This window comes from Mixophyes fleayi, chromosome 5, assembly GCF_038048845.1.
Source record: "Mixophyes fleayi isolate aMixFle1 chromosome 5, aMixFle1.hap1, whole genome shotgun sequence".
Classification (NCBI taxonomy): Eukaryota; Metazoa; Chordata; class Amphibia; order Anura; family Limnodynastidae; genus Mixophyes; species Mixophyes fleayi.
This window is the reverse complement of record NC_134406.1, coordinates 104,320,113-104,464,291: the sequence shown is the minus strand read 5'-3', so window position 1 is coordinate 104,464,291 and position 144,179 is coordinate 104,320,113. Positions and strand designations below refer to the sequence as shown.

Genomic DNA, 144,179 nt, shown 5'->3' with positions numbered 1-144,179 from the left:
TTTATAGGATGTGGAGATTCTTTTTGGAACTTCTGGCACTGGTTGTGACTTATTTAACCAACACTATATATCTGAAAAAACAACAAGAAGGCCCCATTAATTTCTACTCTAGCTGATGGAGCAGTATAGAGAGAGAGAGAGAGCACACCTGTGAGGAACTCACCACTACAACTACACCAGTAGGGATTTCTCCATAAATTGTCAGAATATTCTGATGAAGGCCTTTTCACAATCCAACGACAGAAGCTCATTGGCAAGACTCTTTGAGTCTGATTCATTAAGGCCCCTGTTATTTTGAGCATATCAAACACAATATCATTCTGCATATGCCCAGAATTGGCAGATACAACCGTGAATGCAGGTCTGTTCCGTATGCTGGCGAGTGCATGGGACAAATACTACAGCCTACTACATCGGGAAGTGAACTGGGTGGGGTAGAGGTGTGTTGCCATAGACATTTTACAGTAGGGGTGTGCCAAACTACAGCGCGCACAGCTATGGTCGTCAGAGTAACCTGTTTTTCTGCCATATCTTTTGCACCAGCTCTAGGGCTAGTCTAAGTTTAGCCAACGGCATTACAGCAGCCAGACCCATAGGCTCTATACTGTTAAAAGAAAGAATTAAAAAAAAATGCATGTGGTCCCCACTCCTAACGATATTACCCTTGTGCCTGCCAGCCTAGTGCTGGTAATCGCAAAATCAGAGGGGGGAAAGTTTGTGGTCACCCTGATTTAGAGAAACCAGTACTAGGCAAGAAGCTGGGGATGGTGACACTATAGTGGGAGAACCCACAGGATAGGGTCCCTCTGCCATAATGACACAGCCCCAAGCTGTTCAGCATGGGGCTGAATATCCTAAGGAGTGGCGTCCACAAAAAAAATGTGTGGGCCCCCCTTTACTGACACCCAGCCCCATGCTGAAAGCACTAGGGCTTTTCCCCTACCCATAGACTGGTGGGTGTGGGGTAATAAAGTTTAAAAAAGACTCATGTGGCAATGGAGGCGTTGACAGGTACATACAGTATGTACCTGCAGCATCCTGTGTAGTAGGGCTGAACAGAGCAGCCCTGCACCCAAATTCAACAAGGCACGTATCTAGAGATCCGAAGTCTTAATACGTGCATATAATACTGAATATGAGTTGTGCTCAGAACACATGTCTTAATGAATCAGGTCCTTGGAGCTAGCTGAGTGAATAAGGTTGTCTGTTTAGTAGATATTGTCTCCCATTTGTCTGCTTGGGATGAAGCCAATCTGATCATTCTGGAACAAGTGAGGAAGATTTAATCTGAAGTCCCCAATCTTTGCAAATAATTTGGTATCACAATTAATTAACATAGAATGGTAGCAGGAGCAATTAGTTATGTCCTTATAATCTTTATGGATTACGACTATTCAGGTCTTAAGATCTTGTCATGAGAAACTTTAACCTTTAAGAATACAATTAAATAATGTGGATTGTTTTGTAAACTTTATAGGTATATAAAAAGCTATATGCACCTGGGGTTTTGTGTGGATGTTGATCTATCAAGGCTTATTCTACCTCTTCTGTGAAGATTTTGGCATTTAAAAATTTTGGAAAAGGGCCTGGAATAAGTTTCAGCAGGTTGCACTGGCAGATCTTGAGAAGAAGCTTGTAGGGCGATGTTGTATAATGACAAATAGTATTCCACAAATGTCCCCTGTATTTTAAGGGGAGGATAGGTTGAGGTATATTTCATAGTTTTAACAGATGTTTCCCTTGGAGATTTTAGCCTTTAGTGCATCCACCAAGATGGTGCAGTTCTTTACCTCTGCAAAACCATGTTGCTGTAGGGGGGATTTAAATTGTGAAAATACATTTAAAGTTGGAAGGGGGTGCATTTTCTCTTATAGCAGCCTCTATTTCCCATAGAACACTATGGGCCTGATTCATAAAGGAACGCAAAGTGAACACAAATTTAATTTTTTAAAATCAGACGGAAAACGCAAGGATGTACACTCATATTCAACAAGAAGAGCATCTCGAGAAACGTTTCTAGTTGAATACGGGTGCAAGTACGCTCTGCCTATATGGCACTTGCCGTATGCAGAAACAACAAACTGCATGATACGCACAATGCATATTATATAATATATAATAAATAAAAATTTATTGGTGAAATACATTAACACCTGTTAAGAATATACTCATTCATGAAAAAAACATTTTTAAAAGGTGTTCTTTATTTCAGTTTTTCCCCAATGAAATACATTTATCAGGATGTTATTAAGGTCTACTGTACATAAAATGCATTTTTACAGTAGCTCTTAAATGCAAACACATGTTCTGGCATGCATACACGACATCATCACTATCACTCGGCACTTACACTCGACCTGTAGGTGGTGCCAGGGCCGGATTTACCGCTAGGCAACCTAGGCACCTGCCTAGGGCCTAGCGGCTCTCGGGGGGCACAGCTGGGGGGGACAGGAGCAATTTAAAAAAAAAGTAAAAAAAAAAATTCGGCCCCTCCCCCGACTCGCGGCACACCCCCCCCCGCGGGGGGGGTGTGCCGAGAATCGAGGGAGGGGGAGTTGGGTGCCACGAATCGGGTCCCGGCAGCCTCTTCTCCTCTCAGTGTCTCAGTGATTGAGAGAGGAGGAGAGGCTGCCGGGACCCGACGAGCGATCACGTGACTCTTTCTTTTTTTTTTTTCTTTTTTTTACATCTGGACTGACAGAGGAGGAGCAGCGCGCAATAAAAAAGTTAAGTAAAACAAGGGACAGAAGTGGTGATGGTGAAGGGGCACAGAAGTGGTGATGGTGAAGGGGCACAGAAGTGGTGATGGTGATGGGCACAGAGGTGGTGAAGGGCACAGAGATGGTGATTGGCACAGAAGTGGTGATGGTGAAGGGCACAGAGGTGGTGATGGTGAAGGGCACAGAGGTGGTGATGGTGAAGGGCACAGAGATGGTGATTGGCACAGAAGTGGTGATGGTGATTGGCACAGAAGTGGTGATGGGCACAGAGATGGTGATGGTGAAGGGCACAGAGGTGGTGATGGTGAAGGGGCACAGAATTGGTGATGGTGATTGGCACAGAGGTGGTGATGGTGAAGGGCACAGAGGTGGTGATGGTGAAGGGCACAGAGGGGGTGATGGTGATTGGCACAGAGGTGGTGATGGTGAAGGGCACAGAGGTGGTGATGGTGAAGGGCACAGAGGTGGTGATGGTGATTGGCACAGAAGTGGTGATGGTGAAGGGCACAGAGGTGGTGATGGTGAAGAGGCACAGAGGTGGTGATGGGCACAGAGGTGGTGATGGTGATTGGCACAGTGGTGGTGATGGTGACTGGCACAGAGGTGGTGATGGGCACAGAGGTGATGGTGAAAGGGCACATGTGATATTGTGAAGGGGCAAAAGTGACAATGAAGGGGCACAGTGTGATGATAGAGGGACAAAAGTGACAAGAGCACATACTTGGATTTATGCGTATTATTTTTGCAAACAACTTAAGTAAGTATTTCTGCCCTGACTTCAATATTTATTAAGTTGTTTTGACCCAACTACTTAAAAAAACGGGACTGCTTGGTAATTATTTAGGGGTGCCTTTTTCTGCAGCAGGGTGGCCTTGCTCTTTTCACATGTTAGGTACGCCCCTAAAGATGCAAGCCCCACACCTCCTTTGGCGGCGTGCCGCCGATGCGCGGCGGCATATGCTTTCATATCTAGTTAACTATAGGGGTATATGGTAGGCATGCGGCGGCACATGCTTTCACTTCTACGTAACTATAGGGGTATATGGTAGGCATGCGGCGGCACATGCTTTCACTTCTACGTAACTATAGGGGTATATGGTAGGCATGCGGCGGCACATGCTTTCATATCTACTTAACTATAAGGGTATATGGTAGGCATGCGGCGGCACATGCTTTCACTTCTACTTCTATAGGGGTATATGGTAGGCTGCAAAAATATAGTGCAATGGATTGTTTCAGGGAGGGGGCCCAAAAACAGTATCCTGCCTAGGGCCCTATGAGGTCTAAATCCGGCTCTGGGTGGTGCAAGTGATACAGCTGAAAATCACGGAGCTGAGAAATGCCCAGAGCTTGAATCAGACAGATGTGCGTGTGATCGACCTTGGTACTCTTACTGTACATTGACTACATGCATACGCCCAGGACCACCAAGAGAAATTTGGGGTCCCAGTACAGCAAATTTTTTGGGCCCAACCACGGGTGAGTAACATGCGTGTTGTATGCACCTCAAAAAGGGAGTGACCACATAATGTCAGGGGCGTGGTCAACATGGGCGTGGCTGCACTTCTTTAGATGTGACATATTGGTGGAAATTCAATTGCTGGCGATGTGACACCCAGACATCGCCAAGGCGCTTTTGCTAATAGGATGGTCCTACTCTAAACAATGAAAGTCCCATATATTTTTTTACATACATTTTTATCTACAGTAGAAATGGCAGATCTGTTGCTGGCTATAGCAGTGTGCTGGGGGAAAAAATGTTGTATGTATGTTTCTTGCAGGATAATTTGAGCAGCTTCCACTTTTGTATCTGTCTGAGAGGCATGTTGGTGTCAGTAGCTGAGAGGGGGTACTGGCACTGAATTGCTGTTTGGAGGCTCTCAATTTAAAAACACATATGTATGGCCCAAATATATGGGACTTTCATTGTTTAGAGTAGAACCATCCTATTAGCAAAAGCGCCTTGGCGTGGCGGATGGCTTAAACATACATTTGCAAATGTGTGCAACAAAGACTTTTGCATTTTTATCTACAGTAGAAATGGCAGATCTGTTGCTGGCTATAGCAGTGTGCTGGGGGAAAAAATGTTGTGTGTATGTTCCTTGCAGGATAACCCCACCCTTTCAAGCACCTGTTATGGCCTATAAATTGATTTGAGCAGCTTCCACTTTTGTATCTGTCTGAGAGGCATGTTGGTGTCAGTAGCTGAGAGGGGGTACTGGCACTGAATTGCTGTTTGGAGGCTCTCAATTTAAAAACACATATGTATGGCCCAAATATATGGGACTCTCATTGTTTAGAGTAGAACCATCCTATTAGCAAAAGCGCCTTGGCGTGGCGGATGGCTTAAACATACATTTGCAAATGTGTGCAACAAAGACTTTTGCATTTTTATCTACAGTAGAAATGGCAGATCTGTTGCTGGCTATAGCAGTGTGCTGGGGGAAAAAATGTTGTGTGTATGTTCCTTGCAGGGTAACCCCACCCTTTCAAGCACCTGTTATGGCCTATAAATTGATTTGAGCAGCTTCCACTTTTGTATCTGTCTGAGAGGCATGTTGGTGTCAGTAGCTGAGAGGGGGTACTGGCACTGAATTGCTGTTTGGAGGCTTCTGGGGTACCTCTTTGGTAAGTTGGCTCTCAATTTAAAAACACATATGTATGGCCTAAATATATGGGACTCTCATTGTTTAGAGTGGGAGACCATCCTATTAGCAAAAGCGCCTTAGCGTGGCGGATGGCTTAAACATACATTTGCAAATGTGTGCAACAAAGACTTTTGCATTTTTATCTACAGTAGAAATGGCAGATCTGTTGCTGGCTATAGCAGTGTGCTGGGGGAAAAAAATGTTGTTTGTATGTTCCTTGCAGGATAACCCCACCCTTTCAAGCACCTGTTATGACCTATAAATTGATTTGAGCAGCTTCCACTTTTGTATCTGTCTGAGAGGCATGTTGGTGTCAGTAGCTGAGAGGGGGTACTGGCACTGAACTGCTGTTTGGAGGCTTCTGGGGTACCTCTTTGGTAAGTTGGCTCTCAATTTAAAAACACATATGTATGGCCCAAATATATGGGACTCTCATTGTTTAGAGTAGGACCATCCTATTATCAAAAGCGCCTTGGCGTGGCAGATGGCTTAAACATACATTTGCAAATGTGTGCAACAAAGACTTTTGCATTTTTATCTACAGTAGAAATGGCAGATTTGTTGCTGGCTATAGCAGTGTGCTGGGGGGGAAAAATGTTGTGTGTATGTTCCTTGCAGGATAACCCTACCCTTTCAAGCATCTGTTATGGCCTATAAATTGATTTGAGCAGCTTCCACTTTTGTATCTGTCTGAGAGGCATGTTGGTATCAGTAGCTGAGAGGGGGTACTGGCACTGAATTGCTGTTTGGAGGCTTCTGGGGTACCTCTTTGGTAAGTTGGCTCTCAATTTAAAAACACATATGTATGGCCCAAATATATGGGACTCTCATTGTTTAGAGTAGAACCATCCTATTAGCAAAAGCGCCTTAGCGTGGCGGATGGCTTAAACATACATTTGCAAATGTGTGCAACAAAGACTTTTGCATTTTTATCTACAGTAGAAATGGCAGATCTGTTGCTGGCTATAGCAGTGTGCTGGGGGAAAAATGTTGTGTGTATGTTCCTTGCAGGATAACCCCACCCTTTCAAGCACCTGTTATGGCCTATAAATTGATTTGAGCAGCTTCCACTTTTGTATCTGCCTGAGAGGCATGTTGGTGTCAGTAGCTGAGAGGGGGTACTGGCACTGAATTGCTGTTTGGAGGCTTCTGGGGTACCTCTTTGGTAAGTTGGCTCTCAATTTAAAAACACATATGTATGGCCCAAATATATGGGACTCTCATTGTTTAGAGTAGGACCATCCTATTAGCAAAAGTGCCTTGGCGTGGCGGATGGCTTAAACATACATTTGCAAATGTGTGCAACAAAGACTTTTGCATTTTTATCTACAGTAGAAATGGCAGATCTGTTGCTGGCTATAGCAGTGTGCTGGGGGAAAAAATGTTGTTTGTATGTTCCTTTCAGGATAACCCCACCCTTTCAAGCACCTGTTATGGCCTATAAATTGATTTGAGCAGCTTCCACTTTTGTATCTGTCTGAGAGGCATGTTGGTGTCAGTAGCTGAGAGGGGGTACTGGCACTGAATTGCTGTTTGGAGGCTTCTGGGGTACCTTTTTGGTAAGTTGGCTCTCAATTTAAAAACACATATGTATGGCCCAAATATATGGGACTCTCATTGTTTAGAGTAGGACCATCCTATTAGCAAAAGCGCCTTGGCGTGGCGGATGGCTTAAACATACATTTGCAAATGTGTGCAACAAAGACTTTTGCATTTTTATCTACAGTAGAAATGGCAGATCTGTTGCTGGCTATAGCAGTGTGCTGGGGGAAAAAATGTTGTGTGTATGTTCGTTAACTCCACCCATTATATCAGTCAACTCCCGGGACCTGCCCCTCTCCCTCAAATGAGTGCTAGGGACAGGGGTTACATAAATTACCTTAAGCTTAATTCTTCCCTTGCTGTGAATAGTTTAGAAAGGGTTTCTTATGTGTTTATGTTATAATAGCAAAACTTTTTGGGACAGAGCTTTAGTTTGGGTTAATCTTTATGTTATGGCTGACTAGGCTGGTGAAATGGCCTCGGATAACAGCTTTGTGGGCCTCTCAGAGCATGGCTTGCTTTAAGATTTGCCCAATTTTCTCATAACTTCGGGTGTTTATTCCGGATTTGTTTTCATCTCCAATTAAAGTCTGGTATTGGGGATCTATGTTATATTCACCAAAACTGCTTGGTAGTATATTCACCTTTTTTAGTGCATTAGCTAGGCCATTAGCAAGAAGGATCCTATAATAAACCCCATATGGTGCGGAATGAAATGTATAATATCTCACTGTTGGTTCTTTGAGTCTCCAAAAATCCCAAAGTAAACAACATGTAGGAATTGAGTGCAGAAACCTGGTGCTAGAACAACCTCTTCGGGTTGAGGGTCCCCAGTATTGAGATGATTTTGCCAGTTTGTCAACCAGGATATCGTTTAAATTAGGGATGAGCGGGCTCGGATTGCAGAAATCAGAACACCACCCGAACAGTGCAGATCCGAGCCTGATCCGAGCACTGTTCGGGAATTCCCACCGATCGCAAAACTCAAAACGAGGCAAAACCTCATAATGCCACAGTCGGATCTTGCGAGATCCGGATTCATATTAGTCCCCGCTTGCCGCTGCCATCTTCACTTGGGCATTGATCAGGGAAGAGGGATGGTGTGTTAGTGGTTTCCTCTGTCCTGCTCATTCCTGTGGTTCTGTCCTGGTCAGTCCAGTGGTGGTGTCCTGTGCTCTGTCCTGGTCAGTCCAGTGGTGGTGTCCTGTGCTCTGTCCTGCTCAGTCCAGTGGTGCTGTCCTGTGCTCTGTCCTGCTCAGTCCAGTGGTGGTGTCCTGTGCTCTGTCCTGCTCAGTCCAGTGGTGCTGTCCTGTGCTCTGTCCTGCTCAGTCCAGTGGTGGTGCTGCCATAATTCCAGTGGTGCTGTCATGTGTCCAGTCCAGTGGTACTGCTATATAAGTTCACTGATCCTGCAGTATAAGTCCATTGGTACTGCTATATAACAAAATTCACTGATCCTGCAGTATAAGTCCATTGGTACTGCTATAGAACAAAGTTCACTGAACCTGCAGTATAAGTCCATTGGTACTGCTATATAACAAAGTTCACTGATCCTGCAGTATAAGTCCATTGGTACTGCTATCTAACAAAGTTCACTGATCCTGCAGTATAAGTCCATTGGTACTGCTATAGAACAAAGTTCACTGAACCTGCAGTATAAGTCCATTGGTACTGCTATATAACAAAGTTCACTGATCCTGCAGTATAAGTCCATTGGTACTGCTATCTAACAAAGTTTACTGATCCTGCAGTATAAGTCCATTGGTACTGCTATATAACAAAATTCACTGATCCTGCAGTATAAGTCCATTGGTACTGCTATATAACAAAGTTCACTGATCCTGCAGTATAAGTCCATTGGTACTGCTATATAACAAAGTTCACTGATCCTGCAGTATAAGTCCAGTGGTACTGCTATATAACAAAATTCACTGATCCTGCAGTATAAGTCCATTGGTACTGCTATATAACAAAATTCACTGATCCTGCAGTATAAGTCCATTGGTACTGCTATCTAACAAAGTTCACTGATCCTGCAGTATAAGTCCATTGGTACTGCTATATAACAAAATTCACTGATCCTGCAGTATCAGTCCATTGGTACTGCTATATAACAAAATTCACTGATCCTGCAGTATAAGTCCATTGGTACTGCTATATAACAAAATTCACTGATCCTGCAGTATAAGTCCATTGGTACTGCTATATAACAAAGTTCACTGATCCTGCAGTATAAGTCCATTGGTGCTGCTATATAACAAAATTCACTGATCCTGCAGTATAAGTCCAGTGGTACTGCTAGTCTGCTATATAACAAAGTTTATTGATCCTGCAGTATAAGTCCATTGGTACTGCTATAGAACAAAGTTCACTGATCCTGCAGTATAAGTCCATTGGTACTGCTATAGAACAAAGTTCACTGATCCTGCAGTATAAGTCCATTGGTACTGCTGTATAACTCCAGTCCAGTGGTACTGTCCTGTGCCGCATATAATTTTTAAAGCCTTTGCCGGGTGTGTGTGGTTTAGGGGTACGCTCTCTTGTGCTGCATATAATGGAGTACAAAAATTTGGAGGATAAAGTAGGAAAGATCAAGAACCACTTCCTCCTAATGCTGAAGCTGCTGCCACTAGTCATGACCTAGACGATAAAATGGCATCAACGTCGTCTGCCAAGGCAAATGCCCAATGTGATAGTAGAGGGCATGTAAAATCCAAAATGCCAAAGTTCACTAAAATGATCAAAAAAAAGAAATTAAAATCATCTGAGGAGAAACGTAAACTTGCCAATATGCCATTTACGACACGGAGTGGCAAGGAATGGCTTAGGCCCTGGCCTGTGTTCATGACTAGTGGTTCAGCTTCACCCAATGATCTAAGCCCTTCCCCCCCCCTTAAAAAAATTAAGAGAGTTAAGCTGTCATCAAAAACACAGCAAACAACTCTGCCTTCTAAAGACATGGCATCACAAATCCCCAAGGCGAGTCCAAGGGTGTTGGTGGTTGCGAAGTCTGACCTTCCCATCACTGTACTGGAAGAGGTGGCTCCTTCCACCATTTGCAGCATGCCCTCTGCATATGCTCGAAGGATCACCCACAGTGCAGTTACAGATTTGGATAATGAAGGTGTCAATGTTGTACACCAGGAGGAGGATATTGATGTAGCTGGCGCTGAGGAACTTGACGAGGAGGATGCTGATGTGGTTTTCTTAAATTAGGCACCAGGGGGGGAAACAGTTGTTGTCCATGGGATGAAAAAGCCCATCGTCATGCCTGGCCAGAAGACCAATAAATCCACGTCTTCGGTCTGGAATTATTTCTATCCCAATCCGGACAACAAATGTATTGCCATATGTACCTTATGTAAAGCTGCAATAAGCAGGGGTAAGGATCTTGGCCACCTAGGAACATCCTCCCTTATACGTCACCTGAAGAACCTTCATAAATGTGGTTTTAGGAACTGTGGCTAGGACCGTCAGCAGTTCAGGGACACCTAAATCCATTGGTGCCGTTGTATCCACACCAGCAACACCCTCCTCGTCAATTTCCTCCTCGATCTGGATGGGAGATAGTCCTGCAGGCCATGTCACCGGCATGACTAACTCCTCTTCAATCCGGGATTCTTCTGGAGGATCCTGCAGCAGTACGCCTACTACTGCTGCTGCTGCTGTTGCTGCTGGGAGTCGATCATCTTCCCAGAGGGGAAGTCGTAAGACCGCTACGTCTTTCACTAACCAATTGACCGTACAACAGACGTTTGCCATGACCACGAAGTACGACAGCAGTCATCCTATAGCAAAGCGGATAACTGCAGCCTTGACAGCTATGTTGGTGTTAGACCTGCGTCCGGTGTCCGCCATCAGTGGAGTGGGATTTAGAAGGTTGATGGAGGTATTGTGTCCCCGGTACCAAATCCTGTCTAGATTCCACTTCACTAGGCAGGCGATACCCGGGATGTACAGAGAAGTACGAAAAAGTGTCCGCAGTGCTCTGAAAAATGCGGTTGTACCCACTGTCCACTTTACCACGGACATGTGGACAAGTGGTTCAGGGCAAACTAAGGACTATATGACTGTGACAGGCCACTGGGTAGATGCATCGACTTCCGCTACAACAGCAGCAGCAGCATCAGTAGCAGCATCTCCGAAACGCCTGCTCGTTCCAAGGCAGGCAACGTTGTGTATCACCGGTTTCAGTAAGGGGCACAACGCTGACAACCTCTTAGAGAAACTGAGGGAAATCATCTCGCAGTGGCTTACCCCACTTACACTCTCCTGGGGATTTGTGGTGTAACGCCAGTAACATTGTGCGGGCATAACATATGGGCAATTTCCAGCACGTGCCATGTTTTGCCAACACAATAAATTTGGTGGTGCAGCATTATCTGAAAAGTGACAGGAGTGTGCAGGATATGCTTGCAGTGGCCCGCAAAATTGCGGGACACTTTCACCATTCTGCCACAGCCTACCGAAGACTGGAGCACCATCAAAAAAGTCTGAACCTGCCCTGCCAGCACCTCAAACAAGAGGTTGTGACGCGCTGGAACTCCACCCTCTATATGCTGCAGAGGATGGAGGAGCAGCAAAAGGCCATTCAAGCCTACACAGCCACCTACGACATAGGCAAAGGAGTGGGGATGCGCCTGAGTCAAGCGCAGTGGAGACTGATTTCCGTGTTGTGCAAGGTTCTCCAGCCGTTTGAACTTGCCACACGAGAAGTCAGCTCCGACACTGCCAGCTTGAGTCAGGTGATTCCCCTGATCAGGCTGTTGCAGAAGCAGCTGGAGAAAGTGAGGGAGGAGCTGGTAAAGCATTGCGATTCCACAAAGCATGTAGCTCTTGTGGATAAAACCCTTTGTACGCTTTGCCAGGATCCGTGGGTGGTCAGTCTTTTAAAGTCAGAGGAATACATTCTGGCCACCGTGCTCGATCCTTGGTTTAAAGCGTATGTTGTGTCTCTGTTTCCAGCGGACACAAGTCTACAGCGGTGCAAAGACCTGCTGATCAGGAGATTGTCATCTGAAGAGGACCGTGACATGGCAAAAGCTCCTCCTTCATTTCTTCCACACCTGTGGCTGCGAGGAAACAGCTCAGATTTCCTAAACGGCCCACTGGCGGGGATGCAGAGAACATCTGGTCCGGACTGAAGGACCTGCCAACGATTGCTGACATGTCTACTGTCGCTGCATTGGATTCTGTCACCATTGAAAAAATGGTGGAGGATTACTTTGCTGACAGCATCCAAGCAGACATGTCAGACAGTCCTTACTTGTACTGGCAGGAAAAAAAGGCAGTTTGGAAGCCCCTGTACAAACTGGCTCTATTTTACCTGAGTTGTCCCCCCTCCAGTGTGTACTCTGAGTTTTTAGTGCAGCGGGGAACCTGGTCAGTGAGCGGTGAAGGATGTTGTTTCCGCAAAATGTTGAGAAGATGATGTTCATCAAAATGAATTATCAATTCTTCAATGAAGACCAGCAATGGCCTCCAGTGATTACAGAGGGACCTGTGATTGTGGAGTCCAGCGGGGACGAATTGATAATGTGTGAGGATGAGGAAGTACACACTGAAGGGGGCGAGGAATCAGAGGATGAGGATGAGGACGACATCTTGCCTCAGTAGAGCCAGTTTACTTTGTACAGGGAGAGATGAATAGCTTTTTTTGTGTGGGGGCCCAAACAGTAGTTTGGTAGGCCCTGTCGCTGAAATGATTGGTTTGTTAAAGTGTGCATGTCCTTTTTTCGCAACATAAGGGTGGGTGGGAGGGTCCAAGGACAATTCCATCTTGCACCTCTTTTTTTTTCTTTGCCAGCTCGTTTTGTGGGGGTCCAAACAAACCAATCATTTCAGCCACAGTTTTGTAGGCCCTGTCGCTGAAATGATTGGTTTGTTAAAGTGCGCATGTCCTATTTCACCAACATAAGGGTGGGTGGGAGGGCCCAAGGACAATTCCATCTTGCACCTCTTTTTTTGGCATTATGTGCTCTTTGGGGCCTAGCTTTTCAAACTGCCATCCTGTCTGCCACTGCAGTGCCACTCCTAGATGGGCCACGTGTTTGTGCCACCCACTTGTTGCGCTTAGCTTAGACATCCAGCTACCACGGTGCAACCTTTTGGCCTAAAAACAATATTGTGAGGTGTGCGGTGTTCAGAATAGACTTGAAATGAGTGGAAATGAATGTTATTGAGGTTAATAATAGCGTAGGAGTGAAAAAAAAACAAAAAACCCACAAACTGGATTTTAGCAGTTTTTATGTTTTTTAAAAAGAAAACAGAACCCAAAACCCAAAACCCAAAACCTTGAGGGGGGTGTTTTGGCAAAACCCATTAGAACCCAAAACCTGAAGGTAATCAGAACCCAAAACCCAAAACCCGAAAAGGTGCCAGTGCACATTACTAGTTTAAATCAACTGCAACAATAAGTTCTTCTTCTCTAACCTGGGTGATTTGGATTCTCAAGGTAAAAATATGTTGGTTCATATTGGAAGTTTATATATTAACCAGGATGATGGATATTTTAGTTTGGCCACCATGATAAATTACCTGTCCTGTCTATCTTTTGCCATGTTCAAGAGGTCAGACGTGGTTTGGTGCCGATGAAAGTGATCAACCCTCGGGTCTGTTGTGTGAAATGTCATGGTGCTTTTTTTAGATTTTAATTCACAGTAAGCATTTCCTGAAAAATGTGTTTCCTAGATTGACAATCAGCTCATAACCTTCTCAAATCTAGGTATAATTTGATCCTTTTTGGTGAGAATTTAAGCCATTTACATTGAAATAGATTATATTAACTGAAATTATTTTAGAAATTCTGAGACTTGTAATTTGCAGACAGGGGACCCCAGGAGCCCCTTGAGGTGGAAAGAGTAAAAATGAAGGAAGGGGTCTGTCACTCCACTCAGTTCAGAGATGTGAGCACAAGCGTTCATTATTCAAAATAAATTACCTTCAATGCATTTATTTAAGAAATAAATTCCCCTCAATACATGAACCCTTAGTAAGAAATCCTCATAGAGTGGGTTTATTAGGTGTGTATAACTTGTACTATAAGTTATCACGTTGCTGGAATGTCAATGGATTTAGGGGGCATATTTGCAAAATATAATATCTCAAATTCAGGTATACCTTTTACATCTCAACTAGAAACAAGAAAGAAAATGAATTCCTCAGGCCCTCAACTATAACCAAATTAAGCTCAGCCCCTTCCTAGAAATGAGCCGTAGGCGGTTGCTCCTAACACCGCCCTAGTTGTGGCCCTGCCAACCAATGAATTAGCCCCCCAAATAGGATCAAAATACCTGCTTGGTTATAGCTATGTTCTCCAGCTAGATGAATCGTGGGTTTAGTAAATCTCAGCAGTAGGTGGTAGTGCAGCTTTAATATTTGTTAAATTATATTGAATCCAACTGTACAATTAAATAATATGAAAATAAATTACTGAAATTCATTGCAACAGACAGGACAGAGTCATTGATTTTGGAAATAGTCAGACTTTCATATTTTCATAAAATGGCTACTAATAAAATTTTATAAGCTTATATAGTGGTGTGTTTTCTCTAAAAGGTATAGTATAACATTGGCCAATGCAGTTTATTAAAGGAGCCTGATTATTCTGAAAACCATTCAAGCAATATGTATGAGTAATCAGTGAACATGAATGTATGTATTTGCATAAGCAAATGCTTGTGCAATGGTAGATACTGGAAAAATAAATATCAGGAATAAAAATATCAGAATGAGTGCTAAAGTTCCTTATCGTAAAGTGTGTGTACAGGTTCATTCACTTACATATTCTTTGTTGTTATAGCGCCAAAGAATGTTTAATAGGTTTGTAACTTGTAAATTAATGTCAGTTTATTATAGGTCGTAGTTCCTACCAGACCTGCTGAAAAGTTACTGATCTGGTGTACCTCTTTGTATGTTTTCTGACACTTTCAGAAAGAGTGAAATGATAACACTAAGCTTGTGAAGAATACTGTAAGTCTAAATCATTATGGAAAAATAAAATACTAGATGGAAACTGAAAAAAATGTTTTGCTGGGGAAAAAAATATTATTTTTCTTGAAAATGGATAATATTATAAGAGTAACTCAGCAATCAGGGATATAGTAAAGTATTCTGAAGTGCAGTTACTGTATTCAGTTTTCATGGGCACATTCTTTCATTAGTCAACCTTGTATATAGTAGCATCTAACCTGATCTTATCCTCCCCCAGCTAAATGGAAAAGATGCTCTCAATAGTCTTAACAAAGTCCAACATAATTGTTCCACGTAAAATCATTACATACCATTCTGTTAACATAGGTTGGATTGCACTCTTGAGGCTGTTATTTGTTAGCTCAGTGGCACAGAATTAACTTGCCATAAACACACGACAATTGCTGTGCCGAATAACAGGGGGCAGCAATTATGCCAGACCTTTCCCTCTATTTCTTCTGTGTGTTTTTTTTTTCCTTTCCAGTTTCTATGCTACAGAATCCATCACGCTGAACTAAATGGCTTCTTTAAAATGTGTTTACCTTGTGTCAACCCAAGTTGGGAATTTGAAAAACTCAAAAACAGCAGCTTAACTATAATTTGACTTTTATGTTACTTTTGGCATTAATTGTATTTTTGTTAGTTTTTGTTTTACATGTTAAACACAAGTGCACACACAGAAAGTTATGCTGATGTTAGTTTTTTATATAAATGTACAATTCTTTATAGTGTAACATTCACAGCACTTTCCCTAGTTAAATGAGTACTTGAATAAATATATGCATAATTGAATTAGCAATTTGTTGCACTAGGAGAGTGGTTCCTAATCTTTTTTTATACTGGGAACCCCTACAGATTTATTTTTGCGTAGGAACCCCCAAATGTTTTGCAGAGCTTCACCACAAACAACACTGTAGGTTAAGTTGCTCTTAATACCCAATATAAATAAATCCAGTTTTTATGCAATCATTGTCATCATTTTCTTTTCTTGTATTTTGAGAGATTTTGTTTTCATTGGTTATAAAGATGTTTTGGAGGGGGGGAAGGGGGGGGGTGGTAGTTCACCACATGGCTGATCAAGGTAATTCTGCTGCATTTTGTGTGTGTGTTGCAAGGCCAACATTTCTACTTTCCTTGTTTAATCAACGATCCATTGTCAATACTAGCCAGAAAGAGTTGATTTGCACTCTTTCATCGTCATCATCATCATCATCATCATTTATTTATATAGCGCCAACATATTCCGTAGCGCTTTACAATTTGGGACTCTTTGTTTATGTTAGTTGTTAACTAGGTGAAAGCATGCGCTTCAGGAGGAGGAAGCCCTACAGCCATGGGCGTTTTAAGAAATGGGTGGACCTATGGGCAACATTAGTCGTTGGGCCCCCCTTCACTGATCAAAATGCAAATAAAAGTGTGCACATATGTTCAACAAAGCAAAATGCTATCTAGCCCACTGAAATTGCTGAAAAGAAGAATATACTCCAATGTTGCTACAGTAAAGTTTCTTCTTGCTAGCTACAGAAAATCTGTGGCGATCTTCACCTCTCCAGAAAGTGACAGGCCATTCTAATGATTCTAACTCCTCCCATCTTCGCTTTCTGGCTGGACTTGATATGTCACCTGACAGGAGACACATCCTGTTGACAATAACAACAATAGTCAGCCATTGCTAATTTTTTTCTGAGATCCCTCAAGGAACATTTCAAGTCCCTCTAGGGCAGGGGTGTCCAACCTTTTAGCTTCACTGGGCCACATTGGAAGACGATGAGTTGGTTTGGGCCGCACATAAGATACACTAACAAAAACGATAGCTGATCATCCAAAAAACCATAGAAAACATAGTTAACTTATATATATGAGAAAAAAGTGAGATATATATATATATATATATATATATATATATCACTTTTTTTCAATCGCCCTGTTCAAAAAATCCTCTCTAGTTATTATACTATAATCACTTTTTGTATTGTTTTGATGCAATATCAATAAAGTACATTTATGCCAGGCATTGTATATCAGGGTGCCCTGACCAGGCCTGCGGTACCTGACATATACATCACTGTGACCCCAAATTGTGACCTGTTTTGCTAATTACACCACTATGTTAGTTAAGGGATAACAACTTATAATGGGCCAAAGAGAATAATATATAATGCCCCATTAGTATTACAAGTAGAAGTATGTAGCAGGGAGATAAGGTCCATGATGCTCCAGGACCAGGTGACTTTTATTCACTGGTCAGCGTCCCTTGAAATAATAAAAAAAAATCCCCCTTAACTTACCTTTTAATCGGCTTGTTCTCCTGTCCTCTTCTCTTCTTTTCTCCAATTCTGTGCTGCTGATTGTTCTTCTCGCGCGGGTGACTCCTCTGTGCTGCGCTCCGCAATGGATGTTGGGCGTGATGATATCACGCCCGACATGCACTGCGAGCACCGCAAGGAGGAGGAGACAAGGGAGGGAGCCGGAGTACCAGCTGATGTGACCGCGTGACCGCAAGGTAAGTATTTTCTTTTCTTTTTTTTGCAGGATTTTTTTTTTCCATTAACAGTGCTGCCCCCTTGCCACAACCAAAACTCCTTCTGGGCCACATTTACATGCGTGCTGGGCCGCGGGTTGGACAACCCTGCTCTAGGGGTTCCCAAACCCCTGGTTGGGAATCACTGCTCTAGAAAAATGCATATGTGGATTATATTTATAGTGTTTTGGAAAATTCCTCTCTAATATGGTACCATCCACAAATAGCTTTTAACCACTAGGTAGATCTCTCAATGCTTAGTGTACAGTTAGAACATACTTAAATGACAAGTGTCTCATTTGATAACTTAATGCCATAAAGACAAATACTATAAAAAATGTAGTGTGAATTGAAATATTGAGGATATCAAGCAGCGCAGGGGCCACAAAAAGCCCTGTAGAGCCGTACCCAGCCCATGTGTCTGCCACTTGGACAGCCTACACTATAAGACGGTAATAAAGTCAGAGCTGGATTAAGATCTAGGCAACAAATGGGTTTGGACTCCCTTAAAACCCCATTTATCCAAACAAAACAAACACGTTAGGGTAATCCAGGCTCCTGAGAGCCCACAGGGCCTTAGGTGGAAGCTTAGGTTGCTTAATGGATTATCCAGTTATGATCAATGTATCAACATTTTAAATAAAGTTAGTGGTGTAATAAAATCAGCAAGAATAAAATGTTATACGTTTTTCTACTGGTTTAGAATATAAAGAAGTTTTCAGACTATGGTGTCGTAAAAAGAAATCCACACCACTAGATTATTATTATTATTATTATTATTATTATTATTATTATTATTATTATTTAGGCTTTGGTTTATTCAGAAATTTTGCATGTTAGGATGCGAGACATATATAAATATGTGAACATTTAACACAGGAAGAAGAAGCAAGAGCTTTGTAATCTTGAGATCCTATTACACACTTATCCAAAGGCGACTTGGAACTTGTGTGTTTATTAGGAGTAATTATCAAAAAATTATAACATTTGTGCATTGAACATTCCGAAAGTACTCCCATGTGTGAGAGTGGTGTTTTAACTGTACAGTATACTATAAATATAATAATGGTGCAATGAATGAACTGCCCTAATGTCCTTGTGTCTCTAATGTGGTGACAGCCTGTTTACAAACAAAAGTTAATAGTGATGCCTTTTATAACTCTAAAACTAACAAAATAGTTCAGTTTTTTTGTGTACCAGTCATAATTCTTTACATTTGAAACTGGGGATTGGTTTTCTACACTGCGGGTTTGAAAAAGTGGAAATGTTGCCTATAGCAACCAATCAGATTCTAGTTATCAATTATCTAGTAGATTCTACAAAATGACACCTAGGGGGTTATCAATTGACGGCGGGATCGCCCCAAAGCCCGCGCTCGAAAAATATTACCGTTAATACGGTAATATCTCGCTGGATTTCAGCTCGCGGCTCCCTGACCCGCGAGCTGTTATCCAGCAAGTAAATTACCGTATTAACGGTATTTACGTGCAATATTACCATAATAACGGTAATATTTTTCGAGCGCAGGCTCTGCGGCGATCCCGCCGTCAATTGAATACCCCCCTAGTATCTGATTGGTTGCTATTGGCAACATCTCCACTTTTTCAAACCCGCAGTTTAGTAAATATACCCCTAAGTGTGTCAGCCACAGAAAACTAATCTTTATTAAACATACCAGTTACAGGTATTACACATATCATACCATTTTCATAATTAGACATATTTTGACCTCTTAGACTGCCATGGTGCTGCAACTGCCATCTTGGGATGGGCCATGACCGTTACATGATGTATGTTTTTGCTGTCATGGTTAATGAAGCAATGAAAATGAAAGCTGAGTGTACTACTCCAATTATCCTTAATTTGCAACACACGGTTCATTCAGCAAATGGCTGAATATAGCTCAGTCTGAACTACAAGGGACACAGGAATAGAACCAATGGTACACACATAAAAATCCTTGGTTCTTAAAAAGCTGTGTTCTTGCTTTACATTTCATATAGGACATTTTTTTCTGATCTCAATTCCCCCCATTGGATGTGGCTATGAATTTCCTATGGCATCAATAATGAATAAGTAGACAATAATACATATACTACAAGCTTACTCAATATTTGTGCATTATAAGCCTGATACTTTATGCAATTTGCGTGGTGTATTTTGCATATTTTCACTTTGCATATGCGCAAAATGAAGACTTACGACACAGTACGTAATTCATGTTTGCACGTTGCCACTTCCAACTGCCTATGACTTGAAGAGTTGAACGGGGATGGTAAGGAGAGGATTAATGTGGGCCAGTGTTGGCTAACCTGTGACACTCCAGGTGTTGTGAAACTACAAGTCCAGCATACCCTTCCAGCAATAAGCTGCTATATATTGGCAAAGCATGCTGGGACTTGTAGTTTCATAACACCTGGAGTGCCACAGGTTAGCCAACATTGATGTAGGCAATGTACAGTAAGGATATGCCAAGCGTCCGATTCAAGCACGGTTTTCCAATTTACATTTTTTTCAGTCGTATCATTTCCAACATCTACAGGGCAGGAGTAAGTGTCGATTACTAGTGATGACGGCCGTGTTTGCATGCCACAACATGTGTTTGTAGTTAGTACGCATTGAGACCATCCAGATAAATGTATTTAATGGGGGGGAAAATGGGGGAAAAAAGGTTTTTTTCCAATGTCTTTCCTTAATAATTAATTAACAGGTAACAATAATTGAAATTTTTTTCTTTGCATTCTTTTGGGACTTTATATTTCACATATGTATTGTTTGCATTCTACATTGTGTTGTCTCATTGCATACCTATACCTTTATTCAACAAGAGACATTTCTTGAGATCTGCTTGTAACTGAATACGGAAGTGCTTATGCCCGAAATATGTGCATTTTTAAAAAAAATATATATATATATATTTTATATTAAAATGAATTTACATTTTGGGGTCTTTGTACTATGGCAAATATGGAGGAAAGAGTATTTCCAATCTTTACTGTATATTTACCTCCTCTCTATGTGCGGCCATCTGCTAAGGACATATCAGGAGAAGGAGTCCAGGGGTGCTAGCGCACTCATCCATTGTAGCACGATTAATCATTACCATGCAGCGAGTGCACCATTGTTTTCTATCCTCCATGCACCAAAAACCTCCAGCACCTCTGAGATGTCTCCTAGTAACCAAACATTACATATGGTTCTAAAATCACAGTCTTACAGCTCTTTGTACATCATCATGAAACATTAATACACCACTTCTAAGTCCTGCCTAACAACACTTTCTGACCTCTTCCTTAACATTAATTTTCTTCCCCATCAAACACTGCTTGCTGGAGCCTCATTTAATTCTTACATAAGTCATGAGTGCAACCATCTTTGTTTCTGTGCCTTATATTTGTACATTGTAAAGCTGTTAGTTTAGGAGATAATGTGTTGTTTACATAGTGCCTAGTACTCTATGTAAGTATATAAAAATGTCTCTCATTACTGTATGAAGCCTATGTAGCTGCTATGGGTCCCAACAGTGATTCTGGTCCATCACCTCCTGAAGACCCCGCTTTGTTGTTATTGGAAAAGACAATGGAGTGCTACACCCCTATATTGTTCTATTCTCACTATAAGGGGGGTTGTCTTTCATTTGCAAGGGAGCTGTAACACAGGGTGGTAGCTGCCTACATGTGATAATAGAGCAATATCGCCCGCATCCGTCCCTTCCTCTCTCAGGATGCCACCAAAACCATCATCCACGCACTCATCATCTCCCGCCTGGATTATTGCAACCTTCTCCTCACTGGCCTCCCCCACTCCCATCTCTCCCCCCTCCGCTCTATACTCAACGCGGCTGCAAGACTCATCTTCCTCTCACGCCCCTCCTCCTCTGCCTCCCCTCTCTGCCTCGCCCTACACTGGCTTCCCTTCCCCTATAGAATCCTCTTCAAACTCCTCACCACCACATACAAGGCTCTCTCCCACTCTACTGCCCCCTACATCTCTAACCTCCTCTCCATACACACTCCTGCCCACTCCCTGCGCTCAGCCAATGATCGCCGCCTCTCCTCCTCTCTTATCACTTCTTCACACTCCAGAATCCAAGACTTTTCCCGTGCAGCCCCCCTTCACTGGAACGACCTCCCTCGCTCCATTCGTCTCTCTCCTACTCTGTGCTGCTTCAAACGTGCACTGAAAACTCACCTCTTTCGCAAAGCCTACCAACCATCTACTTAACCACCTCACCTCCTCCACTCGCTCTCCCTTCTCTCTTCTGGCTCCCCTTCTGCCTGGTTCTGTCTACCCTCCTTTAGGATGTAAGCTCACATGAGCAGGGCCCTCTTCCCTCCTGTCTCCTCACCTGTTCTTCGGCCCCATGCTTATTGCAGCAGCCTGCCTGGAGTTTCTGAAGTATTGGTATTTTTGTTTATTGTTCTGTACTGTTTCACCCTGTATAGTCTACTGTTTGTACTGCGCTGCGGAAATCTTGTGGCGCCTAACAAATAAATGATAATAATAATAATAATAATAATAATAATAATAATATGCAGCATTAGTCTCAAGCATAGCGGAAGTGCTATATTTTACCCTTACAGGTTCTCATTAATCTTTTAATCATATTGGTTTTTGCATGTCTATACATGCAATTTCCATATCAAATGCGCATAATTGTTGCAATATCTGTCACAATACCAGTAATAGCTGGTACACAACCTGTGCCACTTCAAAAGGCATGTAAAAGAAATGTAATAAAGGCCACAAAATGTACAAAAACACATTTGCAAAGTTGGATCACATTTTTTGTTGTTTTTTTGTGCAGCTTGTAACACATTTCATACCTTCAAGACTTTTGTTGTTTTGAACATTGATGTCATCATATTACAAAACCAATAAGAAAGCTGATCTAAAATAAAAATTGAAAAAAAAATTACCAAAAGGCCAAAAACACATTAATATTTAACCTTGTTACACAAGCTAATTGCACAAAGATTTTGTAATCGCTTGAAAAGATGACAAAATCAGATACATACTATGCTACTAATATACCCCCATATAGCACCACTCCATCTGACTACAAGTTTATATTTTTTAGCATTAGAACACAATTAAATATTTATAGTCATGTGCTGCTTTTGCAGAACATACAAATAATGATCCATTTTTTAAAGTATTGTGTTGATGTTTCGGGATTGTTCGTATACCTGTTGAACACATTATTCAAGTAATAAACATGTTGTAAACGGTTAATTCATGCCTATTTTATGTACTACATCATGCAGGTGTTTATTATGTCATCATTACTGCCAAGTCCTTTGTACTACTGTATTTAACTTGTGTATGTTTCGACTGACTTCAACAGACTAGGCCAACATGCAAACAGTTTTTGGTAATATATTTTCTTTACAAAGATGTTCTATTTAAAGATAAACGTTTCCCAGTACAATCCAGTAGTGATCCCCAGTAAGGTTGAAACAGGTAAACTCATACATTTCTAGATCAGTCAACAGAGTGAAGTGAATTAGGTGTGCATCACATAGTAAGAGTAATATTTCCATCAGGCTACCAGATCCATAAGGCAACAAAATGACAATTCTGAAAATTACCCAATAGGTGGAGATAAGAAATATAGTGCGCTATGTTTTCATAATTCATCTTATTTTGATCAGATTTGCAAAACTAAATGAAGAAAGTTCATCCCTGGGATTATTTGATAAGTGTCATTTCTAAAAATGCAGTTTAAAATGTCATTTGGGAAAAAAAAAACTTTAAATATAGGAAAATTTAGAACAAATTAAATAAATGGACCAGCTGTAAATGTCCTTCATTTTACTACAAATATAAATGTGACAAGAAATAGACACAATTACACATCATGGATTGCCAAATGTCTGCATCTAGAGGCAGCACAACATAATCTTAATCCACACTCTTCAACTATTTCTCTTTGCACTTGACACTTGCAGAGTATGCTTATAAAAGTGGTGTCTGTATAGAGTTCTGTACATTTAGAAAATAATATACTGTATAACAAATCATTTTCAAAGAAAAGCAAATTAAAAAAAATCTAATATAATCTCTTTAGCGGCAGGTCATCTCAACTATTCTTATTTACTGTTCAGATTGTTAGGATTTGAGAGTACAGGATAACTGGCTAACAGTCAAGGGAACACAGCCTCAGCCATTGCAGGTACACCTTTGTGTGTTCCTACACATGATCTTATGCACAATTAATGTGAACGAAAGTCATTGAGTCCCAAAGAACATGTACCAGGCATCTGGAATTCCAGTTGCTCCAAAACAAGAAAAGCATGTTGTCATAATAAAATAATGGCTATGTATTCACCCATGGGAGACTGTCCTTTCATCTTAGTTTTATTACATTTGGTTTTTAAAAGTAAGCTGTATATTTTTTATAAAAAAAATCTATATTCATAACTACAATGTATTACTTCTTACTAACAAGGTGTGCCATGTGTGTATATAACTTATTATTTTTCTAGAGAACATATGGCAGTTAAAAAATATATATAAATATATATATATTTTTTAAAAGATTTTATTTTTGCAAGGGTCAACAGAGAGTAACATTCTGTACAGCAATGAGTTATAAACAGCTGAATACACATGTATTAAAACATTCAGCGTCTTATTAGACAAGAATATGAGTAAGGATGTTGACCCGATTTTTAAATAAGGAAAATGACAATTTTAGAAAGAGAAGTTGGACAGAGGAGAGTAAGGAGGGGAGGCGGCGTGGTGGAATAAGAGAGAGGAAGGAGTGGAGTAGGATATGGAAAAAAGGAAAGGGAAGAGAAGAGATGGGGAGGATGGAATAGGGAAAGGAAGATAGGATCCAGATGGAGTGATGCTGTATAATCATGACAAAAGGGTTTTGGATTTGGAAGTATGAGGTCCACGGCGCCCAAACCTTAATGAATGATTCAGAGGTATTACGGATTATGCATGTCATGTATTCCATTTGATAAACATACCAAATCCTACCGATAATCATCTGTACAGTTGTACAGTCACTATGTGGGGAACCAGGGGTTAGAGTGATCGTTTCTAGAAGACATGTGGCTGCAGCCAGGTCGTCAAAAATAATAGTGCGGCCGTTTTAGATGAGACTAAGTTTGGCCGTGTACAAACGTGCAAAGCATCTATTGTTAGCTGCCAGGATCTTGCAGACCAGTGTAAACTCTTTGCTTTTTTGTGTAAACAAAGCCGAATAATCCTGCAATATCAGTATTCTGTTATCATTTAGACCCATTTTTCAGTGTTAAAATGTTATCTTCAGCATCGCTAGTCCGCTGTTCAAGCATATCAATTCTAGCTGTTTTATCTGAGATTTTAGAAATTGGAGCATCCAAAGTAGATTGTAGGACCTCAAACATTTTGTCAATAATGGGGAGTAAGATGATAAGTATAGTCTAAGCTGTGTCCAAACCCGGAGCCACAGAAGAAAGCGAGAGGGAAAGCTGGTCCCCCTCCCACACATCCCCCATGGAGAGAAAGGAGGGTAATCATTCTTGCTTGCACCTGGTCTGTTTCTGTCTACCCTACCCGGGTCAGGTTTATTAACTGTGCGTTTGGACGTGGTCTTATTACAGAATTTATCCATATTGTGGCCAGTGAGGCTTCGTCCCTATGTAAAACAGTCAGGCCACAAGTAAGGTGGCCTGACTGGAGGTTGCAGGTTAATTGGTATTTATGTGTGTGACTGTGCTATCCTAGTGAACTTTCTTACATATAAAAGAAGAAAGACTAAAGTAGCATTACATCATCATTGCTACGAAGAGGGCACATTAAACAAGATGGGCGGATATATTAGTTAAACAGTGTAAAAAGTAGGCCTGGAATTTCAAAGGCCGGTGTGGGAGACAGCGATATTCTATCAGTAATATCAACTATGTAGTTCAAAAAAAGGATTAGTCCCTTGAAATTGTAATAGCAGATACTTTGTATATAATACTATGCAGTAGTGAGCAGTATCAATGAGAAACAGGGAGATAAAGATCAGAGTGATGCCCTCAGGCAACCTGGTAGCTGATACATTGTAAAGAAAATTACTTATTGCCAGGTTAAAATGTGTGATTTCAGATACCTCAGGCCAATCTCACTTGTGGTCAATGTCTAGGTATTCCATACACAGGAGCCACGGGGTCAGCAAACAGTGAGAGCCAGCACAGCAGGAGCTGTTCCAATATATACACGTTGTATACGGCAATAGATAAGGACTAAGATCTTAGGGGTGTGGGTCACAGAGGTGAGTGTCAATGACAAAGTTCCACGGATAAAGAGAGTTGGGTGGGCGAAAAATAAGGACAGATCAAAAGGACCAGGGCAGGGAGGCAAAATAGACTGTAGGGTTGAGAGCATGATTCAAGGAATACTTGTAAGGATGGTATTGCAATAGTCAATGCAGAAGATAATGGGTAGCAGAGGAAGCAAGACGCATGTCTGCCAACATTTTAACACATTTTGATGGGACACTTTATTGCTGAGCTGGTGCAGCTAGGCACATCACTTATGAAATTGTCTCGGAGGACTTTGGAGCACTACAATCCCCATCATGTCAAGCTGAATCTGGTTATTACAGTATACACTTTTTTCATTTTAAATACTCCTCTTTAATGTATATTAACTTATAAAGTCCGGGAAATAATGATCATAATAATTGATTTTAAAATAGGCACAATTTTCCAGGGAATAGTCCTTAAATCTTGGCACTGTCCCTATAAATCAGGAATAGTTGGCAACTGTGTACTCACTCTTCCCTAACAATCTCCTGAACCTGTAGACTGCTGCAAAAAAGAGTGCCTCTTACATAAACTGAAGAGCTGATATCTAGCGCCCATCTTAGATTGATATTAAGGTATATTAACTATAGTATTAACTTAAGGAAGTGTTACACACAGACCACAAAAACAATTTAAGACATGTCCAATATAGGTGGGCTACAACTGGAGGAATGCAAATATGAGTATTAACTGGTAGACGCTGTCACAACTGTTCGTAAATGTCACAAAATACCTCAAAAATTTAGGTAGATTTAATAAAAAAAAATCTAAAATGGAAAAGTGAAGGTGTTCCCCATACCACCAATGAGATTCTAGCTCTCATTTTGTAGAATGTACTAGATAAATAACAGCTGGAATCTGATTGGTTGCTATGGGCAACATCTCCACTTTTCATTTTTAGGTTTGACCCCTTAATCACTGATGACTTTTTCCAAGAGCAAAATGCAGAAGAAGTAAACAGTTTTTCATCAAAATATGATGAATGAATAACAAAAACAAATCTAAAACTTTCCATTCATGACTTTACTTAAAGTTGCAATCCCATGAAAAAGTAATCTATTGTACTGTAAGAAGATTCATGGTGGTATTTTTTTTACCTACTTTCTTTTCAAGTTGTTATTAATTATTTCATGTTCTAAGTGTTATGTGACTTACATGACAACCACAAACATATGATGCAGTGAGGAGAGAGGTTTTGAAAGTTCCCTCATGCATGTTCACAGCACAACCCCCCACATCCCTCTTTCCTCTGTCATTATGTACATGGATGGATCTGACTTAGAGATACATTGACCTTCTGTTCTGAAACAGCTTAAATATTGAAATGTAAATGTGTTACAGCTTAGAGACTATGCAACCACATTGCACTTCCTCCACAAAGAGATTTTACAAAGGGAAGACTGAGTTGTTGTTGTTGTTATTATTATTATCTTTATTTATAAAGTGCTGACATATTAAGCAGTGATGTACATTGAGGCGATCATGACACAAATTACATACTGTGATGCCAAACATCAGAAACAGGGATCAGATGCCTAGAACCGGCTTTCACCTTTAGCAGCTCCTTTCCCTCAGGACCTAACATGTGGAAGTAAGGACTTATACCTCTTCTTACATTGGCACAAGAAATATTGGAGACTCATGACAAGCAGAGAAAAATGGGCGAGGTTGATAACAAAGAACAAGACTCACCAGTGTACTCAGACAGACAAGTTTAACACGAAGTACTCAGCTCCTCCAAAGGTGGCACTGAAACAAGGTCAGTGTCCAGGAAGAGATCAGGACATGCAGCAAACAATGTCAATATCCAGGCAGGGTCACGCCAGAAGGCAGTCAGAGTACGAACACAGGTTATAGTAACACACAACGTGTAGTGATAGTGGCTACAACTATCACTAGCATGAGAGACAGGGGCTCCCTCAATGATAAGGGTCAGGGAGCTTATCGGAAAGCTCCTACAGGGTCGATCCCCTGCTCAATTATGAAGTGCAGTCTGATCATGTGATTGCACTGCACTGATTGCCTGGCTTTTTGTGGCTTGCCTAAGCAACCCATCAGCTGCAGAAAGAGATTTGGAATGCAGTGGTGCTGTCTGCACCCGCGAATCCTGCCCCATACAATGACATGAACCAAAATGTAAAGATGGTCCTGCCCAAATGAGCTTACAATTTAAAAAGGGAATACTTCATGCATAAGATAATGGAATAACACTTGTAGATGTGGTTGGGGAAGTGTATGTGGTTCTTGTAAGGTAGCAGCATTATTAACTGCCAATAATAAAGCAGCTATTTTGGCAACTGTTATTTCTGTGAAGCTAACGGTGGTGTGGCACTGTTGGAAAGAGGAGAGGCAGCGAAAGGCGCAGACAAAGCACATGGACCAGTCACTATAAAAATCTTAAAAACAGCTGATGTCAACCATAACTGTCTTTCGCAATTTATCCTATCTGAACTTTCTCCATCTTCTAGATGCAGGAGGACGTACTAGAAAAAATATTATTCATGTTAAACAGTAACATAAGTAGCCTATCGGTTCATTCCATACTTTACTTTTTCCTCCCCCATTGCCCATAGCAAACGTTTTCTGACTTAACAAATAAATAAAGACACATGAGACTTGTTTTGGAGAATAAAAGTCACAAAATTTATTGAAAATAAATCAATCGGTTAAAGTGATGGTCAATAAAAAGCACCACCAATCAGCTACCCCGAAGGGTTACTAACATGAACCTAGCATAACCTTCCTTTTAGGGGCGAGTTGTCCACCGCCACCTGAATGTATCACTGATTGCTGCTGATTGGCCTTTTTTTCCCACCACACCAAGATCAACCTGCAAACAAAACCGTTGATTAAAACACCAAGCAAAAACAGCAACAAACACAATGAAGGACTGGATGGGAGAGGTAATTTCCAGTGGAAGACAAATAACCAGCCCATGCCAAAGCTTATAAAACCTCTCGTGCCCACGCCATTCCCCAAATCTCTTCTGATTGGTTAAACAACCAAGCCCTGGATTACTTACCCTTTATTTTATTTAACCACAACCTAGTTTCTTATTTGCCTCCAGGCTAATTACCTGCCCTGTGATATCTATACTTGCAGTTTTGAAAAAGAAACAAACAAAAATAATGTGTATGTGAGATTGCAGCATTAACTTCAAAATAAAAAGTTTATGAAACCATATTTGCCAATGTTTTAAAATAATTTCCAGTTACACTGATGCTGAGTAGGTACAGTTAAGCACATCACTGTGCTGTCTATGTGGCCTTCATGTTCTACAATTCACATCTGCCTCCCCTCTCTGTTAAGCACTGCACTGGCTCACCCTCCGTTACAGAATCCTCACCCTCACCTATACAGCCCTCTCTAACTCCACTGCTCCTTACCTCTCTCAACACTCATGCTCCTTCTACGGTCAACTAACAAGCGCCGCCTCACCTCCCATCTGGTTACCACGACTCACTCCCGCATTCAAGATTTCTCCCGTGCTGGAACAATCTCCCTCATTCTATCAGGCTATCCCCCTAGCCTGCCAAACTTTAAACGTTACATTAAAACCCATCTGTACAGGAAAGCCTACCCTTCCTCTGTCTAGCCTCTCCCCACCTTCCTCTACCACTATTCACAATCTTTATTCACTATCTACACTATACATCACACTCATTCTTCCTCCGTTCCTCTTACTACCAGCCTTGTTCATCTACCGCCTCAGACTTCTAGTCCCCTCACCCTATCTCCCCACTTTGTGTCTCCTGTCATTCCCCCCCTTCCCCTTAAGATTGTAAGCCCCCATGAGCAAAGTCCTCTAATCCTCGTGTCCTCCTCTTCCTGTTTACCTTTGCCTTTAGCTCCCCAGCCTCATTTTTACACTTTGACATTTGACACTTTCTTTCTCCTCTTCTTCCTTGTCTTTGCATCTACATCACTGCTCTGATCCTGTTAGTTGCACCCACACAGCCTCCTTTAGTACACTCCCCACCTCACTCCACCCCTTTCCCATTTCTCTTAATTCTGGAATTCACTTATACCTCTGTGTCCTGTGCATTTGTTCCCAGTGGTTACCAGTATTTAATTGCACTCTGTTTATGTACTGCCCTGTATGCCCTGTTCTTTTTTTGTCCCATGCTCTATATATGGCGCTGTGGACCTTTTGTGGTGCCTTATAAATTATTATTATTATTATTATTATCGTTTATTTGTAAGGCGCCACAAGGTTTCCGCAGCGCCGTACATGGTACAAACAGTAGACTATACAGGGTAAGACAGTACAGAACAATAAACGCAAAGTACCAGTACTTCAGAAACTCCAGGCAGGCAGATACAGTAGAGACGGAGCGGAAGAACGGGTATGGAGACAGGAGGGAAGATGGGACCTGCTCATACGAGCTTACATCCTAAGGGAGGGTAAACAGAATCAGGTACATAAGGGAGCCAGTGAAGCAACGGGGAGAGAGAAAGGGGGCAGGGGAGAACCAGAAGAGGTGAGAGGTTAAGTGGATGGTTTGTAGACCTTAAGGAACAGGTGAGTTTTAAGAGCCCGCTTGAAGGAACACAGATTGGGTGAGAGACGAATGGAGCGAGGGAGGTCGTTCCAGTGAAGGGGGGCAGCACAGGAGAAATCTTGGATTCTAGAGTGGGAAGAGGTGATCAGAGTGGAGGAGAGGCGGCGATCATTGGCTGAGCGCAGGGAGCGGGCGGGAGTGTGAATGGAGAGGAGGTTAGAGATGTAAGGGGCAGTAGACTGAGAGAGAGCCTTGTAAGTGGTGGTGAGGAGTTTGAAAAGAATTCTGTAGGGGAAGGGGAGCCAGTGTAAGGAAAGACAGAGAGGGGAGGCAGAGGAGGAGCGGCGTGAGAGGAAGATGAGTCTCGCAGCTGCATTGAGTATAGAGCGGAGGGGGGCAAGGTGGGAGCAGGGGAGGCCAGTAAGGAGGAGGTTGCAGTAGTTGAGACGGGAGATGATGAGAGCATGGATGATAGTTTTGGTGGCATCTTGAGAGAGGAAGGGACGGATGCGGGCAATGTTACGGAGTTGGAAGCGACAAGCTTGTGCAAGGGATTGAATGTGGGGGGGCAAAAGAGAGAGAGGAGTCGAGAGTGACATCTAGGCAGCGGAGTTGTCTTATAAATAAAATATAATAATAATAATAATAATAATAATATGTTGATGAGATGAACTGGGCTAATATAAGTTAAATTTTATTTTAAACATTTCTCTTCAATAAATGTTAATTAAAAAATAAAGGCCCAGGTAATAAAAGCAAATAGCTAGATATGCTTCCATTATATGGTGTAAGGGTAATTAAGTACCCCGTTTGACCAGCACAAAAGACAAAGATATGTCTAGAGACTCTCCCAACTGTTCTGCTTTAGGTAAGCAAGTGTTAAACTCACTTGTCTGTGCAGATGCTTTGGGCAACATTTTGTGTACTTTTGGTCTATGACAGAAACTTGTCATATTGGCAAAAGTAAAAACATTACTTTAAAATCCTGCCTAGTAGCACGTGGACCAGCCCCCTTCAGTAATAGATGTTCTATTTTCTCCTATAACATTGCTCAACTGAACTAAGGGAACATCAGAGATGACTTTTTTTAATGCCACAATTGCATATTAATTCAATTCTGCAATCATACGCATTTAGATGATGCAAACTGAAATCAGCATAAACTTGCTGCCAAATCCAAGGTGGTGTGCAACTGAAAGGGCTCTTTGGACTCCTACTGAATTGTGAAAACCTCCAAATCTCTACATGTTCTCCCCTTCAAGCTCATTAGAATATGTCATCATCAAAACAAAATTTCATTTCTGCATTCATGCAGAATCAAATACATTACTGTTTTTATCTTATGATCTGTATGTACCACACTAATGAACCAATTTCTGATACTCTGTCCCATCATTATCGACAAACGTTTTCTGTGTTTTGCTGTGCTCACTTCAAAAAGTTTATTGAAAACCATTTTTCACTACTTAAACACGCATTTCCTTTCATCTAAAATAGTAGTAACATTATCCCTCACAACCAGGAATACCAGAATTGGTTAGACATTTAATTCACACCAGGCAATACTGGGTCACTATTGTTAGCATCAAAACTAGGCAAAACATCTATGAAGGGAATGTAATCTATATTACATTGTATTGTTGATTTGGTTCTTGTCACTGTCACAAAGATATATAGGATCTTCATGGTCTGCTTGGCTTAGCACTACCCAACTAGGAGGCGCAGAGTCTAATGAGGCAGAAGGTATTGGCCAGGGATCCCCGCAAGTAGGTATGGGCTTTATGGCTTCTGCTCTGCAGGTTGCGGTTCTCCAAGTGGGTGCCAGGCGAGACCAGTAAGAACACTAATGGCTAGCAGGAGGCTGGAGGTGGAGATGGCCTGCAGGCTGGTGATGTCTGGATGTCCAGGTAAAGCTGTTAAGCCTGTGAGCTGGAGTTCTGGAGAAATAATAGCCTGCAGGCACGGCAACCACACAAAGAACGAGGTAAGCAGTCTTCACACAAAGAATGAGGTAAGCAGAAAGACTGCTGGAAACAGATGGTGCAATAGTCTGCGGCAGGTATCCACACAGAGGGACCAGGTGAGCCGAGAGGTTGCTGGACACAGGTGGAGCAATAGTCTGCGGCACGGAAACCAACCACACTGAGGACCAGATAAGCCGAGAAGATACTGGATACAGGAGGAGCAATAGGTTGTGGCACAGAACCACACAGAGTACCTGTTATCCTGAGAAGCTACTGGATACAGGAGGAGCAATAGGCTGAGGCTGAAAACCACTATGAGGACCAGGTGAGCTGGAAAGCTGAAGGATACATGTGGAGCAATGGTCTGCAACAGTGAACCACTCTGAGGACCAGATGAGCTAAGAAGCTGCTGGATACAAGTGGAGCAATAATCTGCAGCACGGATAGCAGGGAGCGACAGGAAACCACGTCTGAACAGGCTGTGAAGCTCAAGGAACAGGCACCATTAGGCTGTCACAGGTGTCTTATTTACACACACAGTAATGAGAGATTAGCCAATGGTATGGAGACAGAATTACTAAAGGTTGGGTGTGCACATGCGCAGACCCAAAACAAAGATGGCCACCTCCTGGAGTGAGCCGCTATGCTCAGTGCCGAAGGGGAACCTGAAGGAGTTGGGCAGGTAAGCCTGCTGGTCCCTGACAGGGCTGTCTGCGTGTCCGGCACGTGAGAGTTCTATTTAAAAAATATAGTTGCAATAATATGTTAACAAGTTAGGATTATGTGTTATGTACAACATGGATGACCCTGCATCCTGAAAAAGTGATTTATTAAAAATATTATTTCTCTAAACCAATGTCAGTCTGTGGGGTGGTGTAGGTGGGGCCAGAATGATTAGGGAAGTGGGTGCGATACAGGAGGTTGCATTGCTGTCCCGGGAATCCAGGAGAAATTCGGACATTCCGGGAGACTAGTCAACTATTGCCACATGGAAACTTGAATGTATCTTCACTGTCAAAATTAAGAAATTATCAGATGACAATTCTTCTACTCAGACAATGTTTTTTTTTATGCGAGCACAGCAGCTGCATTTTAGAAAGACACATTGCTATATACCAATGGCTCCCAAATCCAGTCCAAAAGTGCCCCTTACATTTCAAGTTTTGAGATGGTTGTGGCAGAGATGGTTAAATCAAAATGATTAAGGCACTAAATAAATTACTTATATTCAAGCATGGATACGTTTAAAACCTGGGGGTATATTTACTAAACAGCAGATTTGAAAAAGTGGAGATATTGCTTATAGCAACCAATCAGATTCTAGCTGTCATTTGTAGAATGTACTAAATAAGTGAAAACTAGAATCTGATTGGTTGCTATAGGTAACATCTCCACTTTTTCAATCCCACAGTTTAGTAAATATACCCCCTGGACTGTTAAGGGGACTTGTGGATCAGAGTTGTGAAACACTGCAAAATACCTTTTAAAGAAATTTACATATTTGTTTTATAATCTTTGAGGGTGTCAGCTTGGAGCAGAGTATTCCTAAAAGTTTGAGATGATGTAGGAATAAGCCTTACGGTAAAGATCATTTAATTGGATTCTATAATGCTTTGCTAATTCTTGTTTGATATCACTATGTGCACAATTATATCTTGTAACAAAAAAGTGACAAAGTCTGCAACAAAAGAAAAAGAAACAATTAGATAATCATACTGACTATAATACTAATAAAGAGCAGTGATATGTTCCTGGCCATGTCAGCCTTTACCAGTAAAGCATCTCCTTATTAAATGTACCTTTTTACAGTCTTTCTTAAGGACAGTTCATTGCCTCTTATTACTGAATTTATTCGCTTAAATTTTTTTGTATGAGACAGGGCTATGATTATAAGCCTCACATATTCACTGTTAGATTGCGCATATGAATATCATCATTATCATCACCATTTATTCATATAGCGCCACCAATTCTGCAGCGCTGTACAGAGAATATTTGTCATTCACATCAGTCCCTGCCCCATTGGAGCTTACAGTCTAAAGTCCTTAACGCAAACACACAGACTAGGGATAATTTTGTCAGCAGCCAATTAACCTACTAGTATGTTTTTGGAGTGTGGGAGTAAACCAGAGCACCTGGAGCAAACCCACGCAAACACAGGGAGAACATACAAACTCCACACACTTCAAACGCCACTGTGCTGCCCTGATATGAATCTCTATGCCTCATATTTCAGTGTATGGTAACAATACCAATAACATGATAACAAATGTATTAATGAATTAAAAAATTACATTTAAGCAAAAATAAAACTTTTTAAAAAGCTTTTCCAGTAATTGATTTCAAAGTGAACAGTTTCTCTCTAGTATTGGAACATAATAAAAATGGTGAAATCAGTGGGAAACAAGGAAACCTTGGAAATGTTGCAATGAATATCCTGTCTGGAGTAACTTCATTAGATGTCATGTTGCTCAACTGTGTTTTTGGAGAAAGCGGCTTTTTCTAAATTCTGGGTCACTCTACTGAATCTATTATGCATTTAAACTTAGGAAATGGATCTTTCAGAATTTGTATTAAATCTTCTCCTTACTGGGAATGTCAATAACAAAAATCCACTCCGCAAACATTTTCACGCTGTGAAATAGGATTTAAGGATGTGGTAGCAGATTACTTTCATCAGTAGCACGGAACAGACCTGGAAGAGCAGAGGAGGGGGTGTTAGCACTTTGTGGCAGGAGATAGCTGTGGACTTTCAAAATCTGACCTTCATATGTTAATTACAAAATGTCTAAATAAAGGAAATACACATGATGCAGTTACAAATCTTGCCCAAACTCTTTTGAAAAAAACAACAACAACTTTATCTTTAACATCTATAGATATATTGTACATATCTGACGGCTATCTGCTCGCATAGGGGCTGATGTTGAGTTGAACGCAATTTGCGTTTGTGGCATATTATACGCATTTTTACATTTGAACTTGCGCACAAACTACTAGTTTTGGCACTAGTGCTTGTTCGCCTGCTCAGAAGTAAAAAAAGCTATTATATATATTATATACTCCAAAAACGCTAATTGTGTTCAACTCACCATGGGCCCCATACTGCTTAGGTAGGTAGCGAAGATACAATTACAAAAGTAATGCTGGGATATTTGGGTAAAGTATACAGTAACTACATAATGTATCAAATATTTTCCTTTCAGATAACTTTATCTTCTAATCATATAGCCCTGTCTCATACAAAAAAATTTAAGCGAATAAATTCAGTAATAAGAGGCAATGAACTGTCCTTTAGCAAAGTGCTGAAAAGGAAAGCTGATGGAGGCTATCTCGCATCAGTCTTTTTAATGTCCAGTTATACAAAGAATTCTCCACGGGGAGGGTGTGTTTTCATCTGACAAGCACATCATCAGTCACTACTCAACCTCTCCTGTCCTCATGGTACACGCAAGCAAGTCTCCTATTAAATGGAAGTGGCAGACATCGGCAGATCAGTGCAGGACATGCCAGGCTCTACACTAGGCTGCTGTAATGTTGCACTGGAATGAGGAAGTGGAGTGGAGAGGGGTGGGACTGAGACCTGAGCTTCATCCTGCGGCGCCTCTCAGAGCAGCACATGGAGCAGCTACAGGGGACTGGGAGAGCTGTCTTCAGCCAACCCACGGAAGAGCAGGTAATGCATGCGTACATTTGTTCTGTATACTATTATGTCTCCATTCTCAAGCATGCATAGCATTGCATTGAACAATGCTCTGCACTCTTCTTATGTACTCTGTCAGAATTTATCTGCACGTTGCGGCGTGTTTAATATAAAGTAGAAAAGGCAAGTGCTGCCAATATTAATATTTTGCATATACATTACACTAATTTAAAACTGTCAGGGGTTCAAGTGTGCAGTTCCCCAGCAAATAAACTATTTCACTGAAATATACCTTAAATACATTTACTGAATGATTCCAACTGTAATACATTTTTGTTTTATATATGTAATAGTACAAGTGCATCAATGTTCATGTCAATATTGACAGTGAAGACAAATGTCACTCACGTGTTACATGGCACAACTCAAGGCGTATACAAGTACTTTTAGCTTATGTTAAATATTTATATTTATAGTATAGCAAAAGTAGTTGTTTCATCCTTGTATATCTAAAATCATGATTTAGCAGCTACAGGTGCTCTTCCTTGCCTATAACATGCAAATAAGAATAACTGTATTATAATATAAGTAAATGCTAGTCCGTACACTTATATTACATATTGTATATATAAGACTGTAAATATATTATGCTGTACTTAGTGCATTCACTCCTGTCTAGTATTTTCTCCTGTGTTCTGTAGCAGTTTGATCACATATAATAACTATATATTATCTTGTTTATCTTGTTTACATACCCAATTTATTAATTAAGTAGTCATTCTATAGAATCTTGTTTTATCTCTAGTTATTTGCAGTAATTATTATAGACAACTATAAAGGTGTATTTGAATAGTCCATCAGGTTTAGACCTACAAGGATAAAAATTTATACAAGTGTGTGTTTACATTATAAATTGTACTGACAGATGGAAATCATTTTCACATGCAGTATTTTTATCACATGCGTAAAACAGTTATGCTACAATGGATTGTAACTTCAGCATAAAGTTGCTGCCATTCACAAAGTTTCATGAGAACAGTTACCACCTTCTTATCTGTGCTGAACTTTAGTGTTTGTTGCAGACAAGAGTCTTTTTCTGACTGCATGAAAGTTGCAACATATGTGAGGCCAATATATATATATATATATATATATATATATATATATATATTCTTTTTTTATCACCACTAAACAATAAGATAGATGGGCTAGTATATAATTTTCTTTTATCAAAAATTAGGTAAATTAATGTTAAACATATTTGAAACACTATTTATATGACACGTTAGTATAAGATACGCATCCTATGCCTGCTGCCAATTGTATATAGTATTGTATAATATATATTGCAGATTGAGGTGGTTGTATGTAACTTTTTTGGCCGGTTTTAGCTGAATTTGTGAAGTTGATATGCAAAGCGAATGGTAATGGAATTTTAGGACAAATACATTTTTTATTAAATATTGCTATATCTGCATGTACATATTTGAGTGTATGTGTAAAGCACGAATGATGCCCATGTTTTTTCGCCGTGAAAAGTTAATATTCATTGTGCAGTGTAGTTACTTATCTCGGTCTTTAGGTAGATTTATAACTGGAATATTAAACAGTTGTTACCTTTATTTGCAGTTGATCACTGATATGACAGTTTTGTACTGAAAATCAATATTAGCTAAAATGGCAATTGTTTATTATAAAGGAGATCATTGTCTTGCTAAATACGATTTCTTGCTACGGTCCATTATAAAATAGAAAGGGGTAAGAAAAAGTAATATTTAGTTTTGCACAAATATAATTTTTTTGTATATGTAAGTTTTCTTCTTCTTGTAGCAAATGGGACATGTAATAAGTACTATGCATTTAATGTCAATTACAATCATAATCTCCAAATAATATCATATAAAAAGTGTGCACACATATCTATCTATCTATCTATCTATCTATCTATCTATCTATCTATCTATCTATCTATCTATCTATCATTATTTAAAAAAAGTCATGCTACCAAAAAATGTAATTCAATTTAAAAAATGTAAAAATACTTGCAACACTAACAGTTAACAAGTAAACGCAGTGTTTTAATTGAACATTTTCAGTTTTATCCAGAAAACATGTTTGATTGTGCGAATATCACTTATAGAATTACAATTTGCATTGATGTTCTTAGACACAATGTACTAAATATCCATATTAATTATGTTTGTATACTCCATACACACTAAGGAAAAAATATGCAAAATATGTTATTACAAATGGAGAAATAGGGAACAAAATGAACTGGGTAGTTTACGGAAGTTGTGAAAGAACACCGTATAGATAAGAAAGTGGAATGAATTTCATTACAATAACAAAATACTCTGAGAATACACATTGATTGCAATATTTATTGCCAAAACACATTTACAAAAATTAAAAATGTAAGTTATGTGTTCATTTGTAATACAGACTGGAAATATAATGTAATATTTGTGGGAACTGCAGAGCCCCTTGTAAAAAGGCTATCAATCTAAGAAAAAATATCTACTGAAAGATGAGTTTTAAATCTTTGGCGTAGTGAAACTCAATAGAGTATACATTAAATGTGAATGTTAGCTACAGGTGTTTAAGATAATATGTATCTTCCATTTATTTTATTTTGTATTTTACTGTCGAACAGCAACAAACCAGCCAAAATATATCCTGCAGGGGCAGAACAATTGGGAAAGTTTGTTGCATAAGTAAAGTACATAATCATGAATACAAATTAGGCAACCACATACATGTATCAAGTTTAGTTAACAGGAACCTACTTATTAACATTAAAAATTGTCCATATAATACAAATATAAACACAAGTTTGCTTATGTATCAGCACTATAGCTATATAATATTTCCTAGCAATTTAAAATAATTTCCATAATTTAACTTAGCCATTGAGCCGATGAATTAAAGCATTTTTTTTTAGCAGGATATGATTTTGGAGGAATCACGATTACTGAATTTGATTATAACATACTTGTTGCGTTTTAAATACTACTACTAATTATTAACTTCTATAACCAGAAAAAATAAAGACATTCCCAGGGACAAATTGGTGCAACCTGGAAGTTAAGGACAGTTGACAACTATGATATATATGGGCACATGGGCATACTCCTAACCTTTCAGCCACAGTTAACATTAAAACAACTTTCCATACAAAGTGACAAACAAAAACAGCAAAACACTAAGGCTAACAAAGGTTCCCCAGGTTCTTTATGATTGTGCTGAGCTTATGACCCATGCAAATATTTTTAAAACTAGGATTTTATAACAGTCCTAAAAGTGTAACTGTCATGAAACATTCAGAAGAGTCAGCAGATATGCCAAAATATCTCAAAATGTATTACAAACTTTGGTGTAAGTTTTACTTTTTGATAGTGTTAAAATCATTTTCTTACGTAATTAATATATGTGTTGTTTGCCTGATTTATACAATCTATTCGTACAGCATGGTACTTAATATGTAGCAGATACATATATATATATATATATATATATATATATATATATATATTAAGGATATGTACATACGTGTTGAACAGTTAAGGCTCATTACCATCATACAATCAACCTGATCTATCTCCATAAGCCCCTGTTTTAGAGGGACTGACTTACTTAGGTTCTAAGTCACTTTTGCTTCTGTCTGTTTTCTACTGTAGCAACTTTTTATCTATTTGGCAAATGTGTGTCTATTTCGTGAATAATATATAACTTTATCTGTAATGTATGTTATTGCCAGTTTTCATTTGATGAGCTACAAAAATGTGTCCAGTTGTAAATATCCCACTTTGAGAGTTCAAGTTCACAGCCAGCTGGGGAGCTGCCGCTTATCTGGTGGTTCCCCCACTTGTGTGTCACCCTAACAGGCTGGATGTGTCACAACCATTCAGATATTAGCAAACGTCCAAAAGAAGTTGAAATCGTGAAATGGGGATGTTATGTAAACTATTTGTTCATTTAAATAAAAATTAACCCTCCAAAATGTGCCTTTAAAAAAAAGCCTGATGTTTCCTTGTGGTTAGGATATTATTTATTGCAGTATATCAACCTGTATGTGTCATGGAGAAAAAATATGTGGAATGGATGTCAGCAGGTGCTTTTACAACATCAATTGCCTTAATCTATCCAATAATGTAAAAGCTTAGCCTGATATTTTGTTCCAGTGAACACCAACATGAAACCTATAAATAAAGGATGTGTGTTTATATATTTCTATACTGCAATATAATTGATAATATGATAGGTATTAACAACTATATAATCAATATAAATATATAAGTAATGTAAACATGGAAATATGTACTATTGTATGGCTTTGGAACTCACGTGGTCTAGAGGGCCACGGTACATAAGGCTGTAAACTGGTAGCGCTGTAGTGTGCTAAAGGCCCCACGCCCACTTGCATCAAAATATATGCTTCTACTATCAATGAAAGCATGTAAATGGATGATTTGTGCTGGCATTCACATACACACTTCATTGGACCTCATGGACACAAGTAAGGTAACGCTATCCTGAGATAGCATAGTTTGCAGCGAAAAGCAATGCTTAGTAAATTACTAACATCTTAGTCTCCATAGTTTTCTATGAGGACTGTGGTAACCCACAAAAGTAGGTAAATGCAGGAGAAATCAAAGATTTCTCCTGCGCTAACCCCTATATAAATTGTTCAATGGCCATTCTCTGGAGAAAACACTTGTTTTCTCCAAATTTATGGCTGATCGTACTGTGATAAATAGACCCTATAGTCTAATATAGTCTAATGTTTTAAATACATTTGGTGTCTTCCCAGCATGGCATAAGTTTTTAAATTATTTTTTATAAACAAATAAAGTGTTAGGTTTGGGAGTGAAAGCAGACATAGTTTGATCAAATGGTGCCAATATTCGGGGCCAGGTGAAATTAAAACTAATCGGTCCAGGTTAACTGGTATTTTGGTAGGTGAAGAATTGGTTCGTTAAGGAGGATCGATGGGCTTTCTGGGAATCTGCACTCCAGTAGCCTGGTGGAAAATGTCTAGAGTTGGATCCCAGAAGTCTTGAATTATAGGGCAGTCCTAGCATATATGAAAAAAGGTTCCTTTACCCCCACACAGTCACTAACAGCGGTCAGACATTGTGGGGTAAATACTGTGGAGTCTTTCTAGAACCATATACCAGCGATTGTCAATTTTGTAACAGGTCTCTTGAATGCCAGCATTAATAGAAACTTTCGCTATTTGAGTACAGATTATTGACCATTCCTCGCTGTCCAGAGAGGTCCCGAAGTCCCGCTCCCAGGCTTCCTCGTGGGATGCGTGCATTAGGTCAGGAGAGGCCTATATAGAATGGTATTGAATAACAGGATATATATAATGGGTGCAATTGAGAGAGATCTTGGTGGGGGCATGACAGAAAGGGGAGTAATTGGATCAATAGAGCCCGGAGTAATGCTTAGTAATGGCCACTTCCAGGTATCTAATAGAATGAGGGAGTCATTGAAATTTAAAGAGAGCTGCAGACTTTCCCTGGTTGTATGGGGGATATAGAATGTCATAGCTTCATATTTAGTGTCATTGGTCTCGTATCCCGACAGTGCTCCGAAGTGTTACAAATCCGACAGGTGATTCGGAAGGGAAATCACAGGGTTAGTTAGTGACAGTAGTACATCATCAGCAAACAAGGATATCTTATATTGCTTAACCCCAAGGTGGATAAAATTTATGTCAGGCTTAAGGCAGATTTTGGCTGCCAGGGGCTTAATACAGAGGACATATATCCCTTTTTGGATCCTTTGTTCAAGTGAATATTTGCAGAGACCAGGCCATTAGTCATGACCCGCTAGGTGGGGTTCGCATATAGGGCGCTTATAGCTTGTAAAACCCATACATGGAAACCAGATGCTTCTAGTGTGGAGAACAGGAAGAACCATGAAACCCTGGCAAACGCTTTCTCCGCATCAAGGGCTAGTATGATGGAGGGGAGTTTTTTTATGTTTATATGGTGGATTAGTTCGATCACTCTGCGAGGGTTGTCAAATGCTTGTATATAGGGATAAAGCCCATCCGGTCAGGGTTAATCAACTCTGCCAAGACTCCGTTCATTCTATTTGCCAAAATTTTGGCAAACAGCTTAATGTCAGTACTGCGAAGTGAGATAGGTCTAAAGTTGGAACAAAGGGTATGGTCTTTGTCAGGCTTAGATATGACAATTATTGTGGAGGAAGTAGAATCTGGGTGGAAAGTGTCACAGCGCAGCACACATTTGAAGAGCTGGGTGAGTTTGGGGATAAGTTTGGGGGCAAAAGGGAAAGGCCATTAAGATATAACATAGTTTTGGCAGAATTGAAAACAGGCATCTCATCAAGGACATGTTCTCAATGGTTCTACAGCAATACTTCAGAGGAGAAGAGAAAAGCCACACAACTGGCAACCAAGTATCTTGTCTAGAGATAAAGGGTCTGATTCATGAAGGAAAGTAAGGCAAAACAAATGAGTAACTTTGCTCCTGGACAAACCATGTTACAATGCAAGGGGTGTACATTAGTTTATTATTTTGCACATAAGTTGGCTATTTTTTCATGTAGCACACAAATACTTGACAGCTTTTTTTTTACACTAAATTTAAAGTTGATCTAGGACATGCCCTACCCCAACTATAAATCTGTCCTCACATTTTAAATTTACATCCCCTCCAATGCAACATGGTTTTGTCAAGGTGCAAAGTTACGCCTTTATTTTACTTTGTTTTCCTTAATAAATCAGGCCCAAAATGTCTCAACCCAGTACATCGAATCATTATAAAAATTTGACAGACTTTCTTGAATTTTTATTGGATTAAAATACTTGAGCTCAACTTGAGAGTAAAACAGATTTGACCATGGTCCAGTTGATTTGACCTTGTTGGAGCCAGTTTGCACATGATTAAGCCAGTTGAGCAGTAGTGTTTGCAGTGCGAACCAATGCTACTGTTACTAATGGTTACTAATGTTTAATGTTAAAACACCTTTACTATTTAAAAATATAATGTAAATAGTTGTTACACATATTCAAAAACACTCAAGCGAATGGCATATCCTTGAACGTGACTGGCAAACACAATCTGCAAGCGCCAGTTGTGAACCGTATGTGAGCTGCAAATTTTAAACCACAAATTCGAAAAAGGGTCAGTTGGTGATTGTACCGTAAACATGTTTGTGGCCATGGAACTGGTGAAAATGAATAAAATTCCAAACCAGTTACATTTTTTTGAACATTTCTAGTCCTGTCATTAATGCCACTAACATTTACTTTATCTCATCCAAACATAAATAGGCATTGAGAAATTTGAAAAGAAGCCATTTCTCTCAGTACTCCTTCATCCCTCTTAAAGCCCCAGACAAAAAACAGAGGGAAAGGGTTGCGGGAGAACAAATCACAAGCCACAATCAATAGACAGATTGTATTACAGGACTGGCTGACTTGCAGTCAGGATCCAGCTAGGGAGAGGGGTATATTAGTAAAATCATTTATGAAATATTTTATGTATGTGGTAGTACAGCTTGAAATTAATGTTTGTTTTCTATGCATATGATAGTGTCCATTTACTAAATACTTGTATTATTGAACCATATCATTTAAGGTGTTTAGCTAGATTTAGAATAAAACTAGGAATAAAATAATATTAAAAAAAAACATGTACATCACTAAAGTAAAACAAATAGTTATAAATAAAAGGACAGCATAACATTGCCTGGCTCATTGATTAAGCCTCATTGTTTTATGTGCTTGTGGTTTCATCACAGGGTATCCTGGATGAAGTGGATCAGATTAACCAATCAGCAACCCAGGGGGTTGGTCAGATGACATACTATAACTCCAATCACATGAATACTCACTTTCACAAGCGCTTTTCATGACAGGGCGGTCACAGCCAAATATAATTTCATTGCTTCCCATGAACAAATGAAAATAGCTCTTTTACAAAACACATTCATTTATATATTATTATTATTATATTCACAGAAGGAATGGTAGCAGAAGAAACTTATTTATGCCTCATTATCTTAATATGTCGTCTTTAGTATAAAGCTGCGGAATATTGTGACATCCTATAAATAAATAATAATAATAATTCTCAGCTATCTAGTAGAGTTGGAGCTTGATTGATTTTAGACTCAAATAATTTCAGTGTTGTGCAACCCTATTTTTAAGACTTTTAATTAGATTTTATATTAAATTGACATACACATGTTTAAATTGACTGGTAACATTGTAATGTATAAATGAATGTATTTACGACTAACTGTATGTATGTATTTATGATGTATGTAATTATGACTATACCTTATGATATGTCTGGGATGTCACAGGATGTGGAGTCAGTCAGGACTGCCGACTGTCAGTAAATGAAGTGACATTGAGGGTTTTCTGTTGAGGCTGTAAGAGAATGGGGGCTACAGCTAGGGGAAGGGAATGTTTCCTAGGTCGTTCTGCAGATTTAAATTGTTATGGTTTAATTTTTGCAATTTTCATCTTTTTACCCCTCAGCTTCAATAACCTGTCACCTTTCAGTATAATGTAACCAATATGTGGTGGCATTTATACTGGGGTCTATAACGTAGATAACTGAACCAAGCTAATTAATCAAACAGACCAATAGAGACCTGCCTGCAGTACAAGGTTCTTGCAGAGACAATGTGGATTTGCACAAACAAAAATTCCAAAGGGATGTGTAAAAAGGAAAATTGTGTCTTTCAATGTATTTCTGGTTTTCTATTTCTATCTGTACTTTATATACAATTTTCAGGGACTTTGTACAAACGAATGGTTAGTTATTGCTTCGCTGAATATATATACACATATTTGAGAGTTCCTTGTTCTTCTGGGCTTTCTGTTTTTATTTATTGTAACATGCTTTAAATGGGATCTAGAGCAGTTTATCCAGAGCAGACAATTTTATGTCTGGTAAACACCTACTCATCTCCTGTGACACACACACAGACACATGTGAACACATGCCCATGCGAACACATGCAGGCGAATATGCATATACACATGCACTGGCAAAAACACATGCATGACCTATGTACTCTCGTGTTTACATATTCCCCTCTGCACATCTGCTTCCTTTTTCCACAGCTCTCTCCCCCCTCCAGTACTCAAAGCAGGAACCAGACCATTTAAGCCTCACCCTAATGGGTGCCACACCAAGACTTGTTACTTGCAAGTGCTGCTCTAAATGTAAGGCACACACTTCAACACAGAAACCTCATCTATTTGTTACTGGAGCTTCCATAGAATGCATAAGTATTCCTCTGGCGACTATAATAACAGCACAATATTATAGCATGCTATGCATGGGAGTTACTAGTACCAAGAACCAGAGAAGTCCCTTCAAATTTGAACTATGCTGCCTAAATTGGTACAGTTATGTACGTGTAATACGTGAGTGTACTATCTAAAGGTTGATGGATTCCTACTAGTAATGAATTATTTATTTAAGGATTTGGAGCCTCCATGACATGATTCTCAGGGAATCGCATCATTTTGCCCCCCCCCCCCCTCCTGCGGTCAAATGATTCATTTGCATCATTGTGTTGCAGGGGCGGAATGCGACGAGGCCCGCCAATCACGTGTCCACCTCTCCTTCTGATCTCCCAGATGTCAATATTTAAAAGTTGTGAACTATGAGTAAATCATTGCCCATAAGGTTTAACTTGATTGCTTATTTTGACATTTTGCATAGATTAAAATGCATGCAGTTGTGAATTGGGTGTTTGCATTTGGTAAAACTAATGCAAAGTATACAATACTTTTTTAAATATAGTGCATTACATGGATTATAGCTATAAAACTGCCTTTTCTGAAATAGTGTAAGCACATAAGATAATTAGCACAGGAAGTAGTGTTTTCTTGTTTATTTTAAATACAACTAGGTATGAAGTGTATTGATGGTTACACAAATTTTAAAACATAATAATCATCACTGCACTTAATGTCTCCTCTGAGGGACCTGGAAATTAAAGAGTTAAAATTTAGTGTAATGAAAACTCCGCCACAGATGGCTACATTGCTAATCTGCTGTTCAGTGCCTCCTTACTCAATAACCTTTTCCTGGCAAGTTCAGTTTTTAACACTATAATTCCTATAGTGCTGTTTAGAGGGAACAATTGAAATAAGAGCTGATATTCTTCGTTCAGGAACATACAAAGAGAAAGCAGACCCTATGTAAAGTAGTGTTTATTTTTTCTGTATTCATCAATAAAAGTTTTGTACATAAGCTCATGTGTTTATCATGCAGCAAACCTGGAGTGGAAGTTGCCATCTTGCTTTCTCGTGCTAGCTTAAAACTAAATACCCATAAACTGCATCAGAGCACAGTTCAGTGTGTACAGAAATGATCAAACAAAAAATATAATATACAATTGACATCAACAAACAGTGATATTCTAAAGGAGCTTTATTCTTGATATCCCTTTCTCTGTCTAACCTCTAACCTCTCCCTTGTCCTCCTCTTCCCCTCTTGATGACCCTTTTTCACTATAGTAGTATACATGCCCACTTTTAAGATTTCTCCCCCAGAAGGGAAGTCATGTGATATGGGGCAGGAGGAGGGCGTGGTGACATTTCACGCCACCATAGCCCCGCCCCCACTCTAAAAATCAGAAATTCACGGCATTGAATGGAGGGGCGGAGCTTAATGGAGCGATTAAGCCCCGCTCCCTCCATTCGCTGCCTTTAATTTTGTCAAATTTCGAGAGTTCTGCTTACTCTTCCGGGAGTCCAAGAGGACTCCCCGAAATTCGGGAGCCTCCCGGGAGTTCCGGGAGAGTAGGCAGATATGAGTATACCTCTACCCTCATTCTCCCTCTGCTCCTCTTACAATCCCGCTCTTGTTCATCTCTCCCTTCAGACTTCAAGTCCCCTCGCCCTGACTCCCCACTTTGTGTTTCCCGTCAGTCTGCAACTTCCCTTTAGATTACAAGGTCACGCAAGCAGGACCCTCTAATCCTCCTGTCCACCTCCCCCTGTTACCTGTGCCTCCGGCTCCCATGTCTCACTTTTCCACCTCTACACTTGGTCCCTGCACTTGGTTTTCTTCTTCTCCCTTCCTTTTGTATCTTCATCACTGATCTGGTCCTGTTTGTCTGTCCACAGTGCTGGGCACAAATTCAGATTGCTTTAGTTCACGCCCTCTTCTCTTCCCTTCCCTTTCATAGCTTCTAAGTGTTCTAGAATTCACTTATACCTCTTTGTCCTATGCACCTGTTCTCAGCTGAGTTTGTTTTAATTGCACTTTGTTTTTGTCTTTGTGCTGCCCTGTATGCTGTGTTCTGTTTTGTCCCATGGTCTATGTACAATGTTGCGAACATTTTGTGGCGCCATAAAAATAAAAGTTAATAAAAATAATTATAATAAGATATGAGAGTACCATCAGCATGAAGAACCATACTGAAGTACTGGGTAATAAACTTGGTAGATAATGATTATTGGAGATATGAATGTATTTCATAAATAGATGTAGCAAACATGAGAATAACATATATGTAAGAGTGCACTTGGAAGTGATCAATGACCTTTCTTTGTGAATCAGAAATTGCAGTGGGGATTTAACATACCTCCCAACTGTCACTATTCTAGTGGACTGTCCTGTTGTGTTCACAGTCAGGACCCAAAAAGTACATTTTCAGTCAATAGTCCTCTTCTCCCTAACTAGTCTAATTGTGACCAGGGACCCTCACAGTTTGGGAGTTCTGCTCCAGATCCAATCCCTGAGTCGACAAAATGGGAAAGAGGAAGTGCAAACATCGCTCTGTTCATTTCTAACACAACAATATTTACTATTTGAATGTCCTGCATTGGCGACAAAGAGAGAGTGTCTGATGATGCCCCCAGCAAGGGAGAGACCTGGAATGGGACCACCCACAGTTATGCTAGTTTGGTCTTTTAAATTTTCCTCTACAAATTTCTGGCCGTCTATTCGTACTAGAAATATCGTAAAATTATTTGACTCATTATTCATCGTCACAATATGCATTTTTTTTAAATAACATGTAATTTACACACATGTCCAAAAAAAGATGAAAATTCCAAAAATTAAACCATAAAAATGTAAATTTGCAGGACGACCTTCCCTTCCCTTAGCTGTAGCCTCCATTCTCTTACAGCCTCAGCCAAAAACCCTCAATGTCACTTCATTTACTGACAGTCGGCAGTCCTGACTGACTCCACATCCTGTGACATCCCGGACATATCACAAGGTATAGTCATAAATACATACATCATATATATAGATACATACAATTAGTCATAAATACATTCATTTATATACTACAGTGTTATCAGTCCACCCATATACAAGTATAAGCAGATCTCAAGAAACGTTTCTATTTGAATATAGGTATAACTGCACTCTGGCTATACGGTACTTGCCGTATGCAGACAGAGCACACTGCAGGATACGCACAATGCATATGTGCAATATAAAGTTTCATCAGAACGCATGCAAAGAAATTAACTACATTAACACTTACTATAATCATGAATAAAAATACCTTTAAAAATAGATAGCTTTTAGCATTTTTTTACATGAAATTCATATAGTGCGATGTTATTCATGCCTACTGTACATAAAATGTACATAAACTGTATTTTTACAATTGAAAACACGTGTCCTAGCATGCATACACCTCCATCATCAAAAGCACTTGGCCTTTACACCTGCCCTGTAGCTGGTGCAAGTAGTATGAGTAAAAAAACTGGAACCTCAGAGATGCCAGAGCTTTAATTGGACAAATCTGGAGGTGCTCGACCTCGGCACGCCCTTACGCCCATTGACTACTTGCATAGGCCCCATAGCTCCCCTTGAAGTCTGTTTCTGCTCATGCGCAGAGCAGTTTCAGGCCAAATACGGCAATGGGATTTACCTACCTAGATGAATCAGGCCTACAGCTAGCAGTTACATTGTAAATATAACATGCAAATAATTAGTTATTAATATAATATGAGAAGATAAAAAAAAACAGGTTTGTATCTTGGCCCAGTTTGGCCATTAAATTTATTAGTGGGACCACTCTTGCACGTTAAGTTTAAATGTACCCCTCAGCATCCCTAATGCATAACCAAACACCTAGTGCTCTAGAGTCCTTTAAACATTCCAAAAACACACATTTCCAGTATTTTGTTATGCATTTAGACTTCAATTTTCTGAGTTAGTTAAACTGTAGTAATTTACTTTTGACTTAGCTGTTGACTTCTATGGCTAAATTTTCAGCTAGGTCCTTCATACCACAAGCTAATGCATTGAATATTAAATGACCTAACATAAGCAGAAAGTATAATGGGTAGTTAATGTTAAGTCAGGTAAGTCCAAACAGCTGTCAAGCCTGAATTTTAATTTTCTAGATGAACCAACCTGCCTCCATCTAAGAGAACCATGGTGATCCAATGTATGGGATCCAACAGTTCATGAGAAACTTTCGAGGCCTGGCAACAGTTATTTTTCCATTACTGATATGCTGTAGAGTGTGTAAATCAATAATCATCATTGCGTCAATACAGCAGCTAGAATGGCTCATCCAATCAGCCTAATTGACACATTACATTGTGGAGGGCATTCAAACTTCTCTATGTGTTAGAACCATTACCCATGTTGGTAGCTGTAAAATAAATAATTTGTATGGACAGCTTTGTTTTCTTACTTTTATATTTTATTGCACTTTCTAAATTCAACACACTTTTATCTCACATTTTATTCCTCCAAAATACTGTTTCACTTTTGTCTATTTATAATTTTCTCTTAGATGTTTGTCTCTGCATTGTTGTTGGTAGCTATTTTTATCTCTTTGTGTACTAAAAATATTTGTTGAGCAGTGTTTCCTCCAGTATATTCAGCTGCTTATATATAGGGCATATACTTTAACTTTTTAACTACATTATTCTTACATTTACATTGTATAATAATATATCTGCTCTGTCAATCATGTGTAGGTGTGTTCCTATGCACTAGATTTTTTAGTACTATAGTGATATAATCAGGGGAGGGCTGGCAAATTTTAGCCTGGGTGGCAAGATTCGACTCCGCAGCCTATTAGGAACATTTTAAAGGAAATAAAATGCAGTTTGCCCAGAGACCCAGCCCACGGTAACCCACTATGGGACCGGCCCGGGGGGCAGATGCTCCCATGACCCCCAGTCCAGCCTGCTCGTGGATATAATGTGCTTTTGTAGTGCTGCAATTCATTCAGAAATTGATGTATGCGTTCCTAACCATTATTATCAAATCTTATTATGGGATGGTTGGTTCTTTTGTGATGTTTTTTTGTGTGGAATTGTGGAATGTCTGTTTTAAATAGTTTACAATCAAAAGTCCTTAGTATATTAGTTTCTTCTTATTGTGTTTCAACTGTTTAGTACTACTGTAACATCCATGCAAAATTTACTTTAAAAAATGTGTCAAGAGTAATGAATTAATTAAAGCAGTGAAATGTGTAAGTATATAGGATAAGTTTCCCCCTACTAGAAATGATAAGGATATAATATACCTCGTAACATCAAGACATGCAAAATCTGGACAAAATAACCCTTGTCCTGAACTACCTTAACCCTGTCCAGATCCTCCATAAAAGCCCACTTTTGGGTGGAACTCCACCCATTTTCATGTACGCTGCAACCCTTTGAGACCTGAGAAAGTTGAGAGATTTGACATTAGAAGATAACAAATAGTTATCTATAATAATTTACAGTAGGGTTTATGGGTGCAAGTATCTGGGCAACAGGGTTAGTGGTTGCTATGGGACCAGCAGCTAAAGGTGTACTACTTTGCCCTGTGTAGCTGCCACCCATGCTGCTCTGGTCCCTGTGCCCTCCACCATCTCAGAGGAGAATAGTGTTCTGTCCAGTGTTAGCTGGGAGCTTAATGAGCTTCCTGCTGTGTGTCAGCCAATCCAACAATTGATTGAAGCCCCAGAATTGAATGTAAATTAAATTAAATTCTGCTCAGAGGGTCCCTCTGCACTTCCTCTCACAGCAGGAAGTGCAGAATTGCACGAAGCACAGTGGTAGTAGGTGACTGAGCTGGTAAGTGAGTGGAGTGCGTCTCTCCCTAGAAACTATGTGGGCCCCTTCAAAATTTTGCAACAAAGCACACAAATTTGGCACATTATTTTGTATAATGCCATTTCCTATTTTTAACTACAGAGCTTGTATCCTTGAACTGTAGAGCCCCTGTGGTCATTAACGGTGCGTAGGATAAGGCCTTCAACTGATCCTTTATGTCAGAAATATGTGAGAAGGGTCTCTAGTGTATAATTGGCATGTTGTGATGTCAGGACTAGTGGATTATATAAATATCATTTTAAGAAATGTATGTGTCATGAAAATATTACAAGTCACCAAAGAATTCCATGACCTTATAAAAGTGTAAGGTGACATACACACACTGGCACATTAGAGTATATGCACACAATGGAATACCAGTGGAGTAACGTGTTTTAATACAGTGCATACAGTTCCTAGATGCCAGCTAATATCTTTATAATGTACAGCAAGGAGTGTGTTATGTTTTACAATACATATGTTCCTATTGAATAATGAAGAGCTGACCTAATTTCCAGGTAAATTTTGCATTATTATTGTTTATTTATTAGCATTTATTTGTATAAAAGTTTATAAAGAGATTGTAGACTATACCTATTTCTCTGTCTGTTAATTTCCAGTCTTGTTTTATTACTGTGTTTGTTCCCAGTTTTAAAATGCTGCAGAAAATGCTCATGCTTTATAAATAAATGTTAATAAATAAATAACAGCACCAGCATACACAACATTGCTCTTCATTTGGAAACAAACACAGTAAGAAACAACACTTCATAATAACTGACAAAGAGGTATGAGGCTTGATGGAAAGTAAATAGTTAAATAATTAATTTAATAACTTCATTAAGAAGAGCTGTACTGAGAGTCTGCTGTTTAGTGCAACACCATCCCACAATCAGATTATGATCGCATCCCTACCCCACTCATAATGGTTATAATTTTAATATGTAATATTAAATATTGCACAATAAACTGGTACATGAACACAGGTCAACAGACCCCCCCCCCAAATAGCTCCTATGAAGGCTTGGAACAGGCAGCATTGTGCTGTGTCTGTGCAGTACATGTTTGGTGGTGGCAGAATCATCAATTTGATGTATTTTTACTTGGATGTAAACATATACAGTGGTCGGAGTGTGACGACACATATATTTTGATTGTAAAACTATCAATCTGCTATAGATAGATAGATAGATAGATAGATAGATAGATAGATAGATAGAAATATATGTTCATATATGTGATATGGGATTGAGGGGGTAGTCATTTTTTGGAAGTTGAATTGGGGGGTGGAACCTATTTATTCAGGAGAAAGAAAGAAAGAAAGAAAGAAAGAAAGAATGCAGTATAAATTATGTAGTCATGTTATTGTTATATATGTACCATTTGTGGTATATTTATGTCTATGATCGGTTTTGAATATATGCTCAAGTAAAATAAAAGCAATGTCTTGAATTGTAGTTTATTAACAGATTTTCATCAAATAGACTTTACTATGTATATCCTAATTGTTTTTATTAAATATTGTTTTTATTAAATATTGTTTTTACTAAATATTGTTTTTAATATTAAATAGTTTTTTAAGAACTAAAAACTTTATTTAAGCATTTTCTTAGGCAATGAGTTGTTTGGGGAGTGACGCAAGATCCTCTTAGGAAAGTAGCCACCAGATGTACACTTAAGACACCTGAGAGTAACACCACTCAGGTCTCTAGCACAAGCCAAAGTTTTACTTTGTTTCTACCCAGCTACCCTTAAGATATATCCCTTGTGTTTCCCATTGCTTGCAACTCAGTCTTTAGAACATTACGTGTTGCAACAGAGGGGCAAGTGTTTCCTACTATTTGTTCCATAGCTATGGAGCCATCTGTTAAGTTAAAGAGGAAGGTCTGGTTTGACTCTCTCTCCCGGGTTTGTTTTGCTATTTTGGGAGATTCACTTCTCCCTAAGTAGAAGAGGGCCAGTATGGTCTGACTATGGGACGCTGCATACGTTCAAGACCAGAGCTTCTGTTTTACCCATCTGCCACTGTTTGAGGTGTATTCATTATTAATGGAGCTAGCGACGGCTCCTGCTCAGATATGCAGCCTTGCTTGGGCAAATGAGACATTCTTCAGCAAATTGCTTTCGTTTTTGATTGCTGATTGTACGCGTGTCACCAAACTGACTCAAGGTTCATCGATGCATGCTCAGTAAATTAAAAGGAACATAAGTATGGATCAGCCGAGAGAATGAATTCTGTGCCTACAATGACCCAAGGCCATTTAATTTTCTGCTTAATTTTGTTGCAGTCAGTTTGCATTTTGGGTTATTATGCAGTAGGAAATTAACAATAAATAACAAATTTGGTCCTCCTGTGCTACTAATGATATTTCTTTATACATCTTTGTAATTCTGTTTTTCTTTATGAAAGGCTCAAGGTCTGTTCCTGTCTGATACCCAGGCAGGTACAGAATGAAACAAAGTAAGGAGAGAATATTTTAATAATTGTAGATATTAGTTTATAGCCCTTTTAAATAAGTCTTAACAGTCTTTAAAATTTAATTTACAGATAATCAGAGAAACATGGAAACAGATGAGGCGCAGGATATGACCCAAATGTCAGGTGAGGCCATGAAAACGTATTCTAAAAGGCTATATAAAATTAGAAGATATATTTAAATGGAGCAAACATGAATATTATAAGATGTTTTGGTGTGTGCTTCCATGAAAGGGAAAATATATTGAACAAAACAATCCAACAGTGTGTCATCTTGCTGCTGTAAGATAGCAGACTTCAAATGTGGCCAGCTGCTCTTTTTGCTTCTTTAAAGTGCCACAGAGCTTAAGAAATAAAATGTTAAGGGGTCTATGCATCAATAACATGCGGTACAGCTAAATATGCATCGCTGCACATCGCAGTGATGCATATTTAGGTATCGCTTAGATGCACCATGCCGGGGCTACTCTGGGTTACCACTCTGCTGCAGTCTTTTTTTCGTGCTTACCGGCAGCTTAGCGCTACCGGTGACAGGAGAAGGTCTCATCTATTGTACCGGATTCTGCAAAGCCAGAGAGGATTCAGCAGAATCCCATAGGAAATGACAGATAACGCCATTCTGAGATGTGCAATGTGAAGCTTAACACAGCTTCATGCATTGCAGAACATTGAAGTCCCCATAGTAATCTATGGGGACTGTGATGCTGCAGGGTGTTAGCCTAAATTTAGTAGAAATCTCCTCTGTTAGGCAGTTAATACATAGCAAATTTACTTAAAAGATGCGGGAACAGTCGTTTCCGCATGTTTTAAGTAAGTATTTGCTTGATGCATAGACCCCTAAGAGTGTAGCCTGAGATTTCACTGCAGCTCTATTATGAAGGAAAGTATAGCCTCTCCACTTCATTACATTCAGCTGAAACTCCTCCCACATCTTTAAGGCAGTGCCCTGATGGGATCTCATAAAGGCCAAAAAGCTTAATTCTGCACACATTTTTCAGTAACAGTGACATTACTGGTCCTGTTCCTATTCATGAATCAGCCACTCGACATAGCGCAGCATTTCTCCATGGCAGTATCCTAAGCTCTGTGGCTGCCTTATTTCTAGAGCACCAACATATTCTGCAGTACTGTACAAAAGGGGATAGAGACACATAAACATAAAGAGGACATAAAGTGGTGAGGAATGTGCCCACAAGGGCTTACAATCTTAGAAGCATAGGTACAAGAGGCAAGAGTCAAGCAGCAGCAACAATGTTGAGGTTAAGAAATTGTTAATTGTGAACAAGATTAAATAGTGGTTTGCAAAATTGGTATAATGATATTCTTGTTGAAGAGGTAAGTTGTTAGTGAGTGTTAACAGATTTGGAAGGTGTGAGTTATTTATTTAAATAGGCTTTGTGCTGCTCGGGAAAAACTGTCCTGTAGGTGTGAATGTCAGAATATCAGAGTGGAGGACATTCTAACGTTAGTGGAAGCCAGTGCCGTAACTAGACAATTTAGTGCTCTGGGCGAGACAGGGCACCAGCGCCCCCCATCTAAGTGGGAGTGGCATTTGACAAGTGGGTGTGCCAACCTAATGTGTGGGTGTGGCTAACACTTTACTGAAAGATCGCCTTAATAAGTAATAAAATGACAGCCACAGAATATCCACCAGTGTTTTGTTCCTCCACATTTTTATGCGCTGCTGTGACGTAAACGCCGGTGCTGACATCTGCAATGCGCTTTATGTTCATTAAATCCATTTCTAGCTAGAGAGTCCGTGACAGATGTTCCAAATCTTCTCCGGCTTTTTAATTCCATTCAGTAACATTAAAATATATAGATTGGCCCCATCCATCTTATTCTGCCCTTGCAGCTCTCCCAGGGCCACTGCGATGTTATGGTAAATGCTTTGTAATAATCATTCATTGAAGCAGCATTATTATCCATCCTCACGTGGCTCTTACTATGGTAATAAGACTATACCGGTATTCCCTGCAATCTAGGAGCTTGGTGCTGGAGCTTGGTGCTGCTGTCCCTAAGTTCCGCAGTGGAACGCATTATCACACTACGTCCTCATCCCTCACATTATCACACTACATCCCCGCCCACATCACCCTCGTTACAGCTCTAGTGGAAGCACACGTTTTGGACAATATTCACATATAAGAGAGTAGATATATGGTGATGCTGTGGTGTAAAGCACTTTGTAGGTTAGTATTAAAATGTTGTTCTAGATGGTATGGGGAGCCACCACAGGGAATTACAAAGAGGTGAAGTAGAAGAAGATTGACAAAAGAGGTGATAGGCGATTAAGTAGAAGGCTAATAGGAGTTTCATAGTTCATGGAGAAAATTATAGGTGAGAGAATTAAAGTTTTTGTGGTCTCTTGGGTGGGAAAGGGTAATATTCTAGCAATGTGTTTAAGACATATTTACAAGTTTGTATATGTGTGGTGTGAAAGGTGTGATTAGTTGCAAAGAATCTTCTACATTGATCCTACAATTATATTAATTGGGTGGCAAATAAGAAGCAAAACTGTAAGGCACACATAGACCATTTTTATTTATTTATTTTGTTAAACAGCAAGTTTTGCACCAATTACAAGGTATACAAAGGTACATCTCAGTACATGTAAGGTATATTTCAGTCTCTTCACTTTGCAAAACCGCTCTGTGGTGAAGTTGATATGACTGCCACAACAAGAAACAGTAAATCATTAAATCATTAATAACAGTTTGAAGAAAAAAACAAGGAAAGAAGAGCAACATAATATATGTTCTTACAGATAACCAGAGTGATTCATATTAAGGAAAAAAAACACAAAAAAAACACACATTTCTTTAAAATGGGATTGCAGCTTTAATTAAGGAGGATGGTAGAAAAACAGGAAACCATGCTTAGACATGGGTTTGAACCTTGAGCATTTGAAGTATACAAAAGGTTACCCAATGCATTATTAGGTACATTTATGCATGTTGCAGTTGTGCACAAAATGTGCACTAAGTTGGTGCATTTGGACCAAATAAATATAAGTATGTTTGATTTCTAGAGGTTAGCCTATACTAATTTTAGCTATGTATATGGCAGCACGCAAAGGCGATGTCCACTTAAATGTTCACTCCACCCAGCACCTACATTTCATGTCCCCCCCCCCCCACTCACACACACAGAAAAGCCTTTTTTTATATTGAGTCTGCAGGAAGTTATTTAAAGTTAATTGGATGGCTGCTAATGCTTATCCAATGCTTATCCACCTTGACTGTTATATCTACAGTTTACAAGACGAAGGTGTTGGTATATTCATCATCTCCCGCCTCGATTATTGTAACCTCCTCCTCACTGGCCTCCCCCATTCCTGTCTCTCCCTCCTCCGCTCTATACTCAATGCGGGCGCAAGACTCATCTTCCTCTCACGCCGCTCCTCCTCTGCCTCCCCTCTCTGCCTTTCCTTACACTGGCTCCCCTTCCCCTACAGAATCCTTTTCAAACTCCTCACCACCACTTACAAGGCTTTCTCCAACTCTACTGCCCCTTATATCTCTAACCTCCTCTCCATTCACACTCCTGCCCGCTCCCTGCGCTCGGCAAACGATCGCCGCCTCTCCTGCACTCTTATCACCTCTTCCCACTCCAGAATCCAAGACTTTTCCCGTGCAGGCCCCCATCTCTGGAACGACCTCCCTCGTTCCATCCGTCTCTCTCCTACTCTGTGCTCCTTCAAACGTGCACTCAAAACTCACCTCTTCCTCAAAGCCTACCAACCATCTACTTAACCCCCATCTCCTCCCTTTAGCTTGTCCTCCCTTCTTTCCTCTTGCCTCAACTGGCTCCTCTTGTGCCTGGTCTGTTTACCCTCCCTTAGGATGTAAGCTTGTATGAGTAGGTACCCCCCCCCCCTCCTGTCTCCATACCTGTTCTTCCACTCCGTCTTTACTGCATATGACTAGCCGGAGTTTCTGAAGTATTGGTACTTTTTGTTCATTGTTCTGTATGGTTTCACCCTGTATAGTCTACTGTTAGTACTGTGTGCGGCGCTGCGGTTACCTTGTGGCGCCTAACAAATAAATGATAATAATAATAATAATATTCCCAAATACATCAGTTCTCTGCATAAGATCCCAGCAGTTCTAGTAGTTTGAAAGAGAGGGATTTCAGTTGGCTTATAAAAAATCGTAGGTTATGTGCAAGGAGTTGGTATAGGAACATCTTCTATTCTGTCCTTGTGTTTGTGAGCCTTATATTATTTATATTGGCATATTCCTATTATTTTCACTTTGACTATTGCAAAAATATCTTTATGTGTTTTATTATGATGTTTTTATTGTATATTTCAATAACGTATGATACTTATATTTAATGCTGGGACAGTAATTATTTAGCATACATTGTAGCCTCTCCTGCAATCTACAATGTATTTGTTTTCTGTCTTTTGATAATTCTCTCTGTATGGGCATTTTTCATTCTATTCTAAGGTTTATAAAAGGATTTTGACATATACAAATACACTCCTCTTCCGCGTTTTTTCTTGTGTGCTTAACACACCATAGTGGCTAGTTTTCCCATCGAATGCAGAGTCACAAGGGGAAGCAGGAATGCATTCTTTGGCGATGTTGAAAACACATAAGCAAAACAAGCAGTTATTTCCCCATGTGAAAAGAGCACAATACAAAGCAAAAGGAGAAATGAAAGTAGATTGTCTGGATAAAGGCAGGTTGTGCTGGAAATTTGATGGGGGTCACCAATATCACTCCTAGATAGACAATTCTGCTTAAAACTCAGGTTTTTGTGTGACAAGGTAAGTACACCCTTCAGGCTTCCATAATATTAAACAAGAGAAGGATGTACTGCTGCTTCTCAGAAGTGTGCATAGCTAGAACATTTTTCTAAAGATGTAATATATGATGCATTGAGTAATCACAAAGGGGTCTATGCATTAAGCTAATTTTCCACTCACCAGTCTTTAGGACAGTATCCATAAACATTGACTCCCTCCCCCGCTCATGCTTAGAAGAGCAGAGCAGGGGCCCTCAAAATTATACTCTGGGGTCCAGCTATTGAGTGTTAAATCCCTGGTTAAGTGGTGCATTGCAGTAAGGAGTATGGTTTTCTGGCATTTCTTGACTTTTAAGTGCCCTGTTTCTCAGGCATAATGCCTTATTCTAATCAACACATTTGAGGTATTGCTTGCTAGTAGAGTCCAAACCTTTTAGTGTTCCTAAATTATTTTGCTAAACAAGAGCACAATTGCAAGTGATAATTATTGTATAAGTGAGCAGACATAGAAAGATCACAACCATACAGCAAACCAACCAGCTCCTCATTTACCTTGCACTTTTTCCGTCTCAGTACAGTTTCTAAACCTGCCATCTAGCAATTGCTGTATTGAAATCTGGAATAAATATTCCACAGCATTTTGCAATAAGAAGTATTGACCTCGTCTGAAATACTAGTTAGATTCACTCTTTAGCTGAGTGTATCCATCAATCCCTGAATATGTGAAAAATGAACAACATCCACTCTTAATGGGAGAGGCAGCATATGGAGATGTTCAAGAGAGTATAAATTAGCCCTCCGCACTAGAAACTAGTACTGTTATAATAACTCCGAAGTATTTCCAATTTATTTGTGATCACTATCTTGTGTTGGTATACTGGGTGCCCTGATAGTAGTACAATCAGGTAACAGGAACATAGGTAAAGTACTAATTTTAGCAGGAAGACCACCTGGGATATTAATACTAAGAGGTAGAGGTCTGGGGATCCAGAATACTGTACCTCTTACTATTAATACCCCAGGAGTGCAGTGTGCTAAAATAGTTACTTACCTTTGAGCCTGTTACATTATGGAGATGTACATACATGTGCATTCTACCGCCTCAACATCAGCCATCACGGTTAGTGTGTGTGTGTGAATCCCTCTGGGAAAAAAGTGCATTGGGGTAGGGGGGTGGGGGACAGGTCTATATGAATATATAAATACTATATCTGTTCATTTTTTTTTTACAAATTTAGGTACTGTTGTAATCTAGCCAATGGTTCAAAAGATTTAGTAAGTTGTATTTAGGAAAATAGACCCTATGGGTCTGTTATAATATTTATAAGGGGAAAAATATGGAGGATACATGTGAAATCAGTTGGATTTTTATTTTTACTTTGGTGATTGTACTTGTGTCTGCATTCTGTTTAATGGATTAAAATTAAGAATACACTTTTACCTCATGGTGGTAGCCTGTAAAATGTTGTTCTTCTAAGCAAGATATTTGTTGTATAGTGTGAATAGGACAAGACTGATAGATAGTTCCACAGGTTTAGTATTGTGTGAAAGGGTTATTAGGTAATTATTTTTGTAGCTTCTTAATGAATCTGAGCCCAAATTTACATTCATGGAAATATTCTTGTAGCGTTAAGTAATATTTTAATTAAATATCAACAAAGTGTTCCTTTACCCTATAAACGTGTTTTGTTATTTTGTTATTTTTATGTGTTTGTGCATGGTATATCACATATTACATACAGCATAGGCTTTGTGTACTTCTTGTTCTCCTCTGTCTTCTGCACACACTATGCCTCTGGTTCCCGGCTCCACCAAGTTCTCCTACACAGAATATGTCTATTTTATTAATAAGTCCCATTTTTTGTTTTGATCAGTACATTTATCGGCCTTAAAGGTTTATACATTCATCTATACTGCTTTGCTCATGTTGGTTTGAATTCCTTTTCTTCTAGTAGATGTAAAGTACAGCTCTCAGTAAATTGCCGCAGCAGGAGGCATAGGCATATCGTGTCACTATTCTTGGGACATGTAGCACTTACAAATGGCAATAAAGCAGCCCAGCCCACACTAACCTCAGTTAGCTCACACATCTCTGCCTGTTCTGAAACTAATATCTGATGGTAAGAACTGTTGAAGTTGTGAAATGAAATGAACAAAGTGAGATATACTTAACGGAACAATATCCGGCACTTCCAGGGAACCAAAAGGCAGAGATGTTATCTGTGTTAACTGGCAGACTTTTGCCTGCTATGAGCATCAGTTTTTTTAAGCTGTCAGCAGAAGTTTGTGTCTGAGGAGAAAACATGATGTGTTCTATGCAGCACTAATAATTGGGGACTGTGCACTCTGGTGCTACCACTTCGTCTGTGCCTATTTCAATATAGGGAGCTGAGATGCAGTTGAGCAACTTCATCTTTAAGCAGTGTCTGTCCATTTACCCAGCCCCCTCAATCAATTAAACCATTAAATTAAGGTTGTCACATACATGACAATGTGTTAATATCTAGCCTTATTTTCAGAAAGCCAGATATATAGAGAATTTGGCCTCATACGTGGGTGCCCAAAATGGACAGTTATAACTGGTTATCAACCAGTTCCCATGGTGCTGCATAACTGCAGTTAGTTAATGTACATATACAGATCAGGCCAAATGCAATTCCAGCCAGGAAATATAGAAAACAAGGTAGATTTAAATCATCCGATTTTTATTTTTGGTAGTAGCCTAGTAGGTGAAGCCCCATACATATGCAACTTGGAAGTAAAAGGGTGTATTTTATTCTCATGTTATACACGCGTGCATTAAACTCATAATTTAATGCTTGTTTTTTGCACACATCTTTGTATAACTTGCAATTTTATCACCTGATGCATAAACACCTTTCTAATAAGATCATTGGCTCACAGGAAAAGGAATAAAAAATGACTACATTTATGCTAGATGAAAATTTGGAAACTGTTCACAGAAATGGAGAGCCGTCACTGTTGCTTGGTTTTTTAAATAAAGATGTTGAGTCTAACTTTGATAAAGATTTATTTCTACTCAGCACCTTTGTTTCTTCCTTGATGTTATTGAGTTTCAAACATCATCTGGCTTTGCAACTGGATAGAAACAGCAGGATGATTCCACAAAAGTGTACCACTAGTTGTACAGGTTGAAAAATGATATCCTATGAAGAAGTATAGCCATAAAATATATGCATCAGACTCAATAAGATGATTTACGATAAATTAGGAACTTAAACATTTTGGTCCAAAAGAAGCACTGTCTTTCTAAAAGAAGCATAGTGGGAGGTGTGGCATTGTGCAGGATCGTAGATGTGTATTATCTAAACTTTGTTGTTTGTTCCTTTTGACCCATGTCAGCAGCCTTTTGGTAAGTGACTATAATACTCCATCACGCTACTACTATTACCACTATTATCAAAGCTGAAGTGAAACAGGAGATCAACTTACTGCCATATTTTTTTATTTTATTTTGACTTTTATTCTTATGATTTGACTTCTCACCACACAGGAAACCAAAGTCCTGTAATAAGTGATGGTTTGGATGACAATGATGAACCCATGCCTTTGCCTGAGGATCTCTCCACCAATGCAGGGTCACAACAAGCATCCAAGAATGAAAAATCTAATGGTAAGATGCATACAGTTTACTCACAATTTAGTGTCATCCCAGCTGGGAACTTAAGTAGGCTTCCAAGAGGATATTTGTATAAATTGTGAAGATCATTCATCACAGAGTGGCAGAGTGCATAATTGCACTACTTGTTTAACAGTGTTACACCTACTTTTGACCAGCGCGCAAAGATTCAAACATGGTTCTTCAGGTAAAATCACAGCCTACTTCGATAATCCTCTACAAAACGTTATTCTAAATTTATTTCCAACTGTTTTTTTGGCCATATTTAAGTTATTAAGTTGGTAACATAGCTGTCTTTTACTTCAGTGTTTTATTTACAGAATTTGTAATATTAAACCCAGTAGTTTATTTCCAACAAACGGTAGACTTGGTTTAATATGTGTAAACAGCACCTCATTAAAATTAGTGATTAAAGTCAATTCCAAGATGGTGCTAAAGTTTGCACCGTAGAAAACGTCTGTATAAATAGTGTTTGCTGTCTGCACCACTGGTTGCGTATTTAAATAATTTGGGTACACAGATTTGCACATAATTTCAATTAGATGCATAAGAAATCCCCAGATCCACTTATTGCTTAGATCAATCCTGCACAACAGAAGCCGCCATCTTTACTTGTAAAGGCTCATGCAGAAATGGCAAGATGGCATGTAAAAAAAACAGGTTTCACACTCTTGCACTTCTCTGTTGGATTTTACCACCTCTCTGAGACAGAAGCCTTGGTGTAAAATCTCCTAAACTACCCCTTATTGTGTACATCCACCCCTGTAAGGTCAATCAATTTGTTTATGTACACATATTAATGCACTTTCCCTTTAAGAATGAACTTACAATGTGCAAAAGGCTTATTGCTGAAGTAGAATGTCCATGTTAGAATGATATACCTCAGTGCTTTAGTCTAAAAGGGATAACCATCAGTAGTTCTGAGGTACAAAGAATAAGAAATTAGTATGATTTGTTCAACAGTTAAATATCTACATAATCTGATTTATAGATAAATCACATAAAGCTACCAATAGATTACCTACTACTCAGAGTGCCAAGTGATCATATATATGTGGGCCAAACTGGACTGGGTGTATGAACTGATCTTGTGGGACCAAATTAGTGTAGTCCACCAGTGACCACTCACATTAGTAGATCATTGTCAATAGCTGACTGGATCTTCCTGCAGTTGTAACCAAAATGGGAACAATCCCAAACAGCTGTTGATCAGGAAGGGCATTTCCATGTACACATGCAGAGTTTTAGGGTCATTTTAGACCAGAGTGACAATGTACGCAGAGCCACAGTTATAAATTTATTGCTGAAGTAGTCTTATGGTTGGAAAATATAATTCAAATGATCAACTTCTCTTTTGCATAAAGAATTAACCTTTTTTAGAATGTATCAAGAAAGTAAAAAAGAAAAACAGTAGTCATAGCTTCCTGACAATTCTGTCAGTTTTACTATCTCTTAAAATTCACTTGATAACAATACATGCTGGGCCGGATTTAATAGTAGTCACAGTAAGCTTTCGCCTAGGTGTGGCAGTGGTTCAAATATATGTATGTTGTTTTTTTCCTTTTTCATCAGCAGAATAAAAGTGAGTAAAAAGAAGTCATTAGTTTATATGAGGAGGGGAAAGTTATGTGTGATAGTGACACTATAATACTCTGTGACAGGTCTGGCAAACTACAGAATCATTTTTTGTAAAAGTGTGGCTCATGAGTGTAGGGGAGCTTAAGGTGCTAAATATTGTGTACCTACAATCCAACCCATCTTATATGTCAGGTAAAACTCTACCCTCTAAGAAGATAGGTTTGAAACAAATTTAACATAATTCTACCAGAAAGTAGAAAAATGGTTAATAACAATAATTAACAAATAACGTAATAATCAACTGAGAGATATACATTTTAAAAATAGTACTGTGTTCCCTCTCAAGGGATGGCTTTATATAAGTGTTCTCTTCCCACCCAATAACATATATGTAGTTTAACTTTGTGATCTTTTCCTAGCTGTAGAATAAGCAGAGTTGTGTGCAATCTTTACATCCACATTGTCGATGCAGCCAAGCCCAATTGCCAAACAACCAATCCAACACATTTTGTTCAGCAATGTGATCTTCAGAATATCACATTTATCAGAATATCACACTTAATTTGGGATTGTTTGGGGCTCATGTACCTTTATCATTTTTGAGAAGAAATAAAATTAGGTTTTTATTTGGGGTAAAGGGGGATCTGCTGGCACCTGCTTAACTACTAAGGGGCTCATTTAGAGTTGAACGTATGTCAATTTTTTGCGTAAGATATATATTCTAGCACTAACCACTATAATTACAGCTACATACTTCGAGATATATTTTTTTTCGTATCAATGTCTTCTTAGTAATAACCATTTATTAATAACTGTCAAAACACTACTCTTGTATGTATGACACTAAACTACATTACATTGTCTACAAAAGAGTAATGGAACTTTTATACTAACACTGTCTAATCACATCACTACGACATCTGTACTGTTGTGTGGCATAAGTATACACACTTTATATTCTAATCTTTATGCAATTGCTTTTGAGTTAGACGCGTGTCAAGATGTGTTCCGACTCAACATATGTACGTAAATACGTTTCAATAGACGCTTCTTTTCATATGCACATTTGAAGCAAAAATATGTCTACCTCTAAATGAACCCCTAAATGCAATCTTCACCCCTGGAAGCTTACTTAAATATCTTATCTTGGAACCTTAAATTTAGCATTCCTCTACCTAACCCACACTCAACAAAGAGCAATTTGCTTTTCCTATCAGATGAAACAATATTTTGCACTCCTGCAGTTGCCACCATCTGCGGCCATGTATGAACCTTTAGAAACCAAACCAACACAGTTCAGCAAAAAGAGGCGCATGATGTCAGTAACAATATTTTGGCAAAAGGAATGTATTTTTGCAGCATAAGACATGTCCATGTTAGAATGATATACCTCAGTGCTTTAGTCTAAAAGGGATAACCATCAGTAGTTCTGAGGTACAAAGAATAAGAAATTACTATGATTTGTTCAACAGTTAAATATCTACATAATCTGATTTATAGATAAATCACATAAAGCTACCAATAGATTACCTACTACTCAGAGTGCCAAGTGATCATATATATGTGGGCCAAACTGGACTGGGTGTATAAACTGATCTTGTGGGACCAAATTAGTGTAGTCCACCAGTGACCACTCACATTAGTAGATCATTGTCAATAGCTGACTGGATCTTCCTGCAGTTGTAACCAAAATGGGAACAATACTAAACAGCTGTTGATCAGGAAGGGCATTTCCATGTACACATGCAGAGTTTTAGGGTCATTTTAGACCAGAGTGACAATGTACGCAGAGCCACAGTTATAAATTTATTTTACTGGTTCCCAGTAAGAATTGTAGTAATTTTGCTTAACTGTCTGACAAACAAAAGGTAGCAAGGGACAGTAGTTTCAGGAATGAAAATTTTTTTTTTTATTAAAACTGTCTGGTGTGGGCGTTTTAATTAGCATGCTGTTATATTGTGACATGTTGATTCATATAGCACAGTAGCAGGATCATTCTGAATGATATAGAAGCCTCAGAACATGAACTGCTAGTCTTTATATATGAATCATTTTTTCCTTTTGGCATACAGCAGTGAAACTCTGCACGCACTTCCTACAGTTGACTGAAGCTTATATAAGCAGTGGAGCATGTTTTTTCATACTATGAGTTCAAAGATGTTCCTTTTAACTAAATCAGTTAGCTGTGTCACATGACCTCAACTGAAAGACCAGATTGACTCATTCGCCACCTGCATCTCACATCATTCCAAGTCATTCACATGATCCATTTATTCAACTACAGTCATGAGAAAAAGTTTGTGAACCTGTTCAAAATTCAGTATTTTTGCATTCATTTTAAATAAAATGTGTTTTGATTTTTAAGTCCTAATAATACTTAATATCACCTTTTCATATCTTAACTGAACACATTTGTTCCACATCGGTTAGAAAAGTATATGCACCTTCAGATATAAAAATTGATAGTCCCTACAAATAATGACTTTAACCAAATGTTTCCTGTACATATTGCCCAATCTTGCACATTGTTTTGAGGAACTTCATCCAATTGCTTTCTGTAGAACTACTTCAACTCACTGGTATTTTTTGGTTATTTTGTATATAAGGCACTGTAACCTTATTGTTTTATGCTATCCCTCTGTAGGTTATAAGCAAACTTAGGTGTTTGCGACTACACGTTGCTTAATATTTTTGGACTTCTGACCTTGCCATGCCTAAATTATATTATGCTATACCCCTGCCTCATAACTGCCCCAGAGCAGTGAGAATGTTAGGTCCTGCATTTTTCATTAATTGAACTTTTATAAGTTTCTCGCAATAAGAGTGACAGTACATTTTTATTGCATGTTTCACTTTTGTGTGTCTGAATATTTGTGCACATATAAAAGCCCTTAAATATTTCAAATGAGCATAGTACAAAAGCCATCCAATTTTATTGAGAGGACTACTCTCAATTATTGAGCACCTCATAAAATAAAAATGTATGGTTGGCAAGATGCTCACCTATATAAATGTGCCTTATCCATCCCTTGAATCTCTTTAAATTAAATTGACTTCTTATTTTTGCATATCTTTGCAATACAAGATGCATGAGTGCCACCATGTCACACATATTTAGAAATGTATCGATACTCACAGTTCCTCCTGTCAGAACATAGGAATATTTCCAACCTGCATTGACGTGATATTTTGACGTGTAGGTCCTTGTGCTTCCAGTATAAACGGAAGCATATACGCAAAAATATGTTCATGACATTATGCTAAAATAGAATATGCCACTGCATGAGCCACTTTTTGCATGTTCATAGATGACCCTTAATGTTTGCATAATTTAGGTGGCCTAGAGCTAGTAAAACCTTGGTAAAATCCAGTTAATTACATGTAAAAAATAATTATACATTCATTGCTTAATGTTCATAGTAGAGAAGTACACAAGGAAATAAAACACTGGATTAGTGTGCATTTAACTTCTCACTTCATGATCATGCCAGAACAATTTAATTTGCGTCAGTGAGGTCAGGATTTTTAAGGGATTGAAAACCCCAAGCTGAAACAGGCAATTTCACAATCAGACACCAAAGCAGCTGGTGTTCCTGGCCAAAGAGCATGACGCATGATTGGATGTCAGCATCACATCCAATCAGGTGAAAGCTCTTTCAGCCTTTAAGTCATATATTCTAAATTGATATATTTCTTCTGCTCTAGCCACTCTTTTGTAGATTTATGTGTATGTGTTAGGTCTGTTTCCTATAGCATTTGTTATTACTTCAATGACTTCAAGCCACTCAGGACAAACCATGAAATCCCCATTAATTTAAGACAGTGCTTCATTTTCTTTTAAAATAAGGTGTCTTGCTTATTCCAAAAAGTTCTCTGTCAACAGTCCATTTTACCATAGTTAGGTTCCTGTAGCAAATTTGAGACAGGCTTTCTTTTTGTAGAACTGTAGTTTCCTATTTGGTATCCTACCATACTCATCAGTTCTGTACAGTGTCTTTTGTTTTCCATTTAGATAAGGAATGGGCCATCAATTGTACATCGGATCTCTTTCTCATTAATTGGAACATGTGTGTCAAATGACTGCATGCACGGCTCCCCCGTTTAAATCCCAATGATCTTTACAAACAGAGTTCAAAATGAAGTGGTACCAGATTGTTACAGGATCTTCTAGCAATCTGCAGGCCCACATCCTTAGGTCGGATTGCTTAATCATGATCCCATATAAGGCATTACTATTAGATCAATGCTGTCATGGATCTAATAGTAAGTGCTACTGTAGTTACTAACAGATCCATTTTACCTTGAATCTATTAGCAATAAAATTATGGGAGAGCTATTGAGAGCTATCTGATGAATTTTGAAGGTCTCTCCTGGTTAAAACAAATTGTAAAATGTGAAAAATTTAAGTTTTAAAGAAACTAAGATAAAGTATTTCCCTGTTTCCATACCTAAAACTTCACAAGACCTTAATGATAAGTACACATTGTATCTAGCATCTCTAGACCATTGAGAAATATGCAAATATATTTCAGGACTGAATAGGTAAGGATACTTACTTATTTTTGAACATCCCCACCTGTGTATGGGGGATAATACAAACTGAAACTGTGGTTTTAACCAGTTGGGCTATTGTCACAGGAGATTGAGGCTTATTTGAAAAGTTACTGTTTGGCATATGTTTCAATTCTGGCCTAAAGTTTGGGGCTACCAAGAGATATATATTACTTTTATATTTTTTTATCATTTCCACCCCCCCCCTCCCGAGTCATAGAATATAACTAATTATATAAAAGGGGAGACATCCCTCTATCACTTGAGGTGTCTCTTAGAATTTTAGGGTTTGCTATAAAGGGTTTTTAGAGCCTACCTGGAAGACTAATGGTCTGCCCAGGAAAATGCCATTTGTTATACCTAATACTGTCTGCAGTATCCTAACCATTCAGATCTACAAAGAAAGAAAATTGTTTCACATATGTTAAATGACATTAGAACACTAAAGACACTTTTTTTTATTTTAATGCCTGTGTGTTTTTGCCTTTTCAAGAAGGGAATCATTACACTTTTAAACTAAAAAGTTGTTCTTTAGTGATTATTTTCAACCTGCAACATTCTGCATTACAATAGCTGTTGTATTTACAGTAGTCTGTATTTAGAAAGTTAGCACGAGATGGAGGTTATTCCTCTTCCGAAGCATGAAATTTGCTTGTGTTCCGCTCTTAGGTTTACCATACGTCTAAACATATCGACTTGTGCAGTCAACAAGGTTTTCCATATGCAGTTATGTCTTGTTTGTTTGTGTTTCACTCAGTGCTCCCAGTAGCTTGGCTGTCCTGCAAGACATGACATTACTTGAGGAACCAGCGCCTCTAAATTATGCCAGTTTCATGCTTCACCTCTTAAGTGAAAGAATGCTCTCTGTAGCTGGAATTGAGCGTCTATTTCTGAGTTTTGTCTTTTGCAGAATAGATGCCTTTTTAATGATTGTGTTATACCATTGAAGAGATGATGTTCTGTTATGGGATAAAATATAAAAAAAAGTTTAGATAGAGAGTATTCAGAAACATTAAGATTCATCAAGTGAATTGTCAGCATTAAATTGGCTTGTCTATTGCCAGCTATTGCAGAAATTTTCCAACCTGGAAAGAAATGGAAAATGAACTGTGTTCAAATGTTGCTTGTATGACAACATTCTGAAGTTTACCATATATATTTCAGCTGCTGCAACTTTTATAACAATGTTTCTTTTTATCTCTATTTTTGTTCACTTTCCACCTAGGCTTCTAGGCATTATGTAGCAAGCAAAAAAAAAATGGAGTTGCTCCTAAACTATGTTCACCTGGGAGAAAGTATTTTATCTGGAGAACTGTGTTCTCTTTCTACAGCTACAGAAGTGAGCATTTTAAACTCTGATAGTTAGGGGGTATATTTACTAATCTGCGGGTTTGAAAAAGTGGAGATGTTGCCTTTACCAACCAATCAGATTCTAGCTGTCATTTTGTAGAATGTATTAAATAAAGGATAACTAGAATTTGATAGGTTTTATAGACAACATCTCCACTTTTATAAATCCGCAGTTTAGTAAATATACCCATTAGAGTTGGAATCCAGTTGGGCTGTCGTACTACAGTGTTTGATCCTGGGACAGCTTCCTGTCCAGTTCATACCTGTCCTGGTCTGTGGGCTGGAAGAATACTGCCCAGAAAAAGGCATAACGTGCTCAATAAAATTCTCTCTCCCATTGGAGGTAAGCAAAAAAAAAAACACATGTACACAAGTACTGCATTGGGATTTACAGTGCTGAATACAACTGGGTTCTAAGCGACGTTATTAGACAGCAAATGTAGTTACTTTATTAGGAAACAACATCTCTTACTTAATGTGGAATTTGTGCAGTTTTCAAAAACGAAAAGCAATGGAAAACTATGCATTAATTAATATTAATTATACAGTGCTTAGTGGGCAGTAGTGACAACAGTAAGTACCATACACAACAAGTTATTTTCAGATCATACTTAATATATTATATGTACAAATAAAGCATATCATATTGGGGTATGTTTCATGAATCAGCAATGTACGTATGCACATTTAGCATCCCATTTCATTAGTACAGTTTGGTGTGTAAATTGTGTTATAAAAAATATATGCATGGAAGTTAGTTTTTTGAGGGGTTTTTTAATGACAATTGAGGAGAAATATATTTTTGCTTTCACTAAATGTTTGTGTTTTCAAAGTAAAAAAGGATAACATGGCTGTTTTTCTTATTATTTTTTACAATAATACTGGAAAGATCGCTGTTTCACTCTAAGTTAGCTGGAAAATAGCAGCAGTAAACTGACCTATGTGGGTTTTTAGTACGGATATTGACTGTTAGAGGAAGTCATCTTTATCTCTCGGTTGCATCTCTTCTGTGCCGATAAACTCCACACTAACTAGGGGTTTATCTAGAGTGATCTAGCTGTTACTGATAGAGAAGCAGCACACTTAGGAGAAATCTTTACTTTGGAAAAGAAGTTGAAATTATTACAACCTCCTTATTCCTTTAAAAGATGATCAGTATATAATGTGAGACAAATGTTGTAGACTTAAAGTGAGTCACAGATGCACTTAGTCTTTGATAGCAGATGCTTTATTTCCTGTACTACAAGTAACTGGCTGAAAACAGACACCTGCATGGTTTTTGTATCAATGTCTTAAAGGAGTATATTTATTTATCATTTTATTCTAACAATGCTTACATAACACTGAAAATCAATACAACTACTTTGTGTGGTCCATTAAACTCACTATATAAATTGTTTTGAAATTCAATCACAATAAAATACCTATACAGTCTGTTTCAGGAAGCTTGCTTAGCTGTCTTGTCTACCAGAATTATTACTGCACCACCAAAACCCCCTTTCCATTCTGTAGTATAATGATAGTGTGTTTTATACCTTAAACAGTGCATTAAATAGATCCAAGTACTGTGATGTGCTACCATATATAGCACAGTATAATGAAGTAAGCCAGAGGAGATGCAGGCCTGTTAACCCATGAAATGGGTGTTATGCTAATATGCAGTGCCGTAACTAGACATTTTAGTGCCTTGGGTGAGACAGGGCACCGGCGCCCCCCATCTAAGTGAGCGTGACATTTGCCGAGTGGGTGTGGCCAGCCTAATGTGGGGGTGTGGTTGGCACTTTACTGAAAAAATTCTGTTACACATATTTGCAAATGCATGAAAAGCTAAATGCATGCATATATATTTATATCTATATAGATATATGGCACTGGTTCTATATTAAAGTACAAACCAAATTATTGATATTAGAAGACAGATGTAAAATCAGAGAACATTGTCTCATGAGAGATCTTAATCATAAAGGCACTGACAGAAGAAAAACAGGATATTTTATAGGGGAGAATACATGATTTTTATAGAGGTGGAAATCAACTTTCCCTTTCACCAAAACAATCTGAATCATATTGGATGTATATAATCTGCTAAATTCTACATTTACTATCAGTAGCAAGCATTAGAGACAAATCCTCTATAAGAAAGTCAGTGCAACTTCATATTTTGCTCACTAAATCCTGTCTGGAGCGGAGATCCCAGGCACATACAGCTCCCTCCACTACCCTCCATTTTCTATCACTGATCTGTAACAAAGATCTACAAAAGTCACAACCTTACCGTGCGGGATATACAGGGGACACTTTGGTAAGTTGTGTATCCGGGAATTGTGAGCAAGTTGTGTATCCAGGAGGTTACAATTCATTCAGGGCATCAGAGGCAGTGGAACGCATGTGCGTTCCACCGAAAACAGGAAGTTCGGCATTTGGAACGCAAATGCGTTCCAAATGCCGAACTTCCTGCTTTCGGTGGAACGCACATGCGTTCCACTGAACTGCTTCTGATGCCCTGAATGAATTGTTGCTTGAATTAGAGCGTGGTTTCTTCTGGGCACAGAGGCAGGTAACGGGCGGCTGCGCCCCCTTGGGCTTGCACCCTGGGCACCGCCCGCACCGCCGTTGTTACGGCTCTGCTAATATAAGTCAGCAATTAGAGTAAAATGATAGGATGTTGATTATCCTATCACTTTTCTTTCGCTGTTGCTCCTTACAATAGGTAGACATCACTGCATGCAAAGCTGATTTACACTCAACAGGAAAACCTATACTATCTTCAACGATCCTCCCAGTCCAGACAGATTTATGTGGGACAGACAATGCATAGGGAAGCATATTTTGTTTTGTTAACCTTTTTGGGGCAAAGGCAAGGTCATAGAAGGCATAACAGACTAGAATGGTATAAATGTGACAAAAATACAGGATATAGGGTAACTTCGAGGTAAAGGGGGCGTGACAGGTACAAAAGACAGGTACAAAAGAGAAATGGAGGAGACAAGGCAGAAGTGAAGCAAAAGTGTGGGGGGGCGGAGCAGAGCTAAGTTGACAAGCTATGTGGGTAGAGGCAAAAAGACAAGGAGATTAATTTAAAGCAGCTTGTGCAAGTATGACAGCAGAGGGTAATAGCACTTTAATGCTGCACCCAGACCATGCAGTGACATCACAAGTAGGAGCTCTACTGTATACTGGTCACATGTGATGGAGCTTTTCTCTACAGAGGGGGCATGAGGAGCTCTATATATACTAGGGCATTTGACTTTGGATATGAACGTTGCAATGTATAGTGTGTGTGTGAGTCTATGGTAGATATGCTCTATACTGGGATATTGGAGTTGCACTTTATACTAATGACATGGTAGCTCAACAGTGTATGGGGCATGTAATGGAGTTGTATTATATACTTGGGATATGGAAGCTTTTCTGTATATTGAGGCCATAGGAGCAGTATTGTATATTGTGGATACAGGCTGTATTATGTTCTGATGGCTCTAGAGCATAAGAGTTCTACTATATATTGTGGGAATTGAAGCCATACTGTATACTGTAGGCATTGGTGATGTTATGTAGTGAGAGTATTGGAGTCATAATTTATACTGTTGGGATTCATGCTGTATACTTTAGGCATAGCCATGGAAATGCTATACTGTGGGCATGGAGGTGACAATGTATACTGTGGGCTTAGAAACTGACATTATGGACCATGCACACTATTTCATTTCCAAAAAGATAGTGCATTATGAGTGATGAAAAATGTCCTTCAAAACAATATACTGACTACACAGCAAGGGACATTGTTCCATAAAACCAGTTTGTTCTATTTTATAACATTTTTTATCCTTTATGCACCCAAATGCCTGTAAAAAATAAAAATAAAAAAGATACATATTTATGAATTGTGGCCAAGGACACTGCTCATTTGGGCCACTTCGTTGTGCTTTAATGCAGAATATTGCCAGCCCACCACTGGGAGAGTCTTTCTCATCATGTGGAAATTCTGAAATTGTTAGAAAGAAGCTTCTGAGACTAAAGCTTTCCTCTGGGAAATTCCAAGACTCTACTGGGAAATTTGGGTTAGGGAATCTCTGTCATATACTGTGATGAAACGAGTGTGATAACACTGTAACCATCCTGTTCCTCATTTCCCACATAATGTGGATTATAGCAGGTACTTTTTGTGGCCCTTGCTTTTGTTGCCCAGCTCAACAGACTGCAACTGCAGTGTTTAATTGCATGTGGATGGAGGGGGACATTGTAGCTCATTGTAAGTATGTATATTGTTTGTTGTATATTGGTGATGTGGCAGTGAGGTTGTTGTTCATTGTCCTTGAAGTGAGGCTGGGGGATCAGGCTGCGGGATGCTGGAGGAAACTGGTATTGTTCCCACGAGACTGGTTCGGAAGGGCCATCTGACCGAGGGGGTTCTGTGGAGGAACGGCTCATATGCACTCCCCTCTCCAACCCCCCCTAGTCCAACACTGACCAATGTTTAAAACAAGGAGGGACCCAGGGGTTTGCCCAGAGAGGGGAAAGCTTTGCGGAAATTAGACTGTAGATATAAGGAGCCACTCCATGGGTGGAATGGGTGTTCAGGCTTTGATTTGATTGCCGGAAGGTGCATGGTCTGGTTTTGAGTTGTCGTTCTCTACCAGAGTCTACATATGCAGCTGAGAGAGATCCATGGGTCATCAAGTCTGGACAGCAAGGTGACTGTAACTCCTTAAGCTAGAGGGGTAAGGGACAGATGATGTTTCTATGATATGTTCCTCATATGTGAGAGCACTTTGCCTTCACTGACAGTTATACATTCATAAAAAACACTTTTAATACAAGCCACTATTCTCCAAATATAAATATATGTTTTGGAAAAGTAACATATCTATTCTTTAAATATAAATATATATTTTAGAAAAGCGAGATCAATACTCTCCTAATGTTAGTCTGGTCACCCCTAGTTAAATGCATGTTTCATTGAATTTTTAAGTGAAAAGAAGTTAGTACAGCCTGCACATGATGACATATGTCTGCACATTTTAATGAACAGTTATTATTTATTCCCTGAATGTAACATATTTAAACAAAATAAAGCAGCGAATGTGTCATGTGCAACAGTTTGGGCACCCTATCAGTCAGTACTTGGCAACACTACAGCGACAATTGGTTTTCCACTACTGAATGTATTAATGGTTCCCCACACCTCTTAGATTGTAAGCTCATTTGTATCATTGTACAGAGCTGTGTAATATGGTGGCGCTTTATAATATAAAGACATATAATGGCATAAATCACAGCTTACAAACACTTGTCTTCTATGAAGAACTCTTCCAGCTTTTAGCATGTACTGCTCGTTTCAGATTTCCTTACAGATTTTTAATAATGTTCAAGTTTGAGGACTGTATAGGTTATTGTGAATCCTTAATCTTTCATATTTGTGAGAACTTCATGGTTGATTTTGAGGTACGTTTTAAATTGTTGTCTTGATGAAATAACCAACTACTTTTCAGTTTAAATTCCTTTACTGACTTTGTGTGATTTGATTTTAGGATTTGTTGATATTTAGTTTAATTGTGACTTCCTTTCATCCACCCAGACACTGGCTGCTACACAGTCCCTGAGCATTACAGAACCACCCACATGCTTATTGGATGGCAAGATATTCTGTTCTTTAAATGTTTCGCCTGTCTTTCTCTTAATGTATATTCGGGGTTGTGGTCAAAAAGTTCAGTTTCATCAGTCCACGACACTTTGTTTCAAAAAGTTTTTGGCTTATCTAAGTATTGTTTTGCATATTTCAGACATTGAGTTTTTGATGAGATCGTAGGAAAGGTTTTTGTTCTGACAGTTCTTCCATGCAGATCATTTTTGTGTGTGCAGATCAAGCAACACTGTACTTTGGACATGTGGACCACTACTCCAGTGTCAGCTAAATCTTTGTGCATGTTCTTTGAAGTGATATGTGAGTTCTGCTTTGCATATCAGACAAGTTTACAAGTAGTTGTAGCAACGATTTGTATGGGTCTTACAGATATTGCTTTGATTTCAACTGATCCCCTTAACTATAATTTCTTTATGATGTTTCTGACAATGCAAAATTCACTTTCCTTTATTTTCAAGTCCTTAGTCTGCTGCTTAGAGGAGCCCAAGGTGGTTAAGAGTTGGCACCCAGGAGCCTCTATAGAAACCTGGCACACAGTGCATATTGATGATGTCATCATGTCACTGTGAGCATGTTTATCCCAGTACATGGGATGTTCACTTATCACATAGTTATTATTATTATTATTATTATCTTTTATTTATTTTATTTATAAGAAGCCACAAAGAGTCTGCAGCGCCTTACATAACATATACAGAAAGCATTGATCCATAACACATAACATGATACATGAAGAACAAAACAGACATAATGAATGAAAATACAGGTAACATGGTAATGCAGATCAAATTATTTGCAGGGCAGTGGGTGAGAGTGATGGTAGTAACCAGCGAGAAGTAGGCCTAAGCTTAAGAAAACAGGGTTAGGTAAGCAGGTCAAGAGGTACACAGGTCGATGGAATATTAGAAGGAGAACACAAGGAAAGATGGTCATGCTCATGAGAGCTTACATCCTAAATGAAAGGAGGAGACACAAATAGTGTGGTATCGACTGGGGGAGTGGGGGTGAAAGGGAGTTTGGAGGAAGGCTGATAGGCTTGAATAAAGAAATTTAGAAAATTGAGGCAGGCAGCAGTACTGAGGATAGACTTAAAAAGGGGCAAGTTGAGAGTCAGGTAGGCCAGAGAGAAGAAAGTTACAGTAGTCAAGACAAGAGATTACAAGAGAGTGAAAAATAGTTTTGGTGGCCAATAGATGCCAGTTGTCCCTAACTTTAAGGAACAGACCCAGGTTTTAAAGATTTGTCCTTGCAAATTTGAGTCTTTGGAAATGTCTAATTCCAAATTTTCTGCATGTTAGATGTTATTATTGCCATATATTCTTATTAATTAGGCTTTAGAAGTTAATATCTAATAAACGAGCACACCAAATTTTAAAATGCATACTATTAACCCATTTAGCAAACATGACATGATGCAGATAGGAGTAATCTAAGCTCCACTGTGTGTGAAATCTATGTACTTGCTCAGCAGCAAATTGTCCCTGGATAATTTTTGAGAATGTTGAGAACTACATCATAAATACTCGTATATATTTATACTGTACCTGATCAGAAACAGATGTTAATCTGCGATGATGAAAGTTAGGAGCTCTTAGTGCTGGATGTAACCAAAACCTGTGAGTTTGGTTTGTCTAATTATGGGTATGGTTTTTACACACCCAATGAAAAATATTAAAAACTTATTTTTAGAGATCTATAATTGTGTACAATGCAGATCACCTAAACAGTATTCAATACAGAGCCCACCATACATTTAATGGAGCACTCTAGTCACCACTATACAAAACACATTTCATACTAGTGACCATTATATAATATAGAACCTATTCTGGAAACCACTTCTACAGACTACCTAAATATGTGGTGGATTAAAAATGCAGACCCCCAAATCTATTCTTCATTTACATTACAGGCTCCTTATATTTGGTAGCTATGCAATGGAGACCCCCACATTTCTGGTGGCAATATAATGCTGACCCCCCCCACACACACACACAAATTTACAGTAGCAATAAAAAGCAGTCCTCAAATCTCCGGAGTCCAATAGTTTACCCAGTGAACTTTCAGTCTTGTGCTGAAATTCTGTGATGTGACGTTTTGCTTGTGCCAGTAGATTATACTCTCTGAACAACCCTCAGTGTTGTAGTGATTGGCTCCATCCTTTTACCAGTCGGAGTGCAATGAAGTCCTGAATTTTGGTTCAGATTGGCTAGTACAGTCCAACAATCACCATGCCAAGAGCTTAGTGAGTATAATGACTTTTCTCCACAGTGGTGGGCATGATGAATTTGACACTTTGTTTTTCTGGATCATGAAATAGAGAGATTGGGGGGGGGGGGGGAATACAGCTGTAACATATACAGAAAATAATGTTGTATTTTTTAGATTTCAGTTTAATTTGTTGTGTAAAGGTGAGAGGTACTTATCAGTGTTTGAAGAGTGGTTCACATTTCCTGTAATATCTCTTTCCGTTAATGCATTTGAAATAGAAAAAACAACAACATGGCGGTGGCATTTACAGACTAAGCAATAGTGAGGTGACGTCCTTGGCATAATTGCTAACTGTCCCTATTTCACAGTGATAGTCCCAAGATTTGTCCCTGCAATATTTTGTCCTTGAGAATGGAAATGTCCCTATGTTTAAACATTGGCGTACTGAGCAAAAATGTTAAACGCAATTCTTACCATCTCTTTTTATTTTCTGAGCCTTATATGTTTAGCCTTAATGTAGTAAAGTATCTAAAAATCCAATCAAAGAGAATTGTAATGTAGGTCAGTAAACATGCCATAATCAGAACTAATACTCCAAGGTCCACCGAGACAGTAGGGCATGTGATGTGCTTAGAGGCATCTACATAGTACCTAGGTGTTCCTGGAAATAATTTTAAAATGTTGGCAACTATGCTTTGGTACAATTTAACAAATATGGTAGCCATGTTCTTCATTTTAAAGATGAGCAAAAACGCAGCTGATTGACAGTGGTGCAAATTTCCAATATACAGTCAGCTTTTCCTTCACCACTCTGCGGAATGCCATTTTGTACTGTATTTGTAAATTTGCACTTTGCATAATTCATAGTCTAAGAATAGAGCTGTTATGGCGACAGCTAATTAATTCTGCTGTGTGTTGTGGTTGGGACAGGTCTGGGGACACTTCAGGTCAAATTCCTCTGGTAAAATGTGAGAAATTTTGCAGCCAAATATGGAATGGGCAAATATCTTGTGTAACAGTTTTGATAATCTTGCTCCTTTCTCCTTAGTATATAATTTCAATTGTGCCCATAGCCCACCACATTTCAAGTCTACCCAACATCTACACAGTGATGACATTTTCTGGGTTGGAGCAAATTAAGGCAAAACCAATGCACTGGGAACCTATGACATAGTGGCGGGGGATCTGTGTCACTGGTTCCTTTTGATTTGTTAGGGTGCATTCCCATGAACATATGTTCATTCCACAAAATGGCTACTTTCATTGTGAGGAGGTGAGAGGTACAGTAATGTTTACTCAAAATACTCTGTACTCACCATCTCTCATGAAGTAGCTAGACATTTGTGCAGCAAGAATTGGAACAGGCATAGAGGAAGTTGCTCCAGTGCCTGTGTGGCAGCTGGCTTCTTCTGGCCCCATTAAAGCAGGAGATAAGGTTAGTTTCTCAAGGCTTCAACAGGAACTGAGTTTTTAAAAAGACCACAGAATATCTGCATGATTCTCTCAGCCTGTTTGCAGGCTAGGATTTGTGGGATGGCAGATGTTTCCAGCTAAAGGAACATAAAACCAGGCAAAGTTCCTATGTGATAAAAATATAAATAAATAAAAAGGTCAAAAATAAAGTGTGTAAAGGAAAACTTTGTGGATGATGGATCCACTGTCATTAACTTCATAAATTAAATGGAAATTTTAGGTTATTTTAGGAGACACAAGGAAGTTTGCGTTTAATCTTCTTTTTTTTGTGAACAACAGGCACCATCTCTCTAACCAACACAAATAGGCTATAGATAGAAAATTTTCTATACTTATTTATATAATAAATACCACTGTTTACAATGATTGTGTTTTGGAATAAGTGACTTTCTAGCACATGTGTTGCACAGGTGTAAAAGTCAGCACTATGTAAGCTCTATTATTTGCCCCACCCTAATTAGTTTAGACTTTTCCAGTTTTCTTCTAGCATGCTGCTTTCCTATTTGAGGAGAATGCCTATTTGTAGTATATTAATAATGTGCCCACCCACCTTGCTGTTTCAGTAATTCTCTAGAAAATCAATCTGGGCCTGAACGGAAATGCAAGTGAAAACGGCACAACAAAGTCATGACTACTGCCAGGTCTTCCCCGTTCGTTAATGTAAACATTTCTGTTTTTCGCTCCTAAAATGCAGCTCAGTTTAGCCTCGTTTACAATCTAAATTATTCATGAGAGAGTGAGTGGACATCTGCATTATGTTTATTATATGTGTCACTTCTGTGTGTTTGAATGTTTGTTTATTACATTGGTCTAAATGCAGCTAAATATTTGCATTCCTGTATAAAGTGTGCCAGAGAGGCGCAAAGGTCATGCTATTGAAAGCATAGGTTCTCCATTACCAGCACCTCCTGAGTACATGTAAAATTTGAGTCTAAATGCACCTTCTGTACCCCTTAGCAGGGGAGCACAGAGCGAGGGCGCGAGAGCTACGCGCATGCGCAGCAGCTCCGTTTAGGCAGCGCTGTCCATTACAGCACCGCCGTGGACGCTTCTTTGACAGCGCCGCGGCTGCTGTATAGGACAGTGCAGCTATAGTGGCCATTTTTATTTAGCGCAGGGGGGGGGGGGGGTTCTGGAGACTCAGAAACCCCCCCTGCATGCGCCACTGCAAAGATTTTGTTTAAACTATCCTGTCCCACATTATGAAATGTTGTTTTTGGATGAAGGTTCATAAATATTTGCATGCATGTTCCTTGCCTGTACTCCATTCCTGTAGCATGGCACCAGCAAAATCTGCCTGAGTGCCATTCAAAACTCTTCGCTGCTGAGCCTATTTTGGAACTTTTTGGGCTGGTCACATTTTAACATCATTATCAGTAAGTTATTTGTGCGTTACTTCAGAAAATGCAATTAGTTTAGCTTATACATCATGTAAAAGCAAAAAAAAACTACCGCAAATGGCCAAAAAATGTTTTTTAATGAAATTGCAAGATGGTGAACTAAAAGAAAATATGCATATTTTTTTTTCTAAACACCACCAAGAAATACTTTGTGGTTCTTCTTTTTGCATCAATCTACCTTTCCAAAACAGCAACAAGTACGTTTCTAGTTTTTTTATAATAAAATCTGCACTTAAAAGTAATAAAGTTTATTGTTGGCTATTTTGCACAATTTTGTACTAAATGCATAAAATTTGTAGGAACAATATCGGTAGCCCAACAAGTCATACCATTTTGGAAACTAGACAGCCTACTGCTTGATTTGAGTGTACATTTGAATGTATTGAATGCAGGATGGGGGAGATGTGGACATTATAATAACCTCCTTCACAGGATTTCTCAATACTTTCTTTAGTGTATGGTGTTATTGCCTGGTGATCACCTGAAAAAAACTACTAAGGGGCACATTATTTGATAGATGTGACTGCTCTCTTTCAAACACAGATGCCTTTGAGTCTCTAGGTGCCAGTGTGGGAGAGATTTGTGCATTAAATCTTTGGCTCCTTAATGTCTGGTGATCATATGTGATCACCAAACAGTGACTACTAAAGTCTAAAATGCCATATCATTTGAAAGAGGGGACTCCCATTATTTAGGAGTTAGTTGTAGGACACAGATAAGTATACTTGTAACTTCTTCGAATACCTTGTGTGCTAAGGACAAGTCCTACTCGGCCATAGCACTGAATGGGCAAAAATGAACACTGAAAAAGTTTGTAAGACGTAGAAGGAAAAGGAAGCTGCAAGCTCTGTGGCTTTTTATTAGTATGCAGTGTGTCAAATTTGTGGGTGCAAAAGCATGCTAGGTGTGTTTTAAGTATCAAGAAAATGGTTGTTAAGCCAAACATCTGCAGTTCTCAGTCCTAAAGTTTCCCTGTGTTTATATCCTACCTTTGGACCCGTCACCAATATAAGACTTTGCTCACGCACTTCCTGAGAAGTCTGTGGTTTTTTGGGTGTTTTTTTGCATGCGAAATCTCTCTGTTTTATCAAATCTTATATTTTCTTGTAAGACAAGCAGGATCTTCAGTTTGCTTTTTGAGAAAGACAGAAAACAAGATGAAACATTAGCATAGCTGCCAACTGTCCAAAATTCAAGAGCAGTCCCAGGTTTTAAAGATTTGCCTAGGAAACTGCAATGGTCCTATTTCTCAATGCTGAGAAACTATGCACCACAAACTTAAAACACTACATAACATCTTATTTTGGATAGTGGAAACAGTTTTCATCAGTTTTGTTCTTATTATTTGGGATAATAAAATTTAATAGAATTACATATAATGAAGAAAAGTAATATAAACACTAAAAAATGTTACTACAACCGGGTTCAATAAATATATCACTATGGAGATTGTAGATCACCAAGCTCCACCTGTGGCAGTATTGTATATAATGTGCTGCGATCCTCCATCTCAGCAGCAGAGTGTCCCTGGGAATTAATGTAAAATGCAGTACAAAGGATTGTGTACAAAGGGAGAGATGTATAATAAATGCTACATCCTGTAGACCTAGAATATACATAGCCCTAAGTCAAATGTTTTTCCTAAAGTATTGCAAAACTATATGTCTTAATAAATAAATAACATGTTGTGAGATAGTAGATATGTTTTGAAAGACAACATATTGACTTTGTTGTCTAAAAGACATTTGGCCAACTGACCCACCATCCCACCCACCATGCTAAAACTGGTATAATTTTTTGCATTGCCGATTTTAAGCTCATTTTTCAGCACAACAGCGTCATTGGAAATTTACCCCAAAACCCTAGTGATCTCACTGCATTAATGACAGACCACTAATAAATCCTGGAAATGATAAAACCAAAATTAAAGCCTCTTGCTACTAATTTAATATAATACAATAATGAAGTTTAGTAACGAACAACATTCTTTCATTAAACGTGTTCCTGAAGGTAAATTTCAACTTTTCTCACAGTCATTTTTCTTTGGCCACTCTTCCGGAATGTCCGAGAGTCTCCCGAATTCCGGGTAGATCTCCTGTACTCCCGGGAGAGGAGGCCATTCTCCCACATCCTGCCCACTTCAGTAGGAGTCTCAATGGAGCACTTCTCTGCACCTGTCCCCCTCCGTCCTCACTCTTCACATTCCCCCCCCCCCCCCAAATCTCCAGAAGGGAAAGAGAAAAAAGTGTTAAGTATGTTTTTAATGCATACTGTAATAAAGTGAGTCAATGTATAATGTACTAAAGAAAGCAAATCCTTCACTTTATATTCAGGCAACTGACTAGTTGGTATATGTTGGTATGCCATTCCGCCACTTCTCCTATTGCTTTCATTGTAAAACTATTAAATTACATTTACTTTTCCATACACCCACTTCTACCACTAACTATGTCACATTAGCTGTGCCTCTTTGTCTTTTATTCAAACAGGAATTCCAAAGCAGGCAACAATATAGCACTGAACCTGAGCCATATAAACAAAATGCCCGGATCTAGGCCCTAGCCTATTTGTAAGCATTTAGCATTGTGCTAAATGCTTACAAATAGGCTCTGAAGTACACAACCTAAAAGTCTCTGCATATGCTGTATGGGAACAGGGTAGAAAGCTGACTATTCATTACCATTTGCCATAAGAGGCCCCTACCCAGGCTCTTTAACTTATCTACCAGCTTCCTACTTTAGCTTGTCCACTATACTTGAAAGACTTTGAAGGATATGTTATTTTGTTCCTGGACCCTAAATTACTTACGAGCGGAGTGCTAAGGATGGTGTCAATGTTGACATACACTGCACAAATAATGGGACAGCTTTAAATGACTACCTGCTACCAAAGTGACTGGAATTCTTCTACTCTTTGTGACGACGGCAAATATCAGATTGGCTTATGGACATATATGTGCTGTTGATTGTCCATGATCAAGTGGCATAAGTGTAGAATTTAGTGTGCTGACAATATTAAGAATTATTAAGCATTTCTTTACACTCCTACTTCATTATTACTTTATTACTATTAGTACTATCCTAAGACACAAAGATATACTGGATAAAAGTGAGCTGCATTACGAATCTTCTGTAACTGTCATAACATCAGATATATTAATAAGCCGGTCTGCTACACAAGTGTTTTACATATATATTAATATTTATACATATTAGTATTACATACTATATTCAGTAAATTTCTAAGACCGACCGATCCTGTGATATTTAACATATTTTTACAACTCTCTAGGTAATATTTGCATTTTTTAAATTCTATTGTACCTATTTTCTGCGCTTTTGTTCTTTTACTTTTATCCTATGGCTATTAGCAGTTCCCCTATGGGGAGCAGTGTTTAGAGGTACCTTTTGTAATATTGTTGCTTATTTGATAATTGAAGATGCTTTTGTTTGCCAAGATTTTTTTTCTATTTATAGTTGAAAACCATTAATGTTGGGTTGATAATGCAGTGGTTTGGTCCAATATTTATACATCATAGATGGTATTTACAGGAAAAAGGAGCAGTACTTTATGACTTAAATATAACCAACTATAGGAACTAGGCAGATGGTTGAATTAAGAAAATGATCCCTTATGTCTAAAACTACACAAATGGTGAACTTGTATCTTAATTGGCCTTGGAAGAGTCTCTTCCAAATCCTTTCCCTGGCATTTTAAAATAAAGGCATTGCGCAGCTTTGGGCAGTGCCATCATGACATGATTGCTGAGAATTGCGTCTCGCCCACTTCTCTAGGGAAGAGAGATGGGGGCTGTTCAAACATGGACATCCTCTGTAAAGGATATGCGCACCTTTATGAAACTCTAAATAGTAATTATCTACCTAATGTAAGTATCATTCACATAAAATGATTTGTGTTACCTTGCTGTAATCACGTGGAAGTTAAAACATTTGCAGTAACAGTTTTCTTGTCTGTTCATATTGTCACTGTATGCACAGGCCAAGACAGTTAATATATAGTCCGTCTGCAGGATCATTCTCTGATTACCATTTCCAGTGCCGACACTGTCAATGAGCGTATAGCATTTTGGAAGTGGCTGACTATGTGCAAACTGCTTGGTTTGCATTCTACGGTTGTTCCTGCTAACCCAGTAAACATGAAAAATAATGGAAGCTATTACCATACCTCCCAATTGTCCTGATTTTGGTTGGATATTCCGATTCATGGATCGCAAAAGTGGTGGGGCTTAACAGAAAGGTTGGTGGAGGTTTACCCAAATTTGCCCATTTATGGGTGGAGTTTGTGCAGAACAGGGCGTTGCTTATATTGTTACGCTTTCGGGATTGTAAATGTTAGGTGGTATGCATTTCAGTGATGTACAGTTAAAATAAATATAAAGTAACTGTATGTGGAAAATTATGCTTACACTATTTTGATATATCTTTAAATTGCACAATTAGAGCATTTACAGTATGTAAGTCACAGATCCGTTTGTCTCCATATACTTAGTGTGCTACAATCATGGGAGCAAGATTTTGACTCTGATTGACTCCGCTTCTCACTGTTTATACTCACTGGAATGAGACCATGCCTATCGACTTTTTCTACTAACAAGTCGGCAGATTGTTTAGCACTTATAGGGACCTGTTGGATTACCACTGCTACCAGTGTCCATACCTACGCTTTGTGTTGTATTCACTGTGGTTGCCCATTGCATATATATCCATACGGTTTTTATTCATTCTATTTTGATGTGGATTATTTACGTTCTGGCCAGAACTTATTAGCATATACATTTGCATTATGAATAAACGTTGGTTTATTTTATATATTTCTCTGTGATACCTTCATACAAACCCCACTCATCGCCCCTAAGTAGATACTCTTTTTTCATATCTGCTTCTCGGGGAGTGCGGAATCCCTCCCCCAATTCCCTCCTTATATGCCTGCATGATTTGAGGGAGTGCAGTTGACCCAATACTTTTAAACATTTACAGTAAGTGTTCATGAACAATTTGTAATTGTTGGAATGAGAATATATTATTCTGGCTTACATATGTGAAAGAATTATTCACTTTCCTAAGTACCCTTCCCCATTTTCTTGTGAGGACTGCCATATAGCTTGTGAAAATGTAAGTAATTATAACTATGGAGAAGTAGCAGTTTTGCTGAACAAGATCTGATGGGAAGGAAGTGTTATTTTAGGAGAGTTGAAGAAGTAGTGAGGTAATGAAGAAAGTTTTAATAATATGCATACCATGTTGAAAATTAAATTTGCGTAAACTGTTTTTCATTTTTGAAGCTTAGGGTACAACTGTAGTGGCCATCGGCATTGGTTTGTTTACCGTGAGAACTGAGGAGAATACAGGAGAACTCCTTCGACAAAGCAGGAACAGGGACAAAAGAATATGGCACTGTGACAAGCTACATGCTGCAGGCTGACTTAGTAGTATCTTTATAGAAGCTAGGAAAATCCATGCAACATGACCTTTTATATATTCATCTTGTAAAATTTACATTGGACAATTACAAAGAGAAAAACAAAAAAAGAATTAAGTTGTATGTGCCTTTAAGAATTGTTATTTTCTAAAATTACAGCCTCCTGGAGGTAAATCAATTGTTTTGCTTTATCCAGATGAGCATTTTCTAGATAAGCATAGAGTTTCAAACATTAGAAAACCTGGGGAAGGTGGATAAGGCAGCATAGAGATTTGTTGATCTTTCCTATTTGCTTACATTTCATTTAATACCAGTGAAACTGCTTGTCTGTATGAGCCCTAAAATATGAAGTGCTTGCTTTAAAAAAAAAAAATAATAATTGCTGTTACTCCCACTCATACACACCATGCTCTGGAAAAAAGGGACTCAAGATCAGGAAAAAGGGGGCTCTGGCTATAGGGGGAAGCACGTTAGTAATAACTTTTCAGTAGGTTTTAGTGCAGCTTTAAGAACCAGCTCGACTTTTAACATACCTGAAAATATTTTTTTTTAAACTGAAAAAATACCATTTTTGTTTATTTTGGTTATGATTAATTTATGCAGTGATTTTCACAATTCTAAAAGGCAAGAATCATTCAGCTGTTCAAAAATAACATGGGTCTTTACTAAAATCCCGACAAAAGCTATTTTCTGCACTGTCAAATGTGCATTATCCTTTTTTTTTTTTTTTTTTTTTTTTTAAAATCAATCTATCATCTGATAGATTGTTTGAAATTGTAGGAAGGTTGGGAACACTGCATTGGAGATTTTGGCAATGTATTACTCTTGCTGAACAGAGGTCGGGATTGATAACAATGTAATTCATATTTGCCAACTTTTTATTTTGATTCCTACGGCAGAGGGGGCGGAGCTAAAATGATGCGAGTCACTGCAGGGGGGGTTAAAATGACTCAATTCATGACAAATGACATCATGGAGGCCTCCAGTTCGCCAACTCCACTAGGAAGTGAGCAGGATGATGGAGAATAGCCCGTTCCCCCAGGAGTCCAGGAGACCTACCCAGAATTTGGGAGTCTTCCGGACAGTCCAGAGGATGGGCAAGTTTGATGTGATTAATAGCACCAGGTGTGGAGGTGGGACTTAATATGATAGGTGTTGAATGATTCAGTACCAGTTCCTGCCCCTAAATGGTTGCTATTAGTTATTATCATGTTAATCCTTGCCTCAGATTCCAAGTGTAGTACACTGCTGAGTTCCTGCTCATGATGATTATAAAGGGGTCAGTAAGATTGTATTCCTATGAAAAACATTGAATCATTTGTTTTAGTTCTCTAACTTGCACTAATCGAACATAATATTCAGCTGGTATAAATAAAAACACATTTGTGCAATTGGCTTCACTCTATTAAATATGCCTTATGGTGTTTAACACACAGGTATTTCCCTTAGAAACTGTATTTACAGGTGTCCTAGACTACAGCTGGCGTAAGTCACTCTGGAAACATGATGGTAATAGGAAGAACTGGAGTTTCACTTCGTGAAATGTGTCCATGCACTCAGTCCTGTCACATTTTAACTGCACTGCTTCCTTTTTACTATGGCTCAAGTAACATCTTTATGTTTTGGGATGGGATCTGTGACCACATTTCTGTGTGGATACTCATGTGATACAATACTCAACAGTACGGAAGTCTGACAGTCATAGTACAGTAGCACAGTAACTTTTTATCACTGCCCTGTAGTAACCCTTAAAAGGCCTGGAACTTGAGCTCTGCTGGACTATCTCTGACTTGTTTAAAATAAATATTTAAGATTTTATATTCAGGGCATCTCTTATTAAGGCTAGGTACACACTACAGAATTTTCCGACCAATCTGTTATTTGAAGGTCCAGTCAGTCGGGCTATACATGCGTACACACTATTCATGGTCTACTTTCAGATCTGTGCTCTTTGTCTGATCCTCTAGTCGTTTAGAGAATGACAGAAAAATATTCATTCATTCGTTAACCGCTGAAATATTCAGTCTCAGAACAAACGGATGAATTATACCACCTACAACACTCTCTAAATTTATTCACCGGGACAGCAGCTAATGTTTATTGCCGGCATCGGCTGAAAAGATCATGACTCTGTAAACTCTATGGAGATCGTGACCATGGGTGCATGCACACTGCAGGATCTAAAGGTAATTGGAGCGAGATTATTAGTTTTACTGACCAACCAAATGAACCGACAATCGGTGCTTTGGAACAACTGTCGGTCATCGTGTAAGTGTACACACTACTGTGATATCAGGTCAAACGGTCGGTTTACGGGTGTTTGGCCAGATAATCAGCTGAGGAACTGAAAAGCTCTGGTGAAGGGTCAGTGAAAACAACAATATCATTAAATACTTACAACCTACATTCCTTTCCTATCTGTTAAATATGCTGTCCTGCAAAACAAAATATATATTTTCAGATTAGGTGCAAAGTCTAATACCTCACAGTATCTATCGCAGAGCAATGAAGAACATTATATAAAACATGTAGAACATTATATTCATCCGCTCAGGTCTATCCATGTTTCTGTGCAGAATGGGCTGACTGCATTTTCTGCAGTTCTGTTGGACAGATGTGTGTGTACCCATTGGAAATATGTTTATTTATGTGGGTTGCATTATATTTGACATTTTGTCCAATATTTCTCCACTTAGAGTAAGTTAATACAGATCAGCAGGATTCAATAATATAAGAAAGAAATTGCACGTTACAATTAAGGTACAGTAGTTATAATTTGTATTGGATATTATTGGAGTTCTTGTTCCAGAGCAAGTACCTGATGGCCATTTTTAGGGTCAGGAGGGAATATTTAATAATGTTAATACATTGGCAACTGTTGCAGAGGGGGTTTGTTTCGGATTTTTCTGTATCAACAATGGTCTAGGATTTATGAACTTTTTTCAACCTTAGTAACTATGTGAAAAGAGTAAAGCAAAACAAAATAGAAGCAGATATCCTATAAAAAAAAAAAAACACTAAAGCTATTCCTTATGTGTGCTTCCTTTTCTGTCACTTCTCCTTAACCCTACATTTCAGTTGGGCAGCCTAAGTGACTTCAGCTTCCTCTTTTTCCTGTATCCTATATTTCATTATTTGTGCTTGTTCCTCTTCATCTGTTTATACAATAGGCCAGTGATGTGGAAATCCAGTTACAGGACAGCATGTAAACCACAGAGTTTCAAAGTTTCTTGTTCTTGTCAGGGGAAGGGAAGCAGTGCATGTTATTAGATACAAGGCACTTCATTTCTTATTCCTATTTGTACTTTTGTTTTTCCAGGTATAATTTGTTTAACTGAAAATAAATGGATGTTTTTCAGTTGGATATCATTCAACAGGAGCAGATAAATGTGTCAATACATGCCAGGAGTTCTTCCGTGTAATATAGTTTATTATAGTTGTTACTGCTGTTTTTTAAAAAATATTATTACAGCAGTATCAGCCAGTATTTACAATTAATAATGTACATTTTATTTATGTGCAACTGAAAACAAAGGTTAGTATATGCCTCCCTTGGAGAACATACAATCTAAATGTAGCGTAGAAATGAGAGATGATCATGTAGAACATGTAATGTGTAAGGGGATGACTGGTTTAAAGTGTGTTGTTTGGAAAGATCACAGTAGATGAAGAGGACAGGAAGTATCTCTATAAACACACATTGTAAACCACCTCTTAAAGGATGACAAACCGATCAAAAGTCTGATGGGTTAGTTCAGTGAGTTCCCGAGAAGAGAGGCCGCCCTGGTGAATTCCTGTAGGTAAATGAGAGAGACGTTACAGAGAGATGGTTAGCAACATAGCTGGGATAAATATATATATATATATATATATATATATATATATATATATATATATATATATACATATATATACTATCTATAGATATACATATACATATATAGATATATATATATATATATATATATATATATATATACATATATATACTATCTATAGATATGCATATACATATATAGATATATATATATATATATATATATATATATATATATATACATATATATAATTAAGATTATCCCGAACCATAAAGAGAGCCTGTGCAGTGACTAACGGAAGTCCAGAGTTACAAGAGTCAAGGTGTCATATAATAATCCTGGTCACATTTGGCAATGTTAGAGGTGTTAGGTCAATCACAATATCAGGATTTGGTCAGTGTTTAAACATGTTTCAAATAGAAATCAGTCGAAGATTATCCCTCGGCAGTGAACATGGCATATATTATTTTCCTTTATTTATAAAGCTCTGACATATTACGCATAACTGTAACCCCATACATGCACCCTCCCTCTTCGCCATACATTTCTGCTCTCCCTCATCACAGAACATGCTCCCTTTCCCTCATCACAGTACATACCTCTCCCTCATCACAGGATATTCCCCTCCCCAATCAAAGTAAGTGTCCCCCTTTCCCCCATACCATCACCTTACCTTCTTCAAGTCATGCGGTGGCTCCCGGTCACTGATAGACTGGGAGCACAACACACAGTGATGACGACAGCCTGTCAGTGTCTGGGAGCCACCATATCGTGGAGTCAAAGGGGGCCAGTTCGACTAAGACTAAGGGGCCCGTACAGTCCAGGGGGTCCGGACAGACAGAGAAGTCTGTCCAGGCCCCTTACATCTGTACCAGCCATATCCCCCTGATGGTGGCCCTGGCTGCTGGCAACCATGACCTTCACCATTTACCACTGTCCTGTTTTTGTTCTGGAAAACACTTTTGCTTTTGCTTTTGTGCATGGGTATTCTTGTAGTTATCCGTCAGATCAGAGTAATTGTGTGCCCGGTATATATGTTTGGCGTTATGCACACTGCTGGAAACAGAGTCAGGACACTTGTTCGCCAATATTTTAGATGGTAAATTATACACAAAAGCATTCGATTTGATAAATAGAACCAAATTTATTTAGATATGTAACCAATAGCTAGAGAGAAAAAAAAAAATCTGAGTATCATTAGTAATGGGGTAGTCCTGGAGGTAAACCAATGAGGTATGATTAGGTGGTAACTAGAGGAGAAAGAGTCTTGAGTTAGCGCAAGAGAAATTGGAAGCAGAAGATACATGATTATGGGAGACACTCAGGACCTGATTTAGAATTGGACTTAAAATCTATATTGCTCACATTCTGTGAATGTGGAGTAAAATAAATCATAATTTTGAGTTACACGTAAATTGCACTTGCAGCCCCTTCACCTGGAGAGGCTGGTCAGGCAGCTAGCCACTTACAGTTGTGACATTATTTGCGACTACCAAAGAGCTTAGTATCATCAGCATGTATCTTTGCTAGCAAATAAATAAATACATTTAAAAACAGCTATATCTGGGTTGGTTACCATTAGTGCAAGGAGGCAACAAGTGTGGGGTCCCCCTGCCAAAGTGGCAACCAACCGCAGACGATGCCAGGCTCCGCTGGTCACACTATAAGAGCAATTTGGAGCCCCTTGTCATAATGTGATACCAGATCATGCCTTGTTTGCATGGATTAGAATTCTCTAGGGCAAGCCAACTCAGTGCAGGATAGCAGTGGGTCCCCTCCTGGTGCTCCTGGGTAGTGGATGCCAGTATAATGGTTTAAAGAGTTGGAATCAGTAAGTTAATTTGTGGATCTGCAAGGGCCAACAAGCCCTTGCAGCCTTTAACTGCTGGAACTAGTACTTGTAGACCTACAAGCACCTGTATGCCCACGGCTGCGGGAGCATGCAGAGCACTAGCAGCCAGAACCTGTAAATATAACAAGAAAATGAGGAGAGCTTATTTACAGAGACCAGATGAGATTGATAGTGACCAATTGTGTGGGAAGCTGCTAAAATCTGAAACAATAACCAGGCATTTTAATAAAGAATTACTGCCTTCGGTCTTGGTCATTTAGTAAGACTGGTTTCACTGAAGTAATCAGGTGAAAAACAGATTGTGAAGTAGGCTACTTTTAGAGAGAAATGGTAAAACTGTTACATAGCAGTCTCTACAGACATAAGGGGGAGTAGCAAAATGGTAAGTAGGTTACATGTGGTGCCATGGTTAGTAGTGCATGCTTTAGGGATGAGGTCCATGAACCAGTGGAAAAACAGAGATTAAATAGATGGGTTAAAGTTTTTATTAGTAAGGGTAAAACAAAATAAGTTCAGAAAGAACAGGGTCAAGAGGACAGTTAGTTAAGTGTTAAGATAAATAGTTTGGCAATTTCCTTACTTGTTACAGGAGTGAAAGAGGAAAGGAATAATTGTGGTGAAGTGGGAGTTTGCAGGTGGGGGCTTGAAATATGTGAAGAAATGTAATTTCTTATTGCATCATTCTTGGTTTTGTAGTGGTTGGAAAGCAGGTGGAGTATAGCATTAAAGGTAAAAAACAGATACTGGGGTTTACTGTTTAGTAAATTAACAAGAGAGTTAAAATAGACATGTTTGGCTAGTGTGTATACTTACGCTTAATAAAAAGATAGGGATGTGGCTTCACACTGTTAGTAAACAATTGCTAAACTACTAAAGTCACTTTACTCTATTTGTACACAATATAAACATGTAATGAAGTGTCTTATACACAAGAGAGAATATTGTCTTGACAGTTATTAATACATTAATAAAAAATGTAACTAAATATAAATACCTCCACATCCCTTTAGAAATCAAATTGAACCGTTCTTTCTTGCAGTAGTCCAAATGTAATTGGCAGTTATGTAATGGAAATAGATGACTACGACTTGATATAATATATTGTGACACTGGTACCCTCTTGGTGATGCACACACGGATAACTTCTTGTTGTATAAATAGTACTTTTATTGTTCAATCACAATAAACAGCATACACTTCGTCAGGATGACACCAGGCAACCTATGACTGAGTAGACAGACTTTTACTGTCTGGTCACCGGTCACTGTTTAGCATCGGTCACAATGCATAGCAGCACAGTACAAGTTTTTATACTTGAGTCTACTCCCACATCCTTAGCTTGATGGACAGGTGATCCTTTAAAAAGGGAGTTCTCTACAGTTGTTCCGTGATTGCTCTTCACTGCAGACAAACCTTGTCAGCTTTGCTGTTAGCTGTGGAAAACCATTTTCAAAGCATGTAAGTTAAACCACACACTTTATGCTTTTACATGGTCACACATGTCATACAACTGCATACCTTAACCTAGATGCACTGCTGTACATGTGTGTAACCTTGTCTGGAGCCTTTACCTGCAGACTGTCAGCTGAATAACTAATTCAACTCTAAGAGGCCTATGGCATATCACTCCCTTTGTCACAATATATATAGTTGGAGAAGTCAATATGCAAACAGCCAATCAGAAGCTGCTAAATAGGGTTGCTGATCGTCATCATCATCATCACTGCTTATCGTTGCACCAAACCTCCCAGTACCCGCAAAAGATATGCCTCCTAAAAAGCATACTAGACACTTATCCACGTTTATTTATGTCGCAATTATGTAAAGATACCCTTACTGTACTCAGCTTACACTAGAAAGTAATATTTATACGGATGTATGCCTACGCATTTTTTGTGCTTATGTGTATGTGCTCCTGTATAAAGAAATGTTGGTGTATAGAGTGATACTGAAAGTAGAGAACTGTGACATGTCTATATCCCACAAGTTTCTTTATGTGTTTGTAAGTGTCACGTTCATCGTTGCAGTGATATCTAATGTGATATCGGACCGAACGGTTGTTTATCGTGTAATTGGCTGAAAACACTGTAGTGTGTACTCAGCCTTACTGAGCAGACAGTCCAAAGGGTGAAATAATAGGTTATACTAGATGTCAGAAGCAGAAGGGTAGAAACAAAGCGATAAGGCTGACATGCAGACATAACTTTGCACTAAAAAAAGTGAATTTAAGCTACGCACAGTTCATTAATTACCTGGTTCAAATTGAATATATGATGTAACATATAACAATACAGTATAATGTAATCTTTCATCAGTCTAGTGCAAATTACACTAATAAAAATGAATGAATTTGACCAAATATTCTTTTACAAAATATTACCAAATACAGTTTCCAGCGAGTTCCTCCTGAAGACATGTGCTGTATATTATCTGCCAGCTCACCTGAGTGCCTCATAGAGATTTATTTTCTATTGATTTCCGAGTACAGACAAGCAGAATTTCCTAACTGTTCAATTTTAATGTAAACTTTCATGGTAAGAGACCGGGGGTAAATTTATCAAGCTGCGGGTTTGAAATAGTGGAGATGTTGCCTATAGCAACCAATCAAATTCTAGCTATCGTTTTGCAGAATGCACTAATTAAATGATAACTAGAGAAGAGAAGTTGTCTCTTTGTTAACCATTGACAATAAATGGGAAACTTTTGGTGAACAATTGTAAATCGTGTCCTGTGTATGGGCACCCTCATGGAGTCAGAGTAAACGTTACCATGATAAAATAAAGTAAAATACATTAAAAAATAAGGTGAGGTTTTACAATTTGAATGAGATGTATTAATTGAAAGACCAGAAGTGTTTGTTTTGTTGACCGACTACATATATATCCACATGGATGAAAGATGTCCAGTGCTCAGTAATGCTGTTAATGCCCTGGGCATCAGCTGGTTTATGTTTAAACAGAAAATTAAAGTGTTTTAACAAGTAGGTATTTCTTAAGCATGAGACAAATTCAGAATGATAGAAGAGTAGTGTTAAGCCAGTGCCACATGATTCGATATCTGTAGCGATATCGGGCAATGTACATGATATCACAGCTTATGACTCCAAAATGAGGTTGATGCCCAAGATTTTTCCAATTAAAATCAATTATATTCGTATCAGGCATGTTGGTAAGTGTGGTCAGAACATGACCATTGTTATCTTGTGTGTTATGTTCCAACTACACTAACAAGCCTCATTAATGCTGTAATAAAACCACATCCAATTTGGCCATCCACTTGAATGTCCAAATTGAACAATGATCTTGTCATATTCCTCTCTGGCTGAGCGGGAGGATTGCTGGGCATGTGGCCCAAATTAATTGTTGTAGGCTAAGGGTAACGTTTTGAAAAAAGAGGTTTAGATGATAAAGGTTTGAATTACTAACTGATCTAGGAGAATGGAGGGCAGCACAGTGACCTAGTGGTTAGCACTTCTGCCTTAGAGCATTGGGGTCATGAGTTCCTGACCATGACCTTATCTGTGTGGAGTTTGTATGTTCTCCCTGTGTTTGTGTTTGTGTGGGTGTGCTCCAGTTTGCTCCCACACTCCAAAAACACTGGTAGGTTAAATGGCTACTATCTAAATTGCCCTTAGTCTCTCTGTCTGTGTGTGTATGTTAGTTAATTTAGACTGTAAGCTCCAATGGGGCAGGGACTGATGTGAATGAGTTCTCTGTACAGCGCTGCGGAATTAGTGGTGCTATATAAATAACTGATGATGATGAATGAAGTCTGTTGTATCTGATTGTAAATCATACTCATTATAACTAGATTCTCCATCTAAGCCTGTGGAGGATGGAACAGCAGCAGAAAAAATTATTGTTCCCCTATTCCCTGCATTTAACCAGAAATATACACTTCTCTTTTACGGTTCTTGTTCAGACAGAACTATTTTGAAAATAGGAATATCTTAGGACAGCGTGAGGAAGTGGAAACTACATAAGCAAGGAGAGTGCTGGATTTTGCAACACTTGAGTAACTGCATTTATCATGCAAGTAGACTTAATTGTTGATTATATTGTCTACATATACATTTCACAGTTTAACAATAATAAATAACATGTATTTAAATGAAACAAAATATTATAAATGGGCAAAGCGGGAATGCTTCTTATTACCTGAATGTATACTGCTTTATTGCACACAGTAAGTTACCGATATGCAGTTTTTGGAGGCAGGTACAACTGATGTGAATGACAATTCAAGCGTGTTTTGGGGGAGGGGATTTAAGAGCATCCTAGCACTTCAGAACCACTATGAAAACGCCCATGGCAGCATAATCACTCACATTGTAACATGGTCACGCCCCTAACATAACCCCTCCATACCCCATTTTTATTCTTTGTAGGTGTACTTTGGATACTCAGGAGCTGATGCAGAGTGAGCACTACACCAGTTTGTATAGCGTATCTTATATGAAATCACTCTGTACATGCCCAGAAAAATGGGTGCACACATATGAACCATGCAGGCTTGCGTGATGCTGCCATTTATACCTGCTTGTGCCTGGATTGTGCCTGGATAGGCAGGAGAGAGGCGTTCTAACATATACAGCAAGGGTGTTCTAATGAATACTGTAAGGTTGTGTTTGCGCACTTTCGAACAGATGCTGACCTGGACAAAGGTACATATACTCCTGAGAAAGCCGTATTATTTGGGGGGGTTCAGAGGCAGGGGTGCAAATAATGGATAATGATGATGACAGTCCCTAGCACAAGATAAGCGCCCTTTGAGTGGCTGTTTGCAAATGCTGTGCTAACGCTGACTGGTACTTTCTTTGTTGCTCGGGCATGTGTTGTATCTACTGTATTAGAGATGTTAAGCAGTTTTATTGATGCTTAATAGCTAATACTTTTGTTGCAAATAAAATAAATGGTTACAAACATGGGAGCAAGTGGGACATAAGTGTATGTGAGGTAAACCAGGCCAGGGCGCATCTTAATATAGGTGCCACTTTGCATATGGTCGCAATTGTGGCTTTGTTAATGAACGCAATTGCGGATGCGATTCAGGGCGCAACTCTGCATCAGCTCCTCATTCTTCTTGGATTGCATTAAGAGAAAACTCCTATGACTGTGACTAGTAAGTGTTAGCCCAACTGTGACTACCGGTAATTAGTAGCCCATACTGTAAATGTGTGTGCACTGCATTTGCTACATAGTTGTGTACACAGTATTTAAACATTTCTTGACTAATTTATCTTTTCCCATTTATTTTCTCACACATTTTATATATTCACTACAACAAACTGCCCAATAGTTTACTGTACTTGTCATTACAGCGATTAGCTATCTAGACACAGGCCATTCTTTGTGATCTCACACTGGAGATCAATGTGAAAATTGTCCAATTAGCAATGCAAAACCAACTTGAACCATTTGCAGTGATTTTTCCAAGAGTGCTAGATTGCCGCCGAGGTATATAGCTTTGCGGAGAAGGATTACGGCATTTGCGTAATAGAAGTTTATATAGGCTGAGGAGGGGAATTGGGTTAGGATACACTAAGCAGTATCTTAGAAGATGATCTTAGTAGATAATCTAGAGAAGTTTATCTTATTAAAAGGGCTGCTACTAAAGTAGTAGGGTGTTGGACTTTGATGTTACATTTACGCAGTGCATCTCTGCACATCTTTTCACCTCTATGCACGCTTTGACGCACTTTTAGTTTACAGAGGCATCTCCCGACAGCAGAAACTGCGCTACAACGAACCGTTCAAGGGCACAGGGACACAATCATGGTGTTTTGTGGGGCGCATCATGAGCCTTATTGATCAAGACACGTATCTGAAGATTTTGAGCGTATTGTCCGCAAAATCACTCTGCGCATGTCCATAACCGGGAGATACGCACATGAACGCAGCCCTTTCCGCTCTGTTTTCATACGCAAAGGACACTTATTACAGCCTAGGATTTCGAGGAGTGAACAGGGCAGGGAAGGGGCGTTTTGCAGTAGTGAATTTACAGTAGGGTCGTGCCAAACTCAAGGGCACGCAGTCATGTCCGAATCCAACTCTTGCCATCTTAAAGGCATGTCCAGAACCGGGAGACACGCACGTGAACACAGTCCTGTTCGTTCTGTCTTCCTACGCAAAGGACACTTATTACAGCCTGGGATTTCGGGGAGTGAACAGGGCAGGGAAGGGGCGTTTTGCAAACTCAAGGGCACGCAGTCATGTCCGAATCCAACTCTTGCCATCTTAAAGGTACTTGTTTTGCTGTCATACTTATGTTCAGTAGACAATAACAACATTCTTATAAATGTATTTCATGGGAGGGGGAAACACTTTTAAAAAAAAAAAACGTTTTATCATTACTTATTATTAACAGGTGACATTAGTTCAAGATGTTTTTTTATTTTCCTGTGCATTCATTTGGAGTTTATATTTCACATAGGTATTGGTTGTGTAGTAGAGCACAGCAAACCTGCCCCCGATTTTAAAAGCACATGTATCTTGACATTCGTGCCTTGATGAATTCGGGAGTACAAAAAGCCTAAATACGTATAATATTAAACGTGGGTTGCGCTCAGTATACGTGCCATGATGAATCAGGCCCCATGTATGCTTCATGAATGAGCTTCAATGACCCACACAAAATACTATTTCTTTACAGTCATTAGTGCCATTAGCTATATAGGTGTACAAATACGCATATGCAATACACCTGCATACAGTGTGTTTGTTAAGTGTACTAGCCCAAACACAGTTTGTTTTTGTACTTGTCGTTAGTGCCAATGTCTATACAGGTATAGAAGTACACAGTACACATTGTGATATCAATCAATGTATTTGATAAAACTCTACGAGTGGAAAAGGGGCAAATATTTACATTGAAGGGAGTCCACATATGCTTGCATATTACCAAGAAACGCTTACAAAAACTGTCCAGTCATTCATACAGCAGTGTGTTCATGTCAGTTTTAGTAAATACACTAATGAAATTCATCTGCAGATCTCCCTGGAGCTGAATTCCATTATTACATGAAGGAAAAATATATTATCAATACAAAAAAAAAAATTTTGATGGGGAAAAATGCAGATGTTTTTTGTAAAACATGCTGATGAGTCACCCAATTCTGGGATTTATGGACAAAAGTTTATGGAAGCATATCTGAATTGCTCTAAAGTACATCCACCTGATTATGATCTGATGTAATATTGGCAGAAGAAGCTTGAGTTACTATAACTCTCCATTTTTGCTAGTGAAACACTTTCCTGCCCATGGGTATTGTCTGACTGTGCACCAGGGCTACCAGTCGAATTGTATTTGAAAAGCACAGACTGAAATCTCCCAAACATGTACAAATGAAGAGTGGGCATCTTTAAAGGCATTTCTAACTTTGCGGAAGGACACACTGCCATTTATACTCCACAAAAGCATATGACTTTTAAAAACTGGGCGATGTAAATTGAGATTTGCAAATTTGGCATCCAGATTCAGGCGAATTGGAGTGAGCATAGTTTCTGTGGTGTCATTCATATCTAAGTGGGATTATAATCATATGCTTAGTTACACAAGCATCGTGTTTTTCAAGGAAATCTTAGTTCATCGTCTGCCTGGGTGCGGTCATACTGACTGTTTGTCCCATGGGAGATAGCTTATCATAGCCCCTACTGAAGCTCCCTGCCCAGCTAGGATCTTGCAGGATAAAAGCCTGGAAGAATCATCAGTTTTCTGTATCAGTGAATGCAGTGTTGTGTACAAAAGTGAAAGTACATTTTTCGAGGACATAAAGCCTCAAAGAACACTGACATTTGTTTTAATACAATTTGGCCATGTGATCAATATGCAGTGCCGCATTAAACTTTAGTGCAACATAATCTCAAGTAAATTGGGTAATTTACAGTGGTGTTGCACAGTCTCATTCAGTTAGCTTCATTGTGCATGTTTTGCACCCTTTGCACTTATGCTATGCTATTCTGTTTTCATTTATGTACATTCTTGTTCCATTTTATTTTTGTATTAACCCTATAGAGGAACCAGGAAGTGGCAAACAGGAGGAGTTGAAAACAGTGTTTTCCTGTTTATTGCTTCCTCGAATAATGGAAACTAAAGAAGCAATGGGTGGGCATGTTCTGCAATCATTTTAAAAGTATGCTGCATTTCAAGTTATTGAGAGAAGTATAGCTTATGGAGGAATGAATGCTATTCTAAATTGGTAGGAAAGTTAAAGCCAGACAAGTCTTGTATCAGTCTTGCTGACTGCCAGATGGACTACTCTGGCAAGTCACTAGATAGATAGGGCAGCTGGTAAGTTATGGTGGATGAAACACCAAGATGGGGCATGTAAAACTAAGACATATATGGATTTATTAATACATTGTACTAATGTTAATATGTAAAGGGATTCCTTTGTTTAGTGATTTCTTTGTTTAGTTTAAGACAGACCTGTTTATCGTGACTTAAATGTATATAAAATCATTACATTTGGTATTATTATTATTGTGGTGTACAACCAATGAATCACCTTATGAAGCATGAGAGCAATTTAGAGCAATAACTGGTATTGTGTATTACTGTTCCTCATTATCTATTATGTAAATTCACATTCTTTGTACTACTCCTGCAGGCCAAACACTGCCACGCACTACCATTCTAATGTACATTTGTCCATTCACATACCCATAAAACCCAAATCTGCTTTGCAACTTTGTATAAAGATAATGTTTTATGCTAAACATAAGGTCAGACAAACTTCCCTTTATTCAAATGATAAAAAAGTGAGATGCACTTGTTCATGGTGTGACAAAAGACAGAATGATATGTGTTTCCCTGGTTACCTAGCTTAGCGCTGTACCAATGGAAAAGCATTGTAATAACTAATTCATGCTATGATAACATCCATCAGCTAAATGTATCATGATATATTAGCTATTGCAGCCTTTTGTCTTATACACCTCAATTTGAGGGCATTCTAACTGTAACAAACAGTATCACCACTTCAATGAAATCTTAACATCGGCGTGTTCAACCCAGCTTCCTGTTTGCCTTCTTTATTGCAGCTGTACGTGAGGCTGAGCGTTTTAGGGATTTACAAGCTATTATTTTCAAAAGTTTTTCTTCCCGTAAGTATGTTCTTATTGCACCGTGGCATTTTCTAAGCATGCCATGTTTCATATTTAGTAAGTGTTTGTGGCATGTTGTAGGATGTGGTAATGTTCTGCATGCTCTGCCAGAAAACCATGCTCATTTTTGCATTTATATTTTTTTAGAAATGGATACTTTGCATGTATGTTGTTTTTATTATTTATGCAGCTCTCTCAATGTCACTTTAAGATTACATTAAATTATTGCCTTGTATATACCCTCTTGCAACTTTTACTAAAACACATTGCTTTCTCTTTGGCTTCCTCTTGAGTCTGTAGCATCAGACAGAGTTGTACATTTTAATTTTCCTTGAACACAGTTGTGTATGTAGGGCAGCTTTGTGTTGTGTTCCAGGACATTGACAAGAAACAACTGTGCTTGGTTAAATACAAACATAAAAGCACAGAAGGAAGCTACAAAAGAAAAAGAAATGCATTTAATGCAATTTTCAAAAGGCCATCTACAAGCCATAGTTTAAAGTCATCATCTGGAAGTGAACTTTCACCCCCTACTCCTCCCCTATAAAAGTTACTGTAGTTAACACAAGTTCATACAAGTAATCAAATGTAAAAGTTATTGACATGTACATCTCATTTGACATTAATGATGAGTTCACGTTCACTTTTTTTGCCTTCAGATTTTTATACTGGTTTAGGAACTTCATGTTTCCATAATCCACTTGCTTCATAGTTATACAATGTGTATTAGGCAAATCCATCATCTATAATGTGTATATTATGCAACTTTCATTTTCACGCTCTTTCCAAGTGTTGTTCCAGATGTGATTGTAGGACATGTTGTATTTATCTATATACTTGGCCTGTTTGCAAGTCCATTGAAGTCTGGACGGTGTGCTTTGGAAACCGCTAATATAATCCTTAATCCAAAATTTAGTAGGTACTGATTTGGATTATTAACTTTAAAATGATGCATACCCTATCTTGTCTCTTCCAGCTGGCAACATAAAAGTAGAGACTCACAGCGATGAGGAGAATGGACGTGCCTGTGAAATGAATGGAGAAGAATGTGCAGAAGATTTACGAATGCTTGATGCTGGGGGGGAGAAAATGAACGGCTCACTGAACGGACAAGGCACCAAAGCCTTGACAGGAGTTGGAGGTATTCGACTTCCTAACGGAAAACTAAAATGTGATATCTGTGGGATAATATGCATCGGCCCAAATGTGCTCATGGTACACAAAAGAAGCCACACTGGTAAGGCCTGGCATAGTTCTTTCTTTAAAGGCCGAAAAAGTGATGCGTCATGGCATGCTACAAGTGCAGTGAACAATGTGGCTTTATATGAGACAGTTGGCCACTTATACAGTGTAAGTTATACTATCCTAAAACAGCTGTGACATAGGCACTGACAAGACTTTTTCATGTAGATGAGGAAAAAACAGTATCTCCTGGCTGTTTAATATGTGTGATGCATCATAACACTAGGGGGGATGCACATGCCACTACATTTAGAATGCAGTCCAAGTGTGTGTGTGTGGGGGGGCAATCATTAAACATGTGGCATTTTTTTAATAATTATTTTTTATTATACTATTTTCCAATAGTAATTTGGCAATGCACTGTGACTGTAATAGGCCAACAGTTTGGCATATAACACAAAACTTGCAGTCTGTCACCCATAGATATCGCGGGACATTCATAAAAATTGTACAGGTAGAAGTGCAAAATATGTGCTAAAACCTATATCAGATTGTAGCTTTCATTTTTTTCTAATGCAGTTTTGCTCCAGTTTTTATAAATCCCCCATTGACTCCTGCTTTAGTAACTATTTCCTAGTGAATTGAAAGGTTGCATTCTCAAAAGTATTCTGCCCTCAGAAGAACATCTGCTTTCACGGTATGTAGGTGATTAGGTCATATCTTAAAGAGACAGTATCTACAACTGTTTTTGACAAAGTGCTTAGTACTTGGAAAAGCGCATTTTAAGTAAAACCATATATTTTCATTTTAATCTCTAGCCAGAGTGAAAAAAAAAACCAATATTTTTAAATTGCTTGCATTGTATGCAAACTGTCACTTCTTGGATCATTTGTAAAGGAATGGCAGACATATTGTTACTACAGATTTAACAACAACAACAACAACAACTATTTAAAACATTTTATGTTTTATTATTATATACTTGTATACACCATGTTCTTTCATGTAACAATTTCAGAAAATGTGCCCTTGGAATAATGTAGATTTCCATTTTGCACAGTCTTTAATAGGTTAATACATAATAAGTCTGCTGTTACCTGAGCCAAAACTGAAAATAAATCATATCTCTTACCACTGAGGCTGATTGTATTATAAAAAATATAATCTTATTGAATTACCAAATACGAGTAGTTATTAGGTTCAGAAATTAAGAAATAGATTTTGATCTTCTGACATAATTTACACTATTGTCCATGCCACTGCTGTTTTGGGGCTAAGTATATTACATTGTGTATGTGTTGTGGGGCCTTACACAGATTATAGCACATAAAACAAATTACATATTTAATTAATACAACTGTATACAATGTATTACTTTTTGGAAATCTCCATGTACCCATGAAACGTGATTTATGTTTACAAGTACAAAAGCATAGCTCAGGGGTGTGCCTATAATAAGCCAAACTGAGGCAGCGGTTTCAGGCAGCAGATTATTAGGGCGGCATAACACATGAAAGTAATCAGGGTCAGGAAAATTTGAATGTTCAGATATAGGAATCATGAAAGTAAAATACATCACTCAGTGTTACCCTTACATTCCACTGAACAGCCTAACCTTTTTTTAACTTTTGTAGCTGAAATCTCAGACAACCCCCAACGCTGGTATACCATTGGTATTATTTATTAACAATTATTTATATAGCGCCTTCATATTGAGCATTGCTTTATAGATAATATGGCGCTATGGTATACAGATGTTGCTGGTTATCTGGAAATGTTCTGAGTAGCCATTACATGTACCTGTAGACAAAAATGTTACTTTACTGTTATACGGCTGGTTACATTAACAATTTTGAAAATAGCCATTAGCTATATTTTGAAATGTATTACTTATAGCATGTGAACAGCTACATCCGATTTTGTATAATGGTTCAGTAACTGACATTTGTGAGCTGTCCCACACTGATAGATGCAGATGTTTATATACATACAATCTTCAGCACTTAGTTAAAAGACAAGATTCAGGCACATATATTAGAACCACCATCACTGAGACGTGAAGCATAACTAAAACGAATATTACTGCAATCGTTATATGTTTTTAACTAAAATGCAATTTTCCAAAGTAAACACATTGGGATTTATTTAATAACATGGTACAGAGAGCAATGATCTGCTGTAACTCATGAGTAACCAATGAGATATCAGTTTTTAGCAGTCTAGTATCATCAAACTAATGAAAGCTGATATTTGGTTGGTTGGCTATTTTATTAAATTTGCCCCTTTGAGTGGAATTCTCAAATGTCTCTTCCTAAAGAAGTCTTACATGTTTTCTTATTTATCATTTGAATTATTTATACTGTTTTGTGGATTATTAATTATTTGCGGTGAAATGCTAAAATGTTTATTTTTTATTATTAAAGAATAATTTTACTGAATATATCAGTAAATTAACACATGTAATAAATTTGTGAATTCCACTTATACATTCTCTAATATAAAGTCACCTGTAACCCTCTTGCATGTTTCACCCTGAAAAGTTTATGGTGGCTTCTTCTGTCAGTTTTTTGTTTGCTTGCAATCGTTTGTTGGTTGTTTAAAAAACATTCAGTATATTTTGCTGGTGTACTGTCTATTTAAATTGTTTAAACATATAGGAATGTAAGTTTTTGTTGCAATTTGCTCTCTTCCTTGAACAGACCTTAATCTGGAGATATCACCATAGCTGGGACAATATGTCAGTGAATTTCACTGGCCAGGTGGGCATTGGACATATGACAGGAGGAGCAGGGCTCTTAGCAACACTTCCCAAAGCTAGTACAATATTTTTTGCTGTTACTTTGATTTTTCAGCTGCCTTACTTTACTGCCCAAATCTAAATCAGAAGCTCTCACTTACATCAGCCTCGTAGTGCTTCCAATCAGAGGCAAATTACATGCATGAAATCTTTATGTACTAAGAATTTGAGCATAGATGAACATTTTGGTTTTTGACAAGACCATTGCTCTGTGCAAACAGTGTAAATATTGCATCACAAGACCAAACTCTTACCTAGGGGCTTAATTGGGGATAGGTCATGTCTAAGTGGCCCGGTGCTCTGAGCCCCAGGAACTGCACACTGAAGCAGTTTTTCCCGGTTTCAGCATAGCAGAATAACAACCCTGGAATATTCAGCTTGTTTATAGTGTTATCCAGCTACACCAGGGGGTAGGACCACACGACCAATAGGGCTTTTTAAGCAATCCGCCCCTGCTCCTACTACTTCAGAGCCACCCTTACATTACATCTCCATCAGCTCATCAATAGATCAGCTAAGAGGTGGTGCAAAAAAAAAGTCCTGTTAAGGAGTGAAAATTGAACACCCCTAAAAATGTGTTCTCTCCATACATTTATTTCATTTAAATAAATTAACTCTCACTCTACAAATTGAAATCTTGCCACCATTTTGCTCTGTAAGCCGATGTACTTTGGTGGAAATCTAGGTGCGCCAGGCTCCTCCAGTGAGGATTTTGTGATGTGCCTTGGTAGTTTCACGCTTGAAACCCTGTGTATGTACATTTAGGAAAAAAATTGTTTGTGAAAAGTTCTTTCATTTAGAATTCATAGAATGGTTTGTTTGGGTGTGTGGTTTTATGTACCTTAAAGCAATTAATAAACCTGCCATAGGTTTTCTTTCAAAGGCTGATTAAATCTCTTCCCTAAACCTGGGGTAGGCAAAATAATGTAATAGTGAATGTACATCTATTGATGGCTATAGCAATGACTGTAGTGTCAGTCACATGCACAGCATTCTCATGTCTCCCCAGTGCCTCCTCTATTCTTGCTGTGAGCCACAGTGTTACTCATATAGAGACTGCAGAAAGAGCTGTATTGTGATATTTCTGTGTGTCACATGACTACTCTGCGTTTCCCCCTGTGGTCAGTGTATGATGCACGCCAAGAACTGTCAATGACAGCAAGAGACAGAGGTACAGAGATGGGAGTCCTGCTGGGAGCTGGCAGAAGAGGATGGGCAAAGGGGACATTGGCGGTGTAATCGCTGGGAGAACAGTACTACTACAATGAAGGGTGAAGTGCCTGTATATTGAATTACAGTTAAGGCGTGACCAATAGGGGACAGTACTGAAATAATTAATGAAGAACAGTGCTATTGTAATTAATGGTAGTAATCTGGTATAATCAATGAAGAACAGGGGGTAATGCTGTTATACTCAATCAATTCAGTGCTGGTAGAAAAACTGTTGCCCCTTCCTAGTATAGTCATTGACGGCAATGATGGCATAATTGATGGTGATATTACTGGTATTCAGTGGGGTGGTGCTGATATAATCAGGTGAGACAGTGCTAATATAAACAATGAAGGCAGTGTGTGTGATATAACAAGTGGAAGATGATACTTGTATAAACAATGGAGTACAATGTTTGTATAGTGAATATAACCAATGGTTGCTATGCTTGCATAATCAATGAAAACAGCTCAGGCATAATCACTAGAACAAATCACTGGTATAGTCACTGAGGTCTTTGCCATTTTACACTTCAGCTTCACCTCAAGCAGCTGAAAGGTCCAGAATCACCTTGAGAACTTGTATGAGTGACAATGATAGGAGTTACCATGATGGCTCTTGGGATTTCTCCAACACCGATCCCATCAACAAATAGGGCTTGTTTTCCTTAATTTCTATATAGTCATTTCAGTCTCAGTCACAGGTGCATGAAATAATCCGTAGCATTATCAGGTTCTTCCCAATTTGTACAGACCACCTTTTGTGACTCAGAAGCATTACAATAGACAGCCATTTTGTTAATGTATTTTGTCTTAACTAATCAAAAAAACAATGTTGGGATCTCAGTAAAGTAGCCTAATATTACCAAATGTTTGGTATTACCAAAACGACTTGCAGGTATAGGTTGTATGGTATCTATACAGATTTTGAAAAAGTATGGCTTCCTTGTGACAGGCACAGAGACAAACTGCAACTATGTGACCAGCAATGCAATATTTACTGGTAAAATTAATATATAGCAAAACAGTAAACAATTTCAGGTTGTCTAATACATAGAATACAAACATTGTGAAATCTGCCACAATAAATGTAATCAGATAAACATTAAAAGCATGATATGTCTATAACATTAGTCCATATAAAATACACTTTCATACCTCCCAACAATTAAACAACATATATCGGGACATAGACACGACCCCTCTGAAAAGGGGGCTTCACTGCATCATGATAAGGACATGAGCACATTACAGTTGATACGGCTAAGCCCCTGGGGCATGTCTAGTGCTTCTGAAAATTGGTGGTGGTGGCCAACCCCTTCGCAAAACACTCTTGAATTGCCATACTCACCAAAGGCACCTGCCTCTGGTGTGTGCGACACCCCTTCATTTTTGTAAGTGGGGACATACCTCCTGACTGCTACAAGTCCGGTCAAATGCACAGACGGTGGGCTGGCGGGACAGTCCCCCCAAGTTGGGACTGTCCTGCCGAAATCGGGACAGTTGCGAGACATGCACTTGAGCAGGGTAAAAACAATTAAAAGCTATTTCATATGTAACAAACATTCTAAATATATGAAAATAGATTAAAATGCATATTACTTTATTTTGGAGAACTACTAAGAATATTCACAAATAAATATTTAAAATTTTCGGGAGCTTTTCATATTTTCAGAACTAAATATACTTGAGATAAAGGTATAATCATGTGGAATGGATTTTTCCCATACAGATTAAATTTCCTATCAAATATGAATGTTGAAGGACACAGCAGGGAAAGTTTGTGAGCCTAAAATGGCTCATAACCGAAAACGATAGCTTGCACTTAGATAAATACAACATAGTATTAAGAGTTGTGGCCCTACATGTTGAAGCAGCAATCCTTAAAGCTGCATACCTAAATGACCAGCATTATACAAACTTAAGGTTCATACTGGGTATAGATATCATGAGAAAGATATAGAGAGAGAGAGGGGAGGGAGAGAGAGAGAGAGAGGGGGGGGGAGTAGGAGAGAGAGAGGGAGAGAGGAAGGGGGAGAGGGGGGGAGAGAGAGAGGGAGAGAGGGGGAGTAGGAGAGAGAGGGAGAGAGAGGGAGAGAATAAGGGAGGGGGAGAGAGAGGGAGGGAGAGATACAAAAATCTAGTTTTTTATTTAAGGACAATAAAATTATACATTTTCATGGGTTGTAAAATTCAGTGGAATTTCCCTTGATTTCCATAAATAAAAATGAACATGCTGTTAGTACAATGGTTAACCATAATGATGTTTTCTTCTAAGGTCTCAGTCTAGCATTTCCTTTTTACTTTAGTAGCAAATTCTGCAGCTCTTTTAAAAAGAAATAAATAAAAAATTGAATACAAGTGTTTTCTGAATAAAAATAATCAACATAATCAATATATAATTGTGGAAAGGGAAGTCGCAAGACCAACTCTAAAATACAATTCCATATAGCAAATGTTCTTCATTTGAGTTTTGTAATTAGCTTATAAGCGAAAAATTGAATGAACACTTCTAAAACCTGAGAATCATTTGTAATGTACCAGAATAGTTTACAATTTTTGTTCAGGTGATAATATATAGGTAACACCTCCCTCCAATCCTCTATATATGCCCTCCATGCTTCTGTTTCTAAACTTCCTCATTGATTCCTGTATCTACTCTATATCCCAAATAAGATAGATGTAGCCATATTACCAATAAAGAAGCATTTTATCTATCATTGCAGGAAACATTCATAAGATATAAATAAGGATACCTGGCAAACTTAGTATATGGTAATGCCCAGGGTTGTGTTCCACAGGCCATAGACATAGACATTAAATGCATGTAGCTTATCGCTTATTGTGAGAACCAAGAGAGATGGTACCAGTGGTGGGATTTTTTTTTGCTGGCTGCCCAAATTAGTAATAGAAGTTTAACAGGGTACTATATGAAAGAATTAAATAGGAGATGGCAGTATGGGAAGGATGAGCAAATGCCCACCAGATACAGAAGCGGGACTGAAGTTTCACAGTATTGTGCATGTCAATGAATGATGGGCAAAACAGGGAGTCCTTGCAGTCTGCCATTATGATTGACAGTTAAGAGTAGTAGAAGTCTGTTCTAACTGACATCTAGACATTTATGAAATTGTTCTATAGGTAACTGCAGTGTTCTACATAGCAACCAATCAGATTCTAACTTTCATTTTTCTAGTACACGTTAGGTAGTGAAAGCAAACATAGTATTTGTTGTTATTGACAACACCATCTATTCTGCATTTACCTGTAAAATAAAAGTACTTTATTCACTCCTCATGAAAATAGGAAAATGTCAGTAAGTTGTGTACTGTTGGGACAAATTATGTGTTTCCTGGTGTAGGTCAAGTGATCTTAACCTATATGTATCGACCCAAAACATTGTTTACAAGGACATTTAAGCTGGGTCCCCTAAAAATGTAGTAAAGAATCCTCTGCCTGTAAACCTATTTTATAATAACTGATACTAATTAACATACTATTGATTACACTAATACACTAAATAACCATACTAGTTATGCACATTTAGAGCCTCATTTAGAGTCTGACACAAGTCCGTTTGTTCAGCGCAAAAAAACACTTTTGGCCAAAGATCCATCTCGGTTTGCACTCCGACTGAGATGGATTTCCTAGTTGCACCTCTCATCGCTTAGAGAGGTGGAGCAGTGGGCGAGCCTAGCAATGTAAAGGCGTGTTCACGCTCTTTACATACTATTTTGTGTTGAAAGCAAACCGCAAATAGGTTTTTGGGAGACGTATCTTTTGCGGGTGCTTTCAGCTGGTGCAAGAGACCTTGATGTATTAAAAAAATAAAGTAAAAAAGAATAAAAAAAAAAAAAAAAAAAAAAAGGTGTGCACCCTCTCCCAAACAGCATAACCAACCCTTGTGCTGTTTGGGGAAAAAAGAACAAATGTTTTTTTGTTTTTGCTGTTATTTAATTATCTTTACTGGGCGCGCTGTGCATGATACACTTGCACACTGGCCTAAAAGTCTGATAAAGAGTCGTGTTTGTAATTTGCACAGTATTCTCTAACTCTAATTACTGTGTAAATTACGGGATGCAATTTACACTTACGATTTCAGTGTCAATTGCGTTCGACTCTAAATGAGGCCCTTAATGTGCTAATTAACCATGTTTTATATGTATTTTTTAGTACAAATCCCTTATTAAATGTTTGTAACATTTTACAATATTCTTGTTTTTTGTGCAACAGTTGTTAAATGAAGCGTGTTATTAAAAAAAAGTGATGAAGAGTCACAAAGTGGATTGACAGACATAATGTTGGTCCCTGCTGAACAAGGTTTAAAACCCCTGTAGTAGCTTGGAATTTTTTGCCTTGAGTGGCTCTGTCTTAATCTGGCTCTGCTCCGAAGACTCCTTACAGAACTGATCCAAATGTTGATGGAGCCTTTAGAGTACATAGGACTGACAGTTTACATATTAATAGATGTGCAGGTGCTCTACTGTATTAGGAATAGGCTTTCCAGTGTGTAGTAGGGCCTACAATGAAAGAACTTGTAGCAGGAGTGCTGTAGTCATGTCAGTTCACAGCTGATACTCCTTGGCACTTCTTTACACTTTTTCCAAACATACAGTCATGGGCTTATGAATTTTGTGAGCTCTAGAGACTATTAATTCAAAACCCCATGATAATATCCTGCAAGGATAATGGATAATGTCCCTCAGTGCAGTGTTGCCTGCTCAATTTTATTTCACCCTCTCATTCTCCTCCCTGATTTTGCCGCTTAGGGACAGACAGGTAATGGAGAAGAAATTGAAAGGGAAAATACATGGGAAAATGTAAATGAAAAGAAGTTATTATAACTGCTATAATGAAGTGCCTTTCATTTAAATATAAGAATGTAACGCTGAAATGAACTTGTGATCCTGAAATGCATTTTTAATGAGTTTCCTTTTTATTTTTGCTGCTTCAGTAGCATATTTTAAAGACCCTTTGAAAAAAAGCTACATTAAAAAAAAAAAAACACCAAATGCCACAACATACAAAATTGGATATTGGTTTATTCCAAAACTGCTGATCAGGAAGAGTGGCTCTTCAACACAAAAATGTTGCAGTCACTTTATTTAAATGAGGTTGAATTTGCATTGTGATGTGCCATTCTGATTTAGAAAAAAAAATTAGATTTTCAGATCAAATTGACCCAGCCAGTGAAGCGTTAAGGAACTGGCAGGTCTAGTCTAAAAGCCTCATGTTCTATGAAACCTGCAGACGACGGAAGTCATACAGTTCTAGTGAGAAAACAACTTTCTTCTTGAAATTTTCCCCTTGTAATTGTGTTACATTTTTGTTCTCACACAAATAGATAGATAGATAGATAGATAGATAGATAGATAGATAGATAGATAGATAGATTCTATACCTTTCTGTTATTTTTTTTTAGTTATATTTATAAAATTTTATTTTTGTTGTTTTGATTTTCCAGGAGAGCGGCCATTCCAGTGCAACCAATGTGGTGCTTCCTTTACCCAGAAAGGCAATCTGCTTCGCCACATCAAATTACACTCTGGTGAAAAGCCCTTTAAGTGTCACATGTGTAACTATGCATGCAGACGCAGAGATGCACTCACTGGTCATCTCAGGACCCATTCTGGTAAGTAAGCCTGCTATGGATTGACTCTATTTTTGTGAAGCTCAATAGTTAAAGGGGAACCATTTTAAAATAATGAACAACTGATTGACTGAATTGTGCAGTGCTACAACAGCATTGTCATTGTATATACTTGCTGCAGTACTTGGAGCATTTACAAATCTTCAGAGATGTTAAAAAAAACACATACCTGTAGATGCTGCTGTTCGGTATGTACGGTTATGATTTGGACTGTGTGAAAATACAGTCAGCCAATTACTGTGTGTTGTCATTGGTAGACTGCACTAGTGGGCTTCATGCAATCCAGTCAGTCAAATGATATATCAGGCAAACAGATCACCAATATGTGAGGCCAAATTGGACACATATCCAGTCACTTTAGCTAAGGTGTAAATTCCAGTGAATTAATTATATAGTGTAGATCATCTGTATTTTATGAAGTGGGGGCAGAATAAATGAATACATTGAGACATGGAATCCCAGAGTCAGTTTTATATGACTCTGGGATCATACACAAATGAGAGAAGAAAGTGCACCTGTATTGTTCAGTGTAGTAATTTTGAACAGTGTTGTTCTTGTTTTAAAGAAATAATGACCATAATTATTTATTATTTCAGGTGTTAGTATATGACTTCTGTAAGGTTTTGCTTTTACATTGTGTACAATATTTCACCTCCTTTTTTCTTGCAGTAGGTAAACCACACAAGTGTGGATACTGTGGCCGCAGTTACAAACAGCGTAGTTCTTTGGAAGAACATAAGGAAAGATGTCACAACTATTTGCAAAGCATGGGTCTGCAGAATAACCTTTACTCTGGTAATTTACCTGAAACATTTCACTTATTGTAATAAGGCTAATACACACAATCAGTTCAACAAATGTTCAGAAATATAGTTAACATTTTAAGATATAGACATCATGATAATGGTGGTGGCACTATCATATACAATAGTGCTACCCTTATATACCCGCGCTACACACTACTTATTGGTGATATCCTCAGGCTGCACAAATATCTCCATACAAGAGTAGTTATCTGGGAACAAATGTCTAACGGGCAATGAATTCTACCCTTGAAGACAATAGGAATCTAACAGTGTATCCATTAACTAAACACAGCTAGAAACCTCTGCCCATCTGATTTTGCTACTGGTGCTGAGAGGAACCAAATGTATGTAAGGTCCAAAATTAACACTGCTCGTACCAGCAGAGAATTGGACAGCCAATTTGGTTGTTTAAGGCCTCATACAAATGGATGTTATTTTAAAGTGTTTAGTGCAATTATTTACATACATGGAAGGCACCTAGTGTAAACAGTCCATAGGCTCTACAGTTATTCTCCAATTGCTTATTCTACTCCTTTCTACTCCTTAACCCTTTTATGAAATCATCAAAAGTGTGCTGGATGCACACCTGTTAGTCAAAGACTACATTTTACAAGCTACAAACAACTGTTTGTAGCTTGTAAAATGTTGTATAGAAAATATTATGTTGTTCCCTGCTGCTGCTAAGAGCTCTATTCTGATGGACTGTATTTTCTCTGGTTTTAGTAGTAAAAGAGGAGAGCAGCCCAACCGAAATGGCAGAAGACCTATCTAAGCTTGGGTCTGAAAGATCTCTTGTGCTGGACAGACTTGCAAGTAACGTCACCAAACGTAAGAGCTGTATGCCTCAGAAATTTGTTGGTAAGAGTTTGCAGCCTTATAACTCTAGCAGAGTTAATCTTACCTTAGTGACATAAGCAAGCCATACACATAATGATTTGGTAGGCCAGATTGGTTGAAAAATACCAAACTGTCTGAATATCTCCACATACAATCGTTCTGAATAATAAAAATGTGATTAGATCAGCCAATAACTGCATCAACATGTATGTCCAATTTAGTCATAAATAAGCCTGGCCAAATTGTCTGACATTTAGGTAGAGCAACAAGATCTACTCATGTTTGGTTACCATCACTATAGTACCATTGTGTGGTCAACATCTAAGTTAAAATGTCTTAGATGTGTAGAAATGAAGAATTTGAGAATATACAAAATAAATAAGTACAACTTTTCCAATTCCAAGACTCAAGCTTTGGTCACCAGATATCACGTTTGGATCATGTAGTGGCATGATTTCTAGGAGAGGCAAGTAGCCATAAATTGGAGCCCTCTGTCAGAGACTGCCAAGTTCAGTCATAGAAACACTTCTATTGACAAAGCTCTTGCAGTGACCATAATTGATGTGACCAAATGATTACATTTAATCCTTGTCATTAAAAAGATGAATTCACTGTACTTACTGTCTCTGAAACCTGGTATGTGTGGGAGAGAGGACTTCTTCAATGTTATCATGGACATGAGAGGATAGCCCAGCCAACCCCCCATCTCCCGACTGCAGCTGTCAACATTATGGTGGCTTAGTGGTTAGCACTTCTGCCTCACAGCACTGGGGTCATGAGCATGGCCTTATCTGTGTGGATTTTATATGTTCTCCCCGTGTTTGCGTGGGTTTCCTCCAGGTGCTCCGGTTTACTCCAAAAACAAACTAGTAGGTTATTTGGCTGCTATCAAATTGACCCTAGTCTGTGTGTGTATTAGGGAATTTAGACTGTAAGCTCTATTGGGGCAGGGACTGATGTGAGTGTGTTCTCTGTTCAGTGCTGTAGTGTTAGTGGTGCTCTATAAATAAATAAATGATGATGGTGATAATGATGAAGCATGCAGCAACGGAGATGTGTACAACTCGATTCCTGCTTGTACAGTGTGAAAGCACTAGAGTGGACATTTACAAACGAATGAGGCTTTTCAAGTTAATTTCTTCAAAACAAATTAGTGTCATCTAATTCTAATATCTTATTCATACAAATGTCTGCCTATTCAAATGCAAAATATTTATTTTGATGACTATGGAAATACTTTTATATACCAAGGACAAACCCTGTACCTAATTGGATTTACTGGGGCAAAAAAAAACTAATTTTGCTCTTACGTTAGAAGAGCATTGGAAGAGTGGAATACATTTTTTATGAATTGTAAGTATCTGTCTCAAAGTTAAATATGTAGAATTAGACTCAATGCAGTATTCCCTGCAGATTTCTTTTTGTTCTACATCATTTTCACTATTGTTCAATGCGTTTGGGACCAAGAAATTCCCTCTATCACGGCAGCAAAAGACACATTCTCAGAGAGGCGTAGACTATTGTATCCCCATTATTGCCAACAAGAATTTTTTTCAGATTTGTGGATTGCCCTATGAATTTTAAGTATCTTTTAATTACAATAAAGTGTCACTACAATTTTTATTCCATAAATGACTACTCTGTACTTTGCATGGAATGTGAAAATACAACTGAAAATCTCTATTTTTAAAGATGTAGACACTTTGGTCAAATTTAGTTTGGAGTATTTGTATAGTAACTATAGGGTCACAAGGAAAACAACTGCATACAAGTGTTACAAGAAAGCCCACAGTGTGAAAGAGAAGCCCTTATGTAGACATACATAATGCAACTTCCAGTCTTCACAATTCTGCTCAGTGTTAGCGGTTTTTATAGAGCTTTGGTAACCACGTAAGCAGCCCATTATTTTCCAGCACATATGAACCCAAGTGTTTCCTGTCTTGTCTGACTTTACTTATTTATATGTAGTTCTCCCTGTTCAGCTAAACAGAGTTCTAGAAAGCCACAAAAAAAAAACATTTTATCACTAATGTGTCATAAGCTCACATTTGTAAATGTGTAGATGTAATAATCTTCAGTTGTGGCTTGCAAATTGGAAACAAAATATTACCATGCAAATTGGAAACAAAATATTAACTGCACCTTTAAATGTAAATATAAATAAGAGAGCAGATTATGGGCTCACCCATATTACTAACAAATCAAGTGGGAAAAATGCCCAGGACATTGGAACTGCCATTGGTTCCAGAGACAGGCTTCACTATTGGGTACTTCTATGTGTCTGCTGTGAGCAGTTTATATATTTCATTTTCTGCTTAATAAGATACAGCTGGATCAGCATATATATTTCTCATTGTAGATACGGTTCTATGTTCTGCAATGATTGTAAAAGGCAGATACAGATTTTTCAGTAGGGCAAAACCATCTATTGTACTTGTTTGTGGGGAAAGTACCGACAGCTCTCGTCCCCACACCCATAAACTCTATGTTAAACCTGAAATCAATTAGGCAGTTTTCTCTATTTCACTCCCCATCTAAGGTCTCTTCTTCATCTGATGGCGATGGTGCTACAGTCCAACACACTGCAGAAACACAGGGCATAATTCTGTACTGCCACCACTCCCTCCCTACCTGAATTCTTTTCACAGAAATCATGTAGGTATATATTCTGTTTCAGCGCTAACCCGTGTCATGCTCTAACAACCCAGTAGGTAAAGCAGTGACGCAAGTTGCTGCCATGTAAATGTGATTTCCCAGAATTCAATTCTCCTTAGTGCGAGTGTCTTATTTGTATATTGCCACTAGGAAGATATTAGGTCCACATAAATTGTGCTGCACTTAGGGCCCAATGATATCTTTATCCAGTTCAGGTTTTCTTTGAAAAAAGCAAAACATCCTGGTATGTTAATCACTGTCAAATTAAAAAAGTGTAGTTAAATAAAAAAATAATCTTGTTTTGTGGATGAGTTACCTGCTAAAAACCAAATCATTTAGTAATTACAAATTGTATAAATATAGCCAGGTCCAAATTTTCTGTCATATAACATTAACTCTTAATGGATCAGTTTTTGTTGTATTCCTCCTGTAAAAATAAAGTTTAGGTTTAGGACATTTCTCCTATGTTAAAAAATAAGGCTTTTATTAAGGAGATAACGAGTATATGATTTTTATTTAATCCTAAGATTACCAAAAACACCTTTTTGTATATAAATTGATAACTTAAATGTGATTTCTCTTAGGGGAGAAACGGCTGTCAGACCTCCCATATGATGCCAACAGTAATTATGAAAAGGAGAATGAAATTATGCAGACACATGTCATGGATCAGGCAATCAACAATGCTATTACATACTTGGGAGCAGAATCCTTGCGTCCACTGGTGCAGACACCACCAGGTGGCCCTGAAGTGGTCCAAACTATGAACACAATGTATGCTCTGCATAAATCTCATGCCGACATAGCCTCTCATCCCAACCAAGCAGCCCATGAAAGTGCAGTAGAAAACTTGCTGTTGCTTTCCCAGGTTAAACCCATCTCTTCTGAGAAAGAGGTATCCCCAAGCAACAGCTATCAAGACTCCACAGACACTGAGAGCAACATTGAGGAAAGGGGAGGCCTCATCTATCTGACCAATCACATGACTCCTCACCCTAGAAATGGGCTATCTCTAAAAGTAAACAAGCCATTTGATGTCTTTAGGGCTGCCAATGACAATTCCCAAGATGCTTTCAAAGTGATCAGCAGCAATGGGGAGCAGGTAAAGGTCCACAAGTGTGAGCACTGCCGAATTCTCTTCTTGGACCATGTGATGTACACCATCCACATGGGCTGTCATGGCTTTCGTGATCCATTCGAGTGCAACATGTGTGGCTATCAGAGCCAGGACAGATATGAGTTTTCATCACATATAACCCGAGGGGAACATCGTTACAATATGGGTTGAGCCTCGTTCAACCCTACCAACAGGCAGTGATTTCATGTGCCAAATTCAGCAGTTACAGTGAAATAAAAAAAAAGCACAAATGTTTTGGCAACAAGAAAGCATGCAGGAAATAGTTTACATCCATCTACTTAAGAGAATGAAAAATGGACTTACCGACTACAATAGCCAATAATAGAACTACTTTTTCCATGAAGGAAGCATGCTTTCTTATAAGATTTTTATTGTTACAAAATGGTGCCATATTTTGGAGCATCGTGTTTTTGGAGACATTTTGAAGAGAATTTCTATTGAGAAACATGGAAAAAGTTTCATCATTGTATGTAGTTAGCAACTGTCCATTTCTGCTTGTGTAATTAAAATATATGGAAATGCAATAAGAGAGTTATTGGGTATTCCAACATAGTAATTCTATAAATACTAATATCACTTTAAAATGTTTGTCCAGACACACATTCTGTTTGTTTTTAAATTGTGTTCATTTCATGTTTTTTTAAGGCCTACATCATATACATACCAATAGAACTTAAGAAATATTTAAAATAAAACACAAATATAATGCCCATAAAATAATTTAAGTATTAGGTATTGATAGAACAATTCCCATGTTATGTCTATATAAAACTGACAAAAGCTTACTACATAAGTGTACAATATGTGTTTATTTATAGCTTTATTTGTAAACATTATGTAGGTTATACTGCTTGTTATTGCCATGTTATCCTACTAAATTTTGTCAAAAAGCAGTGCAGTGTTATAATTACATTCTTGTACATAATCATAAAATATCTTAGCAATGTATAAAGCATTGAAAACCACTCTATAGACAATTGGGCTTGCTTTGCCTTGTATATATTGAATTTCTTACATGTCACAGAACTATATTGATAAAACTTTGCCCACAATTCTGATTTTTTTCACAAATAAAATACTCTTTTTGCAATGATCTGCTAATGGATATGTCTGTAAAACAGTAGACTGTACTCAAGGGTCAAGAGGCAGCTCAGTCATTTTATTATATAGAAATCTAAACAAAGGGGTCCTGTTTAATAGATACAATCATCTTAATTACATGCTATTCTAAAAGTTAGTGAACCACAAAATCAGATTGTATGTAGTTTACCTTTCTGCCAATAATATCTGTGATATAAACATCATACTGGATGCACACATTTTCATATTTAGTCTTTATATTTTACTACGCCGACACTCGCTGTACTTTGGCTTTCCAGGGAGTAGATTACAGACCACGCATTTTCTTTCACTGTTTATTATACATCATTTGTTTTCTTAAAAAACAGCAATTGTCTGCTTGGCATATTGATCAATATGCCAAACAGGCAAATCTGTGCTCTTTGCAAAGCTGTGCTCTTTGTGCACAGATTTCATAGTCATCTATTCACTGTAGGGTAAATGGAGCAAACAATAATGGAAAAAAGGCACTTTTACACCCAAGTGCATTTACACTGGGAGGAGCAAAGCAAAAGAATGCATCTTCATCCGCCTGACGTTGAGGGTGGCTGGCACTGGAGAAACACAGCTCTTCCCATTCCACTTAGCATTCAAGTCAAATGGGCACAACTGTTTCCCTCCAGTGCCTGTTTGTCTCCCAGTACTTCTTACAGGCCAGAAGCGCTGACAAAGAGGAGCAGGACTGATGGGAGGGAGATAACACTGCCCAGATAAACATGTGGGGAGTGCCCCTCTCCTAGGTGAATGGTTAGGGGTGGGTGAATTTTTTTTTTCCAAACAGTCCTTTTGTAAAGGACTGTTTCATTAAATAATGAAAATGTGTCAGGTGACATGTCCACTTTATAGTATGGTTACCTCCGTGCAAAGGTTGTTTTATCCTGAGTCTAATACTGAAGGGACAATGTTGTTCTTTATTCATTTGTGCATTTAACTATTATTTAAGCATTGTTCCAAGCACACATCTGCCTGTAACTGACAACGTGACCATGTGATGTTCAAACAGCCTTCTCATAGGAAAACAGGCACCTCCCCACCAGTAAGGCATAATTACTGTAAGATCATGGGCTTATAAGAGTAGCTAGCACTGGCCCATTTGCAGAACAAGTTCAAAGCTTATTACTGATAGCCCAGAAAAAGCCACCGTGCAGCCAAGTTCCGCACACATTGGCACGTGCGGCCATCTTTCCTTGTAATAGACAACATTTTGGTTGCAGATGTGCACCACTATCTGCAATTATCTCTGATAGGGTCATTTATTACACGCAGTGCATACCATGTATTTCTGCACATATTCTATGTCACCGCAGCTGATATTATCATTCAATTTTATTTATTTTTTTAAAAATAACACTTTCATCATCATCATTTATTTATATAGCGCTAGCAAATTGCATAGCGCTTTACAATTGGGAACAACCATTGATAAGACAATACTGGGTAATACATACAGACAGAGAGGTAAGAGAACCCTGCTCGCAAGCTTTCAGCAAAGTCTTTATCCATATGCAGACTACATATTTAAGTGTTTTTTTTCCAAAATGTATTTGAAAATGCTTGCATCACCTTGAAGAACAGTTACACAAACAATGAAGCAAGTGTTGTAATAAAACTTTAATTATATAAACTGACTGAAAAAGTAGAAAGTTTATCTTCTGCCTGTTGATGAGGATTTCGTTTTTGGTTGCTTAATCAGTTTTTAAAGTAAATGTGTTTATTTAGCTTGGTGTTATTATCATCTTAACAGTTGTATTTTAAGTTAAAAAATACCAAATTCCCTACTTGAATGTCAGATTTGTTGCATTCTTAATGTCACCTGCAAAAATGCTCACATTTTGTATCAGTGAGTACCGAAACATAGATTGTATTATATTGCAAATTTGCCATCATAAAGCAAAATACATGTAACTATCAGATACATGTTTGTAAAAAAAAATGTTATTTATTTGCTCTCTTTACACTGTTTGTACCACCTTTTTTAATAAATATTATTTTTTATTTATGTATATGAATGAGGGTAATTACTTATCAAACCATATTGGATTAGATGGGTTTAAAATGCGGTTTGGAACTGTCTTGACACCTTCACTGTGGGGTTGCATTTAGAACTTGTTGCTGCATTAATGTGAACAAAACATTGTAGCCTTTATACATGTGACCACCTTTCTATTTTTTATCTTTTGTTTAAGTAATCAATAAATTGTTAGTTTGAACCAGAAACAGTGCCTCTCCTCCTTTTTATACTCTCAGAATATTCATGCACAAAAAGTGTATCAGGATATTAAAAAATCAACAAATTTTCAGAAATAATTATCATTTCTTCCATAAATGCATCAGGATTTTGTAAAATCCATTAAATAATATACACTGTTTTCTTTAGCTCCTTCTGCCTTCTATAAACTATATCAGATAAGTTAATAATATATAAACATTATATTAATACGGTTTTATTGTCTTGTCATGGAACGGCTGTCTACAACAATCTTTCAAGGGAAAAAACATATACTATGATGTAAAATGATATATGATAAATATACTATATTTGTAGCTCAGAGTCACTGTTCCTAATGTAGTCTATTGGACTAAACTCACACAAGTGCAAGTAGATCAGAAAATTGTCTTAATAATCTCAATTTTAAATGGGAACCCCATGAGGGATGTTTATGAAAACTGGTCAGTGGTGTTTCTCTTAGCAGCCAGTTAGTTTCTAGCTGTCACTTTTCTACTATAGTTTAGAAAATTCAAGCAAATATTTGATTGGTTGATATAATTACCACCACATTTTCTTCACAATTGCTTGGGAAACCATTTTCACCATTGTCCTGAACTATCTCCATTGCGGGAATGCTGAAATAATAGAGTGCTAACATCTAATAATGAACACAAAAATATTGAAATATTAAATTAACTAACACCAAAGTTGCAAAAGTTGTTTGCAGCCATTGTAAATAGGGTAGCCATTTTTATGATACAGTTTAAAGACAAATGTCATAACTTTTTGTAACTGTAACCATGGTTACATATTTCACAGATACCAACAAACCTAAGAGTAGGAGCACTATGATAAAATAATAAATGCATACCCCTAACAAGCAAGGGGAATGTGGTGTCTCAGACTGGAGGTGTGGCCAGAGCTAAATGGTGGTGTGACTGGACTAAATAGGTCATGGTCTGTTTTGTCCTAACTTTGTATTTTGCAATGACGAGTGATATGTAAATATGCCTAATATATATTTTATCTAATAAGATATTTTGCAAAGTTTCATTGTTTTAATTATATTTACTAGCATTCAACAATAAAAAAAAAGTATGAATTACTTATAAAATATATACATACAAGACATGTGTAGGATCAGTGTAATAACATCCACAGTATCATACATTAAACCCAGTGAAGTACCATGAACAATTTGAGTCAAGGGACTATACACTGGGTGCTGTTTGCTGAATGCATATGACACAAGCCAACGCCTTTTTTTGTCTCTTGGGATTGAAATGAACACGGGTTTAGCAGTTATGATTGTGGCTCCAATCAGCCAACCAACAGAGTGGGCGTATGTCTTAATGGCTGAGTAAGACAGCTTAATCAGTAGAAAGCAAGCTGCTTTGGATGAGACCAAACAGATGGCAAAACGGGAAGCAGATGTGACTGCAGCTTCTCCCCATGCATAACTGGGAACCAGCCAGTTGGTCAGGAAATTTGCATAGCAAGGGATAATTTTAAAACCTGTGAGTTCTTAATGGATTGCTGATAATTTTCACTTCTTCTTTCCTCATGTTCTACTTGTCAGGCCCATTACTGTAACAGGCACAGAAGTTGAAGTTGAACTTTACCCACATGGGATATGATACTAAGCTGGTTTTCTTATTGTCCACATGTTGACCATCAAATAAATGTTTCAAAACTGTGAAATGAAATAATGTCATGTTAAAGTACTTTACTAACAGATTATTCTTTGACATCCTTTTCACATACAAAGTCTTCCATTTGCTTTCTGTATCTGAGAATCAGTAGCAGATTCCCAAATATAAAGTTACATTTCCACTGTCTGTACTCATGTACTGTAAAGCATCAATGAAAAAATGTTTCACTTTTATATGGTTATAGTAAATCTATGCTTAAAAAAATTGTTAATTACCTTTAATTGACATATAGTTTCATATACACTTTTTAAAATTGGACAAAAAGTCTTCAAATGATGAAATGTATAGCGTATAATCTACTTATATCTTTTTTTAAACATTAATACTCAGTATGGTTTCTTTTTGAAACTACAGCCACCAGGTAAAGAAATTAAAATGATCCAGGATTATTTATTACTAAGAACATAAATACACTTCTAACATTACTTGAATATTTGTTAACACAGGGAATATTTTCAGCATAAGACATAAAGGAGAAGATTCCATTCACTAAATATTCAAGTGAAGTGCTTCCGAAACGTCCGCGAGACACCTTGTGCGGATATTTTTTGGCATAAGTAAGGCTGATTTTTACTCGCGCCCCATAGAGGTGAGAGTAGAAATGGTAAAAAAATGCGTCCACAATGTTCCTAGGAACATCGCAGATAATTAAATCTCCCCCAAAGGGTGAAACAAATCATCACATACACATTTTGATAATGAAATTTCCTAATATTGAGCTGCCAATTAAGATATATGGTTTTTAATTTTGATTTTATTCTAGCCATTTGAAACCTGGCATGCTAAAATATTCTGTGGTTGTATTTAACATTGCTCTTTGTTGTCATTTAAGGACGGCCTCCAGTATTGTTATGATTTTTAAAAATAAGTTTTTCTGATACTTATAGGGAAATTCTGCATACCAGGAAAAGCAAAGCATTACTTATAGCATTGTTAAAATGGAATTTGTAGTAGACTGAATCTATCTTTCCAATCCTGTCAGAACAACTATTTGATCATTTAAAATAATTTATTAGTGGCATCTTTTTATTTGTAGATCTAGTCTGACTACAGGAACACTGGTGTTTATACCAGACTGAATCAGAAGTAAATAATCGGTGTCTCTCCTGCTGATGTAGAACTACATCTACCAGCACACCCTGCCAACTTGGAGATCCACAAATTACCAAAGCATCAGTGGCGGAACTTCCGCCGTCGCATGGGTGCGGCAGCTATGGGGCCCAGTGATGAGCAGGGAACCATAACCTTCGTGCAACTGCGGTAGTTCCGCCACCACCACTATCGTGTGAGTGCAAGCGCACTAAAGCCGAAACAGAGCTTCACCTCTCCTGTGCTGCCCCCTTCAGGCTCCGAAGAGCATAGTGAGCATAGAAAAGCATATGATGGAATGTGTCGCAGGGCATCACCTCTACATTGCGAGGGAAGCGATGTAGTGTAGCTCCGGTGCTAAGCATGTTATTAATATTATTGTCTTTATTTATAAAGTGCCAACCTCTTACTCATTCCTGTACATTGAAAGGATCATGATGCAAACAAGACACAATGACAAGAAACAGAAGGTGAAGATGACCCTGACCAAATGTGTACAGCAGCTATGGTGTGATTACAGTCTCTCCTCTGTTCTTTTCACTGATTTGGGGAATTTTGCGGAGCATTGAAGCAATGTCATAACCTTAAAGAATTTGTGGAATTCATATTTATTGTTCTATTCTGTTAAATCACTGCCTCTTCTAACTATCGTTTTCTGTTCCACATTATAGAATGGGGCCATGTTATTTCCTAGTGGATCATATCTTCTTACACTTCAGAGTGCTGGGCAGAAGAGATTAGATAATGGGAAGTAGGTGAATTGGGATCCATGAATCCCTGGCTGCCAATGACTTCCAAATTTTTATTTAATGCAGTGACAGTGACAGAATTTCCCCGCTGTTGCCTCTGCTTTCCTAAATGCTGCTAGGACTCCCAGAATGTTTAGAGATTACAATATTGCATTATTACTACTAGTGTCCAAAGCAATTCTCTTCCTTACCATGCTGGTTTCCTGGCCCTACAGCATTGGTATGCAGGACTGGACTGAAACTAAAAAGCAACACTGGCATATAAAACCCCTCCAGTCTACAGTTGGTTGCACAAAAGTCAACATTTTTTCATTCTCAACCTAAAGATGTCCCAAAGTGCTCTATTCCTGCATGTGTGTCTCTTTACTGGTGTCTCTGCATATCTAGTACACCAGTAGAAACTACGTTCAGACCTTGGCTGTAGCTTTGCCTGTTTAATCAGAAACATACAGGATGCATGAGGTTTGTTTCATTTAGAAGTGTGCCTGCATCAGTGTGACAGTAGTCTCATATCACTGCTCTGTGCTGTTGGAGAACTCTGCACCTTCTTCTATCTCTCAATCTTTGCTTCAAACTTGACTACATTCCCCTGCCCACATTATGACACTGCCCCTGCCACATGCAACTTTTCCGTCACTAAGACAATTAAATAAGTGGACAGATCACTGCCCCAACAAGATTAGCACACTCATCATCTGCTGCTATGAACATTTTGATTATCTGATTGGCTTTGTTCAGAATATTCCTATTATCTAGCTAATAGACTATACATGGACAAACAGGAAATAGAGATGTCATATAATAAGGTGGTCAGACCATAGTCAAACACATCATATAAAGTACAATAGTAAGATAAATACTAAATAACCAAGAAACTCTGCTGGTGGAGCAGTGTTTCCATTTCTTTATCCTGAGATGATATAGGTGTTTTAGGACATGGGGATTTAAGTTAAAGTAAAAATTCTTGCCCTATAATGAAGTGGTGCAGCTGCTCGATAATCACTTCTTTCAGAGAAAACAATTCATTGTGTGACAACAGTAGTGTTTGACTGTATATTTCATAAGGGCAAAATGTTGTAGAAAATAAGGATGATTTTTAAATATCAATGTCACAAAATTTTATCAGAATTCAAGAAAGCAATATCCCTTCCCTCACTGAAGTTCTTGAATTGTTTCTGGCAAAATTAGAATTGCAATAAATGAAGGACTCTCTCTAAGAAACCATCCATATGCCTGGGAAACTCACCCCCGCCTGCGGCTTGATCCGCAGGCGGGGGTGTACATGGTTCAGTTTGTACAATCAGTTGCATCAACAACCTCTATCTGTAGTGGTTGCATTCAAAATCCTGCCTGTGAGGTTATAGGAGTGCAAGAGTTGGTGGTGGATATTGGGTTAGGGTTTATATCTTTTGTACTAAGAGGGGTCCTGGGCATATGTTTCCATTTTCCTAGTTGTGTGGTGGGTTAGTTCATTGCACTCATGGGGCTTGGTTCATAAAGGCATATATCTGCTAATATTGTGCATATCATACACAAAATTAGTCTGCGCTTGCCCAGAAACGGGACATGCGCCAGTGAACGCAACAACGACCGCTTCATCTTTGAGCGAAAATGACACTTACGACAGCCTATGAGTTAGTGGAGTGAAGAGGGCGGGGAAGAGGCAGATGCATGCAGGAAAAGTACAGTAAAGGAAATGTTTAGTGGTCCTTGAAATTAAGTAGAATAGAGAAACTGGTAAACCCCTACACAAATAGCTTAGCTTACCATATAGAGAGTAAGAAGAGATTAGAAAATAACACCCAGCCAGGGCACATTTACTATGAGACAAGCTTAGCAGCTGTCCTCAGCTAGTGCAATGAATGGAAATGCCAGGGGTGGCAGATGCATTGGAGCTCTAAGGGGTCCATGGCAGTCCAAATTGACAGATAAGAGTCTCTGTATCCACTATTACTGATAACCCAGAGAGTGGCTTTAAATTGGTGGCTACTGGGTGGATAAATAGAAGCAGGTGGTGTTCACCCTTATTGCCACTGGAACAAAAAGCACAGGGGGTCGGAGCAGGAGTAAGAAGTAGTGAAGGGACCAGAATAGAAAATGTGGAAAACTTAAAACAGCTGACATATCATTAGCAAGTACCACTAGCATATAATTACTTTTGATGTGGATCTGGTGGGATGGTGAGGGGGTTTCGGAGTGGGGTCCATCCTTCATTGCAGGGCACCCCTCAGCTCTGGGCCTCATACTGGCTACACCGTCTCCACACACTATAACTAAAGTCCCATATAAAAGCAAAATTGAAAGTATAATAACATATATATACACCAAACAAACTCCTTTACACTAAATACACTTTTAAAATAATTACATTCCTGTGTTAGGAGTTTCCAAAAAGATAACTAGAAACAGGGAACTAGCAGCAAGTCCCCTCCCTAACAAAATTTTGGGCTACATTGCACAACAACCCAACCGTTGGGAGCACAACTAAGTGAACAAAACATTTCCTAACATTTCCTAATATCAATAATTATTGCAGTTGCAAAACATTTTTTTTATTTCCCAGGCCTAAAATCAATCACTCCTCATTCTCCTCCATTGGCAAATATATAGAGCAGAACCTAACTTTTACAGCTGTATTAGGGAATGTCCACTATTGTGCAATTATTCTAAAACAAAGTGTAAACATTGAGGTACTGTATTTCAGTATCTTTATCCTACATAGTTGTCAACTGTGCTCAATTCCAGGGACACTTACAGATTTTAACCATTTTTCCCTGAAAATTTTGCCCCCCCAAACATATCCCTGTTTTTGTACTGACCAACTGCACAATAAAGTTTCATATTTCTACCGTCTATTCATGTCTTTAGAAGTTACTATTTCTTAAAAGAAGTGTCCAAGATGCAAATAAAGTATAATATTATCACATTCAGTAAAATGGAATTATTGGAATTGGATTGCTCCAACATGCCGATGGGAAATATTTTAAAATGTTGGTATCTAGACATCATACTTTCATCTCTTTTTACAATGTACACTTACGGTATGCAAGTAAATGATTCAACTTCATAAGTTAGGGCGTTTCTTTCACTCTGAGGCAGTTATCTCAGATGCAAAGTTTTGAGAGGCAGAAAAATGTAGGGAATTGGTTTAAAAGTGCTATTTTTTTGCTGCAATTTTTTTTGTCTACATTTGTGGATTCTACCTGGTTGGCGAACACAAAATTAATGAAAATAACACACTATTTTCTAGTGTACTTTACATGTTCATATTGATTTGTGTAAAAAATGAGAGTTACGCCATTTTAATTGCCGCCTCAGGTAGCAGAATAGCTGGCCACAATCCTAGTACCAGACCATCATTGGACTTGTTTCTTGTTATGGCTTCAGTGTATCAATGTAATATGTAAATAACCCCTCACTAAAACCACAACTCTTCATAAAAAAACTAAAAAACACCATTTATACTTACTAACTCTGTTCTTCTGTAGGATCCAGTCTTGCAAGCTTTTAATACAAATTGAGTGTTGGTAAAAAAAAAAAAATAACCCAAAAAAATAAATCAAGTGAAAAAAAATCTATTCCAAGTGATGAAGCAAAAAAAAAAAAAAAGTTGTCTGGCCGCTTGATCCCCAAAATAGTCCAGTCTTTCCACACATGCCTCTACATATAGAAGCAACCCGCCACATAATGAAATTCTAAAAGCTGGCAGGCCTATTTATAATCTGGGGCTTGTGTCTCCGACAGCTTGGGAAAGCGTCACTGATGTTAGCGTTCACTCGCTTAAAATCAGAAGATTGTGCTTACCTGCCATCCCCAGGTTGGTCCACGTCGCTTCTGGGATCCATCTACTTCAGCAGAAGAGGAGGAGGAAGGTAAGGGGTAAAATGGGGGGAGTGGATGTGGGAGAAGATATAGGGCAAGAGGTAAAGTGGGTTGAGAGGGACACAGGGGAAAAGTGGGTGGTGGGCGACATGGTAGAAGGTGGGTGGGGATTGATAAAATAAGAGGGGTAAAGGGAGACAGACACAAAAGGGGGTAAAGAAAAGGACAGACACCCACAATACATAAACACACAAACACAAAAGAGAACAGTGAAGAGAGACAGGTGGGGGACAGAAGTGCAGATAAAAGATTATAGACGGGCACAGAAACAGAAGACACAAATGCACAAACACACAAGGGGAGACAGAAACAGGGGGGTAGTAGAGATGAGCACACGTGGAGAAAGAAACGGGGGTAATAGAGATAAGCACACGTGAAGACAGAAAGAGTGGGGTAATAGAGATATACACACTGGGGGAGGGATGGATGCTGATAGAACAGTGATGGACGCAGGGAGAGGAGCAGAGGTTCACATGAAAATGTTGGACGAGGAGCAGGGTCAGGGGGCGCACATGTACAATGTGCTGCTGTGCACAGCGCACCGCAAGAAATTCCAGTTGTTTGTATTGATTGGGGCAGTCCCGTTATTGTGAAACCCCCCTCTCCCTGCGTGACAGAGCAATTGACGCAAATGCGTAATTTCTGTGCCATTTATTAATTTGCTCCTGCTTGGCCAACGCTACGCCCCTGCATTCTAGCACCTGCCATTGCTTAAAATTTGAATATAAACTTCCATTTTGTGCATCATATTCCTTTTTCTACCTCAAAATGTCCCACCTACCACAGACTCTTCCATTCTCATTTTCCCCTATCCACTTTCCCACCTCCCCTTTTCATGTGTGCTAGATCTCTTAGCAAAAAACATGCATCCATACACAAACTATTTCTCTCTCACTTGTTCAGTCTTCTTGCCATTAATTAAAAACCTAACTCCTTCCCTGAGACATTGTTTCCCTTGCAGATCTTTCCTAAGAAAGTTTCTCCTACACCCACACTCCTCACCCAGGTGACAGACACGGTGATGGAGTAGGCTTCCAAATGTCCTCTGGATGCACCTTTCGTGTCATCCTCACTGAACTTTCCTCTCCTCTTTCAAGTCCTTATTACATGTCTCTTCAATTCTCTCCACTCCTCTCAGAGAGGCTGTCATCTCTGTGCCATCACCAGCTTCTCAAATTCTGTTTCTGCTCACTGACCACAACCTCCTTTCCTTCTACCTCACCTTGCCTCTTACCCCGCCATCTGCACCCAAATCATGTGCACACAGTGACGCATAAATGGCCTTGACCCAATCCTCTTCTCAGTCTCACTTGAATAACTCCTCTCTAACATTGCAATCCTGGCCTGGCCTAATACTGCAGACTCATTTTTACAATGCTACATTCACTGCCACCATAGATGAGGCAGCTCCAACCACCTTATATTTGACAATCCAAACTCACACTATGGTACTCCAAACAGCACCCCTGTTGCCTCTCTGCCAACGTAGACTTGATCCTATGCCCACCCACAATCCTTCCCTTCTTTGCCATCTACTTCAAAGACAAAATTGAAACCATCCTTCAAGATATCTCCTCTTGTCTACACCAACCTTCTTCTATTACTTCACACTCTTCTCATCTTTTCCCTCCTCAACCTGTTCCCTTTATCCAGTTCCTTCCAGACTCCTGCAAAAAGCCTCCCCCTCATGCTTGCCTGCAACTCGTTCACCTCTTCAATCCCTCCCTCTCCACTGGCACTTCCCTTCCAGCTACAAGCATGTGCTCATCTCTTGTAAAGAAACCATCTCTTGACTCTAGCTCCCTCTTCAGCTACTGCAGAATTTCCTTTCTTCCCTTTTCTTCCAAACTACTTGAGTGGTTTGTGTACATCTTTCTCTCCACTCACTCTCTTTTTAACCCTCTGAAATCAGGCTTCGGCCCTCTACATTCCATTGAGACTGCTCTCCGGAAGTGACCAATAATCTACTTATGTCTAAGTCAAAGGGACACTTCTTAATAATCATCCTACTTCACCTTTCTGTAGCACTGATCTGAATCCCCTGGTTCACCTTCAACCTTTCTGAACAGTGTCTCTACTACTGTCAGATCCTCCCCTCCACTATTGGGGTTCCTCAAGGGCTTTGGTCTTTGCCATTTATTTATCTCTTTATACCTCTACTCTATCACAAATTCCTCTATTGGTTGAGTTATCAGAGCCTGTTGTAGACAAGAGATTCACCTTTAGCAACTCCCTTTCCCATGGAACCAGATATGTTCACCGGTACTCGGTTATCCCCAGGACTTAATCTTGAGTAGTGATAACTTAACTCATGGGGGTGGACACCACAAAGAACTTGGTAGCAGGATGCAGAGCAGAGATTTTTATGGCAACCAGGATGCAGGATCCGCCTGGACCACGCTGAGCAGATATAGTAAGTTGCAATAGGATGTAATACCAACCTCCCCCAGTATAACATATTGGCAGTGTGGAGTAGAAGATGGACATAATGCCAGTTGTGGCCTGTGTGCAGATGGTGCTGAAAAGCAACACACAGTACAAGGAAAAGTGTAGTGGGTGCACTATAAAACTGGAATGAGTATCACAGCTGACACAGAAAAGTCCAATGGAGCAGAGAGCGGGCACCATGATTGTGCGGCTGGGAAGTGGTATCACAGAAAATAGGCAGAGTCAAATTCCAGGCAAAAGGGTCAGTTCAGGCAGTAATCTACATAGTCGGGGGTCACAAGCAATAAGGTCAATCCAGGCACCAATCAAAAGTAATCAGGTCACAGGCACAGGTCAAAACCGAGTATCAGACAGGAGCACCAAGAAGCAAGCATGTGTACGCTATGACCGGCAATGGTTCAGTGAACTGACAAGTATTTAAAGCAGCAGTAGCCAATCAGGGCAGGTGTCAAATTAAGCTGCAAGTGAGTGGAGTTCATGTGATCACACCCAGGCTGACATCAACACTGCGGAAGCAATTACCTGCTGTTTCTAACATACTCTCAGTGAACTAATAGGATCTTTCAGTCTTTCATTACTAACTATATGCAGACGACACACAAATATACCTTTCGTCTCTTGACCTCTCTCCTTCTCTTTTGTGTGTTCATCTGCTTCGCTGCCATCCCCACCTGGATGTCCTAATGTTACCTAAAATTCAACATGCCCAAAATGGAGCTCATCATCCTCGCCCCTCCTAGTATCACTCCTCCTCCTTTGGTTTTCCTCAGGGTTGATAACAGCATAATCTCCCTTTTCACCAATCTTACTGGCTTCAATCCAAACATCCAGTCCATTGTTTTGTTTTTTCACAACCTCCTTCTAAACATTGCCAAAAAATGTCCCTTTGTCACTCGATACGTTACCAAAACCCTCTCATTATCTCCCTGTTTGGAAACTTCAACATATATATATATATATATATATATATATATATATATATATATATATATTTATTTATTTTTAATAAAAGATACAGATGAACAAAGCCCAACCATTTTAATAGTATGGCAATGGACCCAAATGAAATAGTGGCAGAGCAGTGGTAGATAGTATGGCAATGTACTAAAAGTCACAAGTTGGCAAACCCCAGCATTACCTACTAGTACAATCAGATGACCTTGGATGTAAATGAGAGAGATAGGAAGAACAACTTCAGGTAGATGGATGATAGTTTATTAAAAGATACAAGTGTTAAAAGCAAAGAAATCTAAAAGATTATTGCTGTTGGACTATGGATTAGAATACAGATTTGAAGTGGGCCTCATCCTCATTCAAATCAGTGTTGTGATGCAGCAATGATGTCAACAAGATTATCGCCCAATATAACATTATACAATATATCAAATTCTAAAATGCCAGACATACAAGTCATGGACACATTTAGACTGTCCCCAGCGTGTAAAAGACTAATTGGTTCTTTTTCGGGCTTAGTGTTCTTATTCTTTGATGTGCCTATTTTGGAGGTGACAGACCTATATTTAGAGATAGAAGATGATATTTGAGAAGTTAAAGAAGATGCATGACCTTGAGGGAGCATATACTTGTGCATCACAATCATTATTATCAATAAGTTTTCCCTTAACGTTATAAGAGATGTGGTTTTTAGAGAAATCAGCAAGAGTTTTTAGAAGACCCTGCCCGAGATTTCCTTTATATGATTTTTTCAAGTAAAAGTAGTATTTTTGCAAGTGCGTTTACTGAAATGCTCCCACTCAATAGACTGATCCATTACAACAGTTTCGAAGTTCAACTGCAATGTCAGTAAAAAAAAATCAAATGATAATTTTCTGTTGAATTATCAGCCACCACAAGTAATCACACAATGGGGTAGGGAAAGGAGGGACCACAGCATTGTGTCACTTTGTGCATCAGTCACTGCACACAATATCATTTTATAGCTTTCTTTGCTCTCTGATTACTTTTATCAGAATATCATAAACTTGGTTTAGATGACCTTTTACTGCTGCATAAACAATATTTTAAGTTAAACATTACATGCTATTTAAAAAAGATAATGATATTCATAGTACAGTATACATCTCTTCTGTACCCTGCCTGACAGAAAGAGGGACAGACCTCTGATCTACAAATTTCCATCCTAACAATAGTGCTTTGTGTCCAATTAAATAAAAAAATATTCCCTATTTGATAATATGATTATTATTTATTAATATTATTATTTATCAGACTACTAGGAAGTTACACTTTTGCAGACTAACAAAACTCCAGGCTTTGGACCCTTTCCCACTGCCAGGATTCCCAGCAGAACATTGCCCAGAGCATCACACTGCCTCCGCCAGCTTAGTACATTCTGGGGTCATTTCTTTTTTTTTTTTGTAAAGTAAATTTTATTAGGGTTTTTTCAAAACAAAACAATGAGATTGAAACATATCTGGGGCCATTTCTTACCCACGCACACGCACATAGCCATCCACATGATGTAAATGAAAATGTGATTCATCAGACCAGGCCACCTTCTTCCATTGCTCCATGGTCCAGTTTTGGCATACAGGATCTGTGCTACAGTAGCTCTTCTGTGGGATTGGACCAAATGGCTAGCTCCCCATGCGCATCAGTGAGCCTTGGGCTCCCAGTTCACTGATTGCCCTTTCTTGGACCTTTTGGTATTACTAACCACTGCATACCAGGAACACCCCTCAAGACCTGTTGTTTTGGAAATTCTCTGAGACAGCCGTCTAACCATCACAATTTCACCCTTGTCAAAGTTGCTCAGAGTCTTACGTTTGTTCATTTTTCATGCTTCCAACACATCAACTTCAAGAACTTGACTGTTCACATGCTGCCTAATATATCCCACCCCTTGCCAGGTGCCATTGTAATGAAATAAACAATGTTATTCACTTCACTTGTCAGTGGTTTTAATGATGTGATTGATCGGTCTATAGATACATTGCAGGGACCAAAGATTCCAACTTCATGTGAAAATAACGTTACCTCTTGCTTTCAAACCCAAGGTGAGTGGGAAATTCCTGTATAAATATATATTTACATTAAGGTAAGATAAAATTCAATGTTATGCTACCTATGATGGGGCATTATCTAGACTCCGCTTCCCCACCAAGACTCCAACATTTCAGTGCTATGAAACCAGATCAGAGCAGTGGTCTGATAATTCACTCTGAAACCCTTATAAACATAAAGTAATATTTATAATATTCTGTTTACATTTGGCTTTAAACATGCTTTAAGTCTCAGCGTAGCATTGTGTTAGATTTGAAATACAAAATAGAAGGTTTATGTATTTTCCTGCCATAGATTTGATACAGGATTTTAGGATTGTTTTCAAGGGCCTGCTTTTTTAGTTAATGTAATTATGATTGAGTGACCAATTGTTAGGAGTTAATTGGGTTTACCACACAAAGAGTATGGCTGATGAATATAAATATCTCTTTGTAACTGAATTTCCAGAACATGGTATTGAAAAGACATCTAATGCCAGAGGCAATAGTACAGTTTTATTGGGGGAGTGTGTGAAGCACTATTATAACCGTAAAGGAAATTAGGCAATCAGTTTATTTAGGGAGAAGCAGAAGCAAAGGGAAGGCTGTCTAGTTTTATTTCTTGCTTTTCTGTCCAGCGAAACTATAATAGACCAGGAACAATAAGGCTTTGTCCTATTTACTTGCCCTCTATGGATATTTTCAAAAGCGAAAGTCGTGCCAAAATGTCAGAAAATTTAAGAAACAAAGTACAAAAGAAGAAAAATAGTATCAGGATCAATTTGAAAAAACAAATTCACATAGAACAATTAAAAGATACAAAGAAAAAAACTAATATGCTGGAAGGTATTTCACTGTTTAGTAAAGAAAAATGTTAATCCCCATGTTGAATGTATATAGCGTATTTTGACATAAACTGCAATACTCATCATGGACAATAGATGGCGAATCAAAGAAATTCAGTGTGCCATTTAAAGTCATTTTGGTGCCAATGTTTGTGTATCTTGACACTTCATCAAATATGATGTGCATATGCATTATGGGGAAGGCTGGCAAATTTTAGCCCAGGGGCAAAACTTGACTTAGAAGCCTGTTTTAAAGGGAAAAAAAATGCAGGTGGCCCAGTGACCAAGCCCAAGGTAGCCTATTATGGTGCCGGCCTGGGGGGCAGATGCCCCCTTGCCCCCCGGCCCCTGTGCATTAACACAAACAACACAAAACTGTCTGAATATGCAGTACAAATAGTACAATGTATGCACCGTATGCTTGCATGCATTGCCCCTGTAAATTATTATTAGTGGTATTATAGTTGCTAATATTTTTAAAGTTTTATTGGACAGTTTGCTGCTAAGTCAGCGCATCGAAGTACATCTTGCACAATTTTGTCACAGTGAATATTTGATATTCATCATTTCTGCTATATTGGTTTCATTATAACCAGTGCTTTTTTTGTAAGAAAAAAGGTGCCTGAACTCACATCTTGTTAATCTTTTATTAAAAAAAATCTTTTGTACTGATGTTATACGACTTATTGAGCCAATCTACAATGTATTACGTTGTGATTAGTGTATACAAACTGTACAATGGTTCCTTACAAACACCTCTGTGCTAGATAATCAAATACTTCTCACTAAGCACCATGCCCGCAGCACTGGTGCAAGGTTGCTTGGCACCCTAGGCAAATCTTTAGCCTACCACCCCTCCTCCCCCCAATACTCCCTTCCTTGACCGTCACACGCTTAACAATTGTAAAATAAAAATAATAACTCTTTCCTCCTCCTGGCTGGCAAGGCTGCAGTCCAGATGCACTCATCTCTAAAGCAGAATGCTGCCCAGTTTTCCCTGCTGCCCAGGAGCAAACACGGGATATCTAGAGGGGAGGCCCCAAATGTTAGATTGAATCATACAAAACAAAACAACTGGACATCACTCCCATGTTACACACTGACATGTCCCCTGCTGCCTACCAACTTTTCTCACATATGCCCACTAGCTATTTTCTCCCCTATTCTGTCCCCCCTTGTTTTTCTGTAGCCCTCTTTCTGCCCCCCTTGTTTTTCTGAATTCCTCTCTTTCTGTCCCCCTCATTTTTTTTAGCCCTCTCTTTCTGCCTCCTCATTTTTCTGTAGCCTCTCTTTCTGTCCCCCTCATTTTTTGTAGCCCTCTCTTTCTGCCTCCTCATTTTTCTGTAGCCTCTCTTTCTGCCCCCCTCGTTTTTCTGTAGCCCTCTCTTTCTGCCCCCTTCGTTTTTCTGTATTCCTTTATTTCTGTCCCCCTCCTATTTTGTAGCCCCTTCTCTGTGCCCCCTCCCCAGCTTTCTGTAGTCTGTACTTACCTTATATGCTTCTTTTCTCGCTACTCTGCTTGTTTGATTAATTGTGGCTCCTCTCACTGGCAGCGCCGTGATGTCATGACGCTGCCGGAGCCGGAAGCCAGCAGGACACACACTAAGATGCTACCGTGCAGCACCCCAAAGAAAAAAAAATTATAGAAGTCCACGTGGCCCAAACATCAAATGTTCAAAAGTTTGTTTTAAAACTTGCAAAATCCGTCAAAAAAGGTGCCGGAACACTAATTTATTTGTAAGGTAAAAGGTCAGGGAAATAAGAATAAATGGTAAGATTTCCATCTAATTTTATTGTATAGTTGGTCATTTTGAAAAATAATGAAATTTCCTGTGTCAAATCTTTAAAACCTGGAGTTGTCCCTTGAAAATAGAGACAGTTGGCAGATATGCAGTATATTACATGATATATTAAAGTAACATTACACACAGTCAGTTATTTGTAATTTTCTTAAGGTCACTAAGGTCAGGGCAAACAGCAAGGAATAATTGTCAGCTACAATACGTAAGTGCAATAATACAAATGTACCGGTACCTAGGTGAGGAAACTGAACTTATTACCTTCAATGACAAGTTTGGACTTATATAGAATCTGTCAAAGTCCAGCAATTGTGCATGCACATGACTCAGTGAGGATGCTGTTAATAAACAGGACAGTATAAGTATCTGGCAGGATCTTTATCCTAATTAGCCTAATTAATGAACTTGACTTATTGTGATTGATTGGTCATCTCTTGTTTAAATACTGAGACAAGACACTTAGATCTAGCCTTCTGATGAAAGTGCTATAAACGCAGAAACGCGTCAACTTGTTTGAAAGTTTTGTAAGAAGCTTTTCCCCATTTCATTTACGGTATATAAGTTCCAGTGCAGCACCTTTGTATAATACCTAAAGAACGGCTGTGGATCATTTTAAAGATTATTTATTTGCAGAATTCAACACATGAGATTCCTGCTGCTTTCTCTGGATTGACAACAGACTAAAAGTTCCTTCTTTCAGATTCAGATCCATTGATCCCTTTCAAATTCTTAGTCAAGTAAACCCAGTAACCTTTTAATGATTTAGTTATTGTCCTTTCCCAAAATGCCAAATGTCTTCCACATATCTTCAATTATCAATTGTTATTCTTATAAAGAAATCCACCTAAACCTGCCATTTCTGATGATCACCAAGAATTCTGAAAAGAACAAATCTGGATTCTCGATTTTCCAATGGGCATCTCCTGTACTTGTGGACTAGGTAGATTATGGAACTGAAGAATGGTCTTGGATTAAGGCATTTGATGTCCATGCTCCTCAGATCATTAAGATATTTTCATACAGGTTTCCTTTTAAGCCAGCCAGGGGGGTGCCCGAGGTCACCAATAAGAGGGTGGTGCTGGTGGTGGGGTGATGATGCATACCAGCCTCTAATTTTACTATGTACTTGGTATCCTTTTTTAACATGTATATTGAAGTATTGTTTACTTCTAGTTACTTGCACCATACATTAGAGGCACAGAGCATCCACTCTCCAACTCTAACCCTTATCTATTGCAGAGAAATAGCCCCCATTGGAAGCCAGATATTCTTCATTCTCTCTTGGTGTTTCCACATTGCTCCATCTATGTATTGGGTTCTGTATCTAAATAATTTGGGCTGCAAAAAATACAAAGGGCCCCCGTGAGTAAAGTGACTTTGCCAGGGTCATATATACACAACAAAGCACATTGGCACAAGACATGGTATAATCATTTTATATACACTTATTATAAACAATTTCCCTTTGTAACAAAAAGCAAGGAGTCTTCAAATGACATTGTAAGAATGGGAGTACATGTAGGAGGAGGGTTTGCAAAAGCATAAAAGCGTAATTCCTGACAAATATGCTGAGTGTGTAGATATATAAATCTTGGTATTCTATACACTGGAAATTTCCATTTGTGCAAATATGTTTTTGGAATTTATAGCTGCATTTAATCTCCAAGTACAAAGATGTTTGATAAACTTCCTGTTTGTGCCTCTCCACCCAATGTTATTTAAATGTTTGACTGTATTAATCACATATAGCAAGTACTGTACAGTACTGTAAATACAAATGTTCATAAAACGCCAATTAGACTACTGCTTACTGCAAGTTTGGTGTATTTGACTAGATTTATTCTTGAAAGCACAGATGTGTTGGAGATAAAGTGTCAGGGGTTTAAGCAACCCGTGCAAAGTCATAGCAATAGAATGAAAACATAAGTGCATAGTATTTCAGGACATCCAAATTCTTTATGACTATGGCAATAGGCACCTATTGCTTTACTCATGAAGGCTGCTGCTTTCAACATCCACAGCTAACAATACATTGGGAGCAAGTGTAAGCCTGTGTACAATTTACAATGATGACCAAAATGGGGCACCTCTCGCCGTTAATTCTGAATTCCTTTGAAATATCCAGCCTCTTTTGGTGACCCACAAGCATGTCCAAATTATTGACAGGCTGGTTGGGAATCATTTCTCTATACAATTACCGTGTAAGTCACTTGCTGGGTGTTTTTTCCTTGTAACAGAGCAGTAGGCAAATGTTGAACTGTTCTTAAGGTGATTTTTTTTTAGTGTAGGTTTTTAATAATCAGTGCTTAAGAAAAGAGGACCTGTGCCACAAATGACAAACACTGTCCTGTGTATTTTAGCCAGAGGAACAGGGTAGTTTGTAATCTCTGTTTACATGCATATACTTATTAGTGTAAATATTGAGCACTGGCTGCACAAGCTCTTATAGGATCTATATACATGTTGTCAGCATGCACCTTGCCCTTGCCCATTTAACATTAAATTATAATGACTTACAAACTTTGAATTGCAATGCATAGATAATACTGTGTGGTTTTGAAGACTGTACTTTGGTTAATCTGTTTGTTTAAAGTCAAATGATTTGGTGAAAAAAAATATATTAAAGAAGACTTAATCCTACAAATATTTTGATATGTTGTAGTAGAAAGTTACCTGTATGGTCTTAGGCGTTCAAGCTGAGATTGAATGCAATTGCATCCAAAACACAGACATTAAATGCATTCACAGTCGCATCTTAAGATGTCTGCGATTCAGCATGGTATGTTAAATGTGTCTGAATGAGTAAAGAGCATAATATGCTACTAATCGTATCATGATGCTGTGATGCTAGTCATGTTTAAATTGTCATGATAACCATGTATGCTAGAGCATACAAGAGCTTGTAGAACTACAGGCAGACCAGTCAGTTGGCAGGGTAAACCAGGCTAAACATTACCAAAGTAGCCTCACAACACCCCATTTGGCGCATAACCTCAATGAATTTCATTGCTACAATGTAATTCATTGATACATTTTACATATGATGATGATTATTAGTATGGTTGTACCAGATCTCCAGCAGCCGCAAGAGATATGTGTCACAATCTGCCTGCAGCTTGCTGCTTTGTATTGGCAGCTCCTGCCTCCAGGACTATTAGACTTTATTATTTGTGTTTCTTTTTATGTGTTGCAGCAGTACCTCTGATCACCAGAGGTGCTGCTATTGTGCCTGCTTCTAGTCCCTTAGAAGTTAACCCTGCTGCACTAATTATCCCTGGCACCTGGCTGTTCCCTATGTATACCTGCCTCTCCCATCATTCATTGCTGGTTATTGATGTTACACTCTGTGGTCACATCCTGCTATTCATTGTTGTTACTTCCTCCTGTTGTGCTCCTGGGTTTATGCTGCTTGGGATCTCTACATACATTCTGCTGACCTGTATCATCTGTGAACCTGGTATTTACCTCTGCATTTTCCTGCACTTGTTGCCTGGAATCTTTCCATACCTAATGTTTACCTGCAACTGCCGTATACCTGGTAATTACTGCAAAGCTCATTATTACATTGTTTGTTCATACTCTTCAACAATAAACATTGAATGTTTTTCACCTTATTCATGGTTCCATAGCTGTATTCCTGCATTGATTCGTGACAATATGGCTCCTCACAGGGACATGACCATGGGCGCCGAGAGGGGTGGGGGGGTACAGGCACTGATTACCGGGGCCCGGGTACGTCAGGGGGGCTGGGCTCGCACATCGGGCAGGCAGTCTATGCGATCACTGCATAGACTGTCACAGTGCATACTATGCGCTGTAACAGTCTATGCAGGGTCCGCACAGACTGCATCTATCTCCATTAGGCAGTGGCTAGATCCCGATCAGTGTGACATCAGCAGGTCATGTGATTGCTACACAGTGCAGGCGGGCTTGCTGGATATCTTCATGTTCCTGTGTGCTGTAAAGTGAAGAAAAAGGGATGTGACGGGGAGGGGGTATGTGTTATTAAAGCAGCTGGGCATAGAGGGGCATGGTGATTAAAGCTGCTGGGCAGAGGGACATGTGTGACTACAGATGCTAGGCATAGAGGGGCATGTGTGACAAAAGCTGCTGGGCAGATAGGGGCATGTGTGACTAGAGCTGCTGGGCAGAGAGGGGCATGTGGGACTAAAGCTGCTGGGCATAGAGGAGCATGTGTGATTAAAGCTGCTAGGCAGAGGGGGGTATGTGTGTGTATAACTGCTTGGCTAAGGTGGCATGTGTGCGTAAAGCGTGGGGGCATGTGTGTGTAAAGCATGTGGGCAGAGGGAGTATGTATGAGTAATGTTGTTGGGCACAGGGGGGGAGCAAGTGTAAGTAAAGCATGTTGGCAGGGGGTACATCTGTGAGTAAAGCTGCTGGGCTCAGGGGGCATATGTGATTAAAGCTGCTGGGCATTTCTGTAATGACAGTGCTACAGGGCTCCGTCCCTAGACTACGGGAGCCCTGTAGCACCAAATAATTGTATCCTATAATAAGGATATATTAAATTATTCCTTGTCTTGCACTTTTCACCTCTGAGGCACGCCCCTAATAACACACAGCCACTTCTCCAATGGTATGGCCACACCCCTTTGGCATGCGCCATCACATGGGTTTCTCTTCTAGTCGACTAGGCCCAAAATTTCTCTTGGCGGCCCTGGACATAACCAGCTGTATCCAGGTCTGGCACATTTACGTGAACACGCATTTCTGTAACACTGCTTACGCTTACCTGTCCCACCTCTCTAAGCGGAAGGAGTTCCAAGTGTAAGATATGTCTGAATCAGCACATAGATGTAAGTGTATGCATTTTTTGTATGTGCATGCATAGTATGGAAATGTGTATTGTACACAAGTAAACAGACATAAGTCCTAGTCATAGCAGTTCTGTTTACATAGGAAATCATTTATAAATTACTCACTGCCTGCTGGGATGTTTTTTCTTTATCAGCCACTGCACTGTGTCTTTGACCTGGCTGATTGCTAGTCAGCTGGGACGCTTCTTCCAGCTGCTCTTGCGGTCTTGTGACTATTTCCTCTAATAGCAACAGGTGAGTTCACTCCAGATGTCTTGTAATTGGCCACCAGTATTATAAATGGCAGGGAGAGCTTAGTGTCCCTGCTGGTGATAGCATTTGCTTTACTGTTCATGTAGCCTTCTGTTAGTCTAGTTCTAATTATTACTTGTTGCATGACCATTTGCTTGCTATTTGATTCTACTATCTGCTGCCCATCTTGACCATAGGTTTGTAGTCTGGATCACCTTGTTTGCTGACCGTCTTGATCTTTTGGCTTGTTTTACCAGATGTTCCAGCTCACTGCCTGCCTTAACATCTGGACTTACTCACTCTCTACTATCCAGCTTCTGCATTCCTGGTTAGTTTTATTATTCTTAGTCTCCCTATCTCTTCATTAGCCACTATTCAGTTAAGTTCCCACTACCCTGAGTTTAAGTCCTGGGGGCATCTGAGTAGCTGTGAGTATAGTGCACTCTATGGGAGAGGCGGCTTGCTATAGTTCCGTTCTCATTTTTGGGATTCATCTGGTGACTTATCAGCTGCATACTGTTATATTTCTATGAAAGTATGTTTCACGTATATTATTTGGCTTGATTAAAAAATTCCCATTAGCAACAATGCATCAAAGTATTTCCATTGCATATTTCCTGGTTTTACCAAATACTTAACTTTCAGCCCAGTGCTATTCAGCATTGGCCCAATTCTCTGGAGGAGGGAATGATCGGAGCCTTCACCTAGAGAGTCCCAGCCCAATGCTAAGTAGCAGTGGGGCTCTCTTAGCAACCCTGTCAGAGGTGTACAAGCATAGTACACTACATAATGGCACCAGTGCATATTTGCTCTTAGTAGTACCCAACCGTGTGCACTACAAGTATTGCCCCCCCCCTTCCCCTAAGAAAAGAATAAAAAATTAGTGGCTAGTTCTAATTATTGTGTTCACCAATAAGTATCCTCACCTCGTTGTTGGTCATTCATATAGATTTTCCCACATGGGTACTTCAACAAGCATATCAAAATATCAGATGAACAGTTCACAAACAATTTCATGTGGAATTTACATTTTGTATATCTACGGATGACAAACTGTCTTACAATTAATGACACAGTTACATTGGGTGCATTGTCCACAAGTTTACATACCAATATATTCCTGCAAATTGGTGAACAAAGAGGAAGGAGTGGTATGAACTGTCTACATTAGAGAGATATGAAGATAGGAGATTGTGCTAATGTCTTATTGAGCGTCATCTACGTATATACCAATTAAATGGGTAATCAAGCTTTTGAGGTATATTTCCTTTTTCAGTATACATATCTAAGCACGCCAAACAGATGATGCTCACACTGGATTGCTGAACCACATTGCTGCACTTTATTCAGGAATGTCAGAATGGTACAGTCAGCACAAGTTGTAGTTCCAGCAGTCAAATAAACAAAAGTGTTTTACAATTCCCCACAACTTATGGCTTCTAGTTTCTGGATAAACATTCAGTTTTCTCACTAGACATGGGCCATTATCTGACGACGGTCGCCCCGTCCACAACACAAAACCAGTTAATTATGCTTCTTCCCCACCACTACCTAAACCAGTAATAAATCACACCCATGTGCTACACCTGTGAACCTGTGTTCTGTGTGTAGAAAAGTGTCCAGGATTAACCCTGTTTGCCGCATGAGCCTGCAGACTCCTAGAAAAACCATCGTCTCTCCTTTAACAGTACGTGGCAAAATGCCCTTTTTGCGACATACACCTCCCCTTAGCGTCGCCAACCTAAATGACTGCGAGGAGCGCATATTTTGGGGAGAGAGCATCCGCATTTTTATGCATAGCTCCCAGTCTTTGCTCCACGGTGAAATAGAAAGGCTGCAATGCCAAGAACTATCAGTTCACTCTGGCATTGAACTCTTTATTTGCATCCATTTTACCAGGGTAAACTCTCTACCCAGGAGGTAATACCAGAGGGCTTTCACGGCCCATTTGATGGTGAGGCACTCTTGTTCAACAGTCACATATTTTATTCCCTAGGCAAAAGTTTGCAACTGAGATACAAGATGAGTTTCTCCTATCAATCCACTTCTTGTGAAAGTGCTACGCTCAGACCTACTCCAGAGGCATCAGTCTGCAGACAAAATTTCTTATTGAAATCAGGAGCTTGTAGCTCCAGTACATAGAGCCTTTCTAAGGTCTTTCCAGGCAGCTTCTGCCAACTTAGACCCGTTCTAGACAGGCCTTATTTTAGAAGCGCCGTGAGTGAAGTAGCCCGAGTGGCAAAGTTCTCCATTAACCAGCTGTAACATCCTACCAAGCCAAAAATTGTCCTCAGTTGGGTATTTCTCTCTGGCTTGGACAAGCTCTTCACTGCTTCCATTTACCAACCTGGGGTTTCACCTTCCCCTGTTCCACTACATTTGCCTCTGATATGGTCAATTTCTCAAAATTGGCAGTAAGGCCATGTGCCCTCAAAGATTCTAACACAGCCTCTGGTACGTAGCAGGTGCTCCATGTTGCCCAAAAGGTAACACCTTATGTTGGAATAAGTCATCAGATGTAGAGAATGCAGGTTTGGGCTTGGAAGATGCTGTCAGAGGTATCTGCCAATACCCCTTTGTGAGGTCTAAGGTTGTCAGATATTCACTTCCAAGTAAGTTCTCCACCAGTTCATCTATTCTTGGCATAGGATAAGTTTCAAACTGGCAGAACTTATTTAAACGTCTAAAGTCATTGCAAAAGCCTATTGTCCCATTGGGTTTTGGAACTAGTACAATAAGACTGTTCCACTCGCTTGTGGATTCTTCCAGAATGCCCAGTTGAACCACGTTTTCATATTCTCGCTTCACTGGCCCACTTCTAGTCTCAGTATGGCCATTGCTTCACCACTACCCCAGGTGATGTGATTATATCATGTTCTATAAAAGAGTGGTACTACTGGGAATAGAAAAAAATACATCCCTATTTTGAGCCACCATCTCTACCACCTGTTGCTTTAGGGACAGTGTTAAAGGAGGACTCAATGGGTATCTCACAGCCCTCTGTTTTAATGGCTAGCATTTAAGAAACAGGATTTTCCTCATGCCAAGGTTTTAGTAAATTGACATGATAAATCTATTCTTCCTGCTTTCTACCAAATTGACAGACTCTATATTTAACCGCCTCTATAACTTCATAAGGTTCCTGCCAGTGTGTGAAGAGATTACTTTCCTGGGTGGGGACAAGAGCTAATACTTTATAGCCTTGGTTGAAAGAACAGACTACTGTCTTTATGTCATAATCCCTTTTCTGATGCTCCTGGCATCCTCTATGTGCTGTCTCACCAAAGGACCTATTTGTCTCATCCTCCTATACAGCTGTGCAACAAATTGAACTACATTTGGTTCCTTGGGTTTTTGTTGCTCCGAACCTTCCTTAAGGATGTCCAAAATCCCCCCAGGCTAACCTCCATACAAAAGCTCAAATGGATTAAATGGACTAAACCCCGTTGAGGCTTGTGGTACTTCCCATGCTGCGAACAATAGAAAAGGGAGGAGAGTCTTTGGTTTTTGTGTCACTGCCCTTCTATTCATGTTTTAAAGTATGGCTAAAGCACTCCATCCATTTGTGGGTGACAAACCGGGGTGTGGTGGGCCTTTACGCCAAGTAATTGACTTAACTCTTTTATTAACTTTGACATAAAAGCAGTGCCCTGGTCAGTTAGGATTTCTTTCGGAATCCCCAACTTCATATAAAGAAATAGTAACACCTTGGCTATAGTACTTGACTTGATATTACACAACGGAATGGCTTCTGGATTGCATGTGGCATAATCAAGAATCACTAAGACATACTGGTGACCTCTAGCTGATTTTTCC

General features: G+C 38.8%; 1 protein-coding gene across 6 annotated transcripts; it reads left to right on the top strand.

Annotated features, from left to right (window-relative positions):
• Positions 1 to 35,551: 35,551 nt before the first annotated feature.
• IKZF1 (IKAROS family zinc finger 1) lies at positions 35,552 to 118,895 on the top strand. 6 transcript variants are annotated; one of them, XM_075212650.1, is made up of 9 exons: positions 35,552 to 35,832; positions 53,424 to 53,477; positions 61,621 to 61,740; positions 100,104 to 100,166; positions 101,143 to 101,403; positions 110,819 to 110,986; positions 111,674 to 111,799; positions 112,534 to 112,668; positions 115,887 to 118,895. In XM_075212650.1, the coding sequence occupies exons 1-9, from the start codon at positions 35,691 to 35,693 to the stop codon at positions 116,588 to 116,590; spliced, it is 1,773 nt and encodes a 590-aa protein (XP_075068751.1). In that variant the 5' UTR covers positions 35,552 to 35,690; the 3' UTR covers positions 116,591 to 118,895. The 6 variants fall into 6 exon arrangements, with proteins under 6 accessions (XP_075068751.1, XP_075068748.1, XP_075068747.1 ...); XM_075212649.1 differs by lacking the exon at positions 100,104 to 100,166 and adding an exon at positions 37,429 to 37,557 and having other exon boundaries at positions 35,781 to 35,832; XM_075212646.1 differs by lacking the exon at positions 100,104 to 100,166 and having other exon boundaries at positions 35,556 to 35,832; positions 112,534 to 112,638.
• Positions 118,896 to 144,179: the final 25,284 nt, after the last annotated feature.

Bases quoted from the DNA above. Each gene is read 5' to 3' on its own strand.
- IKZF1 (XM_075212650.1), top strand. From the start codon at position 35,691: ATGTTGCACTGGAATGAGGAAGTGGAGTGGAGAGGGGTGGGACTGAGA. The intron at 35,833-53,423 runs GTAATGCATGCG...TTTAATTTACAG, and splicing joins GCCAACCCACGGAAGAGCAG to ATAATCAGAGAAACATGGAA. The intron at 101,404-110,818 runs GTAAGGCCTGGC...TTGATTTTCCAG, and splicing joins ACACAAAAGAAGCCACACTG to GAGAGCGGCCATTCCAGTGC.